The following is a 144179-nucleotide window of genomic DNA, read 5'->3' as shown; positions in this document are numbered from 1 at the left end:
GACAAGGACTGGAGAGGTCAATGGATTTGGGTTAGGGCACCCACGGACCCGGGCCACCCTTGCGTCTTCAGCGCTTCCCGGTACCTTGCTGAGCCTGATCCCGACATGGGAAGTTTAGGTCCCCCCGCAGATAACGGCCCAGATCCGAACCTTAATCAACAGAATATCTTCGGCAAGCTGCCGAACCGGGGGGGCAGCGGCCGAATGCAGCATATCCTGGAGACTTTGCTCCCCGATACGCATTATGTTTTCCAAGAGAACATGCTAGCAGCTGTCGGCCTCAGCCGAAAGTTTAAGGATGGTAAGCTTCTTCGGCTGGGGCCGAGGCCTTTTAATTATCTTTTTTTCTCCTCTTTCACTTCGCTTTTTTATGCTGTGCCAACCTAACTAAACTGACCTTTCCCCTTTTCTTTTTCAGAGCGGGACGAGACCAACGTCGACATTAACTACGCTCGTCTTGGCGTCAACCGAGAACGAGTTGTAACTGATCGGGCCCCCTCTATCACTGAACCGAGGCATAAGGAAGTTCATCTAGACTCTTCCCACTTCCAAATTGAGGCTGTTGCTCTGTATCAGAGGCAGAAGCCTTGGTGGAAGAAGAGAGATCCCTGGTTTCAGCTGCTGGACGAAGAAGCTGAAGCTGCCCGTACGGCCGAAGAGGTTGCACGGGTTATTGAAGCTTGTGAAGGAGGAGAAGGGTCCTCCAGGGCTGCTGAAGAAGAAGCTGCAGCTAGGGCAGCTGAAGAAGACGAGGCTTTGCTGAAGACCTCGGTGAGCTTTCAGACTTAATTTTATCTGTTTCTGTTTGTTTTTCTGTTTTTTTTTTTTTTTTGTACTCACATTCTTCCTCCCCCCTGTCTTTTACAGTCTGAAGAGAGTAATAGACATAGAGAAGGGAAAGCCCCTGTTCGTCCCGAAGACCAGATACAAGAAGAGTCCTCAGACTCAGACATGGACGAGCAGCCGCTTTAGAAAAGGCGCCGAAGAATGGCCATCATCGGCCCCCATGACTTTCAGCGGAGGCCGATGACCATCGGCGTCGAAATAAGGGAACCCGAGGAAGGCAATGGATCGCCGAGGGTTCCCCGGCCACCACCTCAATCACCTCCAAAGACCCCTCCGCCACCTCCCGAGATGGAGGTGGATCAGAAAACTCCCGAACCTAAGGGAGGGGTCCAAGAAGAAGTTCAAGAGAGTGCTGCTGAGCACAAGAATGAGGATGCCGTGATGCCCAGTGCTGAGGGTTTCACGGCAGACATTGCAAGAGAGGTTGAGGCCTTCGTCCTCACCCCTGAAGAAGAAGAAGTCATAATAATTGACTCTTCTGAGAAGAAGGAGGATGCTGAGCCATCCAAAGTTAAAGAAGCTCCATCGTCATCCTTTCCTTCCTTCCAGACTCTGCAATCTGGAGAAATGGGTTTCTCGGCCCCCCGAATTCCAATCCCAGATCACATCTGGGACCTCATATGGGGTCAGAACCGAGAAGGTGCTGCAGCCTACTTCGACGATTTTGCTTGCATGTCCGAAGTAGATAGGGCAAGAATCTGGTCGCTGAAGGCCACTGCTGGGATGGGTGAATCCAGCAGATCAGTTCCTGACCCAGCCAGGTCTAACCAACTGCTGATGATGCAGGTGATTTTCCTTGCCTTTATCTCCTTTAAAATTCAGCTCTTCAATTATCATTATTATTATTATTTTTTATTTTAACTTGTGCTCCTGTTTTCAGTTCGTGCACAATCAGACTCTCACTGTAGAGCTGATAGATACCCTACAAGATAGGGTGGACGCTGCCGAGCACGACAAAAAGGTAGCCGAAGAGGAGTTAAAGATTGCTAAGCTGAAGCAAGCAGCAGCTGAAGAGAAGCAGCAGAAGGGTGAAGAATATGAGAAAAAAGCTGCTGAAGCCCTCAAAACCTTCTGCGATGCTATGGAGAAGGAAGTTTTTCCCCCACTGATGGAAGGGGAAAAATTCCTCCAAGAGCACATGGGAGTGGACATCTCCAAATTCAAGGCTACCATTGAGAGCCGAATCCAGGAAGGAGCTGCTGCACAAGCTGAAGTGCAGCAACAGCTAGAAGCTCTTGAAGCCAGCAGAATGGTTGCTGAAGAGATGCTCCAAGCCAGGGATGTCCAACTCTCAGAGGCTGCTGTTGCTGCTGCTGCTGAAGCTCAGAGAGCTAAGCTCCAAGAAGCTGAGGATCAACTGATGGCCAAAAAGGAAGAAGTGGCCCAGGCTAAGACAGAGGCTTCCCAAGTTCAGCAGGAGCTGAATGAGCTCAAAGGTTCCTCCTCCAAGCTCGCCGATGAGCTGAAGAAATCCAAGGAAGAGTTGGAGGAGACAAAAAAGAAGTTGGCTGATGCTGAGGCTCTACTCAAAGTCTGTGTCTATACCCAGGAAGAATATGAAATGGGTTTCAGAAACGGGTTCAGAGTGTGCCGAAGAGTCTGCCTTCATGCTGAGCCGAAGTTGGACTGGTCCAAATGTGCTGAATGGGTCCAGGATCCCGAAGACCCTCATATGAAGTATGCAACTCCAGTCGAAGCTGAAATCCTTAAGGCTGAGGAAGCCGAAGAAGAAGCTGAGAGAATGGAGTTGGAGGCTGAACAGAGGGAAAGGGAGGCTCAGCAGAGTGCAAAGCCTGCTTCTTCTGCTGCTGGGGCTGAGACCACCATGGGGCCCAACAATGCTAACCAGTCTGATCCTCGGGCTGAAGCATAGGAACTCGGGCAGTCGTCTTCAGAATCTTGCGGTTCATCATGCGCTCAACTTTAGACTTGCCGCTTTCTGAATTTTTGCCTTGTTTGTTTTTTGCTTCACCTTGCCTTGTCGTACAAAACAGTTTATTTTTTTGCTTCTGTACGTATTTCGGCAGCTGTTATTTTCCGCTTGTGGGCGGCTGCCGATATAGTTTCTTAACTTATTTGAACTTGTAGCTCAATTTCTGAGCATGAATTATTAATTTGATGTTCTTTTCTTCAGCTGCTTTATTTTTGAATGCTTTACTGTTTCTTCAATTCTGCTGAACATAAACTTGCACTGGTAGTGCTTCTTGCCCCCCCCCCCCCAAAATTGAAGTATGGCTTCAACTGAATAAACAATTTCTTTATTTCTTAAAAATAGGTATTCGAAACACAGGGCCAACTGAAGGCAATGCTTCGGATAATGGCTTTCTGGGATACAAGGCTCAGTTAAGGCAATATCCCAGAATTGTCCATGGACTCATGCCTTTGGAGAACAAATCTTACTGAAGCTTGACTTCAGCTGAAAGACTAGAGTTCTTTAAAAAGACGAGTTTGTCAGCAATCTGAAACCCAGTTACCCGAAGGCGAAGGTTTCAGACGAGGCTGAATAAACAATTTCCAACAGTTGCTGTTATCCTTGATTTTCTGTCTATCGTTGAAAAATGGATATCCGAAACACAGGGCCAACTGAAGGCAATGTTTTGGATAATGGCTTTCTGGGATACAAGGCTCAGTTAAGGCAATATCCCAGAATTGTCCATGGACTCATGTCTTTGGAGAACAAGTCTTACTAAAGTTTGACTTCAGCTGAAAGACCAGTGTTCTTTAAAAAGACGAGTTTTGTCAGCAATCTGAAACCCATTTACCCGAAGGCGAAGGTTTCAGACGAGGTTGAATAAAAAACCCTTAAAGAGTAGATAGAACCAAGAAAACTTTGAAAGGATAAAAAGTTGCAAATATTTATATAAATGGCGGCTCCAAGGCCTTTCATTAGTTCAAAATGTACTTACAACGATTGTTCTGCCCCGAAGGGTTTACACATGATATTTTTTCAGTACATTAGCGTTCCAGTGATTTTTCAACTCAGTTCCATCCAACTGCCGAAGTCGGTATGTCCCTGGCTGAAGCTCATCACAAATTTCATAAGGCCCTTCCCATGCAGCTGAGAGTTTCCCATGGATTCGGCCTTTCTGAACTGCAGCAGCATTCTGAAGGACAAGGTCTCCAATTTTAAGAGGCCTTGCATGGACCATTCGGTTATAAAATTTGCTGATTCTCTGCTTATAAGCAGCCATTCTGTCTCGAGCTGAGTCTCTTACTTCGTCGAGGAAATCGAGAGATTCCCTCATTAGTCGCTCATTCTCAGCCGAGAAGTGGTGCACTCGTAGGCTCTCAGAGCCAATTTCCACTGGAAGAACGGCTTCGGCACCATACACCAGTTCAAAAGGTGAATAGCCCGTTGCCTCTTTTTCAGTTGTCCGAAGGGACCAAAGGGTTCCAGGGAGCTCCTCCAGCCACTTAGACTTTTGATCTTCCACCCTCTTTTTGAGGGCATTTAGGATCTGTTTATTTGCAGCTTCGGCTTGTCCGTTACTTTGCGGGTGGCATACCGCTGAATATGCCAGTTTGATGCCGAACTGATCTGTATACCGCTTCAGTGGTAAGTTATCAAATTGCCTCCCATGATCGAAGACAAATACTCTCGGGATGCGAAAACGAGTGATGATATTCTGCCAGATAAATTTTCTGACAGTTTGCTCTGTAATGTTCGAGGCTGCTTCGGCCTCGATCCATTTACTGAAGTAGTCAACACCAACTATCAGCCATTTTTTCTGGTACACAGCCTCTGGAAATGGTCCTAGTATATCCAGTCCCCATTGGGCAAACGGGAGTGGATTAAGGATCGGCTGAAGATCCCTTGCTGGCTGGTGGATAACTGGAGCGTATTTTTGACATTTTTCGCATTTCCGGACCAGCTCCTTAGCATCTGCGATCATGGTGGGCCAGTAATATCCAGCCCTCAATGCCTTGTGGGCTAAGGTCCTTCCCCCAATGTGGTTCCCACAGATGCCGAGGTGAATCTCCCGTAGGATATAATCTGCATCTGTTGGTCCCACGCATTTCAGCAATGGGGCTGAGAAGGACTTTTTCAGAAGTTCCCCCCTGAAGACAATGAACCTTGAGCTGGTTCTCTTCATCTTGGAGGCCAAAGCTTTATCTTCGGGAGTTTCTCCCCGAAGTTTGAAAGCTAGGATGGGGTCCATCCAACTAGGCTCTGGGTCAGCGCAGCACACTTCAAGTGCTTCGTCGACACTTCTCTCTCGACGCACTTCTACATATACACATCTGTTCAGCTCGGTAAGAGTTGAACTGGCAAGTTTGGAGAGTGCATCGGCTTGAGTATTCTGACCCCTTGTGATCAGCTGAACCTCAAAAGTTTTCAGCTTTGCAATGACTGATTTGGTCTTGGCAAGATAAGCTATCATGGAGGGCTCTTTGGCCTCGTAGCTGCCGCTAATCTGATATGCAACTAGCTGAGAGTCTGTTTTCAGGCAGACATGATCGGCTTCCAGGGAGATGCACAATTCTAGGCCGGCGATTGCTGCCTCATATTCGGCCTCGTTGTTCAAGGCCTTAAACGAAAATTTTAGTGCATACTCGAAGGATTTGCCTTCAGGAGAAGTTATCACTACTCCTGCCCCCGAACCGTTTTCGGTGGAAGATCCATCCGTAAACACGGTCCAGACTTTCTTTTCATTGTCTAGCGCTTCTTGGTATGAGCATTCGGCCAAGAAATCCGCTAGAGCTTGAGCCTTAATGGCAGCCCTCGGACGGTAGCTGATGCTGAATTCGGTGAGCTCAAAAGTCCACTTGGCTAGCCTACCAGATTTTTCAACCTTGCCGAGAACTTTTTCCAACGGCTGATCAGTTAAGACCACTATCTGATGGCAATCAAAATAGGGCCTCAGCTTCCGAGCAGCTACTACTACCGCGAAAGCGACTTTCTCGAGTAGAGGGTAGCGAGTCTCGGCATCCGTCAGTGTATGACTGACAAAGTAGATCGGTTGCTGACTTTTGCTTTCTTCCTTCAGCAGTACTGCACTGATGGTGTTTGGGCTAACGACCACATACAGGTACAAAGTTTCTCCTTCTGCTGGGCTAGCCAGCGTTGGGAGTTGAGCCATATGCTCCCGAAGCTGTTTAAAGGCGTCTTTTTGCTCTTCCTCCCAAACGAGCTCTTTTGTTTTCGGGAGTTTCAAGGCTTTGAAGAAAGGTAACCCCTTATCCGAAGCTCTGGAAATGAACCTCGAGAGGGCTGCCATTCTTCCGGTGAGCCGCTGAACATCCCGATTCGTTTTCGGCTCAGGAAGGTCGAGCGCTGCTTTGACTTTGGAGGGATTGGCATCAATCCCCCTCTTGCTGACTATGAACCCAAGGAATTTCCCTGACTTCACGCCGAAGACACACTTCTTCGGATTCAGCTTCATTTGATGCTTTCTTAAGGTGGCGAAAGTTTCAGCCAGGTCCTTAACATGGTCCTCAGATTTTTTGCTTTTGACGATCGAATCGTCGACATAGACTTCCATGTTTCGGCCCTTTTGATCGGCAAAAACTTGATCCACCAGCCTTTGATAGGTCGCCCCCGCATTTTTCAATCCGAAGGGCATCATTTTGTAATTGTACACCCCAGCGTTCGTGACGAATGCCGTCTTTGCTCGATCGTCGGGGTGCATGAAGATCTGATGATACCCCGAGAATGCGTCCATGAAACTAAGCAAGGCATGGCCACTTGTCGAATCGACTAGCTGATCGATCCTCGGCAAGGGATAGAAATCCTTTGAACAAGCCTTATTTAGGTCCGTGAAGTCAACGCACATCCTCCAGGTACCATTGGCCTTCTGAACCATCACCACATTTGCCAGCCATTTTGGATATTGGCAAGGCTCGATGAAGCCTGCCTTCAGCAATTTTTTAACCTCGGCTGCGATGTCTCGGTTCTTATTAGCGGAGTAATTCCGCTTCTTTTGCTTATTTGGTCGACACGTTGGGTCAACATTAAGCTTATGGGAGATGAGGTCTGGACTTATCCCGGGCATATCAGCTGCCGAGAAAGCAAACACATCTCTGTTGTCCCGAAGGAGCTGAATAAGTTCACAACGGGTGTTCGGATCAAGGTCCATCCCAATTGTTACACATTTCTCAACGTCTCCTTCAGCCAACTCAACTGTTTCAGTCTGTTGGTCCATGTCCATTGCTGATGGACTGGACTCTTCAGAATCTGGCCTGCTGCCTATGTTAGCAGGTGTCCCAGTCTTTTTGTTCTTCGGCTGGCTCTCTGAGTCTTGCTGTTTAGCTGAAGAGCTAGCCTTTTCCCTTTCGGACCCTTTACCTCTGGGTACAGATCCTTGGGCCGAAGCACTTAGGCCTTTCGGCTTTTTTGTGCTTGGCTCTCTTTCTTTTTCTTTCTCCTCCTCATCCTTGTCGTCATCTGGGCGACTACTGGATGGCTTGAGGTAGTTGCACCTTCGGGCGTCCTTTTGGTTGCCCTGTATCCTTTCGGGGAAGCCAGCGTCTGAGACGTAAATCATCAGCTGATGATAAGTTGAGACGACCCCTTGGATCTCATGAATTATGGGTCTCCCCAAAATCACGTTGTACACTGAAGGAGCGTCAATGACCAAAAATTCAATCATGACGTTCCTGGCTGCCTCATCGCAGCCGATGGTGATAGGAAGTGCCACCTTCCCATCTGGATAAGTTGAAGCCCCGTTGAACCCGGATACCGGGTAGGGTACCGGCGTAAGGTGCTTGGGCTTCAGCTTGATTTGATTGTAGGCCTTTCGGAACAGAATGTTTGCTCCGCTGCCACCGTCAACAAGGACCTTACTGACGTAGTGGTTGGCCATCGTGGCGATGATCACCAACGGATCCTCGTGAGGGAACGTTACCCCCCGGCATTCGGCGGCTGTGAACGTCATGTTCGGCACCGGCGAGTGGGGAGACTGAATGTCAGCGTTGTTCACCTGGTGAGTCAAAGCCCTAAGGTGTCGCTTGTGCTCCCTCCGAGAGCATATTCCTCCCGAGATAACATTGATCGGAGAGAATTTCCCCTTCGGCTTTTTACTGTTCTTCCGGGGGAAGTCGAGGTCTTGCCGAGAGTCCTTTGCTGACTTCTCGGACTCTTTTTTCTCGCGGTGATCCGCGATGTATTTTTTCAAGTATCCCTTCCGGACCATGTCCTCTATCTGGTCCTTCAGTTGGATACACTCCTCAGTGTTGTGTCCCGGAGATTCGTGGAACTCGCACCACTGATTTTTATTTTTTCGCTGATACCACTCTAGGAGTGGTCTCGGCTTTCGGTAACTCTGCTCCTCCTTCGTCACGCTGTAAATTTTGGCGCGTGGAAGAGAGAGCGGAGTGTAGGACTCGTATCTGCCTGTGTATGAGGCAGATTTTTCCTTCTTTGGGTCGCTGGCCGAAGATTGCTCCGAGGCCTTTGACTTTCCCTTTGCCTTATGGCCTTGGCCTTCAGACAAGGGTATTTGTTTTTGTTTCCCTCCCCCGAATTGAGGTTGGGTTTTCGCTTTGTTCCATTCTTCGGCTCGGATGAACTTATCCGAGGCATTCAGAGCTTCCTCCAAGGTCTGCAGGGTATGCATGACCATGAAGTCTAGGAACTTCCCGGGCTGAAGGCCATTCTGCATTGCAAAAACGGCTAGCCCCTGGTCCAGCTGAGAGACGCTGGATGACTCGTTACTGAAACGGGTCAGATAGTCTCGGAGGCTTACGGTTTCCCCCTGTTGCAGACTCATGAGTTCTGCAGTAGTCTTCTCTCGGCGGTTTGCCGTGGAAAACTTGCTCCTAAATTTGGAGGACATATCATCCCACCCTGTTATGGAGCCTTGCTTTACTCCCTTGGAGATCCACGCTTACGCGACCCCCTTGAGAGTGGTTGGGAAATATTTGCACCAAGTCGCTTCGGATCTGGGGCAAAGATGCATATGAGTCTCATACGAGGCCACGTGGTCCTTCGGATCCGAGGTCCCGTCATATGTGATGTGCGACGGTATTTTAACCGTGGGCACGTGCTCTTCCAGTATCCATTGCTTGAATGGCGAACTGCATGTAGCATAACGGCCTTGCCCTTGTTCCTGGCCGAAGGGACCGCGCTCCGCCCTCTTAGAGAGGTAGGAGTGGTTTTCGTCCCTGGCTGGGAAGTCTGGGCCTCGGCCGCAGGGAACGAGAGGCGACTGTGCACGCTCGGTTCCTTGCCGCCGAGTCGGTCGAGGACGCTTCGGCGAACAGTCTCAGGTTGTTCTCGGTGAGTAGATTCTGGCCGAGAAGCTGAGCTGCCGCTCTTATGCGTTTCTGGTCGGGAGGATGAGGATCCTTTGAAAAATTGAGGGTTCTTTTTCCTCTCTTTTTCAGTTTTCCAGGTATCCTCTTCCCACTCTTCCAGTTCCCGGAAGGAAGGAAGCTTCCCACCATCATGGTCTAGCTTCCTCCGTTGATGCCGGGTATGCGGAGGAGTTCGATCACGAGGTGGTGGCATATTTTGTGCCCTCATTACCTCCATGAGCACTGCCAGCGCTCTTGCCACCTCCTCCGAGCTGGGCCCCGTCAAAGGGGTCCTCGGCCGAGTATGGGAATGAGAGCGCACAGTCGATGGTTGGCTTTGGGGCACTGAATGTGTCCTATGATCGGACTCACCCCTGCTAGACCGAGAGTGACTCGACCTATGATGAGAGTTATGAATTACGGGAGAAAGGGAATCCTCCCTGTATGATCCTCCCCCCGAGCTGGCACCCTTGGGAGAGTTCCGGTCCGGCGAGGGTGATGGTGTAGGGGTTTTAGGCTTTTTGCCTGCTCCTTGACGGAGGTCTTTGCTCTTGCGGTTCTTAGCCATTGCTACTAAGATAATTGCAAGATGATCTTGGTTAGAAATTTGGCTTAAAGATTTTTGAAAGTCGTCCCCACAGACGGCGCCAAATTGTTTCGGGTGAAAACAATGGGACCTTGTCGAAGGTCCGATGAAGTGGAGAAGACTGGATTCGGTCCAAGTGATGTTGGGCCGAAGGATTCCTGCACAGTAAACACACGTAAACTAGCCTCGGGGGTGTTGCCGAGGAAGGCCCCTCCGATGCTAAAGTCAGTACAGTGTGTAGAAAGAGAACACTATGCAAGAGAATTAATTGCTTGAGGCTTTGCTTGAATGAATGTACAAATGTAATATTGATGGCTTTTATACCTTTGCATATATGGAGAAGTTGGGCCTTAGCCCAATTGGCTTGCCTTGAGGACTGATCTTTGACTTTAGCACAATTGGAGAGATGAACCTTAACCTTGGGCTTTTAATTGGATCATTTAATGCCTAGGCCCAATTGGACTAAATTGGACCCAAACACCCCCTATGCTTTTGGAGGCGACTAATTAGTAATTACGTGAAAAGGACTAACGTTATAAGAACTTCTACAATTTTATGGTATTTAAGCTTGTATGCAATGCATATTCTTAATCATCTTCCCAAATTGCATGGCTCTCAATAGTCACTGTACATAGAACCTTTCATCCATTATTGTGCGTTCACGGAAAAAAAAGTATGTACTACTTATTCTCACAAAATATTTTTAGTTGTATACAAATAGCCACATAATTTCAGACAGATAACTTATGACAACTTTTTTAACAACCAAACTCAAGCAAGAGTGTCAAAAATTTTCAAGTTCAACATTGAATGATCGACTTAATTATCTTTGAAATACGTTATAAGAAATAAATTGTACATGTAAAATGTCTATTACATAGTTTTTAAATATACAAATATTGAGTCAATTTATAAAATAGGGCAATTGATGCATGTATATGTTTTTCCTTTCACTCAAAAATTTTAAATACAATAATAATGGTAGATATCACTGGTCGACTTAAGATTAGATGATGTGAATCAAATTTCCTATATACTCCGTAAATATATAATAGTCGTTAGTTGTTAGTAGCTCAAAGATAGGAATGACAAAGACATACATATCCTAAACCAAAATCATATATTCATATAATCATATAGATCTTGGCAACTTGGGCAATTCCATGTGAAGATATGAAATAAATGTTGGAAAACCAAGCATATGGCCGAATTGTCTCCATCTATACAAATTCCCAAATGTTGGGCAAGTTTGGATAAGTATTAGAATAAAGAAACATACTTATATAGCCTTTATCTTATAATATGCTATTCATTTTCATATTCCTTTCCAACAAAACACCACAATCCATGTTCAAATTTACTATACACCATGATAGACCTTAGTACAAAATTGGAGTTGCACCGAAATTCTTCACATGCTTAAACGCGTTTTTCATGGGCAAACAAAGCCCCGCCCATGATTACGTAATGTAATCTCAATTCTCAAATTTAATTAGTCTAATTAACGAACTTTTGTATGTAGAAAATTTAATTTAAACCAATGGATTACCATTACCCCACCTTTGACTATACCAAAAGTCAAACTTTAAATATTAAAGTTTCGTCTAGTAACAAAGAATATTTCTAGCATGTTGATTTTTCTTCATTTCTTTGTCTTTTAAAGAAGGTTGTCAAATAAATTATTGATTAGCATTGGATGATGGCGGTATCCATTGTGTTTGCATTATACAATTGATCATGTTCGATTCAGGTCTAGTTTTACTTATTCGTTCTATTTATACGTAATACGTTAATAATGTACGTATCCGAATATACAATGGACATCTTACTGTATTATTAAAGTGATTGAGAACAGTTATATAGATCGAGATTATATTATTATTATTATTATACTCCTTAACAACTAAGCAAAGGGCAATAAAAGGTAATGGGGGTGAATCAGTGTATGCACAATCGAACATGCTTGACGTGATCTCCTCAATTACCGATGGTGCTGAAGATAAGGTCATTATATCATAATGGTTAAATACATGCAAACATTGATATACATTATCTCCAAATCTATGTTCATGTACTCATCCCTATATGTAAGGACCTGTTTGGCAAAGCTAGCGGTAGCGGATAATTTTTAGCGATCGAGTAGCAAGTAGCTGCTAAGGTAGCGAGTAGCTGTTAATTAGTAGTGGGTATAAGTTAGCTGTCAAATAACGGTTAATAGTATGGGTGTTTGGCAAAAGTAGTGGTTGCATTACTAAAATATATAAATTGTTAAGAAAAAAAGTAACCAAAAATTAACAAAAGCTATTCGTTACTCTTAAACGCTACTATTTTTAACGTTTGAGAAAAACTACTTAAATGCTACCTCTATCACTAATCGCTACTCACACCGCTACCTTGCCAAACACTCTTTTTTTTTTTTTTTTTTTTCTAGTAGTATTTTGACTGATCAAATTACTAACCGCTACCTTAAATAGGGCCTAAAACTATTAGATAACTACGTAATGTAGTTTTTAAATAAACTTATCATATAATAATACGTAGATAAACATGTAGAAACATTCATATAATTGATCTTCTTGGATGAATTCGTAATTCTTTATATATAATATATAAATAATTATAGAGTAATGAATTTGTTTGGTGTTAAGGGGGGTGTGGGGGTGGTGGGGTTGGGTTGGATTGGGTTTACAAAAAATTATGAGGAGGTTAGTGCTCCTCACCACTATGTTTATACTGTTATACATAATTGTTATTGTCAAATTTTATTGAATAAAAATGATAAGCACTATGATTATTAACGATAGAAGTTTACGTCACGGATTGGTATATTTCAGTAAAGGTACAACAAAAATTAACAAGCTATTAAGGTTGCTTTTGGAGACTAGCTTGTAATTTTAATAATTTTCAAGTTAATAGCCAAACTATTGGAGGATAATTCAATAATTAGCTTGGCCAAGCAAATGCAAGCTAATTTGTTTAGAAATTAATTGTGGTATAAATTAACTAGAAGGAAGAATAGCTTTATAAATAAAGTTGAAAAAACTAAATGACAATTAGCTTAACCATTATGGTATAAATTAACTAGAAGGAAGAGTAGCTTTGCAATCTTAGGTGGCATGACAAGCTAATTTGACAATTAGCTTGCCATTGGAGTTGCTCTTAATTTCTTCTTTTTGACGGATATTTTCTCTATTTCCTTTTATAACGGTACGGAGAAATAATTATTAGATCAATCATATTTTTCAACCTACATACATCTTTAATACTCCGTAACATTTTTTTTTTCTACAAAACCCTTTCTTATCTTATCAACTAATATAATGTGTACCTCAATCTACTTACATGACTATTATCATTCCCCCAATCATAAAAACTTTAAACTTACTTCGTACAATTATCAAATATGCTCAATTATAAATGAAAAGTCTAAATGAATTCACCACGTGATAAACGATATAGTTCGACTTGGATTGATAAATAATGAAATATTATTAATAGATATATGCCTAAATACTGGTTTTTCATTGTAAGACTCAATTCTGTATGAAGTTCTCTTTTCTCAATTATGGATTTTAGATTATGAAGTGTTTGTAGTACCACAAACACCTCATAATCCTAACATATTACTTTCAATAGATTAAGTAAAGATAAACTCAAACAACTAAAGTGTCAGATCTAAAAAGACAAAACTAACAATAAATACGTGAGGTTATATTAACAAGAGAGGTACATGTTAATTTAGTGCTTACCTTAAAGCTTAGCTTAGTCACATTCTATGGTGATAGAAGAACGTACAGGATTTGGTAAGAGTCTACTTCAAACATTACTCCCACGTCCACTATACATGCTAAGCAACCAAAACCTGACCATATAATATACAATTAAATTATCATAAAGTAACAAAATTATATGCCACCTCATCACATTATTATGTGGATAATATGATTATCATGAGCAATTTAGTACGGCCGCTTTCTTGAGTTAGCTGGACTAACTTTATCTTTGTCTTCTCAATCTCCAGCCGTGGAAGTCAATCTAACCGTTAGGTCCAACGGTAACTCCACGTGGCTTCATCTTAGAGGTTTTTACTCACCACCATTTATGCTTACCGATGGTGAGACAAGTCAACTGATGATCAATGTGCTAACTCTTATAGGGGAGCAAGTGATAAGGCGTGCCACATGTCAACAAATATAGGGTGTAAAATTGTCAAAATATTAAGGTTGGTGTATTTGTATTATTTACGTATATTTTGGAATACATTTCCGAAAATTTACATGGTGTTTATAATAAGCAAGTTTGTGTTTAAGAGAATTTGCTTTATTTACCGGAAACCAGTATGCAATATCCTTTCATAGATTTAGAGGTGAACCGAGTCATGCTATGTCAACATGTATCTCATGCTCAGGTAGGTAGTCATGCTTAAGACGGGCTAGAAAATAGTCATATTGTGTCAGACTTGTGTCGATCTTTCATAAACAAAGCTCATGAACGGTCTAGCCTATGTGTTGTGTCATGCCAGATTGTCAGCATGCTCTCTTATTAATTTTCATAATTTTTAAAAATTGGTTAAAAATTAGAGGGTCTGATCGTTGAGTTCGTGTTGGATTTATGTCTACACTAGATGAACCCCGTGCGATGCACGGTTTGTTTATATATTTTCAAATAAAATATTTTACTAATATATAATGAGTTATTAATTTTGTTTCTCATATTTAGATAAAATTCGTATGTGGCTAGTCACACCATGTGTTCGGGATTACTTGATCAGTAGTTACTTAGTTGGTCAAGGGTTACTTAATCAATTAGGGGTTACCCGGACGGTCAAGGGTTATTCGGTATGTGTTTGGGTGTGTCTCATCCGGCCACACGATATAGTCAGCCACACAAAAAACGCGCTGATTTTATTTTTATAATTAATATAAAATTTTTGATCTAAAATAAATTGCAATTATTTTCTTATTGGCTAAAATTTAACATTTTCCTATGTGACGCCATAAAATTACTTACGTGGCATAATCCTATCGTATCGTTTTAAAATTGTTAATCCTACGTGGCGATTTTTTTTTATTATAATCCTACATAGCGCTTTAAAAAAAACTAATCTTGCGTGGCAAAATCCTATTGTAGCATTTTAAAAATATTAATCCTAAGTGATGCTCTAATAATTTTTAAACAATTAAAATCCTACTAGCGCTTTAAAAACTCGGGAAAAAACTCCCCTTTATATATATACTAATATGTACCCAGGGATGCCTCCGCAATATACTTGTATATTCTTATGTTTAAAAATCCTTAATTGGCTAAATCTATCCGCGTTTGAAATATTTGTTGTTTTAAATGTTTATAATCGGATGAGTAATATAATTTTACGGTTTCATTGACATTTAACAATTTGAGTACTTTTAGACTTTATTCAAAACCCTCAGTTCAAAAGTAAGTCTTCGACTCTTAGAGTTTTAAGATTTTTTTTGAAAGAAGATTGTTTGTTTGGAATTTTAATTCTGTTGGCAATGCCCTGTTCGTTTATTGAATTTTAAAATATATTTTTTATCTATATGCCAAATTTTAAAACATCATTGATACAAATATTGTTATGTAAGAGGTATATATCCCTTTTACTTTAGGATATTTTGATGTAGGATACTATTGATTTTTGTAAGAGCGCAATATATATTATAGAAATATAAAAATACTAGATGAAGCCCATGCGATGCACAGTTTATTTGTATTTTTTCAAATAAAATATTTTACTGATATATATTTATCTAATAAACTTTGTTTTTCATATTTAGATAAAATTCGTAATATAAAAAGATAATAATATTTTATTTCACAAAGTTTCATATGTGGTTGGTCAGTTCACACTGTGTGGTCGGGATTACTTGGTCAGGAGTTACTTGGTTGGTCAAGGGTTACTCAATCAATTAGGGGTTATCGGTCAGTGTTTGGGTGTGGCTCAGCCGGCCACACGATATGGCCAGCCACACAAAAAACACGCTGATTTTATTTTTATAATTAATATAAAATTTTTGATCTAAAATAAATTGCAATTCTTTTTTCTTTATTTGCTAAAATATAACATTTTCCTATGTGACGTTCTAAAATTAATTTTACATGGCATAATCCTATTGTAGCGTTTTAAAATTATTAATCCTACGTGGCAATTTTTTTATTATAATCCTACGTAGCGCTTTAAAAAAAAACTAATCTTACATGGCAAAACCATATTGAAGCATTTTAAAAATATTAATTCTAAGTGACGCTCTAATAATTTTTTAAAAATTAAAATCCTACGTAGCACTTTAAAAACTTGGGAAAGAACTCCCCTTTATATATATACTAGTTTTGTGCCCTGGTGATGCCTGTATTGTCCTAAACTTTTTAGCTTAAATACAATCATATAACCCCTTTTGATAATGTAAAGTATTTAGACATACAGTATCATACCTCTTATTTATATAATAGTGTACTTTTTGTAGTTTTATTTGTAAATAGATATATATGTTATTATTAACTTGATTTTTTTTATTGCGCTTAAATTATTTTAATGAACTGAAAGTATTTTTACCCAATTAAAATTATTTTTTCTGATTAAAACTTATTTTTATTGATTTTATATTTTTTAATAAAATATATTATTAATGGATCTCATTTTGAATGTCAAGTGTCGTTGTCTCGTGGCCTGGTTGCAAAACCGGGTTTATATATTGGTATAAATGGATCTTATTATAAAGAAACTAGATGAAAGCCCGTGCGATGCACGATTTTTCATACATATATTTCAAGAAAAGATGTTTTCCTATATACTCTAAGTTTTTTTTTTTTTTTTATAATTATTTGATTTATTTTACAATTTAATAATTTAAGAAAAAAAACAAATAATAATTTAATTAAAATGATATTGCCAATTACAAAAGTATACTTTTTTTTTAATGCAATTTATAATGCGACTTAATTTATTGATGTTTTGTATTTTATTCGTTATTGTTAGTTATATGACAACAATATGTTATCTTTCAAAAAAAAAATGTAAATATGATATTTCATTGATTACACATTAGGATAACATCTTTAATGTGAAAGATAATAATTTTTTATGTTTAAAATAATTTAAATCCTAAATCATTATTTGTTGCTTTTTACACTTGAAATTAAACTCTCAAATCTATATATCATTTTGTATATTTCTTGTAATCTCTTGATCTCTAACAAATTATCTGTCTTTTCATTTTTTAGACATAAAATGTTTAAAGAAGGTAAAGTTTTTTATTGTGTTATAAGTTTTAAATTTTTTTATGAAAAAAACATCTTATTAATCGGGTATTTAGATAAGACCATTAATTTCATAAGATAATTTTTATTTTTTTAATAGTTTAATTCCTAATATCTCACGGTTTTTTATACATAAAATCTCATAAAAATAATTTTTGTAATTAGATCATACTCATAATATTTTTGATTACTTTGCTATTGTTTGTAAAGGATAATTTTTAATTTTATGGAATTTATTCCCCTAATAAATATTTTGATAAGAATATTGAAAATAATAGTTATTAGATGTAATATTTCGATGTAAAAAAATTTGTTTTAAAAAAATAATTCGATAGGATCACCAACTTTGTTCACACCCATATCTCTTCCATCTGATAAAAGTGGATAAATAAAACATGTTAGCAAAAATAAAATTTATATAAAATTAATCTTTATAGTATTATAAAATAAATTAAAATATTTACCAGAAAGTGAATAATTGTTGTGAAATTAATCTAAAAATTGTAATTATACAAAATTAAATCTATGCATTGGAATTTTTTCATCGTCTCAAATCACCCAAACAATAGTATTTGGAAAATTGAATCATTATTTTGTTGTCGCTGAGAATGCGTGCGATATTGCTTCTTATTTGTAACGACTAAAAAGTATCTAATGGAGTAAACTTTTCCTTCAATCAATTTTGAACAAAATTGTAGAACAAAGTTGTCTTTAATTGAATCCTATATCTAAAGATGATTATTTTAAAAGATAATTTTTAGTTTTTTAAATAAATAAAATCCTAATAAATCAATATTCCTTATTTTTACTTACGTGGCAAAATTCTTAAATCTCATTCATCACTTTTGTTTAGGTGGCAAACAAATTTTTTTAATTCCAAAATAAAATAGAAATCTAATTTTTAATTGGTCGAAAATATACCACGGTTTTTTCATCTATTTTTAATTATTTAATTTATTGTATTTAATAATTTCAGACAACAAAAGTTTAATATTTTTTTTTCAGTATAATTTAAATGAATTTATTAAATATAAATAAATTTTAAACATGATATTTTTTCCGTTATATAAAATCTTTAATGTGAAATGATAAATTTTTAATATTTTAAATCCTAAATCATTATTCTTTGTTTTACCATATCTTTTATTTCGATAGAATCACCAACCTCGTCCACAACCAACCTACTACATCAGTGGATAAAAATGTTAGCAAAACTGAAATTGATATAAATTAAAACATTAAATTTATATAAAATAAATCAATATATTTACCAATACTTGAAAAATTGTCGCGATATAAAATCAAATCTATGCATTGGAATTTATACATCATCTTTAAAAATAACCAAATCCATCCATATATTAAGTATATAACATCTAATCGTATGCCATTACATAAACAAATAATTGTTAAGTATCCTAAATAAATACAACGTAACTAATAATAACAAATATAAATTTAAACATAAGATTTTAAAAATTACCCGGACATTGATTACCTAAAACTAACACAAAATTACTAACACAAAATTCGCTTGATGGGGTATTGTATTGATACGAAATTTTATTTGTGTCGTATGATGTGTTAGATCTGCATGTAAAAAACATTTAGTAAAGAAAACATAAACATATAATCGTTAAGTATCCCAAATTAATACAATGTAAGTAATAATTACAAATACTAATTTAAACATAGAATTTTAAAAATTAAGCTAAAAATTACCCGACCATTGATGACCAAAAATTAACACAAAAATTATTAACACAAAATTCACTTGATGGGGTTTTTTATTGATACAAAATTTTGTTTGTGTCGTATGATGTGTCAATTTATAATAGTAGTTATCACAAATTTTAACTTAATTATAATTAACGAACAATTTGTATTTCTTATCATAAATACTATCAAAATTTATCTTATATGATAGGTTTCAAACTTTATTATAAGCGTTTATCATTTAAATATTTTTTAGTATATTTTTTTGGGTTTCTTATACTCGTAGTATTGAATTAATAAATTTATCTTTTCCTATATTTTTACTTTATTTTTTTCATTAAAATAATTTAATTCGTGGATTATAATCTACGTGGCATTAAAATTTTAGAAATATCAAATCTAATTCATTACTTTTATCTAGGTGGAAATGCACGATTTTATTTTCATACAGAAATCACAAGAAAAGATATTTTCCTATAGACTCTAAGTTTACATATATATAATTATTTGATTTACTTTACTATTTAATAATTTTAGAGGAAAAAACACATAATAATTTAATTAAAGTGTTATTGCCTATTACAAAAGTATAATTTTAATTTTTTTTAATGTAATTTATTATGCGAATTTATTTATTGTTGTTTCGTATTTTATTCGTTGTTGTTAGTTATATGACAACTGAATTTAATAATGTGAATAAATTGTAAATATGATATCTAAAAAAAAATTGTAAATATGATATTTTATCGATTAAATATTAGGTTAAAATCTTTAATGTAAAAAGATAATTTTTTTTTCATTTTGTGAATAATTTAAATCCTAAATCATTATTAGTTGTTTTTTTTATAAAATAGAAATAATAAAAATGTGTATACTATTTATCTTCTATTTGAATAGAATCATCTACTTCGTTCACACCCATATCTCTTCCATCTAATAAAAGTGAATAAATAAAAAATGTTAGAAAAAAAATTATATAAAATTAACCGTTATAGTCTTTTAAATAAATCAATATATTTACCAGGAAGTGAAAAATTGTTGTGAAATTGATCTAAAAATTGTAATTGTACAAAATCAAATCTATGCATTGGAATTTTTTCATCGTCCCTAATCGCCCGAACAATAGTATTTTGGAAAATTGAATCATTATTTTGTTGTCACTGACAATGCGTGCAATATTGCTTCTTATTTGTAATGAATGAAAAATATTTAATTGAGTAAACTTTTCTTTTAATTAATTTTGGACGAATTGTACAAAGTTGGCTTTAATTGAGGTATGAACGTAATCAAAATTAAGTTAATTTGATGACTTGATTAAGCTACCTAAATCACAAAAAATTTGTTCTAATCATAAAATTAATTAATATAAACTACAAAGGTTTATAAAAAAATTTAATAAATGTAAACAATTTATAAAGGTATAATACCTTCTCATCCAATAGGACCATCGGGCGAGAAACTGGTACTTTGATTTTCCAATCATTTTTGCTCGAATCTAATTCTTTTATTAAATCAAATCTGCGCGTAAAAACAAAATTTAGTAAACAAAACATAAACATATAATCGTTAAGTATTCCAATTAAACACAATGTAAGCAATAATCACAAATATACATTTAAACATGGATTTTAAAAATTAAGCTAAGAATTACTCAGCCATTGATGACTAAAACTAACACAAAATTCGCTTGATTTGGTTTTGTATTGATATGAAATTTTGTTGGTGTTGTAGGATGCGTCAATTTATAATGGTATGCATCACAAATTTTAATTTATTTATTATTAAGGAATAATTTTATTTATTTTATCATATACACTATCAAGATTTATCTTAGATATATAAATCCTATATCTAAAGATGATTTTTAAAAATAATTTTTATTTTTTTAAATACATTAATTCCTAATAAATCACTATTCGTTGTTTTAATTACGTGGCAAAATTCTTAAATCTCGTTCGTCACTTTTTCTTAGGTGGCGAGTGAATTTATTAATTCTAAAATAAAATACAAATCTAATTTTTAATTGGTCGAAATAATACCTTTGCTTATGTGGCGCGCCGAATGATCTTGAAAAATGCCTACTTTATATATATATATATACACACACATATATATATATACATATATATATATATATATATATATATATATATATATATATATATTAGATTTTAAAGACTGAGATATAGGATATTTATTAAAAGTTATGATTAATTTTGTGTATATGAAATATTAGAATTTTATCGATAATAAAACTCTATACAACAATTTTATCTTTAAAAATCTATCAAAAAAACGCTTACTTAACATCATATGTGTCACAATAATACCTATTTATCTCATATGTGGCGTGACACTTGGCGAAAAACTGAAATGCCAAGTATCGCAGTCTCGTGGTCTGGCTGCAAGACCGGCTTTATTTATTAGTGATATGATATGATATGATATTAGATAGTACTACCCTCATGAAGTTGTGGGTTATAATTTATACAGTATACATAAATATTAGAAGTATATTGATAATAAAAATCTATACAACATTTTTTATCTTAAAAAAATCTATTCAAGAATCGCTAAATAAGCATTTGTCGCCTGCGTGGCGCGACACTTAGCGAAAAACTGAAATACCAAGTGTCGCTGTCTCGTGACCTGGTTACGAGACCGACTTTATTTATTAATGATATAATATAATATTAGATTAGATTTAATTTTTACAATATTGTCCATACACGACCCATGTCCTTTGTGTGCCTCTCATATTGCATGTGATGGGCTTGTAACGAGATCGCATTGAATTGGACCATTTTCGTGTCATCCCGTGCCTATTCAAACCCTCACGACTAAAGTCATGTTTTATGCAATCATTCAATTTGTTATTGCTATATTATCTAAAATTCAAATATGTAATACTTAATAACGAGTATAATCTCATATTATAATGACTTGGATATCGTACATGTAGTTTATAGATAAAGCCGAAATTTAGGTTTTTTGTTTTTGGGGTAGGGAGCCGGCATGGTAGATGAAAGTCATGAAACTAATCAAAAAAGTTTATAAAATAAAAAACTGAAATTATTTGATTGGTTGTCACTTGTCCGGCGTGATTAGTTGGCAAAAAGTTAGCAAATGCGGGGCCCTCACAAGATGACACGTATAACAAATAGCATCGAATTGTAAATGGCGGTAAACGCGGAATGCTAACGAAATAGGAAAAATACAGTATCCTGAGACCAACCCTTTTGTGGAAGCTAACTAAATTTGGTGGGAATTCGGCAATCGTTTTGCCGGGACTTATCCACTTACGACTTTTCTTTTCATTGTGCGGTTTATGCCTAGCTAGCTACTTCATTATTTATACAACTAGCAAGTAGCAACCCATAGATGAAGGGTTGCAATTTGGGCATTTGGCGGTGTTGGGCCGGTTCAGGTGGGTCGGGTAAAGGGAGGGGGAGTGGATGCGCTGGGTGAGGGTGGAGAAGAAGGTGACGGTGGTGGGGCTGTGGTGCTTGGGTAGTTTTAGGAATTTTATTTTTATTAATTTTTTTTATTTTTCATTTTTTAAACCAATAAAATGATGACACATGTCTCTGTGGATCCCACTTAACGGTTTTTTTGGACGGAAACTATTAAGTAGTGATAAAATCCAATTTTTTAAAATTTTCTTGGTGCTAAAATAAATTTTTTTTTTGAAGGTGTTAAAAACCACTTTCAGTCTTTTTTTTGAGTGTTCAAATACAAAAGTTCCTTTAATTAAACATATTTTGTTTTTCGGGTGGCATGGTTAAAATATTTGGATGTAAAACTGGGTAAGATCGCTTGAATCATTAACAGTTTACCTGATATTTACTTATTCTCTTTTAACATAACTAGCTATGACGCATGCGCTTGTCAGTTGCCACCCCAGTACTACAAGTTTGCCCGCATACAATATAAACTTGTATTTTCTCTGCATGAAGCAGGAGAAAAAAAATGAATGAATTCTTATTATTGATACTAGAGTGTACTCGTGCTTATGCACGGGATATATCATATATGTAGACAATGTAGTATATATGTTTAAGAAAAAAAAAAAAAAGTAAAAGTGTAAGTTATTAAAGGGTGGTTATTGGTTTTTTTTTTTTTTTAAATGAGTGATATGGGTAGTTATGAGTAAAAAAAAGGTGGTTTTTTTTTTTTTTTTTTTTTTTTTTTTTTGAAAAAAATAATAACATAAAAGGGTTATATTTTAATTGAGTGATGTGGGTAGTTATGAGTAAAAAGGGTGATTATTGGTTAATTTTTTAAGGAAAAAAATTCAAATAAAATAAAAGGGCTAGAATTGCAAAGATGGGAATTTGGAGTGCGGTGAATGAAAGTTGGAACACAACTCTAAAATTATACGTAGTATATAAGATTTGATTTATGTTTCCCCTCAAATTTAACAAAATCGTAAATAAATCTATAGGATACTTCGATTAAATCGTCTTTCTTCTATTTAATAAAAAAGAAAGATTAAGTGATGCTTATAAAAAAAACACTAGCTTGGTACTTTAATAGAGTTACGAGGTCTGATAATACCGAATGAATTAAGATGAGAAAGCGAAAACCTAATCGGAAAATTCTTTATTTAAGACGAAGTATACGATAAAATCCAAAAAATTTCCAAGTCTACTTTAAGAAAATCCATCAATCACCCCATAGCCAACATTGACTTGATCAAATATACTAACCTAAAAACTTAGAAAAAATAAATAAATAAAATCGTGATTCTTGTCTTCTTGAGGTATTGATTTCTTTTAGCTTTATCGTATTTCTTGCATGGATTGTGCCCAAAGTAAAAATTAAAAGAAAGAAACATTGAGTCGGTAGGTGAAGAAATTTCTATAATAAATCAATAAAAGTCATCAAAGATTTTATGCAATCTTTTATTGTTGTCTTTAGATGCTAAGTGACATATAATTAATTCATATAATCTTAAGAAATTAATGTTATGATAAAGATGACAATAAAAAATTTCAATTTTTTTTTATGAATGAGTTGCAACTTGCAATATATTTTACAATTTCTTTTGGATAATATGATGGGAAAGTTAATGTACGGAGTAATTGGTATAATGGAATTTGCTTTTTCTAAAATCCCTTAATCGGTTACAGACTAGAAGCATGTCGTCCCTCTTTATAAGGGGGATGTTACTTAATTTCATGCAGCCTTAATTATAGTGTAATATTTTAGCTAGAATATATGCCTAGAAGTGGTACTATACTTCCTAGATTATCTGCATGTTTCTTTCAATATTTATAATTATGTTTAATTAATGTATCTTGTTATTTAAAGTATTTCAATAACATTTTCTTTGTGGAACAAGCAGTAAGGGTATGTTAAGATTTGATCACTGGTTTCAATTCGAATACATATGCAGAACTTTAACCAATTGAATTAAAAATCATTTGTTTTTGATGGCTTTTGTTCATTAACATCTTGGGCCCATGTCGCCCATCTACATTCCATCATTAACATTGTATCATTCCTTCCCAATATAGTGTATAAAACTCACAACTTGTTTATATTACCAATAGTAATTACCTTAAGGAAAGACTACATTTTTACATGATAAATAGTCCATTAATCTAATATGACTAATTATTTAGACGAGGGAGTAGGCGCTAGGAGGAAAAATTCCATATATATATTGCAAATAAGGATAAATTTTTACCAGTTTTTCGATATGATGTAAGAAGATTATGCAAATTTGAGAGCTTATTCCACAATGAAATGAAAGAATCAAGATATAGTCAGATGGATTGTCCATATTTAGCATTGAATGATCTTTAAATCTTTATGTTGTCTTAGATTGACATTATTTTCGTACGAAAAATCATAATGGCATTATTTGAACTTTATTGAACATATTAAACTTTATCATTAGAGCGGGCGGATTTACTCGAATTAACCCTGAAGATAAGGTAGTAGACTTACATTGACTTAGATCATTAAGAGATACTTCCTCCGTTTTTAAATACTTGCTTCATTTCTACTTTTTGCACTATTTATTTGTCTTATTTTGTTTAATGTTTGTAATTTATACATAAGAAAAAATATAACCTTGTAGGTACTTGTTAGAATCGTTTCAATGAATAAATTATTAATTTTCAATTTAGAATGTATATTTATTTATAATTAAAGATACTATTGATCAAAAATTAACATCGACATACGTGTCCAAGTGAAATGGAGCAAATATTTAAAACGGAGGGAGTATATATGAGTATAAACACAAATCCTCTAATCTATACCGGAACAATTTTTTGCAAATAATATCGTTCAAATCTAATACGAGTAGTAGTCTTGCGTGTTGGGATCGAATAACCCGTCATATGTTTGTTTTGTGACTGTAAAAAAAAAAAAAAAAAATCTAATACAGTAGTAGTCCAATAAAAAAAAGTATAGACGTGAGCCGACAAATAGCGAAATGTACTTGGAATAGGGTGAGTTGGGAGCACATTCCAGCTGGACCCATTCAAAACCATGCTGCAAGCAAGCAATAGCATCCGAGGATTATCCATTACTAGATCAACTAACTAACACCCAACCCCATGTTTTTGTATTTCTAATTTTATTATTTCAACAACTGCCTGTCTATCTCCCTCTCTTTACAGCCAATGGATAACACCCACCTATTTCACATGTCCTTGTTATACTGCCTTTCACACCAATATGTTTCTGGTCACCATGTAACTTTAAAGCCAACCACTCATCCCATGTATTTTTATATAAATACTCCGTATATGATACACCCTCTATCCCAAATTAGTTGTATAGCGTACTTTCAAACATACATGATACCAAGTATTAGACATTTTGTAGCTCATAATTGAGCTAGAGTAGTACCTTTTGGAGTTGAGGAAGTATGGGTAGATTATTGCCCAAATGAAATATCACTGTTTGTACTTGTGGACAATTCGTCTTTTAATTAATATACTGTACTTTTTAGCTTTGCGTCAAAAAAAAAAAGACTTTATATCTTAATAAGTGAAATTGAAATTGATAGTGGGGGTATTTTTTTTTAATGTTCTTGGTGGAAAATGTATTACTCAGTATTTTTATTAAAGATGCGAGTAATTAAGGAGGTTATTTAAATATATATATATATTATTTGTAGAAAGTACTCCGTAGCAATTAGAGTGATACCAATTGAATAAGAGAGATATTGAAGAAACTATGAATTTATAATATATTATAAAAGTATTGCAAGTAATGTGAGATAGTAGAGTTCTCCTTCAAAAAAAAATAAGATGTTAGAGTTAACAAAAGTAATACGTGGGACAGATAATAAAAATATTATCTAATTCTAATCAATAGTAATAGTTCTGAGTAGTCTAGTCTAAAGAGAGGAAAAAGAATGTGTAGATAATTTGACGAGAATAAAATGCATGGGTACGACTGTATGTATTAGTGTATGACCAAAGTCCAAGAGTAGCTAAACATTCCTTTAATTCTATCCATCTAAGATAAGGCTCCACCACTGCTGCGATAACCAATTTTCCACGATGCTTCCTTTGTTTCCACGCTTTTCTATTTTTTTGTGTTTGCTTTATTCGCATCTAAACGCTATATTTATTGTAAAAAGCTTGTTAATTTGCTGGATTTGTTGTAATTATTAATGAAAGATATCCGTATGTATGTACCCGCCGTTATAAACCAATAGCTTTCTAATTAAATTATATGATTATGTTTTTTATAAAAATATTATATGATATATGTTTGATGAGGAAAAATGTTCTTTTAACTCAAACGAATTTTGGATTTAGATCAACCAATTAAATAAAGTTCATAAAAATATTATTAAAATTTCATTAAAAAACATGAATTCAAACACGATTCAATAATAAAAAAATTAACAATAATTAAGTAGAGACGAGAATGTACGAATTATTACTTTAGAAATCCCACACTTCATCTAGGGGAAACAAAAATTAGATTGAGGATCCATTTATGATTTGGAGATTGTTTTAGCACCTCTAGATAATTACAGTGATGGTAAGTAAAAAACATTGATCTACATATATATAGAATAATTGTCTACACGGTGCATTGGTTGTTTGTCAAATGGTTGTTGGTTGGTTGATGCCCTTATGGTTGTTCAAAGTACTTGTTTTTTTAATATGTTAGAGGTTTGTAAGTACGATTAATAAAATTCGGATATCGATCTGTTGTATTGATCATAAAGTAGTAAAAGTGTGTTTTATTCACTTTGTTTTTACTACATGAACTTGTAGAATTTTTTCTACTAGTATATTTTCAAAACTTATTATAACTATTTTAGTTATTGTAAATTGAATATTGATAACTTGTATTAGAGCTTATCTTTCCTTAACCTATCTTGATTTTCACTTGTTTTTGAGGTCAACAAAACATGACTTATTAAAGGGGTGTATTATGATTATCTATAATAAATAAATAAATAAAAAAATTCACGACTAAGGGTTTATTTTGTTCATTTTATTTTTACTTATTTAAGGTCTAATGAGTTGAAATAAGTTCAGTTAATTTCAAATAAGTGAAAATCAGGTGAATAGAACACATCCTAGCTCCTATTTAATTAACTAGATATTTGTTTAACATGAATTATTTTTCAAAACTATACTTGTTTACTTTTTTTTTTTTTTTTTTTGTACTTGTTACCTTGTTTTGTGAAACATTTCAAACCTTAACTTTTTTCCTTTGTTAAAAAAAAATAAAAAATATAAAAAGAAAAAAAGTTCCAAGCTTAAAATAATATTTGATAGAAATTACGGAGTACTTTTTACTAAATCACCATTATATTTGTTTTTTCAAATTATTGAATTTTAATTAAATTGAATTTATTTTCCTAAAATATACATATTTTTACAAAATTCTAATTATTTTGATTAATCAGACAAAATTACCTTACAAATAAGTAGAAAAAAAACTACAAATATTTACTACTCTACTAGTTCCAAACAAACGTAAAATACGATATGGATAATGAATACAGTATACAAGTATTTTAAATTCAAATTCAAATTACTCGTAGTAATCTATCCAGAATCTCAAACCGCCAAAAATTAAATAATTAAAAAAAATCCATTTCCTTTTTCACTTAATTATTTTAATTTTTCCACCTTGGATACATGATTTCGTCCTTGTACGCCAGCCCTTTCCACACGGCTTTAAAACTCGGTCCCATTCTTCACAACTCCACCTATATATGCCACCTTCCGCTCTCTTCTTCCCTTCTCAGAGACAAACCCAACAACATATAAAAAAAAAAAAAATCTATCTTATCCAAACTTAACTTTCTCTCTCTTCTATCCTCTCTCTCAAAACTCAAATTTCAAACAACAAAAATGGTTGATTTCGATTGTAAAACTAAAATGGTACAATCAACCCCAAATCTCACCAAAAAATCCCCCAAACTCACCCCTAAACGAACCACGTCAAACCCCCTCATTTCTCCGGTTCCATTCACCGCCGGAGAATTATCTCCGGCGTCGGAATCATCTTGTTCAGCCTACGAAAGCTATCTCCGGTTACCAGAACTCTATCAGTTATGGAGTTCCGTCGAGTTTCCGGGTTGGGAAAACGAGTCGATTATTCGACCCGCTTTACAAGCATTAGAAATCACATTCCGGTTCATTTCACTCGTGTTAAACGACAACAGACCGTATTTGAACCGGCGAGAATGGAACCGGAGATTAGAATCGTTAGCAAGGGATCAAGTGGAGTTAATCTCGGTATTATGTGAAGACGACGAGACACGTGGAGCGGCGCCGATCGTTGATTTGAGTTCATCGTTTGGTGAGGTGGTCCCACAAACTGGAAGTTCCGCTGAAGTTTGGAAATTAGCAGATAATGAACACACTATTACGGTGGTCTGCCGTAGTAGCGAATCAAGTCTGTTACCGCGGTTAGCCACGTGGCAGAAATCGGAGGAGATTTCTTCCAGAATATATTACGCGATTGAGTCGGCTATGAGGAGATGCGCGTACACTTTGGGCCTGGGTGAGCCCAACTTAGACGGAAAGCCCAATTTAAATTATGACGCTGTTTGCCGACCGTGTGAATTGCACGCGCTCAAAAAGGGCGCGTTGGATCATATCCAAAACCCAGAAAACCAGATATTATTCACAATTCACCAGATTTTCGAGTCATGGGTTTTCGCAGCGAAGAAGTTGATCGTCCGAGTAGGAGAGAGAATCAGCAAAGAGGAGTTCACCAAAGCAACAGACGATTGTTGGATTCTAGAAAGAATCTGGAAGCTTCTAGAACAAATCGAAAGTCTTCACCTACTAATGGATCCCGACGATTTCCTGCAATTAAAAACGCAATTGAAGATGAAAACGACGTCGGATTCAGAAACCTTTTGTTTCCGATCAAAGGGGTTAATCGAGATAACAAAGCTAAGCAAAGACTTGCGACACAAGGTACCGGAGATTCTAGAAGTGGAGGTGGACCCTATGGGAGGGCCGGTGATACAAGAATCGGCAATGGAGTTATACAGAGAGAAGAGAAGGTTCGAGAAGATTCATCTGTTGCAAGCATTTCAAGGGGTGGAATCAGGCGTGAAAGGGTTCTTCTTTAGGTACAAACAGTTGTTGATGATTATGATGGGGAGTTTGGAGGCGAAGGCTAATGGTTCTGAGTCGTCCGATTTGTTGAGTCAGATCTTTCTCGAACCTACTTATTATCCTAGCTTAGATGGGGCTAAAACTTTTATTGGGGATTTTTGGGAGCACGATCAAATGGTTGGTAACGGTAATGGTTCCGATCAACGGAGAAATCGGACGGCTAAGCATTGATGGGTAATGGGAGAACGTGGGACGGAAAGTGGTGGTGGTGGATTTGTTGGTGAGACGTGGGTACTTTAAATCACTATTGATGTTGCATGTGATATACGGGGTCATTAGTGGAATATTGGTTTTGTGTATATTATTAGGTTAATTTTTTTGGATTAATTTTTTTTTTTTTTTTTTTTTTTGTTAATAAAAGTTGTATCAGTAAATCGTGTATCAGATGAGTATACCATGAATTTTTGTTACAATTTTGAATGATATTCTTCAATCTTTATACTCGTTCTTTGTTGGACACATCTATATTTTGTGGGGTGAGTACTACTAGAACTGAAATATCCAAAACAATTTAAACAAATACTAAATCAAGTGTAAAAATAGGGTTATTTAGGGAAAAACTTTGTTAACCCATCGGATAAACTACCCACCACTAATAGAGAGTAGTGGTAGTGGAATTCTACTCACCATAATAAATATTAGTAGTGGGTATTTAGATATTTGGATTGAAAATTGTCCGATAATTTGGAGATTTTAAATAGAATTCACAAGTTAGATTGGATAATTTGAAGATTGTAAATAGAAACCTCAAATCGTTACCAGTATATTATATTGTCGGATAATTTGAAATTTGTATGCGGTAGATATCACAAATTATTAAACTGTTCTAAGCATTTAGAATAGTGACGTAGTATACATGTCTGCGTACATACTAGTGTATGCATGATCTTATAGTCTTAAAGTCAAGATTTATCCGAGAGATGAAAGCTGAAATCACAAATTAATAGATGATCAAGAAAGTATTTAGAATAATGACGTATACACGTCCCTCATACGGTGATGTATATTACAACTTGCACGCTCCATAGTCAAGATGCTTCTGACAGATAAAAGGCTGATGCACATATAAGACTATTGACTTTGAAACACAAACCATGAATATTAAAAGTACTTTTCATTTTGCTTGTTGATGGGTTTATAGTCGAGAAACGAAAACTTAGCTAAGTAAATGTTTGGGTCCAAATATCTTCAATTGGGCCGGTCCAAATGTTTTAATTACAAAGTCCAAAATCAAGGTTCAACTCTTTCAAACATATCAAATCAGTCAGGCCTAGTCAGTATGACAAGCTCATTTGACTTTAAGGTTCAAATTGTCTTTTTTCACATTCATCCACATTAAGCCTCAAGCAATTAATTCTTTTGCATAGTTTTTTCTCTCTCTGACACTGTATTGACTTCGGCATCGGAGGACTTTTCTTCGGCACAATCCCCGAGATCAATTTTACGTGTGTTCACTGTGCAAGAAGCCCTCGGCCCAGTCATAACTTGGACCAAGTTCAGTCTTCAACCCCAGAAAAGGACCTATCCAAAGATCCTATTATTTTCAACCGAAACAGTAAATATATACAAAAAGATAGCATTTTCCAGGACATTTCTTACAAAAACGTTTCTAAAAACGAAAATACATAAGAAGATGCGTATTGTCGGCATTTGAAGATATATAGTGGTGGTTAGTTGTTGTTAAAATAATGGCTATTGAATTTTCTAAAGCATAATATGAATTTGGTAGATGTTGCCAACTGGAAAATGTATGTTTATCTATTATGTTCTACTCCGTATGTTAGGTAGTTGAGATTTGAAGATGAAAAAGATGATGATGAAGAAGAGTTTATTGTAAAGGATATGTGTTTAAGATGCCATGGATCATGCTAATTAAGTAGAGCTAGAAAATATACAAGTATAAATTAAATGTGCTTACTTTAAAAGTTTTTATTTTTTTGAAATCATGTGACTTTATTAGAGTCATGCATGTTATGTAGATGGATGTATGTATTGTTTGGTATGGCCCCCCACATTACTCATGCATTGCACCTAATTTTATCACAGCAGTTTGATGCCCATGTATTGATATCAAGTCTACTGTTTATACTGTATGAGCAGGTCTATGAGTTGTTCTAATTTTAATTATTAGGTATGCTCATGAAATTTCATAGGTGGGTAAGACATTCTTATTTGTTCGGTCATTTTTTTTATATTATTCGTTATCCACCAAATGAACTTAGGTATTGGGATTTGGTTTGGTTATGGTTAATTTTAATTTTTTATTAGATTTTAAGCCAATATGAAAAAAGTTAAGATAGAATGAATTATGCTATCTAATCTGACTTTCAACTATATAGATTGATTTTTAAAAAACCAAACACCAAGAATTTGATCTTTAGAGGCATGTATGGATAATGAACAATTAAAGCACAGTGGATTAGAGGTTATAGCTTTATGTACAATAATATGATTTAATTAAGCTTCTTTAATTGATTTACCCTTTTATAGAAATATCTTGAAGATAAAGATTTCTTCTTTGTCATCAATTCCCTATTTCCCTCTAGTCAAGTTTCTTCCTCCTAATTCTTTAATTTTGTCCCACCATAAATAGCTAACTATTATATGTACTACTAAAAATAGGCTATTTTCCGACGGAATCGTTCCGAAGGACCTAACATTTCGTCGGAAAATTTGAAATTTCCGATGAAATTTAATCCGTAGGAAAATTACGACGGAAAAAGTACTTTTCGACGGAATTTTTTTCTGTCGAAATTGGTACTTCCGACGGAATATTCCGTCGGAAAGTATTTCATTCAAAAACAAGGAAAGTAGATCCAGTTTTTGCGAGAAAGAGAAAAAAGGGAAGAGAGAGAACGACGGAGAAAGAGAAAGAAGTTGCGACCACCGCCTGTGACCGCCGCCCCCTTGTGACTCCTTGGCCGCCGGTCGGTAAGTGTAATGCATTTTTTTTCCGGTAAACCCTAACCATCAACACCATTTCTAGAGCATCCACTGCGTTTCATCGCAACCACCGACCTTTCACCGCCGCCCCCTTGTGACTCCTGGGCCGCCGCTTGCTAAGTGTTTTATTTGTTTTTTTTTCGGTAAACCCTAACCACCCATCACCATTTCTATAGTATCCAACCTCCTCCTTCGTCGCTGCGACCAGAACCACCACCACCTCCATCCTCCCGCCGTTTTGCAGTCGGCAAGACTTGCCCTTTTATTTTTAATTAATTAAAACTAACGCCCCTCCTCCGTAATCCTAATTAAGTTTTTAATTTTAATTATTTGTAGGATTTGTAGATTTACTTGGTTTGATTGTCAATAAAAAGTGTAGATCTAGAGGTTAGTGACATTATAAACCCTAAAATTCTTATTTTAGTTTATACATGGCATGTTAGTGACTAATTGTATACAGATATACATTAGTTTATCATTGTTTTTAGTGTAGTGTATACATGTTTGTTGTATTTTATGTATAAATATGTTGAAATATTTGAAATGAATGAAAGGAACGGTGTCCTTCCAACAAATGTATTATTCCGATAGAGGGTTCAGAATTATTAGAAAGCTAATTCTTCAGTATAGTTAAGTGATTGGAATGCCTAGGTGGAGGCCGCTTCTGATCAGTAATATTAATGTATAATTAATATTACAGCTTAATCTTGATTGAACCCGTCGGGTCACATCCCAATCGAGTAACCGATCTGAGTCGACGAATCAATCCAAAGGATTAGATGAGTCATTAGAGTATTACGAATAAAGACGTCGGATGTCGAGCTTAGAGCGTCGAAATCGAGCGTCATAAGTCGAGTCGAATTCGGAATTCAACGAGACGTGGAATCAAGCAAGTGACAAGTACGAGCCAAGCCATAGCCTCGCATTGGCCTAGCCATGCGAGTACTAGGCTAGGCGAGGGCACCAACTGCATGCATGCTAGCGAGGTGGGCATCGCACCCATCCACACGCATAGCTGCAGCTATGCTGTGCTTAGCATGCAAGCATCGCAAGCATGGTGCTTTGCATATGCATGTTATGCGTGGTTGGTAGCATGGTAGGGCCTAGCGCCTAACTCTTCGCAACCTCGTACCAAGCAGCGCACTCTCACAGCACACGTATCGCAGCAACGTACTGTGTGTGCGTATCTGTAGTTGTGCGTGCTTGCTAGCGAGCAGCTCCAAGCACCACGCCACTCGCACAGCAGCACGCACCAAGCAGCAGCAACAACAACGCATGTGTGTGCTGGCTGGCTGTGTGCTGGTTGGCTGAGTGTTGGCTGGCTGGGATGCCCAGTCTTGGTGCTAGGCGCCAGCTAGCAGCCTTGGCAGCCAAGGCAAGCTGCCAGCCAGCCATGTGGCGTGGTGAGAGCCGGTTTTGTGTGGGGACCGAAATTAAGGGGTTGCTTGGTGAGCAAGGGGTTTGGTCCCCCCTCAAATGGTCCTCACCTACTCTTGCTCTCCATGTGCCACTTGGAGCTTGTTGCTTTGCATTTTAATTTGTTTTGGATTAAAATAAATTGGTTGAAAAATGCAAGATCAAGGCACCTATCCCTATAAATACCCAAGTTTTGGGTTTGGGAAAAATCACTTGAGTTGAACTCAATAAGGCATCTCCCCATAGGTGAGAAAACATTTAAGTTCGTAATACTCTAGTCTTTTCTTGGTCTAGCCCCGACTAACCTTCGGGGTAAAGGTCGTTCGGGTCAGGTCTCGAGGATGGACTCCGTCAGAGGCTCTCGCGCTTGCGGAGCTAAGGCTTTGAAATCCGAGCTCTATAGGAGCGAAGCATGCGTCGAGGGTAAGAATGTCATTTCCTTTTCTCTTTTTTTTGTTGTTTAATTATGTGATTGCATGCTTAGTTGCTTTAATTAGTGGGCGGGTCTTGGGCGGGTTTCTCTTCCGCTTAGTGTTGGACACTACGAAACTCAACGATGAATGTGTTGTATTATGATATGTTAGTTTAGTTTGGTTTAGTATAATATAATAATGTATGTTAGTTTAGTTTAGTTTAATATAATGTATGTTAGTTTATTTAGTTTAATATATTTGTTTTATATAATGTTTAATATAATGTTTAATTATTGTTTAGTTTAGTTTAATTATGATATATTTGTTTAATATAATGCATGTGTCCTTTACTTTATATATTTTGTAAATGAATCATTTACATAATCATATGCCTAGATACCCGTTCAAGGCATACGCATTAGGAGTATGTCTTAAATAGTTCCCGGTTGGGACTGTCCTTGTACGTTTATTCTCACTTAGGTGGTGAATGTATTCCTTGTTATTGATTCTAGGGAATATTCTGGCCTATCATTTCTCTACAATGTTCTCTGGGTACACATGTAGGTGTATCTAATTGCCTACATCGTGTACTTGGAGAACTGTAGGGAAATGCTGCCGGATTTTCCATATAATTGAAAACCTGGCTTACATTCACTAGTGGGATTAAACGTCTAAGGATGGGTTAGGTTGGAGTGATAAGGACCCTTAGACATCATTTCAAATCTCATTTTCATTTCCATAACACTTTGATGGATGATGAATATTAAATACGTTTTGTGACTAATGTGATTATACATATGCGTGAGTTGTGTAGAAGTTGTAATCATGAAACGAACAGAACGTATTTGGATGTCTCAAGAGAAGGTTGGGCATTCTATTAATCCAAAGTTCGTTATAGGGGTTGATGAATTCATTCAGTATGTGAAAGATCATCCCAAGAGTAGTAACCTGAATGAAGTTAGGTGTCCATGTTTTAAATGTAAGAACAAACGGCTTTGGGATGTGAAAACGGTTAAAATTCATTTGTATCGCAAGGGTTTTGTACCTAATTACTATGAGTGGATGTGTCATAGGGAAAGGTTTTCAGGAGTTCCTGAATGGCGGTCCGATGAATATCGTGAAATGGTTTTCGATGCTTTTAGTCATACTCAAGATCAAGTGCATTCCAAACAGGCTAGTGTTTCATTAGAGGAGGGGCCTAATGCACAAGCTAAGCATTTTCTATATTTATTGAAGGTTTCTGAACAACCATTATATGAAGGGAGTTCATTGTCTGTGTTAAAGATGGCTGCTAGAATTTTTAGTCTAAAGTGCAAGTATAATTTGCCCCACAGATGTGTTGATGGGTTTGCTTCTTTGGTCAATGAAGCGATTCCTAACAACAACCATATGACCGACACATTCTATGAGGTCAAGAAGATTATGAAGGGGTTGGAGTTTCCTCATGAAAAGATTCATGCATGCCCGGAAGGATGTATATTGTTCTGGAAGGATGATGCTCAGCTATCTACATGTAGGGTGTGTGGCAGCGACCGATACAAGAAGACTTCTAAAGGTAGCTTAGTGCCTTGGAATGCTTTATTTTATTTCCCGATCACATCCAGCTTGTAAAGGCTCTTTGCAACCAAGAACATTTCAGAGGAAATGACATGGCATTTGAAAAATCCTCGCGCGAGTTCAAGGCACAATGGCACATCCTAGTGATAGTGAAGCTTGGAAACACCTCGATAGTTGCTTTCCAGAGTTTGCCTCCGAGCCTCGTAATGTTCGACTTGGCTTGTGTACAGATGGTTTTGCTCCTCATGGTAAGTTTGTGGGACAATATTCTTGTCGGCTTGTCATTTTGACCTCTTATAACTTGCCTCTCTCAATGTGTATGAAAAGACAATTCATGTTCCTTTCGTTGCTCGTTCCTAGTCCTAAAGACCCTAAGGGCAACTTGGATGTGTACATGCAACCGTTGATAGAAGAATTGAAACAATTATGGGAAGTTGGTGCAAATACTTACGATATTTCGAGGAAATAGAATTTCAATCTTCGAGCAGCCATCTTATGGACTATTAATGACTTCCCGGTTTATAGTATGTTGTCTGGTTGGACCACAGCTGGTAGGAAGGCCTGTCCATATTGCATAGAGAAAAGCAAAGCATTTTGGCTTGAACATGGTGGTAACGTTTCTTGGTTTGATTGCCACCGCCAATTCCTTTCGACAGATCACCTTGTTCGAAATAGTAGAACTGCATTTTGTTAAAACAAAGTCGAATTACAATACAAGAAAATTGATTTTGGGCAACGACAAAGGTTTGCATGTGCAACGGAAATAAATTTTGTCGCCCTTATCTCATAATTTGGGCAACGAATATAGAACCGTTGTCCATTACAACAAATGGGTGATGAGAAATAGAATTTGTTGCCCATTTTAGCATATGGGGCGACGAGCTATTGGGTTTGTTGCCCAAAGGCAATAATAGGCAACAAAGCTATATTTTGTTGTCCAAAAAGTTATATTGTGCGACATCGATTCATGGTTCGTTGCCCTAGTAGAGACAAAGGACTGCAAATAACTGAATTCGTTGCCCAAAACTCTAAAAAAGAAGGCGGGATATTTTTTCCCGCTGCTAAAATTTCACCTCAAAAATTCTAATTTCAAATAACCTTTCTAATACTTAACAAGTTTTTTCCGTCAGCTGTAAGAAAAAAAAAAAAAAAACTTAACAAGTTTTTTTACTGAAGTCCCAAACACCCTACATCTCTTTTTCCCTCTAGAATCCTCTATTTCATCATCTTCATCTCAATTTCTCTTCTTCGATCCATTGAAACGGCTATGGAGCTCTCTCTCGTCCACTGTAAAAGCTTCCATGGTATGATTTTCTTTTCTTTATATTTTTTATCATCGTACATCAGATTCGCAATCTAGGGTTTTGTTTCAATTTATTAACCTTTTTGTCATTTTACTTAGTTGGGGTTATTCTGATGTGAATTATTGAACTAATGGTTGTAGTTACTGATGTTTTGTATAATTATCAGATGTAACAAGCGATTGTTGCTTAAATTTCGTTTTCACCCTCAATTCTGGTTGTTTTAATTGTATTTTAGCTAGGATGTGATTTGAGTTATAGTTTGGTCAAATTTTTGGAATTATTGTCGTTTTGATTTTGTAAATTTATTGATTTTGTGGTTATTTTTGATGGTATATATGGGAAATATGATGGGTTTTGTTTTGATTTATCTAGGTTGAGCTCTTTTTGAGATAAAATTAATTTCTTTACGTTTATGCCATGCAAATACTAAAATTTGCTGAAAACTATTCTGAGTATTTGACAATACAAAGATATATCCTATCATAGTTGTATTCTTGGACACTAATACACTTCATTTTATATTTTTATAATCACGAAGATGACTAAAATTCTTGTTGTTTATCTTTATTTTGTTATTGGAATTTGTTTATCACATGGCATTTTGGTAAATAAATGAACAACTTTATCTAGTCATTATTAATGTAGGACCCACTTTTATGGAAAAAGTTGTTGATCTATTTACAAAATTGCCATGTGATAAACAAATTTTGTGAATCTCAGAGATTAACTTGTATTTACCCCTAAAATTCTTGTTGTTTATCTTTATTTTGTTACTGGAATTTAGGTGCTTGGAGTATAAATTATTGTTGTCTTATTTTTTTAATGAAAGGTCATCTGAACACGCTGAAGCGCAGCGAGATTCTAACTATACAAGATTATATGAGAAGACCATAAAGTAAGTTTATGTTCTTTCTCTTAATATTACTTCCTCTTATTCAGATTATTTGCAATTATACTATTATAGTATGCTATTTTGGATATGATTCTTGTTTAATTTTGTAAATAGGCTTTATCTAACCTGTGTCATAGTATGATTATCAAATGCAGTGTACCTCAGTCCTTACTATAGCTAATGAAATAGCTATAAAGCTAATTGAGTAGGTAACTAGATTTTTCTAAAAAGATTCTAGATGAACTAAAATGACCCCTTGAGATTTGGCTGGGTCTGGTATATGACTATATGGCAAGGTTTTGGGTATGGAAGAGCCTAAGACGAACAATATAAATTGATTTAAGTGTCATGAAAAATTGTCGTTGAAATGCTACTAAGATGAAAACCGAAATGATTATTTTTCCTGTTCAAGCTTGATATATCATACTAGTATATAGCTATCTAGCAAAGTTATGCCCTTGCGATCAATTTCAGATTTCTTTTCAGTACAAGCAATAATATTGATCTGTATGTATGTGTTAATTTTTTGTTTTCCTTTTCAATTCAGTCTTCTAAACTCAGTACTTTTACTTCCTTCTTCTGTAAAGCAGCCATCACCAATGGGCAGACATGTCTAATCATCTTTAATTAGTGGGATATTGTAACAATTTCATAATCTAAAGTTGTGATCACCCCCACTAAAACTTGATCTTCCTGCACAAATTAATCAAATGGGGTTTGATGTTTTTTTCTTTATTTTAATTGGGCTTTGGTAGTGATAACTAGTTAAAATATGATAGAGATTAGAGTTTGTTCATTGTCCATGGCATTATTATAAACAAAAGAGAAACTAAACTATCATGCTATTCTTTAACACTTTGATGAAATTATATAAATTTTGTTTTGACCTTATGAGCATGAGTTGTTTCTTGCTGATCGAATGCTTAAAGAGACCAATATGAAACATGGATGAAATACGATAGTTCATGATGTGTATATTAACGTTTGTATATGACTGCTATTTTTATGAGAAGTAAACCTTTCAAATTTTATTTTTATTTATTTATTTTTTACGGAAGTAAACCTTTCATTTTGCTGCTAGAATTTATACTAGTTGGAATTATTCATGTAAATTTTTCTTATTTTTTTTTTTTACAACATTTTATTTTGCAATCGTGTGTATCTAATGTTGGTTTATTGCCTTTCAGAAACAACCGAGGAACCTGAAGTACACATTGGATATATTTGTGGTCTTTATTATAATAATAAGTGGGTATATTCTAGTGATCATTAAATTTAACTTTGTATATATAGTTCTCCTAGTAGAACAATATAAATATAGATGTAATTTTGATTTTTTTGGATTGAACTTGGAAAAGTATGTAATATTTAAAATGATTGTTATTATATGTTATCTCATATCTCAATTATAAAATGTAAATGTCTAAGAAAGTAAAATAAGTTTGAGAAAGGTGAGAAACTGGTAACAACCAAAAAAACTTGTTGCTTGTATGCTAAATATAGTTTTGGGCAACAAAATGAGCTACATATTGTATTGTAAAATTGGTGCTGCATTGTAACATATGGTACTAAAAATAACATAACATTGCCCAAAATGGTTTTGGGCGACGACATTATTGTTGCCCTTACCATTATGTGTGCTGTTGTGAAATCACCTTTAGGAAATGAAAAATAAAAGTTGTTGCCTAAAGATCATTAACATAGGCAATGCAATACTCTTTTGTAGCCCAAAAGTGTAAGAAGGGCGACAATCTAACTCGTTGCCTATAGGTTTTGTGCAACAAAAGACCAAGTCGTCGCCCAAACGTGCATGGGCGTCGACCCTTGTGCGACGAGCTCACGATGACTTGAAGGTCGTTGCACAAGTGTTTGGGCGACAAAAAAGAGGCTTGGGCGACGAATTTCTTTGTTGCCCAAAATCGTTTTTCTAGTAGTGGAAAAAGATGCACCTCCACACATCATGTTAGGAGAGGAATTGTGAGAATGTGTGAAAGACCTTCCGAAGGTAACATATAGGCCTGAGGCACTTAAACGCCTCAAAAAAGCCAAAAACGGGTGGTTCAAGCAAAGCGCACTATAGGAGCTTCCATATTGGAAGCATCTGCTCATTCGTCACAACTTAGATGTCATGCACATTGAAAAGAACTTCTTTAATCAGTTAATTCACACTATAATGAATGTGAAAAGGCATACATGTGACACACCATCAGCTCGAAATGACATTGCCAAATATTGTACACGGCTGCAACTTCGTCTTTAGGAGGATGATAGAGGAAAAGAGTTAATGCCAAAGGCTCCATTTGCTCTTGTCAAAGCTTAGAGAAAAGTTTTGTGTGAGTGGTTAAACAGCTGTGGTTTCCTGATAGTTACGCCTCCAATTTGAGTAGATGCGTAGATTTGCAAGCGTGTAAGATACACGGAATGAAAAGCCATGACTGTCACGTGTTCATGGAGAGGTTGTTGCCAATTTTTACTTTCAGGCGTGACAGTCATGGCTTTTCATTCCGTGTAGCTTACATGCTTGCAAATCTACGCATCTGCTCAAATTGGAGGCGTAACCATCAGGAAACCACAGCTGTTTAACCTCTCACACAAAACTTTTCTCTAAGCCTTGACAAGAGATAACAAGCATGTAAGAGATAAAAAACTTCTGCTATAATCACTTTCAGGCGTCAGTTGACACAAAAACACGAGATCTCGGTCGAAATATGAATGCCTACGTGGATTCCACAGTGGACAACGCAGAAATACAAGAGTTGTTCATGGTGGATAGCGGTCGTGTGTCAAATGAGGGTAAAACTCGGTTTTTAGATGAAAAGGAACTCGAGTGTGCTTATTTGTTTGTGTTACAAAACAACGACATTCTTGTTGAATACGAAAGGTATATATGTTTCCGAATGAATTGTATTCAAAGTTATGAACAATTAAAATGATTGCAATGTTGATTTACCTCGTGTCATTGACCTCCTAGGAAGTTTGAGGACTACATTCTTTGTACTCGACCTTATCTGCGTAGAGAAGAAGTCATGGAGAAATGCAAAGCTGAATTCTCTGATTGGTTTCATCACAAGGTGATATAAACGTTCTAACCGTGACATAATTATGAATTTTACATCTTGCACTTCAATTTATTCAATTCATGAATTGTGACGTTTCAAACGTTAATAGGTGGTTGAAGAGAAACCAAATTCGGATGTCCTACGAGCGTTGTGTGTACGTCCTTTCAAGCGTGTTCGAACTTGGAGGCAGATTTTTGTCGGTGGATTTAATTTTCATACACATTCCCATGACAAACACAAATCTACAATGAATTATGGTGTGTGTGTATCAAGTGAGGATGGTGGAGAGTACTTCGACATTTTAGATGACATAATTGAACTTGTTTACACTGGTCCCCGAAAAAGAGTACAAGACTATTTTGTTTAAGTGTAGTTGGATGGATTGTGGTAGGGAATGAACATACATGAACAATACAAGCTTGTCGAAGTAAATCATACTAAGAAATACCACAAGTGTGATCCCTTTGTATCATCTTTCCAAGCGACTCAAGTGTATTACGCATCATACCATAGCTTGAAACGGGATCGAGTTCAATGGTGGGCTGTGTTTAAAACACAAGCAAGGTCAGTGGTTGATGCTCCAGTGGACTTAGAGTTTTTGCAGGCACCATCCCCACAAGTACATACAATGCTTTGCCATCGACTTTAGTGATAGTGAAAAGATTGATGACATCGATGTATTATTAGATGATAGTAGTGATGATTAAAGTAGTGATAATAGTGATGAGATTAATGAATAGGAGAATATGTTAAACGCCTTTAAAATTTGCTTGTTGTTGTAAAATCAAAATATGACTTGGTTGTATAATGAATCATTACTTTTTGTATAAAATTTTGTTAAATTGCACTATACTTGTAATTTATAATATCATGTCATGTTACTAACAACTATTTCAGGTGGTATGACGAGGGGTAAAAATGGAGAATCGTAGAAGAAAACAAAGGGGAAGGGGAAAGCTCACAGAGGAAGCGGAGGCGCATGATTTGGGTGCCACTCAAGAGCCCGCCTTCACCCAAGCAGAAAATCAGACACAGCAGCTTGGGCAACAGCTTTAGGGGGCAAATGGGTTCGCAGTCTTCTGAGTTGCCGGTATTAGACCCTACTACGCTATGGTATGTACGTATATTTAATGAATTGGACTTATATTCTTATTTTTGTAAAATTAACCTACTTATTACTTCTAACAAGTTCTATATTACTTTTTGTTGATGATCATCTAACATGGTTGTTTCTCATTTAATGTAGGTTTGATGATAACAAGGTGAGAAGTGTGTTCTCCGGTACGCTAACTGGATACTATCGAGACCCTTGGAGGAATTATGGAGAGGTTGATGAAGGAACGAAAGAACACTAGTGGATCTTGTTCAGCGTATGCTATTTTTAACTTAGTTAATACATGTTTTATTAAGTGTATTGATGGAGTTGAGTTTACAACTTTTAAAGTTTGTCATTCGTGGAAACAATTCACATGGGTACCTTAGTTGAACGAGCATGTGAAGCGATTCGAAAGCAAGTTTGCAACTCGCCTACGTGACATGTTCTACACAGTCACACACAAGATGAATGGTGCCAAGACAAGCTGTCTCAATGAGGAAGTCCACAAGAAGATGATGGATATTGTTGCCACAGATCCGACGTATAAGAAACTGTCTGCCTAAAACAAGGAGAACAGAAGGGGCGGTTCCATGGAAAAATGTGGTTGAACGAACCCACTATCAGGGTTCTATGTCATCTATACAACATGCAAAAAGGATAGTAAGTTTGTTTAATAAGCAATTAAAATAGAAGACGTTTGTGTATTACTATGTAATGGTGGTGTGACATGTTAACGATGATTTTCTGCTTGTACAATCAAAAGTAGCGAAGAATCAAGGCCAGTTACCAACAACTCTTGAGCTTTTTCTGAAGACGCACTTCACGGATGTGCCTGGGAAAGACACAGTGCCAGCTAACACCAAAGCGAAGCAAATTGCGGTAACAACTTCAATATAACTTAGAATCTAAACTTATTTGATTGATTTCATGAAAATTTGGCAAAGTAGAAATCATTATAAACGTATTTGGTCCTATATTGATAGTTGGTCTTTTTTGTGATTTCAAGTCATAGACACCTAAAATTACCTAATATTGGCATGTTAGAAGGAAGAATGAGTTCATTTGATAAGAAATAAAGAAAATGGGCAAAACAGAAGTCATTTGGGCCTTATTTGGATGAAAATTGTTCATAAAACTTAGGTAAATGGTCATTTTTTGTGATTTCAAGTCATAGAAACCTAAAACTACCTAATGTTGATGTGTTATGAGAAAGAAAGAGTCCATTTGATAAGAAATGAAGAAAATGGGCAAAGTAGAAGTCATTTAGGCTATATTTGGATCATGTTGGATGAAAATGGTTCCTAAAACTTAGATAGTTGATCTTCTTTGTGATTTCAAGTCATAGACACCTAAAATTACCTAATATTGACATGTTACAAGGAAGAATGAGTTCATTTGATAAGAAATAAAGAAAATGGGCAAAGAAGAAGTCATTTAGGGCATATTTGGATGAATTGGGATGAAAATGATTCCTAGAACTTAGTTAATTTTTTTTTCTTGTTTTGTGTGATTTCAAGTCATAGACACCTAAAACTACCTATTATTGACATATTATGAGAAAGAAAGATTTCATTTGATAAGAAATGAAGAAAATGGACAAAGTAGAAGTCATTTAGGCCATATTTGGATGAAAATGGTTCATAAAACTTAGGTAAGTGGTCATTTTTTGTAATTTCAAGTCATAGACACCTAAAACTATCTTATATTGACTTTTTATGAGAAAGCAAGAGTCCATTTGATAAGAAATGAAGAAAATGGGCAAAGTAGAAGTCATTTAGGCCTTACTTGGTTCTATTTTGTTGAAAATGCTTCCTTAAACTTAGTAAGTTGCTCCTTTTCATATGTATATCTTGTAGGAGGCCTACCAGAAGAAGGTTGAAGCAGCAAACACTCAAGGGATTCAGAATAGTCTGAATGAGTTGTATTGGGAGACGGTGGGTGGTCGCAACAATAAGGGTCATGTGAAGGGACTTGGCCAAAGTGCAGAGCTGTACTAGTGGCAACCGGATGGGTCGAGTTTCCAGGTATTCATAGCAGTACACGCCTTTCGTTGTTTCTCAAATGCAGGATCAGATGGAACATAGGGTGCAGACTCTTCGCAGTGAAATCCGGAGTGAATTGGAAGTCGAGATGGAAGCCCAATTTGAAGCCCAAATGGTCGCAATAGAAAGGAGAAACCAGGAGAGGTGGGATGAGTTTATTATTCGTTTCCCCAACGACACATGTTCCACTATTCATCCTCAGAATCGAGACCCAACGATGACTCGGGTAGTGGCGGAGCAGGCGAGGGTACCCCGGCGATCGTATAGCATAGCTTTGTTTATGTAGTATGCACATGTACTTAATTCGGATTATGTTTTATGCCTGCACACAATATATATATTTTTATTTATATATATAAATATTTTGGTAATTCGATCATAAATTTAATTTTATCTTGAATTAGGTGCAGGAGGTATAAGTTTCGAATGATGGTAATTCCAAATAAAATCGACTAATTTGTCAAATTAGCAGATGAAATTCCGACGGAATTTCTGATTGTATTATCCTACGGATTTTCAGATGGACTTGTCCGTCGGAAAACATATACATTCCGAGGAAAAATATATCTGTCGGAAATATACGACGGAATGTGCATCGTAATATTCCGACGGAAATTTAATCCCTCGAAAAATAAAGTCCTTACGACGGAATATGTCCGTCGAAAACTGGTTTAATTACGACGGATTATTCCGTCGGAAGTGATACATATTGACGGAATTTAATCTGTCGGAATTTCAATTTAAGTTAATCCAGCCTCTGACACAATTTATTCCATCGCAATATGCGTTTCCGACGAAAAATCTCTCGAAAAATGTCAAATTTCCTACAAAATGTTTCGCAACAGACTATTTTGACGGAATTTCAAAAGATTCGACGGATTTTTTCCGTCGTAAAAAGGCTGTTTTCTAGTAGTGATAATGTTTACAAGATTAAATGTCTTCTAAACATAATCAACCAATAATAATGACCAAGATTAAGCTAATTGTGGTGAGTATTCTCTTTATAAAGGTCTATTGAAGTCATCTTTAGTAATTTTTCTTTTGGTATTACTCAAACGTGATTCCATTCCTATAAAAAGGAAAAAGCATTGAATTGCGGGAGCTAAACAAGCAAGCACAATTAAGTGGAAAGCTGGATAAAATCATGTTTAATTTGCTGTAGCTTTACGGAAAGAAACCAAGTCTCCATTCACCAAGCTACAGATGTTTACGGTCTTTTAATCAACTGACTAAGCACTATCCTTTTAGCCAATTATGCAACCAATATTATATGGAGTACTCCGTTTGCCTTTAAATAATATGGAGTAATCTGTACCTCGTATGTCACACGATGACATGACCGATGAACCACATTTAACTTACTACTATATACTCGTACAACATTATTGTAGTAGTCTATCTTTTACTATATAAACTTTACTTTTTCTGTCTTGTTAATGCTACATACAAATAATTTGAAGCTCTTATAGAAGTATAGTTAATGAATAATTTAGAGCTTATTGTATAATTTAACTAACTGCTTAATATAGAAAGTAATCTATAATTGCTAACAGAGAAAGTGTAATAGAGCAAACGTGTAAAAGGATAACGCCATCTTTTAAAAAGAAAAACCACTTATATGTACTTTTCCCATATTAAAGGAGAATGGGGACGGAAGGACCAAGCTAGGCTAATTAATCATGAAAGGCCCTAATAAAAATAAATAAATAAAAATGAAAATAAAAATAAGTAAATTTAATCGGGAAGAATATGGTAGTTTGCACACTGCTTTCCCAAAGCATAATCTTATCTAACACGTTTATCACCTTAGCACATTCGAACCCACCGTATAACTTTAGCTTATACATACGAATAAGAATATATTTTTCACTTTGAGCATATGTTTACATCTTACAACTTCTTGGGGTTACTCCAAGTTAGTGTTATTGAATTGAATTATTGTTCTTTTACTTCTTTTTTTTTTGGAGCAAAAAACCGGGGCTATAACTATACAAGTATAGCACAAATTTCGACTAGTAAATCAAAGGTGAAAATTTAAATTTGATATGAGTGCTAACTAATTTAATTGGTTAAAATTTTGAATACTTGAACATTTGACATCGAGTTCCATCTGCTTTTAGCTAGCGGATGATTTGATAACGCTAAGCAAATACAAAGTATAAAGTAGCTTTAAGGGTAATGGTAGCGTTTTGAAGGTAAAATTCTATCACTTATGTTCTTTTACTAATCTAACAACTACTTTTACAGAACTTTTGACATAAATTTGGAATGTGCATCTTTAGTTGGGTTATTATAAGCAAGTGAAATTAGTTAAATGTAACCTAAATCAGGTTTGAATTGTTAGCGAACTTGGTCTTGGACTATATCAGTTTGGGACAAGTATAGGTTATTTTGGGCTGGATAAAAGCCTGATAAGAACTTTCCCATTTTCTCATGGACACTTGATCATGTCCAATTCTAAACATCAATACCATTAAAAGAATCATTTTGTCACCCTAATCTGTACTTATAATTAAAATTTTGTTTTGGTAGCTTGTATTTTGAGTGATTTCACTTAAGTAATTAAAGATGGTTTAAATTGTTTAACCCTGCGAATTAGACACTAATATCTTTAAACCATCAATTTAATGTAAGATCAAAGTCATTAAAGCATTAATATATTCGTATCATGAGTATCATCCATATAGATTCCTGTTTCATATACAATGTCAGGGTATTTAGATTCCAATAAACATCTTCCAAAACTCGATAACTCGTTGGTTTTTGTCATTAAACTTGACTACTTTAGTATTAAAACGCTATAGTGAAATTCTTTCAAAAACCTCAAGTCACTGAAGTGGAGATAGCACAACAAAAGCTCACCCTTTTAACTCTTAAAACCCTTAAAATAAGGCGAAAAAAATGAGGAAGGGACCCTTCAATGAGGCAATGAGCTAACAAAAATGATACTTGCCCCATTTAGTTCTAGTTGCCAAAATTGTTGAATTTATGCATTGAAAATCGTGAAAATAGAAGTATCATTAACCAATGGCAGTGTACAACGTTATATGGGCCTATTAAGGCCTTTGAATTCGTAATAGATGGCTCATATCTTCATTTTCACTAAATCATTGGAAGGAAATTTCTATTCCATATCATAAAACTTTTGAGATGTATAAATAAGACAGTAGTAGCATGAACTAGGCCCACTAACTTTTCTAACATAACAGAAGCTCCCTTGGGCCTTGGCCTTTGTCTTTGCTTCTCTAAAATTGGAAACATTTGCTTGCATTCTTTCCCTTCATGTTTTTTCTTTTTTCTTTGAAAAGGGTTAGTAAGCTCCAAATTTTAAACCACTCATTAGTTGAATAAAGAAGATGGTTGTTGTGTTATGTTATGTGTAATTGATTGCATGTAAACTATATTGTTGTTTGTTACCAAATCTTATAAAAACTACTAAAATAACTTAATAAGTACTTTCCCCTTCCATTATAATTGCTCCATTATCTAGATTTTCATGATTCTACATATAAATTTATCTATTCAATTTGTAACAAGTAGAAAATATAAAAATTCGATCTTTTAAAGTATATATCTTACTATTTAACAATATTTTACATGTCTATATTTTTCCTTTATTTAATTACAATACTTTAAGAAGAGTGTATAAATATGATAAATTAGAAAATAAAGCATTTAAATCAGCTTTGATAAATTAGCAAGCTAAAACGTCATATTCCGTAACAGATAGCTATCTATAAACCACAAGCTAAGTTAATTCTATATCAAAAAGATTTTTTCACCAAAGAAAGTCTATAGTCAAAAGGCTACTAAAATTTCAATCCAAAAGTCACATGGATTGAAAAGTTGAGCCTTAAATGAAGGATGCTCCACTTTATTTTACTTCCTCAATTTCAGATAGGATTATTACTCCTCGTCAAAAATTGATTTTTCAATTGTATTACTGTATGAGCAAGAATATATATACAAGTATATAACCTAAAAAGTGATTAGGGCTTATAATATTGGCCCATTAGCTATACACAAATATAAGGCTCAACACTCCTCAAAATATTTAAAGTGTTCCAACAAACAAAAATATTTGACAACACAAAATTTTGACCAATGACAATATAAAGCCGATACTTAAAAACTATACATAAAGACGATTTTAATTATATAAAACATAAATATTATTCAAAATACTATACATATAAAGAGATTAAAGATTCAAAATGGAATGGAATGTTTAAAATTCAAGCCGATATTTTTTATTTATTTTTATTTTTTTCTAAATAATGAAAAAGCACGTTTACAATCTCTTGTGTGAAAGTGAGCAAAAAATCAGGTGAAATCACAAAAACAGTGTCCACGTAGCATAGATATTTTTTGTATGCAGGAAAAAAAGTATAGTACGGAAACTAATCACGAGCTAAAAGCAGGGCAACCGGGCAGCCGGGCACGAGCAGCGAGTTGTGTGTATCGCCACCACTTCTCCTTTTTATTGCTGAGTCAACAAATTACGTTCTAAATTGTGTATTGAAATTTCCAACATTAGTCCTATTATATCGTTAAGTGAGTAAATTAATGAAATAATGAATTCTCTAGATCCTTATTCATCGAGAGTCTCTTCCATTTTAAGACATGTCAGAAGTACCTACATTCCTTGCCCATACTATCTGTATCTTGCTTGTCTCTTCTCGTGATGATACGATTACTATTAAAGTGTTTATTTAGTTGACATAAAATTATATGAAAAATTTACTATAGAATATTTGATTAAGTTGGTCTCATGAGAAGTTTACTTTTTCATTTACTCAGAACAAACTTAACAATATTACTTGTTATTTTTAAGGAATTGATTTAAAATCTATAATTGCCATTGCAATAATATAATTCATACAATTGTTGGGATTAAATTATGATTCTATGTTTAATATGCATGCTAAAAAAAGTAAGAGTAACTTGAGAAAATCCATAATTTACTAAATTACAAGTACAAGCTGTATTTGTATTGTATTGCCACACTTGGACCCTAAAAAAAAGGATTTTACAATAGTTCCCCAATTCCAACCAATATAGTAATATACACGCCTTATCAAAGAGAGATCACAACTCACAACCTTTGAATATCTTCTCTTTGGTCAATTCATCCTTTCTATTTTTTTCCATCTTTGCAACACCTACATATAATCCCCTTCTTTTTTCTCACACTTTCTCATTAAAAATAATAATCCTTTGAATCTCTCTTCTCAGATCTCAATCCAAATCTTTCTCATTTTCATATTCTCTCTTCTAAAAAAATGAGGGTGAACATTGCTCAATCAACCCCTCCTCTTTCTCCTCCATCTCCACCTCACAATGCATCGCAATCTTCCTTGTTCCCCACTACCAAACTCCGCCTCCATCGTTCTCCTTCCGCCACCGTGCTAACCAGCGCAACCCTTTCTCGCTCCAAATCTACGGACCTTAGTCTTCTTCGTAGATCCGTCAGCGCTAGCTTCGACGGTCATGATTTTCCTCATCATTATAATCACGAAAATAACACCCACAACAAAAAGCTCAATTTCCCCACCTTTCAACGCTCTTCATCAACCACTACGTCGTCGTCGTTTCGACACTCGGATTCTCCTCAGGTGGATGTTCTAGAACCTTCTATTTTGGGTATTCGACCCGACCCGCCAATTTGGCCCGCGAGAGATGCCGTGATTCGGGATTGCATTGCTCGAAGAGCTAGCAGCATTGAGCTCCCTCTTTCTCTAAGAATTCTGAAAATGAAGCAGAAACTTCAGCGATTAGAGGAGGAGAGAGAAATTGGGGATCTCGAAGAACATATGAAGGATAACCCCATTAATAATTTGTGTTGTTCGACTTTGTATATAATCAAAGAGGTTCAAAACCAGGCTTTGAAAAGCAGGGGATTGGTTTTAGATGAAGAATTAGATGATGGGGTTGTTAGCAAAATTCAAAGGGAGATGACATCTTCACTTATTTGGTTATTTAGGGAAGTTTTTGCTAAAACCCCTGATTTAATGCTGCAGATTATGCTTCTTACCTCGAATTTCGCCACATTTTCAATTGAAACATTGCTCCCTTTTGAAAATACCCAGATGATTTTAAAGCAGAATGATAGGAATTGGGCACTTGGGCAATTGGAATTTGCAAAATCAGGGGTAGTGGAATTGGAAAAATTGGAGGAGAAAGAAAATAGTTTGTGGAATAATATAGTGGAAGAAGCTAATGAGATTGGAGGTTATGTGAAGAATGAAGTGTTAGGATTTGTAATTGATCAAGATTATCTTAAAGATGATGTTAAAGAAGATGATGTCAAAGAAAATGATGTTTATGATGATAACAAGGTCGAATTCATTTCGCCGATAGGAGTTGAGATTGAAGCGGATGATTATGAGGAGTATTATAGGACTGATCTTCATTACCAAATGGGGTTGTTTCAGGATCCTAACAACACTCTCTTGCTATCTAATTATGCTCAGTTTCTCTGCCTTGTTTCCCGGGATTATGACAGGTATAATTTTTCATCTTAATTATTGTTTGATATAGTTTGAGATATTTTTTAAAATTAATCTTACTATGGGAAATACTTGAAATAGATTAGTTTCTTAATCCACCTGTTTTTGCTATTACGAAAATGGAAGTTGTTTGTTTTTGATAAAAGTTAGATAATTTGCTCCTGATTTATTATAAGTTGGTACTAGGTATACCCGGGTGTATGATAGACCTGGTAGATCGTAGCCTTATCCTTATTACTCGATAAGTCGATAGATATCTAACTGGCAAGACAGCATGCAAGTGGTCCTTGACTGGTAACCTGTATCTTGTAATTATATCTGTCTCATAGCAGAGTTCATGTCAGCTCGAAACTATCATGCTGTATTATTTCTTGTTTTACCTATTAATACTACTACTAACTCAGTAATGAAGCATGTGATTGTTTAATTGAAGCGACGAACTGGAGGAGATTAGTGAAGTCATAAAATCTTTGTTCTTGTATTTATATACTTGTGTCTTGATACTTCAGGGCTGAGGAGTGCTACAAGCGTGCAATACAATTGGATCCAACTGATGCAGAGGTAATAACACAGTATGCAAATTTCTTATGGGTGGTCAAACAGGATCTATGGGAAGCTGAAGAAAGATTCCAACAGGCTATGGCTGTTGAACCCGACAACTCCTTTCATGCATCAAAGTATGCAAATTTCTTATGGAGCACCGGGGGTGAAGATACATGTTACCCTTTAGATCCTCCCTGTGCCAAAAGCTAACGGGAAAGGCTCTGCTCTGTGAATAATAATACTTCGTAGTAAAAATTGTTCTCGGTTTAAATTTACTATAATAAGATAGATTAATTATCAGGGTAACATAATAATGGCATATTTGTAGTACAGTAGTACCATTGCTTTGCCTATTAGTGAGGATTCCAGTCTAGAGCCACTGGATATCTTTTTTGTATAACTCCTGGGCATTGTGACTTATTGATCTTGGCTTTTGGTACCTCTGTTGTGCAAGTAATATTGTAATTGTACAGTGTAAAGCTTCAGTAATGATAATAAACTATTGAAGCTTGAATCTATAGCTTCGTACACTTCTGCTATTCTGTTGTTTATCGTTGGATCGACTTAGGATTACATGGGATGATTTACAAACAAATCAAAAACTGAGTTGCTGAAAACTAGGAACTAATTTTTCCTTCTTCGAGGACGTTGCTTACCACAGTCCCTGGTATAGTGATATGTTGATCAGTCGATCTACCAAAAGCCAACCTAACACTTTTTTTCTAGTGTAATTTATTGTGTACAATGAATAACAGAATTAGTTCCCACTTTGAGAAGCAAAATCTGGAGTTCATTTTCTTTGGGGTTGGGAAGAAAATCTGAACCAGCCTGTCCTATACAGAAGCAGGATATCAGGGATCCCTTTGAGTGTTTTTTATCAAGACTTTCATTAGTTTACTTTAGATGCAAGCCGTAGTTTGACCAGTAAAGTCGTTGAAGATTGTGATTTAAACTGAATTTAGACACCTATTAAAACATACAAAAATGTTTAAATTTTGAACTGAACCAAATAAACAGGTTAAGTGCTGAAATTTTGGATGTTATCAGTGTTAAGTAGTTCAACAATGATCTCGAAAAAGATCTTGTTGACTGAACCGAAGGTAGAACTTCAAGTCTCAATCACATCTTAACAAACTTCAGTTGGAAATGAAGGCACAGTTTCTACCAGTCTAAGTCTAGCTCTTAGTCAGGTCAGATGACCATAACATGCAACACGGGATTCATTTGAGTGTACAATCAAGATGCTTCACAGCTTCAGTCCATTCTCATGAAGCATCATTGCGAGTTTTCTCTATCAATAATGACTAGTTAAATCAACAAGATGCAATCAAATCCAAATACTAACAGCTCCTTTAACTCCACCCATCACGCCTACTGCAACAATCAACCCATTACCCACTCATTTTCATGTGCAAAAAAAAAAAAAAAAAAAAATCTCCGTGCACTACCTATCCGATCTCCAAGTCTCATGTTCCTTATGAAAGGCAATCGAGGCAAGAAGAGAGTACTAGCTGCCAATCCTAGCGTGTTCCATCAATCTCACATAATCCGTTCAATAATTGGGTCAGGTTACAGGACCACCTCTTCCTCCAGTAACGTTCATATAGTAGCAACTAGCAAGTAGACTCAATAAGAGTCTGTACAAATGGACTTTCAAGACAGTTCTATCTTAACTTGGCCAAGTGGCAATAAGCTCTTCAGCTAAGATTTGGCAAGGTTACATGATCTACCTACCGATTTTTCGTTGGTCATGCACATACTATCTTCAAGAATATCTATATAATTATCTCCTAGATTTTAAGGCATATGCATAAAAGGATTCATGAAACAACATTTATTGCTAATACGACGACGGTGCACTTTTGTTTGTCCTTACTGATTATAGGGGCCTCTTTAATATCTGACCCTTAAGATAATTCGCTAGCCATCTTATCTAAACTAAATTGCTAGCCTGTATTACGTAATAAAATTGTTCAATTTACAAGGACCCCTTCTTTTAGCATACATAACAACCCTGTTAACAGGATAAGGAAATGGCTAAGACAGCAGATTCAAGGACAAATCTAGTAAAGTATGAAAAAGAAAGCTCAGCTTTGAGTATCACACAGACCTAATCTAAAGAAAAAATATATTTCAAGTATCCTTGATGAAGATATTAATATTGCAAAATGTCCCCACACATAGTGCATCAGCATATTAGTTGACGCGAGAGATTTTCCAGACAGAAAAGTCTTAAATCTTCTATTGATTGAGAGTTTCATTTCATACAAGTTCTTGGGATATATTCAGAACAGGATATTGCCCACTCAGTTGCCAAAATTGGCATCTACAACCTTACCCGAATACCCGCCACAAAGGCAGTCATCTTAAAATGATCGGGGGTGGAATTTTACATGTAGGAAAAAAGGCCAATTGATCTATACTTAATTTTATGAAGCCCAAACCTTTTTTTTTGTGGGATCAAGTATCCAGATATCATACATGGTAAAAAGAGCCAACCTACGAAAAATGGTAATTGACAGAACTGTGCAGAACAAAATGAATAGGTATAAAATGAAGCTACACATCACCAAAACCAGGTATTTCGGCTATCAACAACTTTCATGGAAGTTGAAACCAAAGGCATTTTCCCAAACTCAGCAACGAACCTGTTAATGCATTCAGTTCGTTTTTCGCTGTGACCTCCCAAGCTACTAATTCCAGTAGATCCAATCTCAAAAATCTTGCCTGGAATAGCATAAACATGATTAATATTCTGAGATGCAAAGAAAACAGGTTGAGGAAGCAACAAAGCAACATGAGTAAACTGGATTCATAAGCACATGAAACTAATAAAACCAGACACAGAAAAATTCCAGTGGACCAGGCAGAAGCCACTACTGAATAATCAGTTAAAATTGCTACAGTACAAATGTTACTAGAAAACACTCTCATTTGACAAGCATTACTGGAGCAATAAATGTTATCATCCATGCTACCAGTTTGCAAGTTCACAAGTTTAAACCCGGAATTGGCACATTTATTAAGGTAAGAGAAGTTAGAAGGTCATATCCACCACTAATTATCCACTCACCCCTAAGTATCCCTCCCTAAGAAGTAAGAGCCTGATTACCAATCTGCCGAGTGCCAACACCACGCTAACCCCTTCAAGCCAGCATCAGCCCACCATCAGCTTTTCCAACAACTCCAGACAATATTCCAATCCGTCAAATCTCATTATCCTAATCTGGCAAATCCTCCCCTTCTCTTCATCTTCTCCTGCACTTTCCTTTTTTCCTGCGCCTATTACTCCCTTCCCCTTACCAGCACAGATTTCCCTTTTCCTCTTTTCAAAAGTTGTTAAAGTAGATTTTAGAGTTGAAGAAAATAAAAAGAGTAAGAGTAAGATGTAGATATAAGAAAAAAAAACGTTGTTACCGGAGCAAATAAGGGTGGGTCGTTCTGTTTTTTCACTTCCTCCTGTCAGGACGAACAACGGAGCGGGAAGGATCACGACCATGTTTCGTCCAGGTGGTGTTCTCATAGTCGACAGGGGTGGGTGTGGCTAGATGGTTTATAGTCGGGGAGGGTGGTGGGGTTGGTGATGGTCTGATTGGGAGTGAATGGGATGGGGCTTGTGGTCTAGCAAAAATTGAAGGAGGTGGAGTTAATTGATAATTATATTTTACGGCTATTTCACCAAATGCCACTAAGCAATTGCAAAATTCACCAAATGTCATCAACCTTTTCAAAATTCACCAAATGCCACCGAGTTTTAAAAAAATTCACCGAGTGCCATTAATGACTGACGGCCGTTAGTTGACCCCACCACTTGCCACGTGTCACCTTCTAATTGGTCCGTTTTTTTAAAAAAAAATTAAACAAAAATTTAAAAAATGATTAAATAACCACCCAACTCACCAGCCCACCACCACCACCGACTCCCTCCTAAACCCAGACTAGTAATCACCACCACCGACTCCTTCCTAATCCCAGACAAGCCACACCACCCATCACTGACATCCCTTAAACCCAGCCCGACACCCTCACATACCCAAACCCACCATCGCCGACAACCCCTAAATCGAAGCTCACCATCGCCGACAATTCCTAAACCCAAATCCACCATCGCTGAACCCAAATCGAAGGTCACCATCGCCGAAAACTCAAACCAGCCACGAAACCCAACCCAAAACCAGCCACGAAATCCCCCACTCAGTCTCCCACAATACCCAACCCAGAACCACCCACATTACCCAACCCAGAACCACTATTTTATTTTTTTTACTATTATTTTTTAAAAATATTTTTAAATATATATTTTTTTTAATTAGTTTTAATTATTTTTTTCACCTTAAATATCTTACAAAAGCCCTGCACAACATAACATATTCTAGTAGAATGCTAAGAATCGAAATGTTTTCTTAAGTTTCTGTCTCTTTTTAAGCAATCAAGAATAATTCAATTGAAAGATCAAACAAGATAAAGTTGTTTCGATAATTCTACAGCGAAGATTCACCAACTACAACTTAGCCAACAATCAAGAGGTTTGTGCAATCCTACTGTAACTTACCCTCTCTAGATTTCACAATTCACAGTGTCACTCTCAAATCCCCTTCCCCTTAATTAAAAAAAGTTTTAATCCTCTCCACCTTTTCTGCAACTAACTCACCACTTCACCAGTAATTACCCACACTAACCTTCCTGTTTAACACTTGTGACAAACTACTGAGATATGACTTAACTACTCTTGCATTTTCCTAGAATAAGTGAATTTAATAGTTGGAGTAGGATTAAAATAATTAAAAAAAAAAAAAAAAAAAAAATCTTCTAAAACTTAACAAATAGGTTGGAATGCAAGAGCATCTAAAGGTGTAATAACTAATATGGTAGCAGCCAGCAAAAAACTTAGCCTTATACAGTGGCATGTTGCACAATGACAACACGAAATACTATTACACAATAGGCTTATAACCACAAACTCCGTTTTATGCACATAGACAATTGACATAAATTACTTCGTAAACTAAGTAATTGATGCAGTAGTATAATACAGTAAAGAGAGAGTAAAGATGCTAGCGTATAAAAAAGAAGATTATTAATTTAAAAAATCAAGAAAGGGAATTAAGGTTCCAAATTCAGGTAGCAATCATCTTAAAGATGGTCTCAACATAAAAGGTTAATTAAGATGAAAGTGGGTAGGGGTGGTGCAACTTTGCCCATATGATTATATGAAAAGAGAAAACAGAAGTGTGAAAAGCAAATAGACTATGGCAAATCTTTCTTTGGGTGTGAAATGTTCCCCAAAAGAGAATTACTGCAGTTAATGTGGAACTTTCATAAAGGCAATTAAAGCAACACATAAAGTACGAAGGAAGTATAAGATAAATTAATCACCTTTCACCCAAATAGGAGGAGCACCAGTTGCATTTGCAACAAGAAATGACATTGCAATATCTTCACAATTCCTGCATAATTATTTACAGCAAGTCATGACAATGTCAACAAGTGACAAATAAACCGGGCAGTACCACAGGCATAATAAATCTTGGCCCAGGCCAACTACTGTCATAAGGCTCCAATATATACCTGTTATGAGCTACATATTCTCTTAGAGATGCTGGAAACTCATTTGTGTACATTGCCAGATACTTTTTGTGGAAAAAAGCGGCCTTGGATAGAACCATACTATAAGTGCCCATCCACCAAACAGACCACCAACCTCCATACTCAAAGTAATCCCTATTGCCTCTCTGCAGAAGAATTTTCAAGTAAGCAGATGCAAAGTAATTGAGTTTTAAAGATAGCCATATTATCATACACAACTAACACAAGTAACAGAGCTATACGTAAAAAAACAAGAAAAGGAGTTCAACTTAAGAGTTAATAGAGCTCCTAAGAGCCTTGGTAACTCAGTCATTCGTCATGTTTGTGGAAAAATCGATTGCTACATAGACAACTTGAGAAAAAAGGGAGTTAAAAAAGACAACTATGTGGTTGAGAACTAGAAGAGACTAAAGCCAGCAGATTAAATCAACATAATCAAGAGGGGATCTCATTATATTTTCACCAAGTTATACAGCCCCAAGATAAAGATTATACATGTATTGGTGGCATTACATATAAGTATGTAACCTACGACTAGAAGGTGCACAATGATTCATCTGGATCTCTTGTTTCTTTGCCCACTTATTGAGGAAGTAGAATGGGAAGGACCAAGAAGGCTGGGATCACAGACTAGAAAATCCAAGCAGCACATATACTTTAGACAAATTAGTTTGAAAATAGAAGAAAACAATCAAAATCACATACACAGAAATAACACTTTTCATCCAGAAAAGTCAGATGAGGTAAACTCAAAAGTTTTACTTCAGACCTTGCAGACACAGAAGGTAACAAAGCACATCAGGCATTGCACAGACGTAAGGCAGCTAAGTTCTATTTTATTGGGGGGAAAGAAGGAAAGAGAAAAGAGAGATGCATACGGAGTGATCCAGCCAATGCATACGTGGCACAAATCCAACCATTGTATCAGGAGCACTCTGCCATACACTATAGGCAAGTTCAACAGAAGAGCAAGGGAATATGACATCATCGTCAATTGAGAAGACTACATCTGTCTTCAAATTCTTGATTTCTTTAAATCTATTGTTCAAGCTGTCTTCTTTATTGATGTCGAACTTCAGTTCAATTTTTCGTCCATTTTTTGAGTATTTCTGCACGATACGCTTTAGATAGCGATTGAGAGACTCTGATGGAGGATCAGGCTCACTCCATACAATGTGTATGGAGTCCAATCGTAGACATGCTGCATAATGGGAGATGGATTTCTTTAATAGATCATTTCTCTTCCAGGTATTAATTAAAAGTGTATAACCCTTCCTGCAATAACAGACACCAGTCAGATACAGGGGGCTACCCAGCAGCACCAAACTAAATGAATCAAAAGATTTACTCAACAATAATATAGTACAAAATGCTACTATAGAAATATAAACTTATATAAATAACAATCTAATGGCTTCATTTCTTTCTCGATTTGTCACAGAATGCAATGAAGTTGGCAATTCGCTCCCTTTTCTTTATGAGTGCCAAAGTTTGACTAGGCACGTATGCCAATGCAGATGCTTGACAAAAAATATCTTTATCATTAGGTATAAATTATAAAAAAGTTGATGTTCGAAAACTCTACATTGAGATGAACCTACCAAAATCCCACATGACTTTTTTTCTTATGTATAAATCGCCAACAATGGTCAAAGTTGAGTATGTGACTGTGCAAAATGTCAGTGGCACCAAAAAATAAAATGGAGGGAGTACAAAGTTAGACCCACAACATACTCTAAACAAACAAAACCAGCACTTCCAAATGTCTCAAATAATTGAAGATAAAGTTAAGCCAAATTATAGAAGAATAACTTGGACTATTTATCACCCTCCAACTTTCCATATGACACCCTCAATCCATCAGCTCAAAATTTCAGTATCAACTCCCATATGACCATAGCATAGTATCAACTCCCATATGTTCATGATATTTATGAGTTATGATGATCAACAGCTACCATGTCCATGGCAGTTATGACTTATGACTATTAACAGCTACCATGATGGTCAAATAAATGCCAATATAAGTCATACATAAACTCCTTCACTTTAATTTTTTTAAAAAGTAAATAATAATCATAAATTCAAATTTATCATCAAGCATAATCATGAAATGCTTTCATATAACCCAAACTGAGGGTGGATCCAAAGTGCTCTTATCTTGCTATGAGGTTCCGTGTCTCGCATATCTCCAAAAGGGAAAACTACTTGTCCTTGCAATTTTAAGACTTTCTGTGCATAAACCTGGCACAACCCATCTAGTTTTTGTTTTAATCTAGGAAAAGAAACTAGCAAAAATGTAGGTTCAGCCATCGATCAGATTGATGTGTGATACATAAAGCTTAAAGTAGGTAAAAGTCATTTCAAGAAAATTTCAGCATTCTGTAGAACAAACAGCCTTTGTGAAGCCATTTACATGCACAAACATCCTCACATTTTAATCATATCTTGACTTTCACAGAACTCTTAATACACCCCAGAGGGACAGAATTCTGTATTAGTCAACTTCCACTTTAAATTCTGGATCAATAAAAAAGCAAACACAGAAATTGTGATTATAAGGTTTGATAACTTTGATCCTCTTGTTTTCTACAGAAAATGCCCATTTGGAGACCTACTTAGCGAGAAGGATTATATTATGCCCCTACCCTTAAATCTACGCCAGTACTTGCACATTATAATTTGTTCTATCAACAAAACAAACAAAGCCAGTTATGAGAACATCAAATTTGGGCCTTTGTATTAAGCTCATGGAAAAGTGCAGAACCCAACCACTTAGGTTCATGTGGATTGGAGGCAGAATTTTCATAGAAAGAGTGTTCCCACTTTCACCAAGTATTAGTATTTACTAGTTTGAAGCTCTATACATAGATAATGCAAGAATTCATTGGTTCATGTAACAGTTCATGACAAGTACTGATATTTTTAATGGTCCATAATTGAATAAAAAGATTATTATTTGAAAAATCAAAAAACTGTGTCAGATAAACCTAGTAAGTCCAGCTAATTACCAAGGCCGTGTATAAACTACAGCTTTCTTCCAAGGAAGAGCATAGAGGGTATATGTTATGTTCGGTTCCTACTATAAGCAGCAACACTGCTGCAGGCCTGCAGCTAATGTTCATGCCTTAATGGACAAAACAGGAGGAAGTGTACGCCTCAAGAGATTGCTCAAATTTTTGCCAGAATCTCTAGGCCCATCAAGCCAAGCTCAGAAACAGATGATGAGATTGAAGCCATGTTTGCAGTTATGGGACTACGCTTCTAATTTCTATATAATAATTGCAGAGTCAGTTTTACAACTTTTGATGACAAGCCTCCAAACCCTAAATCCTCAAATGTCAAATCCTATTAACTTCCCTATTTTTATTAAAAATACTTTCACTAAACATAATTTCCAATATCAATACAATAACTTCCCCTAAATGCACAATAATTTCTTCTAATCATATTTGAAAAAATTAATAATAACTACCCTGTGCTTTACCAAGGGTATGCTCTAGTAAAATGATAATGAATTAGTGGATTAGGTCTTTTGAAGCATCAAATTACATGATTCTCAACTAACCAACCTATTTTATACTTCGTAGTCAATGTGATATGATTTACTCTAGTGTCTTGACCAATTTCAAGTCTTGTTCTAATTGCTGACGTAAGCAAAAAAAAAAAAAAAAAAAAAAAAAAACTTATGCTGCAGACATATTACATGTTCATCATTTTGCAAGTTTTGCTCAGGTACTTATAAATTAGTTGTAAGCAGTGTTATTGAGAATAATTGCTAACAGTGACTACGAAGATTTGGTTCCTGCTGCTACTTCAAGACTTTGAGGGCATGCCTAGATTGCCTACAATAGGAAAGAGGAAAAGTTAAAGGAGGAAATATATTCTGATGTTTGTATAGCCAGGATTGAGATTATAATTGTAAGGGGGTGATTATATTCCCCTAAAGAAAGGAGTAACAGTTACCCCGCTCTCCCCTAGTGATTTTCCCCTTCAAACAATTACCCTCTCTCATCTTTGTATCAGTTCTCTTTCCACAAGTTTCTACCTCAATCAGTCTATCTCACTCCACGAGTCCTCGTAGCCTAACTCTCCCTACACCGTCACCACACCACCACCTTCACCCCTCTCTCTCTCTCTCTCTCTCTCTCTCTCTCTCTCTCTCTCTCTCTCTCTCTCCTACAACCAACTTTGTTCATTACTCCTGAAATCCCCTGGAAATAATGCCAAACTTGAGAAAGGAAGTGAAATTTACCCCATTAAATCTTGCCCCTTGATCATTAAAGAGAATGCAGACATGTCCTTAGTAGACATAAACACAGACCATATAGATTAGATTTGTTGTACCAGAAAACCTTATATATATATATATATAAAAGATTTTATGCCAGAGAGATCTACTATAGAAGCAATCCATTTAATAAGACAAATGATGAAGTTTTATAAGGTAAAGAAGAAGAATCTTCATATGGTCTTTATTGATTTAGAGAAGGCGTATGACAAAGTGCCAAGAGATGTACTTTGGTGGGCAATGTTGAAGAAAGGTATCCCACGAAGGTACGTGGATCTGGTTAAGGATATTTCTCGGATGTGTCAACAAATGTGAGGACATGTGGAGGGTTGACAAAAGATTTCCCTACTACAATTGAATTGCATCAAGGGTCTGCATTAAGCCCTTTTCTTTTTGCAACGGTTCTAGATGAAGTAACTAAACCAATTCAAGTTGAAGTTTCATGGCGTATCGTTTGAGGATGATATCGTTTTGGTTGATGAAACTAAAAATGGGGTTAACGCTAAGTTGGAACAATGGAGGCAAAGGTTGGAATCTAGAGGGTTTAAGCTAAGTCGGAGTAAGAATGAATATTTGGTATGTCGCTTTGGTACTCAAAGGGGGACAAGCTATGAAGTGGTGAGTTTGGATGGAAAAGATTTGACCATGAGTGAATGTTTTAAGTATCTTGGGTCGATCATCCAGAAAAATGATGACATTGATCAAGACGTGACCCACAAGATTAAGTCGGGTGGCTTAAATGGAGAGCGGCCACGAGAGTGTTATGTGACCAAAGCATCCCCTTAGAGTTGAAGGGAAAATTTCTACAAGACTGTCATAAGACCACTGTTGCTCTATGGTTTGGTTTCTAAGAAGGAGCACATTAAAAAGATGGAGGTTACGGAAATGCACATGTTAAGCTGGATGTGCGGGAACACTCTAAGAGATAGAATCAGAAATGAGGTTATTCGCCATAAAGTAGGTGTGACAGACATTGTAGACAAGCTAAGGGAAAATAGTCTGTGTTGGTTTGGGCATGTAAGACGGAGACCCGAGGGTGCACCAATTCGAAGAGCGGAAGAGAAGGACCATGGAGGGGTTAAACGAGGGAGATGGAGACCGAAAATGACTTGATTGGAAGAAGTTAGGAAGGATGTGAAGTATATGGATTTGCATGAGGATGGGGTATTGGATCGTAACAGGAGGAAGATTTTTGTCAATGATTATACGGAATAATCAAATTTGATCCACTTATGGGATTAAGGCTTTGATTGATGGTTAGCAAATTAGGTGACTTCTCTAATGGCAAAGTTCAATGGATACCCTTATTCTCTATGAAGTATGAACACCTGCAATTCCTTAGTTTTTGAAATGTAACAAAAATTGATATTTAGGACCTTATAAAGTCTCAACTAGAAACAACTATAGGTTCTTTCTCCTTCTTCTTCCATTATTCAATCCTTTCTATCGACCCTAGCAAAGTATAGTTGCCTCTTTCGGGATTTTCCATCCACTTAAGTAACAATTGCACAACATATTTCTAAATTCCAAATTTATTGGGGAAACTCTCGGCACGCAACATAATGGTTTGTATGAAAGTTGCCTCTTACGGAACTAGTTACGGGACTTTTGTAAAAGAGTGTCTGAGTATCTACACCTTATCAGACACTTTTTTACAAAAGTCCTCTAAATTCCTCTAAAATTTGCACTAATGGCAAGTTGCTAACTTTGAATTTGCACAGTAACTAATAAACTTAACTATAAATCCTAAATTCAGAATCATTATCATCTTCAACCAAATTCCAAATTAAGCAAAAATCAACACCAATCCAATAACATACTCCATAACACAAAGAATCAGTAAATATACAGCAAAACTATACAACAAAATCATACGAGTAATAGACAAACACAATTAAAGTAAATAAAAATGCGAAATTAACGAACCTGTGCAAATCAGATTGATCGACAAAACTGTGATGTTGAGTCCATTGAATGAAAGTGGAAGCTCGAAAGAAGAACAAGATCAAAGTGAAGAAGATGCAAAATCCAAGCAATAATTTAACCTTAACGGATCCAACAGATAAGAAAGCAAGTTGCCGGAATCGCTGAGCAGCTCGCCGACTCAAAGGCGAACCTCTCATCGCAACCACAACAACACTCCGCCGCAGAAACTCGGAATCTCACATAGCATGGTGGTTGTCAATGGCGAGTCAACTCGTTCGTGAACTCGCCGGGAAATCTCATCGGAGAAATTCGCCGGCGCCGGAGAAGATAAAGGAGAGAGAATTAGGGTTAGTTTTGTTAGGTGGTAGTTACTAGTTGTAATCAGAACGACGTCGTTATCGTTGAAAATTCCGGGCCAGAAATTGTTAAATCGAATAAGCAACAGAGGGAGTGTTTGGTGTTTGCATTTGATTTGGACGGAAAATTTTTAAGGTGCGGCATATGATAGTGAAGGATTTTTAATTTTTTTATTCTTTTTATGAGGTCATGAGATAGAGAAAGGTTGAAATCGGACACGTGGAAGGTTTTGATAGGCTATGAGTTTATTGAATAAACGGTAGGTGGCATAAAATAATTTGTATGAGTTGCACTAGCATTTAAGTGCGGAAAATAAACTTGTACAACCAATTTGGTATGGCTAATTACTTTATACACATTCCTTATAAGTTGGAACCGATTATAAGTAATCACTATCAACTTAAATTTTTGAAATCAATGTAAGTGGTTGAGGATTTGACAATTCTTATAATTTGGATCGAGTGTTTAATCTCGTCCTTACTAATGTATTAATTAATTATAATGTTAATAAATAATAGTCATATTGGTTCATATATAGCGGCTTAAAATATCTTTGAAAAAGAGGGGGGGTCACCTTAAATTAGGAATTATTTTAAGATTTAAGTAGATTTGATATGCCCTTTTTACTAATATTGGCGAAAAGCAGGTTTTCGAAAAAGAAAAAAAAAATTGGCGAAAAGCAATTAGGATATATTTAAGTTTAATCTCAAAAAAAAAAAAAAAAAAAAAAAGAGGTTTCAATTTGTAGCTATGGTAAGAAATGGATTAATGGAAAAAATATTAAGAACATTTAGACCCCGTTCACTTCACCTTATTTTTGCTGAATTGAAGTTATTTGTACTAAACTGAAATTATTTTTGTTGAACTTAAATTATTTTTACTGAACTGAAATTAATTTTAAATTATTTTTGCTAAACTGAAATTGTTTTTACTAATTTTCTGTTATATTTCTTCTTTAAAGTTACTGGTTTTTACTGATGAACTAAAATTATTTTTACTGAACTGAACTTATTTTTGCTGAACTGAAATTATTTTTACTGAAGTGAAATTATTTTTATTGAATATTATTTTTTTAAGGTAAAGTGAACAGGGTCTTAGAATGGAAAAAGGTGTAGCATAAGTGAAATTCAAGTAAATTGAATAAATAGTATAAGTAAAATTTAGTTGCTCATGTAAAGGAAGTTTAGATAAATTAAAATAATGCACTAGTAAGTAGAGTTGTACACTAGTCCAATATCGAATCAAATTAAAAGTAGTTAGATTAGAAGATTGAAAAATTTATGTCAATATTGGACTAATTCGGCCTGATTTTGGACTAGTTTAGACCTTTTTCATGATCACCGTATTATATATTGTAGGTTTTTTTTTTTTGTTATTTATAATTTTTTTTTCTTCTTTCTAATAAATTGCTATAAGTATTCTACTCCATATATATCATAAATTCATAACAATTATTTAAAAGCCAATTCCTATCAAACTTTCATTTTCTCAAGGCAATAATAGTCTCTATCAAACTTTCAACTTGGTCATATAGTCTTTATTTTATTAGTCTTTTAGCTACAAACTTCAAACTTCGTATTCAAAGAATAGTCATTAAATTTGGCATATTAAACATTTGAATAGGATGGTTCGTTGTTGTAATTTTTTTTATTTAATGGCAATTTCACGAGGTAAGCACAGTATATTGTACTTTAAAAAAAACACAAGTAGCTAGTTTCTATCTTTATAAGGTACTAGTATTATAAACCTAACACATTTTTTACAGATCAAAATTTTTATTTAATGGCAATTTCACGAGGTAAGTACGGTATATTGTACTTTAAAAAAATATAAGTAGCTAATTTCTATCTTTATAAGTTACTAGTATTATAAACCTAACACATTTTTTATAGATCAAGATTCAACTCACAACGTAAGTATTCCTTTCGCAAAGTCAAACCCACAAAGTCAAGAATAATACGCTACATTAACTTATCTTTGTGCCCAATTGCAAGACCGTGGAATCTACTCATCTAGTAGTGCATCATAAATTTCTAAATTGGAAATAATAAAGAATCTCAATGGCTCAATTCATCATATGTCGGACTAAAAACAAAAAATCAAACATCTTCTATTGGACCTTTTTTTTATTTTTAATATTGGACTTCTTCTAACTTGAATGAATTATACCTCTCTGAACTAGTTTTATCATAAGGAACTCTTGTTTCTTTCTTTCTTTTTATTTTTAATGGAGGACAACGGTTAGACTTTGGGGGTACAAGTTCATACAAATTAACTCTAAATTATCTGAGAATGTCATCTTACCGCTAAATAAGCTTTGATGATACTTATCTGTTTAACATGAAAAATAACAAAAATATCAAAATCATGAGCTAGCATTGATGTGAATAACATGTGATATAAGTTGGTTCCTTTCGGCATAAAAATAATTCTCAACTTTCGGGATAGCTCAAAGGAAAAATTGCCCGAAATAATCCCACCTTTGGGGCGTCCGCTAAAAATAATCTCACCTTTACCCCCCCTGATCTTTTTTAATGGACTCAACCGGTCAGTTAACTTGTTATAGCAAGTTACTTAACACATATCGAAATCCAATTAGTCCAAAACATAAAAATAAAAAAAGATAAAAAAAAACAATTAATTAATTTTAGAAACCACCCACCAGCCAAACCACCTCCCCTACCATCGATCCCGGCGTGCCGACCTCCCCTGCCACCCCCGAACCCCCTCCCTCCCTCACGAAACCAGGCACACCTGAACCCCCTCTCCTGAACCACCCTCGAACCTCCTCCCTCCGTCATGAAACCTGGCGCGACTGAACCTCCTCCCTCGGTCACGAAACCACGATTTCGGCCTCTCGTCACTCTCTCTTGCCTCGATTCCGGCCGCTCAGACCACCTCTCTTCTTCCCCCGTCGCGCGAGCTCTAATCTGATGGTCTGGTGGAGTATTGCGGTGGCTGGGGCTAATGGTCTGGTGGAGGGGGTGGCTGGCTGCTCCCCCTTATTTTTTAAAAATTCATTTTTTTAATTTAAAACTTTAGACATTGTATGGTGACACGTGTACTTTAAACCCCAAAAAAAAAATACCTTTTTAACAGGTAATCGGTCATTTGGGACCATTGGGAGCAGATTGGGGGTAAAGGTGGGATTATTTAAAATTAACCCAAAAGTGGGATTATTTTTAGCGGACGTTCCAAAGGTGGGATTATTTCCATTTTTCCTAGCCCAAAAGGCCAAAATCAGTATAGTACGTTAAGTGGTTCGTCGTAAATTCCAATTGTAATATTAAAAGTAAATCTCTTTTTAAGCATATATACAAACAAGTAGCCAATGCTTTGAAGTTTTGCAATATGTTAGACACAGCACTGAAATTTTTTCCATACAGAACTTAAATTAAGAAAATCCCCTATTCTCTTCTATATCTTGTTTAATGTTCCTTGGGAGAATTTTATTATTCAACAAAATGTAGTCTGTAACGTTTGTAGTAGTGCTTCTTTATAAATAGCTTTCTTGAAGAACAATATAACAGATCATATTAAAATATCTAATTGTACTTGCATCATCAATTGAAATATTAAAGATAAATAAACAAGGGTTAAAAGCAGATATATGCTACACTTTGGCCTAAATGGCCAACATACTCCAATTCATTTACAAGCAGTAGCCTTAAATATTGCTTCACAAAGGAAGAACGCGCGCGCTATAACTATCCAAGAACCATCTGAATTCATTTTCAACATCTTGTCGTAGGTTATAAGGGAAAGGATAAGCATCAATACCGCGATCCATTAGAAGTTGATGAGCATGTATTGTGAGAATCCGACCATCTTTTCCAAACGCAACAAGGTCGTTAAACTTGTTACTACCCTTCAAGCATATGTGCTCCCATATGACATCTGCGCGGGCAGGGTCATGAGGACATTCGAGCCATGGCATTGCAGTAAAACATTCAAGAGGAGAAACATTTGCATAAAAATCCATGTGAACAAACACTACTTCAAAATTAGGATCTTCTTCTCCTTAATTTCATGGTACAAACCTTTAATCCAATTATATGATATGTCCATGTGATCGTCCATACAATTATCTGTCCATTCAAGGTAAAGCAGTACATTCCTACCGCGAAGCTCTGCCACACTCACACGCGTACCATCATTAGTACAAACGTAGTTTTGCTCCTTAGACAACACTAACAATGACTCCAAGGTTAACTCCCTAAGCCTTGCAGTCTCTTTCTCAATCATATTCGCGATAGTGAAAGGATATCCATCAAAGCCGAAATTTCTTATTACAGTTTCTCCATAAGGATTCACATATTTACCACTAGTTGGGTCTAAAATGATCAAAGTATCCATGGAGTGAGTTTCGCTAAGTCGGCTCAACCAATGGCTTACACTATCCTTGAAAGGTAACACCCACCAAGATGTTATCCCCCTCTGTACTAAATCAGCATTTACATACTCTATAAACTGTCGTGGTTCCTCGTCGGGTTGGTGTATCAATACTATCTCTAACTCGTAACCTTGCTTACAATGACATAGCTCATACACCTCATGGAGTTCCCCCATGAAATCCCCATCTCGACACAAGTACAATCCAACCAATTTTTTCTTAAGGTCTGATACACAAATTGTCCTGTTTTTACAAGAGTTGCTGACTAAAATATCAGAGGGTTTGCACCTCAAGATTTCTTCAATGGGCAACAAAGGTCTATGTGCTTCTTCATAAAGGGTTTCGAGCCTCTCATTCGTAAAAGGAAAAGAATCAGCACCATACAACTCTAGAAAATAAGAACTTTCTTGCAAAACCCTTTGATGAGGGTCTGCAACAATGACACTAGGGTCATAATGTACATTAAGCCCTGTTAAGCCAATAGACTTACAAACATAATCACGAGACTTCGAGTCACAAAAAGGGATTGCAAGGCAATTAGGGAACGAAGAGAGGAAATTTATAAAAACAGTTTCGTTGTCAACCCATTCACGTTTCATCTTAGCCACCAAAACCATCTGAATGTCGTCTCTACCAGAGTCGAACCACTCGGAGAATGCAGCTTTTATAGCCCAACAGTGGTTGTCTACCGGACTTTGAGGTTCTATAGGAAGAAAGAAGCAAAAGATCATGACATATTTCCTCCTTAGGCTATCAACCATGACTTTGTCACCATTGTCGCGAATTAGAAAATTCCCTATAGTCCGTCGATAACAAGGATATAACATCAACATGGTCACCTTCTTTGATAGGGGAATCATAAGGCGTCAAGCTATCAGGGTAAACCGGTTCCTCGTGAATTGGCTCCGAGGTTCGACATGATTTTGCTCGTTGGAGGTCTTTTTGGTATTGAAAAGGAGGAATTAACTTTCCCTCCATAGAGTTTGTCATTGGTGTAACCTCTAAACTCTAAAACTTTTTCTTTTTATTTTTTTATTTTTTTTATCGGGTGTTAAGATTGTTCCTATTTTTTTGTGTTCATTTCTATTTTAAGATTATGACACCTAGACGAGTATAGAGATAAAATCACATTCCCTTAAAAAAAAAAATAATAAAATAAAATCACATATCCTCTTAAGTCTTAATCAGTATAGAGTATCCTACTGTCAAATGGAGAAATGAGATTTCCTCATAAAAAAAAAATAAAAAATAAAAAAAAGAGAGAGAGAGAGAGAGAGAGAAATGAGATGAGATAAACAAATTAAATGTCGTGCAAAGTTGCATGATTTCCAAATTTCAATACTATGTAGGAATGTAAGATTAGTTGGCTTTGGGCCTAATTTTTTGGGCTTATCGCACTGGATCTAATGGCTGACAGAGGTGCACATCACAACACTGAGCTACGGAAGTTTCTATTATTAGACCTCAACAACTCAACTCCTAAGAAGGAAAATTTGTATTAGACAACCAAAACATTTTGGTCATTATTGTGAATCCTAAATTAAAATGCAAAAAATTTAGATGAACAAATTGATATTGTATTTGCCAACTTTAGACACCCAAAATGAAGATTTATATATATATATATATATATTATATATATATATATATTATATATATATATATATATATATATATATATATATATATTTAATTTACAATTATTATTTTTTTTAAAGTGGTACTAGTAAGATCACAATAGCTATAGAAAAGGAGGGAGGGGAATACAAAATTATGAAGTATATGAATAGTTAAAACATGTATAATACTAGAAATACATTGATAATGTATTCTTTGATTCCCTAGATTTAAGACAATTTTGGCATTACCAATCATAGTTATGTTGTGCATGGTAGAGGATCTCAAAGTTACAATATTAAGTTTTGTATGTAGTAAATAAAATACTTACTATGTGTCTATGTTACTCTCATTTAAAATAGGGAAAAAAACTAGTTATGGTTGAAAACTTGCAATATAATTAGGGATCGTTTGGTTTGCACGGGGTAAACGGGATGAAATGAACAAAAGGAATGAAAGAGAATGGAATGAAAATCCTTTAGATGTAGTAAGTTGTTTGTTGTAAAAAATACAATGGAATCACAACCACCACCACACCCACACAACCCCATCTTTTTTCATTTCCCACTTTTACCGGCCACCCCACTGCCTCGCCGCCCATCCTTAACCCTTCGCCGAAACTCGCCGCCCATCCCTAACCCCTCGCCAGAACTCGCCTCTCGCTCTTTCTTTGCTAGGGTTTTGTAGGTCCGTCGCCGCTCTTTTTTCGCAGCTGGGAAGAGGGTTCCAGGGAGGGAAGGTCCGTCGCCGCCCATCCCTAACCCCTTGCCGGAATTCAGCTCGCCTCTCGCTCTTTCTTCGCTATGGTTTCAAAGGTACGTGAGTGTACATTCTTAGTCTCGCTCTTTTTCGCAGTTGGGAAGAGGGTTCCAAGGGGCGGCGAGGGGCAGTAAGGGATTAGGGAGGGGCGGAGAGTCGGTGAAGGGTTAGGTATTAGGAGGTGCGACGAGGGGATGGCCGGGATTAGAGAATGTCTTCGAGGGATAGTCGGCGAAGGGTAGGTGGTGGAGGGGAGGGCCGGCTAGGGGTGGGGGAGGCGCGGCGAAGGGTAAGTGGTGGTGCGGTGGTGCGGTTTTCCGGTGATGTGTGTAGGTAGGAGGGTGGTGGTATGGTGGTGGCCTAGGAATGGAATGGAAATACCTTGAGGGGGGGTGGGGAATGAACTTCGAAGGATTTGGGGGAATAGAGAAGATAGAGGGAATGGGAAAAAAGGTCTAGCAAACAACAACAAAAAGAATGATTTTCGTTGATTCTCATTCCCTTTGATGAATATCCCCAACCAAACGACCCCTTAATGTTATAAACATACGGTAATAATAATTGAGCATTGAGATTGAACTTCCTTATATGACTTGTGAAACTTAAAATTAAATTAATAATTAACCATGGACATTGATTTTTCTTCCAAATTAAATATGACTATCTATATACTATACTGAAGCGATACTTTTTTTTTTCCCCTCCAAAATGGTTATAATCCCGCCTATTTTCTTATTGTGCTTTTTTTTTGTTTTTGTGTTTTTTTTTTAAATTACCTCTCTATTTTTTAGGGGCCAATTGGTTGGTTAGTTTGCTATCTAAATTTATCCAATCAAAGTTTGATAAATAGGCCTGGGCTATATCCGCCATGAGTGTCCACTATACAGGTCCAAGGATATTCCACCTCAAAATCATACGGCAATGAGGGGATTAGGGGAGTAACCCCTTAGCCTTATAAAGTAGACACAACTTTCTTGTTTCTTCAAAATATGATACACTTCCCAACACTTTTTCACTCTTTTAATGTGGGACAACACTTTCACTAACATGTGAGTTTGCTCATGGGGTCAACAAAGTTGTTACAATAATGATTTTAATTATACGTTTCTTCTTATGGTTTTTTTTATTTTTATTTTTTATTTTTTATTACCTCCCTATTTTTTATAATATCGATCATTTTTAACATTCCGGACGTCACATGAGTACTACCTAATACAAGTACAATTTAAATAACTAAATTGCCGCTTATCAAACGGAAAAAAAAAAAATGATTACTCATAAGATTATAATTCTCGTGGGTGATGTGATATCCAACCCAAATGAGGTAGTTAAATGTTATAAGTGGGGCCATACATCAAAAGCTTAAGCACTGCACCGGCCAAATAATTTGGCATGACCGTCAAGCTCATTGGTCGGGTTTTTCCAATTTTGAACATTCGAAAGATTTTGTTTCGGCGCAAGATGTATGGCTATATTAGTGTAAATGTCATAATAATCGCGTTGCTAAAATCATGAAAAATGAAACCTAATGCCGACGAATGCCATTAATTAGGATTTAGACGTTCAGAATTTGATCATCATCTCGGACTTTTATTCTTTTCCTCTCATTTTCATGCAATCTCGGGGTATTGGATTACAATTTCTATTTTTCAATTATTGATATATGAGTACAAGATAAAGGGACATATATATACTTCATATTTACATATGCTATGGAGTATAATTTATGACAAAAGTTCATATATAAATTCTCATTTTCTACTTTATTCTTAATTTTTTTTTTCTTTTGTTAAATGACCTGATAATATGTGGTACTAATGAAGACTTTTATAAATTGTTTCTACTCATTCTAACCAAACATAAGATTGAATTTTCCTTTCTAGTTTATTCTAGTCTTACTATCGTGTCTTGATTCATATTCTATCCAATTTTCATTTATGTTAGCCAAATATCCACCGATTATATTTTTGGTTTAGATAAAAAAAGTATCTTAACAAATTGATAATAGAATTGAATAAATATTAATATGCCTTAATTTACATAGTTCATTCATACTTCAATTTCTCGATTAAAAAATATTACTTTTAATAATATAGGACATTTTTTACACTATTCATCAATTAATTAACACTACAAAATCCGATAAACAAGCAAGTGAAATTTCTTATGTTGATCCGACTCAAACAATCTATCCATAGCGTAAGAAGGATACTTGACTACCTACACTACAAGCATGAAACAGAGTTGAGTAACTAGGTTTGAAGAAGAAATAAAATTTCAAGTTTTCCTCAAACTTTTATAAAACCTCGGAAAAATGACTGCCTAAAAGAAATGGCCTTAAATTAAGTGACGGTTTATGGACGTGGACATGGGTCATCTCCAGCCAACATTAGTTAACATGAAAAGTATTGACAACTATATAACATACTCTATAGTCTTGAGTTGGTGTTGTTGTCGTCGCCCACCACTTAACACCATTAAGCTACTTAATCACATTTTTTTAATTTTAATTTTATATAATTAATCCTATCTTCTTCATTAATCAACCAATAATGATTACTAATTGTCCTAAATTAGCGTTTACGGAGAATGAATTAGTATTATGGTTTAATTAATACGAATTACTATTGATTTAATAAAACATACTCTTACATCAATTGTAGAATTATGCACTTAAGTGCACTATTTTAATTACGGTCCCTTATCTAGATTAGCATCATCATTACTTTATTGCTTATATTCCTAATATTATAATTCTGGTTATATAATTGTTCTCAGACTTTGTCTTCGAACCTTCTGGGCTGTCCCAAATGTTCTTTTTTTTTTTTCTTTTTTCTTTTTTTTCCAACTTATGAAATGGTGCTAGAAAATGGGGTGTGTTAATCATTAATTTATCATTTCTCTGGAATTAAATTTTTAATTATTTTGGTGAATAGATGATTAATTAAAAAGAATGATGATGTAGATAAAATTTGATCACAAGGTATGAGTATTAAATTTTACTAGAGTACAATACTACATTCCAAGTTAATTTGCCTCCAAATTTTATTTTATTTTATATGTATATATATATATATATTCTCTAAAAAAAATAAATTTAAAAAATAATAAAAGATAATAAAAAAAATAAAAAAAAACGTTGTAATACTGAAATTAGAAAAGCTAGCTAGAATTTGAAGGAACAACAGTTCTAAAATCCCTTTAATTAAGTATGGAGTTGTTAAAAAGTGGTCTATATCTATCTTAGGCGCTCTTAGCATATTCATTGTCATGTGTTCTAAAATTATATTGTTGAATTGACTACCTTAGTATTTTGATGATTGATATAACAAAACAAACTCTGACTAATGATGAGTGTTAAGTCTTGGTTGAACAGAAAATTCAGGTACAAGCTATATGTTCCGGAGCAGGAACAAAAGAGTTTGGAAGTCTTGATGTGATACGCAAGCTTTCAAGAAAAACTTACAAGCTCCAATACTTAGAATATTTCTGTAAGCACTTGAAAATTAAAATGTTGGAAGGAACGCATAAGGAACTTGATGTTCCAGAAGGAACTTAATGTCTTGATCAGAAAATGATTTCAACGTAATCTTTCAAATCAGTTTTAAAGTCCTTGAAATAAGGATAGAAAAAAATCAGTTTTGAAAAGATATATTTTGCAAATAAATAAAAGATAAATAATCTTTAATTTAAAAGATAAGTTTATTACTTGTTAAATTAAATAATTATTTAAATGTTTTTATCTGTTTAATATCTTTTTTAATTATTCTTTTTAAATAAATATTTATCTTTTAATAAATATCTTCCTAACTGATTTTGACTTAGTAAAATTCGGTTGCCTTGTTTTATGAAAACATGTTGAAGCTTGGGAGAGAAGTCAGTGAATCCATGATTCTCCACTCCCTCAACGTACATCTTAACTCCCTAGTTATGGTGAACGTGGGATTAAGGGGGAAGTGGAAACATGGTTGAGACTTATCAAATCTCTCTATAAAAAGAAGTCAACAAAGTTGTTTGAAGTGTAGGAAAACAAATTAAGTTTTCTGAGTGTTAAAGTTTTCTGAGTGTTTTGAAATCAGAGTTCATTCCATCCTTGAGTCTCTTAAATGCATTAGGAAAATCCTGTAATTACTTTGTAATTGGGATTGGGGTTTGTGAGAGTTATAAGTGTGAGGATTGAGTGAGTCCGTCACATTGTACAAGTGATTCAGAGTCGAATCACAGAGAGAGTGAAAACTGCGATTGAGGGGTCGTAATTGGGATACTTGAGTTCATCAGGGAACTTGGGTCTAGGCAAAATATTTACTTTTGTAATTCATTTTTACATAGTGAAATAATTCATTGCCTATCTCGAGCGTCTTCTCTCTTAATAGTCAGTTTAATTTAGCAAAATTTTTAAAGACTACAATTCACCCCCCCTCTTGTAGTAGACATTGTTCTATCATATATTGTATCAGTATGTAATCCATCCTTTTGTTCTCAAAAGTTCGACTCATTGTAAACTCTTATTTTTAGGTGAGTTTGAGTGAGTGGGTGAAAGTAGCAGACAAATAAAGAAAATAGTAATAATAGAGAATATGGTATGTAAAAGGAAGTTTGGGGTATTGTGTTAATAGTATGACATAAATGAAGAAATAAAGTAAATAAAGAGGACTTAAAATCGAATAAAGTAAAAATAAGTTGAATTTTCTAAAACACTCCAAAACGAAAAATAAGTTGAATTTTCAAATCCGACGAAGGAAGTATATACGAGTACTATGCCATCTATTCCTAATTTATCAAACTTGACATAATTTCTATGATTAAAATACTACTTCACATATTATAGCTTGATGCTATCGATCACAAAAATATTATATTGTGATATTGTGATTTAAGATGCATAATAATTAATTCAGTTTTATATAGAACTTCATCATATGCATAGAGTGTTGATTTGGGAAATTAGACAGCAACATCTTGTTGTCAGAATTATTTAAACAACATACTTTTTTTTATTTTTTTTTTATTTTTTAGAGGTTTGAACATTATCTCCACATTGCTAGCTAGACCTTACCTATATATTCAATCACCAATTGGAAAAAACTTGTGTGGACCTGATTCACAATAATATTATTGTGGACTTATATACTCGCAAATAATGTTGCATTAAACATAGTGACTCTTTCCCTAAAAAAAAAAAAAAAAAAAAAAAGAAGTCATACTGACTCTAATTTTAACATAGTGACCTTTATTTAAACTCATGTGACCTTAATATTATTGTGAAGCTGAAGTACATATATGTCAAGCGATGCTATGTTAAACATAGTAACATTAATTTTAACATAGTGACCTTTATTATTCAAATTGACCAGTATAAAACACATTCATTAAAAAAAAAAAAACCTCTTATGATCTTTATAATAACACAATGACTTTAATTTTAACATAATAACCTTCATTTTAACATAGCGACTTTTTTTTTTTTTAATTTTTTTTATAATTAATATATAGACCATAGTGTCCCTAATAATAAAATTAATATGAACCAGGACTATTTAAGAATTTGTATCACCGAAAACAAAAATTGTATTTAATAAACCTTATCTTCTCATTTTTTTTTTTTTTTTTTTATGACGAGCTCAATTGTTTTCTTATAACAAAATAATTATAGAAGTACTTTATATATTATATGGAGTATTTTATTTTTAATAAAGCTTCATTTCACATTTTCCAGGGGCAACGAATTAGGGATAATCTAATTAATTGGCTTTTTACACAATTATTATACTCATGTAATACAACAAAAAGGAAAGTTGCTATACATACAAAATTGGAAATATAACAATTCACATCCTTAAATTACAATCTCTCAAAGTTAGTAATGAGCCAATTGGCCCAATTCATGGACCGTTTTATGCATGTATGAAAGAGACATAATTTTTTATTTATATGAAAATAATGAAAAAGATTCTTCAAAGAATTTTATTTGGCACCACATTTAATTTTTGTCCATTTATCTGCACAAATTGCTGGTAGAATACAAAGCTTTCTTCACATTATTTTGCTCGAGTGACAAATATACTAGGAACAAAGATATATAATCATAAATTTCGCTATCGCACCATTGTAATAAATTATTAAATTTCTATTATTTATTCAATAAACACTGTATATTGTGTGTTTAATTATAACTAATTATTAATGCAATTCTCGATGTTACTTATATCACTTTAGTCTCCTCCAACATGTTATTCGGTTATCCCAAAGAAAAATAAGGATATGCATGCCTTGAAAATAAAATTACGTATACTCGTAGTCTCGTACTAACATTTGATTATACGTATAATCAAATATATATTTACTTATTGATTAAATAAACATTCTCATAGTTTAAAAGTTGATAATGATGAATGAATATATTCAGCAAAATCAAAATCCCATACAAATAAGCCAAAAGGATACTGTAACATAAACTTGATTATATGTTGAATTATTAGCTTGAGTAAAATTAACAAGAGAGATTAGCAGCTAATTAAACAGTGGAAGCTAGTTAAAATTAGCTGGTTTTGTCTGATAATATAAATTATGAATATAAATGAGCAGCAAATCATCAATTATACTCAACCCTTATTACGTTACCAATATACTTTTTTTTTTTTTTTTTTTTTGGACAAATATACTTGTTTTTCTATGAATCATAGAGTAATTATAATTTGAAGGTATCATTAATTAAAGGAAATAAAAGAGATCAAGCTTAGATTTTATTCTTTAATCTTAATTGCAAAATAGCGTATAATTTTGGAAAACGATGAATATGTGACCAATAGTCCACATAACTACATTAATCGACATGCATCTACCGGCCATATCGCCTTTATGGGCCATACGCAGTAGAATTATGATTGAAGTAGTGAAGAAATGTGCCTTTTCCTGTCAAATAAAGGTTGTGTGCTTTGAATCCAAAGATTCTACTGTACTATGAAAATGAAGTGATGATATCTGAAATTAATGTTGTAGACTGAATTTCTTATTTTGATTTGCTGAAATTATGAATGATTACTACAATACCAAGTTAAATATAGTGTACGTAAAGGAGATTTCCAATTGATTATTGCAAGTCATATTGAATTACTGAGTTATGGAGAATGCAAATTTGCAGGCAAGACACTTAAAAGTGAGCGGAAAGGGTCAACGATCCTCACCACTAAGTATCATAGTGATATGAAGCTTACAAGGTGAACTCACCAATTATTCAAAGCCTTATTACTTGGTACTCTATCTTATTCAATGGGTTCAATTTCATATCATATATTTTGTTTACGCTTATACAAAGTATAAACATTTTTAGCACGCGAACTTGAGCTTATACTCTGTATAGTATTTTTTAACACGCGAACTTAAGATTATACTCCGTACAATACTTTTTAACACTCAAACTTGAGCTTATACTCCGTACATTTTTTTTGCACTATTAACCCGACATGCATCATTCAACTCAATTTCTAAAATTTTGTGCCAGTCAAACGTAACACTTAAAAATGCAAAAGAAGTAATTCTCTTTCAAAAAAAAAAAAAAAAATTAAATAAATAAAATTCCCACCTTATGATCTAAGATGGGCGGTGGCCACCTCTTCAAATGACCACACATTCTCAAATTTCTCACTTGATAACAAAAACTCAACTTTATAATTTAAATTATAATCTTATTTTTAATACCCCCAACGTTTATTTTTTGTATGGTCCTCAATTGCCCAGCTAAGATAGGTTAAGGCACAACCTTTCATTGTCAATTTCACCCCCCCACAACACATAAGCCAACTTATACTAAACAAAAACTATTTTCTCATCATAATCATCATCATACATAAACATACTAATTAACAATTATAATATTATTTATTATAATTAAGCACCATTATTAATGGACGGTCCAAAGATAACAAAATTTAATCACACCCCAACAATTGTATAACCTAAAGTTTCCCCCTTTATAAAACCCACCCATCCTTATCCCATTCTTCACTCACTCATTCATTCACAACCCAAACAAACAACACTACTGAAGAAAAGAAAACTCACCAACTTTTTTGTTTAAGAAAACACAAAAAAATGGAGGGCAAAGAAGAAGATGTTAGACTAGGAGCAAACAAGTACGGCGAGAAGCAGGGGTTGGGTACGGTGGCGCAAGACAGAGACTACAAAGAGCCACCACCAGCGCCGCTGTTTGAGCCCGGAGAGTTGACATCATGGTCGTTTTACAGGGCTGGAATTGCCGAGTTTATTGCAACTTTCTTGTTTCTTTACATCAGTATTTTGACTGTTATGGGTTACAGTCGTGCTGACAATAAGTGTCAGACTGTTGGTATTCAGGGTATTGCTTGGGCTTTTGGTGGAATGATCTTTGCCCTTGTTTACTGTACTGCTGGAATTTCTGGTAATTTTTTACATCCCTTTTGTTTTTTCAACTTTAATTACTACTTTTTTTTCTTGATTAGATGTATAACTAATTAATTATGGTGGAATTTGAACAAAATGTTGTGGGGTTTTTGTGAAATATGATATGGGATGTTTTGGAATTGTTTTAGATTTTAGTTTAGTAGGTTATTTTGGGTTAATACAATGTTTTTTGGGTGTTGGGGTGTTGTTTATTTGGTTTTGAGCATGCTAAACTGTACTATATATGTCTTCTAGTCTAGAATTAAAATGAAAGGCATGTACGGACTATCTTAGTGTTACAGTTATTTTTTGGGTCAAGTCACATATGGTAGTGAATCTAGTCGGGATTTGATTCCAGTATTTACACGGATTTGGCTAGTTGACATCCACAGTATAGTATCTTTGGAAACAGAATAATCTAAAGAATTCAGCTTATTATCAGTAGGATCTAGTTAAAGTTCCATCTTTGATTGCAAATTTTAGAAAGTGTTCAACTATTTGATGCATAATCACTAATAAAATTAATGTGGAATTAAATAAATCAAACAAAGACTGTTGTTTATGAAAATGTGTATGGATCTATCAAGTACAGTACCTAACTAGTGAAAACTTGGATGATGGTGTATTACAGGAGGTCACATTAACCCAGCTGTGACATTGGGATTGTTCTTGGCAAGGAAATTGTCTTTGACAAGAGCAGTCTTTTACATGATCATGCAATGTTTGGGTGCCATTTGCGGTGCTGGTGTTGTCAAGGGATTCCAACCCACTCCTTACCAAGCCGGAGGCGGTGGTTCCAACTATGTTCACCATGGTTACACCAAGGGTGATGGTCTTGGTGCTGAGATTGTCGGCACCTTCGTCCTTGTCTACACCGTCTTCTCCGCCACTGACGCCAAGAGAAGCGCCAGGGACTCTCATGTTCCTGTAAGTACTATATGCAGTTTTATTAGCTACTAGTCACTACGCAATTTTATGAAGTTAATTAACTTTATGTTATAATTTCTGTTATATGAGCTTGAGTTAATGGTATGAAACAATGTTTTACAGATCTTGGCTCCCCTCCCAATCGGGTTCGCTGTGTTCTTGGTTCACTTGGCCACCATCCCCATTACCGGCACTGGTATCAACCCTGCTAGGAGTCTTGGAACTGCCATTATCTACAACAAGCACCTTAACAACTGGAACGACCACGTAAGTTTGCTTAAAACTTTCCATTTGATCAAATTTATATCATTCATGTACGACCAAGTCTTAGGGTGAAATTGTCTCAAACTAACCTATATTCTAAGATGTCATGTACAAATTTGCTGAGTATAATTCCTGGAAAATGTTACAAGTCCACTCTAATATGGTACATACTACATAATCACACTCGTCTCACAATAATTCCATCATGCACGCCACATTTTCACGTATGTGTAAGATGTTTAGTTATTTTAGACTGTAAAGTTTTTTCACAATGTTTCAACCCTTGCACAACTTTTTGCCTTGGTGCATACCACAGACAAGTATGTACAAGTCGTATAGATAAGTAACTGTACAAAGTGTGAGTCACCTAACTTACCTTAAACGGTAATTATTTTTTCAAAAGTTTACTTAATATATACGTTGGAAACCTATTTACACTAATCAACTTTTCTTGAAGTCTAGATACCTTTATAAAAAGGAGTGGTGGGAAATTGATTGTTTTGAGAAGGCCATATAATAAGGCCCATTTTAATAATGGGCAACACAAAAAAGTCATAAATTGAACCACAATAGAATGAATAGGGATAAGGAATCTATCAAATTTTGTATAACAAAGAGATAAGGTAGTAATACTCATGAAAGCTTATTATATAAAGATAAAGATGGGGTCCAATAACAGTTTGGCATTTGGCAAATATTAACCTAATCTTCTTTTTGTTCATATCATTGTCCTACTATACTATGATACCCATGTGGGTTAGTTGTCAAACATATACTGAATGGAATATAAAAGATTTGGTGGAGGTGATGCTGTCTTTGAAGTTAATGTTTACCTACTACTATGCTAATTAAAGATTAAGACAAAGACCCTTTGATTAATTTAATCGATTCCTTGGTCATTAGCTTCATACATCATACGGATTATCCGTTTCTTTATACTTGCAACACTTTTATATACATGTTTTCTAGTTTACAATTTCACATGATTATATTTTTCCCTAATAATTGTGTTAACGTCTTTTGTATAGTGGATCTTCTGGGTGGGACCATTCATTGGAGCAGCATTGGCAGCACTTTACCACACAGTTGTGATTAGGGCAATTCCCTTCAAATCCAAGTAATGGATTTGAGTTGATCATGATCATCATGGGTGATATTGTTGTTTGGATGGATCATCTCATTGGCCCGACCGTATTTGTTTTCCAAGGCTCTTGATGATGATAAGAAGAATCTAGAATCCCATGCTTTTCTTCCTTTTTTTTTAATCTTCTTTTTCATTATTAATCTTATTTCTTTGTTTGTCCATCTCTGTTGTATTATGTAAGTTATTAAAGTGTACTCTTTTTTTTTTAAAAAAAAAAAATTTCATCGAAGAATCCTAAGAGGGTTGTGGCTTGCATTGGACTGGGTTGTGAAAATGTAAATTCTTACTATCAAAATTATGTACTATTATGTTCCCAATTTGGGTAATATTATTATGTACTAGCCCTTTTTCTTGCATTTTGGATCTTTCAATAATTTCGATGTCCATCTTCTGAAGGAAATTATACTGCATTATTGCGTTCTACTTTAAATGCTCTTCTTCGATCATTCGCTTTCAAACAAATAAGGCACGAGTGCACGACTATTGCTAAAGGCCATGTTAGTAGGTACAGAGTAAAAGGTTGCCGGTAGGGTCAGCATCGGGGTATTTTACAAAAGGTGAAGAAGACGGGGTTTAACAATTCTATTGGTGAAGTCATGTCGTACCCTTAATTATGTTAGGAATGATGGACCTTTTAACAATTCAATAGGTGAAGTCTTATTAAATCTTTAATTATGATAGGAAAGATGAGCTTTCACGTATAACTTGGATGATTTATACAACCATTAAATAAATGAGGGTAAAATGCTACCGTAGTACGCAACTCATACAAAGACAACAGAATTTTATCCAAACTTTATAATGATATGCCTCAAATTTTAACGGTATTAAAACTTTGGAAGTTTCTAGTGAGGTTCAGAGGTTGTCTTCACTAAATTGATGTGAAGCATATACTGTAATGAGCTACCCCTCTAGTTCAAAAGTGATAAGGCGCCTTAATCACTCTCAAGTTCTTATTTGCTACAGATTTGACAACAATTATTGTACAAGCTTAATAAGGTACTTGGAAGAGGCATCTAGCTTGGGGCCAAGGGTTTTTAAGTTGGTAAACATTCGATTATCCACAAACTATAAATGATAGACGGAGAGATTTGAACATTTAACCTATTGTAGGTAAGCTCTCAACTTTTATCACTAGACCAACATCTCATTGGTGTACCACGTAGATAAGTGATGCATTTTACGTTTTTACTCTCCCAAAACCTTAATGTTTTGTGGAAGGTATCCATGCCACCGTGCAAATAAAGACCCTCAATACAACTATACAAGGCCTCTAAAAATAGAGGCCCAAACTTTCTAATAATGCTTTTTACTGTTATGACCGTATAAAATCAATACTTAATATTCAACTCTTTCCTCTAACAAGGTTTTCACAATGTTGATAGTCTGAGAGGTCTACCAATGTTGATAGCCAATTATCAATATTAGCACTGGATCAAGCCCAAATATTTTGAGATGGCCCTGTCCGAGTTGAAACCATATTAGTGTCAATGATGCTCGTTTGATATACTTAACACTCACTTGGTTTCAGCATTAAACCAAAATTTCTACTTAATATTAATGGTTAAAACCCTATATTTTATGCAGAGCAGAAGGAACAAATAGTTATTAGGTGGATATAAAATGAGAAATGATTGCGTAGGTTGAAACCTCCCTTAAAATTAGAGACATGAAGGGAGTTCAAATGTTCAATTCTCATCAAACCCTCCTTGAGAGGTTTTCCTTTAATATGTTTAGCACTACTTAAGTTTACAAGACAGCTTTTAAATGGCCACAATGATAGTTTTTAAAGTGCCAATTGTGGCCATTGTAAAAACTATCATTGTGGCCATTGTATTAGATCAAATCACAACCATTTATTTCTTTTGTCCATGTAAACCGTTGATTAAATTGACTTTCGATTAATTTTTAAAAACGTTGACAAAAAAGTAAAAAAAAAAAAAAACTCCCAGTTTTTTTTTTTTTTTTTTCTTTTTCCTTGCTTAATGTCGTTCTTAATTCTGTTGCTTCAATTCAATCCTCATCCACTTTAATTAAATTGTATATGCATAGATTTCTCAAAAATAAAATGAAAGCAACACACAATTAAGAGGAATTGGATGAAACCAAACGACATTGAGAAAAAGTAAGTCCGAGTGAAAGGACAACAATATTCTGCTTTGATGGAAAAAATAACAGAAGACAGACAAGGCAAAGCAGCAGAATGTCCAAGAATCAAAACACATTTTAGTTATTGGCTCACGCTCCATGCTAATTTGTCCATCATCATATGTGGTTCCCTCATGCTTCTTCCAATCTAAACACATTATTAATTGTGATGAGGAGTGGATTGAAGCAACACACAATGAAGAATGAACTTACGAAGAATGAAAGCAAACAACATTGAGTAAATAAATAAAAATTGAATGATAATGGGATAGAATTTTATTTATTTATTTATTAACGTTTTTCAAAAATAAAATCAAAAGTCAAATTCATCAACGAATAATGAGCGGTTGTGATTGGCCACAGTTTATTCAAAAATCATCCAAAGTTTAAAATAGCAATGTAGTATTTCCAACTTTTATTTGCTACGTAATTAATTGCAAGTTTGTAATGTACGTATTAAATTTGGAAAATAAAGCAATTATTGCACGACAAAATGTCCCAAAACAAGTGCAACAATACTAAAACAGAACGGATTAAATAAAATGAACAAAAAGGCAGGTACTTGATCATACTCGAGCATAAACATTACATTGGAATCATAAAATTATTCAATAACCCATAAAAAGTTATAACATGAACAACAACGTTACAAACTGAAAATTTAATTTACACCCTGCAAAACCCAACCAAGGAAACTAACTCATCATCAACATAAAAACTCGTTGCATGCATGCTCCTCATTTTCAAGTCCTAGTAGTAGCAGTAGTACCACCACTAGTGGTATGAGTCCCACTTTCACGAGCCTTACTCTCAATAGTCTGTCCCACATCCTTCGTCTTCTGTCCCGCAAACGCCGCCATATCCGCCACACGACGCTTAGCATAATCCAAATCATCAGGCATTCTACGCCCCGCCTGTCGAATATACCCCACGACACGAGACAGCGAAGACAGGCCCGTGAGACCAAACGCGCCAGAGGAGAGGAACCCGGTGACAGCAAGCCCCATAAGAAGAGCAGCAGGGACTAGGACAGGGCTGAAGAGGAGGAATACCGGGGTTGCTAGGCATAACCCGATGACGGTCCCGAGTAAAGTGAGGCCCGCCAAGAAGAGGAGGGTGCCAGTGACAGGGACAAGGGTTACCAAAGCAATCACTTGCGACGCGGTTGGACCGCCTCCGGTGCTACTACCGTAACCGCCGCCAGCACCTCTTACATTGCCGGCGTGAAGGGATGCGTGTTGGGTGTGGACATGGATTTGCCTTGGGTCTCTGGTATCGCGATCGCGATCCATTGTTGCCATAATTAGTAATTAAATCTGTTGGTTAATAATTTAGACGAAGTTTATTTCAGGTTTGAGAGTGAGAAATAGAGGAAGTAAGTATGATGGAAAGGAAGAAAGGTTGTGTTATATGGAAGGAAAGAGTTTGCCACGTGTTTATACACGTGTTTTGTGTAAGTTTTGCATGAACAACAGGTTTCATTTTGATTCTGCTGTCTTTAGCAATCTCTTGCCACATTATTTTGAATTTTGTTTTTAAAATAAATATGGGAACCAACGATGGAAACGATGCTAAGCTATTGTCCACCGACCTCTTGAGGTAAAAGTTTTGTTAGATTTTGTAAAAACTCCTCAGATTGGAGTGATTTTCATTAATTAATATATATATAGGGTTATAATATGATCCCTTATAAGGTTAGGATCCCTCATAAGATAATTATACAAAATATATCACATATATTCTATAATAACAGAATATCTTATCATATATTCTATCACACTCCCACAGTCATAGTGGGAAGAGGGCCAACGCTGAGACTGGATCTGAAATCCAAAAATATTTGTCGAGGTAGTCCTTTTGTGAATATGTCTGCAAACTATTACCGTGAAGGAACATGTAGAATCTGTACCTGACCCAACACCACTTTCTCTCGAACAAAATGGATGTCCATCTCAACATGTTTGGTGCGTTGGTGTTATACGGGATTATGAGAAAGATAAATTGCACTGCAATAACAGAATATCTTATCATATATTCTATCAAGTTTGTCAAATGAAGTTTGTTCCAATCTTTTTAATGCCAAGACTATGTAATGTGTGATTGTGTATTATATTATACTATTACATAATAAGGTTATTAGTAGACCTGTTTAATGGGCTAGAGGCCCATTTAAAGCCCTAACCCATTCCTTTTATAAAAGGGTTTTATCCATCCAATATTTTAATGGGGCGGGCTTTTAAGGGGTTATTAAATAATGGGCTTTTAAAAGGTTGGATCTAAGTTAAAAAGGGCTGAAATTGGGTAACTCTTATTAGGCTTTTTTTATCATAATTTTTCTGTTTCTAAAACTTCCTAACGTCAAATTATGATACCTTGAAAATAAAAATTCCCAATTTCCCCCAAATTATGAACCCAAAAAAAAAAAAATTCCCAGATTCTAAACCCTAAAAAAATCTACTCACGTCAATCTTTTTGCTATTGCTCTCAATCTTCAATTTATCACCCTTCTTCTTGCTCGCTGCTCTCAATCGCGGATTCCGTCATATCACTTCAACTACCAAGGTATGTTTTTCCCGCTTTATTTTACATTTTATACAATTTTAGTTTTGATTTATGGTTTTACTGTTTATTTTCGATTTATAATTGCATTTTATACAATTTTAGTTTTGATTTATGGTTTTATTGCACCCGGACGAATATGTTTGACAACTGATAATTGGAAATCATCACACACTTGGCAACATTACATTTGCATAACCGCCCATTTTATTGATCATGATTGGAAACTTCATAAAATGATCATCAAGTTCACATTATTGTCACCCCCTTTTGGTGGACAAAGCATCTCCGAAGAGATTTTTATGTTTTTTAATCAATGACATTTAGATGACAAAGTGCTTAGCTTAACGGTTGACAATGCAAGTTACAATAATGTGATGGTTAAGCACATGAAAAATCGTCTTGGATCAAGGGGAATGTTGGTTAGTGGTGGTTGTTTTTTTCATATTAGATGTTGTGCTCATATCATCAATCTTATTGTCCAATCCGGTCTATCTTGTATTGAGAACATATTAGATAGGATTAGGAACTTGGTAAAATTTGTTACAAGATCATCTTCTAGAAGCAAGGATTTTTATGACACTGCTCAAAAGCATTTTAAAGGCTAAGAGGAAACTTCGTATGGACATGCAAGTTCGTTGGAACTCTACATATATGATGCTTGATAATGTGCTTTACTATAAAGATGTGTTTATCACTTGGGGTCATTACATGCATCTTTCAAGAGTAATGTACCTTTGGAAAATGAATAGGATAAATTGAGTGTTGTTCACAAGTTTTTGAAACTTTTTTATGATGTTACATGTATGTTCTCGGCCAATAAGTCTCTAACTTCTAACATGTATTTTAAGGGAGCATGTGTAATACCCCGTATTTTGATAAGTATTTTCTAAATTAATTAATTATTATTTCCTAAAAGGGGTATTTTAGTAATTTAAATTACTATTTGAATTTTGGAGCCAAAATGATATTTGAATTTTGGCGCCAAAGTTATTTTGAAACCTAATTATTATTTTTAGATTTTGGATAAGATTTCTAATCCATTTAATTTATTTTAAAAACCTGATTATTTATATATTTCGGATATTTTAATTAAAGCAAAAACTGCATTTTATTATTTAATTAATAAGGTCCGAAAATTCCTAATTATTGACTAAGAATTTCGGATTTTCCTAGTGTGGAAAATCTGATTTTCTAGGTTAATTTATTTAGTGAATAATTGATATTTTATTAATTAATTATTTTATACAATAAATATTATTTACACAATTATTTTTAATTCCTTAAATCTAGCAAAATAATTCCCTAAAATATACTAATAGGATTCGAAAATTTGAGCTATGGAAGCTCAATATTTTCGGCCCTCATGGTCAAGTTTTGGGTGATTTATTTTGGAAAATTGTATTTTTAATTATCTCCTTAAAATCTCTTATTTTCCTTAATTTTATTTCTCCCTCTCCTAAATATTTGATCATCTTATTTTCCTACCTTATATCTTCCTTGATTATTCCCCAAGTAATCTCTTTTGTCATATTATTTTTCACGACAACACACTTTCCTTAATTCTATTATTCTTAATCACCTTAATATCAAAACTTTTCATATTTCTTTCATTCTCTTCTCCAAGTAATTCCTTAATTCTTTTTACCATAATTCTTCACACATTTTCCTACCATAATTCATGCATGAGCTAGCTTATAAATACCTATTGATTCATGACCAAACACTCACACCAATTCTCTTCTTCTCCTCTTTTCTAAGAGAAAATCAGCTCGTATATCTTTGGAGCCAATTTTCGGGAAATTATGGTCAGTTTTGGGGTTTTTCTATTTCACAAAAAAGTGTTCCTCTCGAAAAATCATTGTGGTCAGGCTCAAGAATCACCTAATTAGGAGTTATAGGTTCTGCAAGTTCTGCCTATTCTTTCCAACGCAAATCCAATTCTTCTCTTTTTTCCTTACTTTTCTTTCTTGCACCACCACCAATCACCACGACCGCCACCTCCAGCCACCTGCTGGAAGGCTACCCTTGCCGCCACCTCTCTCTCTTTTCCTTGGTTTTCTACCTTTTCTTCTTCTCTTCTTTTATTTAATTAATTATTATTATTATGGGGGATTTATAAAAATTATTATGAGTAGTTTTAATTAAATAACTACAGATTTTTATTCATGTTTATGAAAAATAATTTAAAAGGTTCATGTACATATAGTTGGGGGTTTTTGATTTAATTGTTGTGATTATTTGTTAACCTTATATTAATTAAGGTTATATTTATTTGTAGGGTGTGTTCAATCAAGATTCTTGAAGTATATTTGTGTAAATGCTTGCAAGGATCAAAGGTACGTTTTGGTGGCTAGATACCTTTGGAAGTGATTGGTTTGAATAACATGTTTTATATGATATTATTGGTGATTGAATTAAATTGATTGGAATTATGATTTATGAAACAAAGTATGGTTGGAGGAATTGATTTTTATATTTGTTTTAATAAATGTATTTTTGAAGGATTGATTTTAAAATCATGTTTTGAATGGTTTGAATTACTTATCATGTTTAAATAAAGGAATTGATTTGAAAAGCTTGTTGAATTAAATAAAAGGTTTTCCAAAGGAAGAGTTATTTATTTTGAAAATTTATTTATATGAGATTTAATTCTCAAGTATTTATTAAAAGGTTGATTTTGAAGGCATGTTGAATTAAATAAAAAGGAGTTTTGATTTAACCTATTATAAAGGTTGATTTTATTTAAGGACGAATTATTGAATTATTATTATTAAAGTTTTACAAGCATGTTGATAGTAATCCCACTATGCGGATTTGGTAGATAAGACTTTGGACTTTGTATGACCGAGTCTTTCCTCAAGAATAACCTTGCAATATAAGGAGACTAGCTTGGGGGGTGTGTACACTTGAGTGAGGAATTGGTTTTAAAAAGAGGAATTGGTTTTATTAAACTGATTATTGAAATATTGAATTAATGGAATTGGTTTTATAAACCGTTTCATCGAATTATTGAATTATTGAGAATTGGTTTGAAACATGAGTTTTGGAATTCATTGGATTAATTATTGGAATTGGTTTTAAAAACATGTTTGCAAATAAATTGAATTTACTTATCTTGCACTTATCGCACTTAGCATATTTTGCTAATCCGTATTTCGTATTTGTTTTGGTTCGCCCTGTTTACCGTAATGGTAAGCAGTGTTGACTATTTTCAGGTGGAGTCATGAATGAGCATATGAGAGTCCTTGGATTTGCTTCACCTAGTTTAGGAATGTTGGTCTTGTCTTTATTTTGGGTACTCATAACAATGTTACTATTTTTATAAGTATTAATAAAAGAAAGTTGAGTTTCCGCTACAAGTTTTGTTATTGAGTTAAGTATTTTGAGTAGCCTTGCGTAATCACACGACGGTAATACGCCTAAGTCTATCTCTACGGCATAATTATACGTATTATACTAGTATTTCCGTAGAGGGGGATTTGGGGTTGTTACAGCATGTATGGTGCATCTTTGTTTACTTGAGACATCTAAAGGTCCACATGAATTTTAAGCTCAAATGGTGTTACCTATGCTTGAAAAATTTGACAAATATTGGTCCGAGTATAACATATATCTAGCTTGTGCGGCAATTCTTGATCCAAGGTTTAAGTTAAAGTTTGTGGAATATTGTTTTGACAAGATATATGGTTCGAATTAGGCTATGTATGAAGTTGATAAAGTGTTGAATACTTTAAGATCTTTGTATAATGAGTATAAGTCAACATTTTCAACTTCCCCAATTTTTGCTCTCTCTAATACAAGTAGTAGGATTGAAGTTGAAAACTTCTTTGATGATTATCAAAGCTATAGTTCAAGAATTACAAGGACTAAAACAAAAAAGTCCCAACTTGAGTCATATTTGGAGTAATCGGAGCTTGATTTGAACATGGAGCTAGATATTCTAGAGTATTGGCAACAAAATGTAGTGAGATTTCCGGAGCTTGCAATATTGGCACAAGATATTCTAACAATTCCGGTTAATACGGTGGCTTCTGAGTCGGCTTTTAGTGTAGGGGGGAAAACTATATCTCCTAATCGTAGCTCATTGAAACCCTCAACGGTTCAAGCCCTAATTTGTGTTCAAGATTGACGCTGTGATGAATATAAAATCCCTCACTACTAGAAATAGGCCGTTTTCCGTCGGAATCGTTCCGACGGACTTTAGGTCCGTCGGAAAATTCGAATTTTCCGACGGAATTATGGTTTGTCAGAAAATTCCGTCGGAAAAGGTATGTTACGACAGAAAATCCCTCGGAATTCTTGCGACGGAATTAAATTCCCTCCGAATTAACAGCTTCCGACAGAGTATTCCGTTGGAGATTTAAATTTCCGACGGAAAAAAACCCCTCAGAATATTCTGTCGGAGATTTAAATTTCCGACGGAAAAAAATTCCGTCGGAAATTAATAAAAAAAAAAAAACCTACCCTCTTAACCCCAAACCGACAGCCCCCATTCCCCTTATTTCATTTTCTGTATCTCTCTCCTTCTACTACTGCTTTCTCTTTCTCTTTCTCTTTCTCTCTCCTCTTCTCCGCCTTTTCTCCTTCTTCTTTCCCTTTCTCGGTCTTCTTTTTTCCCTTTCTCAGTATTCTTCTCTTCTCCTCCCTCCTCTTTCCCTCTTTCTCTCTCTTCTCGATCTCCTTCTCTACTCCTCTCTGCCATCTCCGTACCGACATCAATAACAACACCACCACTGCTTCTCTGCTCCTCTCTGCCATCACCGACATCAGCATCAACAACAATTTCCGACATCAACATCAACAACAATTTTCACCCTTTCTCTATGTTCTCTTGCTGAAAACAAAGGTTTTCAAGTCAAATTCGACCATGAAAACTCTAGATGTAGAGTTTTCATGGTCAAATTTGGCCTCGTAAATCCAATTTCGAGGTTTTGTGTGGTCGAATTAAGGTATGTATCTTTTTATTTATTTTATTTATTTTATTTATTTTGTTGTTTAATCGGATTTTTTTTAATATATATGGTTGTGGTGGGTGGTGGTTGCTGGAGTTCGATGTTGGGAGTTGGGTTGGGATTTTAATTTTTTTTCTTAAATTTTTTTTTTGTTAAGTTTTGGGCTGTGATGGTTTGTTTCGGCGGCGGCGGCGGCGGTATTAGGTGGGTGGTGGGGTGGTTTTCTTAGGATGGGTGGTTCGGCCGAATTCGTTAGGGTTAGGGTTGTAGATTTGGGTTCGTTTAGGTGGGATTCATTTGGGTGGTAGATCTGGATTGGGTGGGTTTGGGTTGGGTGGGGAATCTAGTGGTGGGTTAGGGTTCAGTGGTGGTCGTGGTGGGTTAGGGGGTGGCTAATGGGGTTACGGTGGTGGGGTAGGTTGGGGTTACAGTGGTACGTTTTGGTGGGTGGGGGTGGTGGGTTAGGGGGTGGCGGTGGGGTGGGTTGGGGTGGAAATTCCTACAAAGGGTTTTGCGACAGACTGATTCCGACGGAATTGCGTCGGAAGACCATTTCCCGACGGAATTTCCGATGTATCCGACGGATTTTTTCCGTCGGAATCAAGTTGTTTTCTTGTAGTGCCTTCAAATTTGGATTGTGATTCTAGCTCGGATGATGATGAGGCCATTGATGATGGAGATGATGATGATGATGAGGTTGATGATAGTTTCCTATACTAGGTAATTGTTTTGATTTTTCTATTCTTATTATTAAAATCTTGCTGTTTTTCTTGGTATAAATTTTATTGCTTTTGGTAATTATGATTGCAATTCTGCTTGTAAGCTGTTATTGGAACCTTTGGTAGATATACTATATTTACTGCTGGCAGTCTGGTATCCTCTCTTTTTTTTCCTCTTGATAAAAGACTCTGATCTTATTGCCTTGATTTAAGTGACTCATGGTTTTGAAATATATCTTGGTCTGATATTGTCTTCTGATGTACCATGTGATCAGGGGCTGACTTATCTCATAATTTAAACTTCAAAGATGGCTGACTTATCTCAAAATCAAGGGCTCTGAGCCTGCATGCATTTTTTGCTGTTTAGTTACAAAATTTTCATCTTCTAAGAAGTGTTACAGATTAATTCCTGCTGTTTATAAAATTGGTAAACACTTAGATTACAGTGAATTTCTTATTTTGGTTAGCATCAACTCTTATCAAAGCACGACTGATGACTTCCACTGTTAGATTATTGGGGATGTTTTTGTAGTTAATGTGCTGTAAAATGACTTCCACTGTTAGATTATTGTCAGACATTTTTTTCTTCTTGTTTTTTGGTGGAAAATTATGGTTTAAAATGTTGTTAGATTTTGAATAATTTAGCTTTGTTTTGTTTAGATATTGAATTGATGAAAGAAAGGATTGCAAAGTTATTAGTAATAGACTAATAACTTTGCAAACCTTATTGATAATTGAGAGAGGTACAAACTAAGTGACTAATAACTTATTAGTCTATTACACTGATATACTTACTATTCTTGATAATTGAGAGAGGTACAAACTAAGTGACTATAGTTCTTATGTTCAACCTTGTTGGCTTATTGATGCATTATTAGCAATGTCACTCGTTGTATGTGTTAATACGTCACACTATCAGCTAATGGTGTGTCTGGTTAAGTGTTATAAATATATTCTCCTTATCTGATCTTATTTAAATAAGTTTCAATATGAGTAATTTTATACTCCATATTGCTTAGAAATTCATGAATAAAACTATCTTTAACTGTTTTACATCATTATATATAACAAAAGTAAGTGCGGATAAAAGCTAACAAGTTTTGATAAGTGTCAGAAGAACAAGAGTTTCAAGTTTAATCAGTTGATAACTAAGATAATTTCTAGTAAATTCACATCAATATATTTACGTTTAGGTAAGTTCATTTTAGTTCAGATTAATAAAAATTGCATGAATAAAACCTCCCTAACTTTATATTAAGCATTATGGAGTAATATTAATTGACCAAAGGTTATCACTTGACTAATCATGTTAGATAGACCGTTTTACAAAAAGTTCCCGTTACATGAGAACTGGGGTTATTTCACATTATTTTCACATCTTGCTCATCAATGGGCCGACACACTATTAAATAAATAAGGCCCAAAGATTAAGCGCGGCAAATAACTGAAAGTCTGGAAAGTACAAGAATATCCTACAAATTTCTCTGTTCTTCTTAACCTTACCTCTGTTTTCCACTTTTCCTCCATACTAGAAGCTGTTAGAATGATCCGATTAATTCAAAGTAATTTCCAGACACTTCATACCATCATCTATAAATATCACTTTCTCTTCTCTATCATCAACAAAACACAGAAATTTGCAGCATTCAAGAATTCTCATAAATTCTCAATACTCTAAATCAAATATTCAAATTATTTTCTAGTAATTACACAAATCAATTGATATTACAATGTCGCTAATTCCAAGCTTCTTCGGAAACCGACGCAGCAGCATCGCCGATCCCTTTTCCCTCAATGTCTGGGAACCCTTCCAGTCTCTCACCACCGACCGCGAAACCGCTGCTTTCGCCAACGCTCGAATTGACTGGAAGGAGACACCCGAGGCGCACGTGTTCAAAGCCGATCTTCCTGGTGTTAAGAAGGAAGAGGTGAAGGTTGAGGTGGAAGACGGGAAAGTGCTCCAGATCAGTGGAGAGAGAAACAAGGAGCAAGAGGAGAAGAATGACAAGTGGCACCGTGTCGAGCGGAGTTCTGGAAAGTTCTTAAGGAGGTTCAGGCTGCCGGAGGATGCGAAGATGGAGGAGATCAAGGCTAACATGGAGAATGGTGTTCTTACTGTCACTGTTCCCAAAATGGAGGTTAAGAAACCTCAAGTTAAGTCTATTGACATCTCTGCTGCTTAAATGGGGGCTTAATCAAGATTATTGTGATGCGATGATGAGTGTTTAGTTATATAATCTTCTTTTAATTGTGTGTTTTCTTACAGTCTTTTCAAATAAATGTGTACATCGGTTGTTTGTAAGGAGCTATCAATATAATGAAGAAATAAAATTGGTTTGATTTTAAAATTGTTACCTTGTTAAACCTTTTACATCTTGAGTTTACTATCCAATACTGGACACACCAATCAAAGGGGTATTAGGTTATCTCGAAATTTGTAGGTCTATGTTACAAAATAGATAGTATTGATACCTCAAAAATGGAGTATTATTAGAAAAAAATATTGAGAATCTAATCAATTTGTAATCAAACAATTTTTTTAAGCATGAAAATGATGTTGAACATTTCAACTGGTTCATTTTTCAAGTGCAGCAAAATAGCTTGTTTAAGCTCAGGGTACAAATCAAACCATACTTGATCTCCAAAGTGATGTGAAACCAAGACTTCATTGCCAGCCCTTATAGCTTTGGATATGGCTTCAGCCCTAACTTCTACATCCTTAACTTCGCTTGCAGCGTCCTCAACAATTGTCTCTATTTTTTCAATTGTAAATGATCCTTCTTCAATAACAATTTTCTGGACTTCTTCTTTTGAGGGAAAATGTAATGGCATTGCAAACGAGTGTGCTTTCTCTTTCGTGATTAGTCCCTAGTATAAACACAATGCAATAGATTAACACGAGTATGTAATGTCAATTTCTAGTTTAACGTACGATAGTGATTTTTGGTTACATTTGTGGATAAAAGAATAATAATTGCAATACACAAATGTGCACATATATCACACATAGGAGGCATTGAGATCATTAATTTTGACAAAAGTATAAAATATTGTCAGTGCAAATTGCAGTTATTACTTTGACATAGAGTTATGTTACCTTGGAAACTAGATTAGTTATGGCTTGAGAGAGGACTTTGGTCGACCAATGTAGACGAGGTTCCATAGATGAGGTTCCAAGAACTGCTAGTATCATGTGCCCATTGGTTACAACTTCATTGGAACGACACTTGAGAAACAACCTAAGATCTTGTTGAAATTGAGCACGAAAAGCTTTCACTACACTCGGGGGACTAGCCTCAGACACGGTGATATTGCCTTTGTTCATCGAGCTCCCTACTTCATCGTAAATACTTGATGGTACCTTCACATGAATCAACACAATGCACCAAAGATGACTTGGCCCAACCAAATTTATAAATACAAATCATCATTTTAATATAGTGTAAACAGGTTGAATCATTTACCACTATTACAAAGTGACCATTTAGGTTCATCTAGTTATATTTTTTAGTTCAAATTTGCTCTTTGGAATGTCCTCACTCTTAGTAGCATATTGAAAAGAAAAAAAGAATACTCTGTACATAAATTTTGCTGTCCTTTTAACATGTTCTTTATCAAAGTACCAAACCAAACAAAACTATAGCTAAGAAGACTCAATTTTATATAATGTTGAAATTGAATATACAAGTTTATGCTCTAATATGTTTTGAAGTTGAATTCACAATTTCTTGTGCAATGTTAGTTAATCCTCCAAAGTCACTTAATAGTTGGTTGACTAACCATACTTACATTTAACGTTTAATTAACTCAATTTGCCTTGTTTTATTCTTTAGTTAATGCTGGCTAATACAGCATAACTTTTAATGCATTTACAAATTTCTAATACTTCATTGTAATGTTTGACAAAACAGTGGTGATTGATATTTCCTCAAAAAAAAAACAAACAGTGGTGATTGATAGATCTCTAAGCATAATAACCTATATTATCTATATGGCAAATTTTGAAGAATAGACTCATAGTTTAAGACGTTTGGGTAGTGATGAGAATTTAAAATAACGAACGTGTTATGGAAACGAACCTGAGAGATCCAATGGACGGCATAATTGGAGTGAACCAAATGCAAGCCATCTCGAGGGAAGATCCGATTGAAGAACGAGCCAGGAGCACCCATGACAAAACACTGAAGTTAATCTAAGAATAAAAAGTTTCTTGTCAAAAAAATAAATAAATAAATAAATAAAAAGTTGAGAGCACTATTTTAGGAACTATATATGTATAGACGATAATTACTACTCAGCCCTCTAAAATAATTTACAAAATAGTGTACCTGTCAACATGATATTCCTGATTCATATTTTTTCTATATACTACAAGAATTACATCTAATGTGATATTGTGCATTGAACATTAATAAAGATATACACGTAAGATTTATTTTGAAATCTTTTTTTCATCCATATATTTATTGAATTAGATAACACAATTAAAAAATAATTTGTGCGCATCCAAAACAATTTGCTTGTTTTTATTTCCCAAGGTTAAGTTCTTTTCAAAATAAAATAAAATAAAAAAGGTTAAGTTCTTTTCAACACCATAGACTTGAAAGAGCAACCTTGGACCAATGAAACTACTTGAAATTTCACACAAGACCACAACTTTGAAATTATTTTACATTACTTTGCATTAAAAAAAAAATAAAAAAAGATGAAAAAAAGATGATACTTGGACTATAGAGTTGCGAGCATAGCTGAATTCACCGTCACCTTCCTTCATGCAAGGAATTTATTTTATCTCCATTGCAAAACACACCTTTTTTTTATGAGAAAAAATATAAGTTTCTAACCAAGGGCAAAGGGTTGTGTATGTATTTTAAAGTGAGCAAGTAGGGGTATTTAAGTAATTAACATTATTTGGCTTTAACATTGAATAACCATGTTTGTACTTTGCAAGGTTTTGCTTTTATTAAAATATAATTAATGATATTGATGTTATAAAATAAGCATAAAACTCCTAACATTGTAATTTTTTTTTTTTTGTTTTGAACAATCCTAACATTGTAATTAAAAAAATAGAGAAAGTATAATAAGGAGTTTACTTGTCAATACTCGTACTCCTATAGTCGTATGACATATCAAAACCGCAACTGTAATGGATATGCCTTCAGCCTCATGGATCGATTTGGTAACCAAAGTACAATAATATGGGTCGGCCCAAAAACCAATGTACATTCTAAGCCTTTTAAGCAATTAAGCTTGGCACATTGGGTTATGCACACACAATTGACACAACTATACAAAAAGATTTAACAATAAATTTTCTTTAAAATTGATTACTTAATTTACTTGGTGTCCCTTACACAAATACAAATAGTACAAATATGCAAATGACTACGATAGTTAAACACATTTATTATAATTACGGAATAACATACAAATGAAACTATGGAAGAAGATTACATAATTAAACACTAATTTTATATGATTTATATTATAATAATCATGATTGAACCCATTTAAGCAGCAGAGATGCGAATTGACTTAACTTGAGGCTTCTTCTCCTCAACTTTAGGAACAGTAACAGTAAGAACACCATTCTCCATGTTGGCCTTGATCTCCTCCATCTTGACACGGTGCCACTTGTCATTCTTCTCCTCTTGTTCCCTGTTTCTCTCTCCGCTGATCTGGACCACCTTCCCATCTTCCACCTGAACCTTGACCTCCTCCTTCTTCAAGCCGGATAAATACGCCTTGAATACATGGGCCTCCGGAGTCTCTTTCCAGTCAATTCGGGTGTTCACAAATGCAGCGGTATCGGTGTCGCCACCGGTGGAGGTGAGTGATCGAGAGGTGTTATTGTTCAAGGGAAAATCATGGAAAGGGTCAAATAAATCAAGAGAGAATGGGTCGAAGACATTGCTTCGTCGGTTTCCGAAAAAGCTTGGAATCAGCGACATTTTTATTTGATTTTGGTTTTGTATAAGTGTTTGATTTTATGTGGGATTGATTGTTTCGATTTGTAAGGAGATTTATGAACTTGTTTTTTATGATAAGGGAAACATGAGAATGGGAATTTATAGAAAGTGAGGGCGATAATGGAAGTATCTAGAACATTCTTAGTAATTGCGGTTTCTTAATGATGGCGGGAAAAAACAGAGGTGAAAGAAGAATACAGAGTAATGGAGATAAGAGCACTCACAGCAGTGAGGAGAAAAGCCCTCACGAGTAAAAATAAGGGTGTAAAAAAAATACCCAAGCATTACGTTAGTGAGGGAAAAAACCCTCACCGTTGAGAGCTATGGAAAACGCACAAGAGTTGAGGGGAAATACTCGTGAACAGTAACAAGTGGGCCCCACTCGTACACGCGTGTTCGCTTTTTTTTTTCCCTTCTGGCTTGCAAAACGACGTCGTTTTGCCTTAAAGAAGGGCGAAACGACGCCGTTTTGAGGGGCAAAAAGGGGAAAAAAAATAGGGGGCAGCTGGCCTGACGCGCGTCAGACCCAGCCAATGGGGATGCGACACGCGTCAGGCTTTATCCTTCCAACCAATCAGATTTTTTTTGCTTTTATTACAACGGTTATATTTTTGTAAGTTAAATATAACCGTTGTAATTATAAAAAAAAAACAAAATTCACCAACGGATAGATTTTTTTTTCTCTATAAATAGACATGCATTTTGATATATTTTGATATACTTTCAAAAAACCTATAAATACTACAAATTTCCTTCTTTTCCCAATTTCTTTGAGTTATTTTCATCATTTTTATTATTATTATTATTCGTAAAAAAAAAAAAAAAAAACCTCAGTTATTATTTAGTATTATTATTATTATTTTTATTATTATTATAATTATTATTATTATTACTAGTAGTAGTAGTAGTAGTAGTGTTAATTTAAAAAAGTGGTAGTTTTATTGGTATTCTTATAATTATTATTATTATTATTATTATTATTATTATTATTATTTCTGTTAAAATTATTAATCCTTGAAAAAAATCGTATTATTATATTGTCAAAAAAAAGTAGTAGTATTATTATTGTTGTTGTTGTTATTATTATTATTATTATTATTATTATTATTATTATTATTATTATTGTTATTGTTATTATTATTATTATTATCATTATTATTATTATTATTATCATCATCATTATTATTATTATTATTTTGCTAATGGATCCTAACAAACCAGATTTTTCTAATTATTTTTCTGATTTGGGTGATGATTTTGTCACTAACCCTCGATTTCAAACCTTCCTTCAACGAATAGCTACTCAATATCCACCGCAACAAACACCTCCTCAATTTCCACCACAACAAACACCTCCTCAATTTCCACCACCACATTCACCTCCTGTTTATCAAGGGAGCAATTCTCAATATGAAGATGAAATGGAAGAAAGTGTTCCAGATACTCCACAATACCCTCCACCTCCTCCAAGAGTGTCTGTCAATCAAAACCAACCACTTACAAAAGGGAGTCGAATGTGGTCTGTTGCGGAGGATGAAACTCTTATTGGTTTGTATCTGCAATTCAGTGAAGATGCAATTGTTGGTACAAACCAAAAAGCATCTGTGCTTTGGAGAAAAATTTCAGCGGCATATGATGAAGCGCAGGCTGAGAAACCTCACATTCTACCACCAAGACCTTTGAGGAGTTTGGAAAGTCGTTGGAGAAGGATGGCAGCTGATTTAATACAATGGAGTAGCTGCTATGACGAAGCAGGAAGGGTTACAGGAAGTGGCTACAACGAAGCAGATCGAATTAATAACGCCAGTAAGTTATTCTATGCTTCCTCCAAGCCTACTCAACATAATTTTAATTGTCACCATGGTTGGGAAATGGTTAAAAATGACCCAAAGTGGAGGACAAAACTTAGGTGGGCGTTGTCAAGAGAGGAAAGATTAGCTGTAGGTGATGCCGTCGAAGATGATAGTAGTGGCAGTGATAAGCGATGTAGAACCGTAGAGGAAGGTGATACACCATCCACGGGTTTCTGTTCTGGAGGTCTTCCTCGACCCGATGGTGTTAAAAAGGCAAAGGCCAAGCGTAATAAGGGAAAAGAAGTGGCTTCTGATTCTTCAACCATTGGTGAGCAAATGAAGCAGAATAATGCCTGTAGGGAAACAGAGGCACAAATACGGTTGAAGAAGTTGGATTTTGACATGGAAAGGGAGAGGAGGAAACAAAAACAAGTCGAAATTCAACAAAAACAAGTTGACATACAAGAGAGAAGGCTGAACTATGAAATGCTGCAAGATCTACTTTCAAAGGGTACTGATCTAACTCCCGATGAAGAGGCCTACAAGGAGGAATTACGTGCAATGCTATATGGTAAAAGGCACGTGTGACTTGGAGATTTGGCTTATGTTTTATTTAGTTAATGTTAACTTTATGTTTTATTCAGTTAATTTAATGTACTAGTGTTTATTTAGTTTATGTTAAATTTATGTTTATGTAATGTTAAATTTATTATTAATATTCAGTTAATTCACATGTTTTCTTAGTAATTTGAAATTGATAAAGCTGATATCTGATAAAGATACAATCTGACACGCGTCACATGTCACCTCTGCTCAAACATCAATAACACTGCACAATCACATGCTAAAGTAATGCACTGAATTGTCACCTCTGCTCAAACATCAATAACACTGCACAATCACATGCTAAAATAATGCATTGAATTGTCACCTCGAGTCACATGCAATTTCAATTCCACTTTAACTCACATGCAAACTTACCACTACCATCCAATAATGACTTTCACATTTTCTATATATACCTGTGTTATTATAAACGGAAACAATCCCAAACACACCAACTACCTAACCAAAATAAAAATGTCTTTCATTTCTTCCACCTCAAGCTCCTCTTCTGATGATTTCTCCAAAAATCATGAATTTGATTGCTTAGTTGATGAGTATGTAGCAAATCACCTACCTCATAGATTACTTCCTCCAGACCAACCACAAGAACCTCCACTAAATAATGAAACTGAACTATCAACGGAGCCCAAAAGGGATAGGGAAAGAGAAAAAGGGCATGTGCAACTATACAACGATTATTTCGCGAATAATCCAGTGTATAACGACAACCAATTCCGACGTAGATTCCGTATGCAACGGTCATTGTTCTGCCGCATTATGAGCAAAGTGGTTGAGGGGGATCAATTCTTCCAGCAACGTCGAAAAGCAGCTGGGAAGCTTGGTTTATCACCGTTGCAGAAATGCACCGCTGCAATAAGAATGTTAGCGTATGGCGTAGCCGCAGACGCTGTGGATGAATATTTACGTCTCGGCCAAACAACCTCTAGGCAGGCATTGCAACATTTCTGTCAAGGGGTTATTTCACAATTTGAAAGTGAATATCTACGAAAACCTACAGATGAAGATTTAAGGAGAATCCTTCATCAAAATGATCTGCGTGGTTTTCCAGGGATGATTGGTAGTATAGACTGCATGCATTGGGAGTGGAAGAATTGTCCTACTGCTTGGAAGGCACAATATGCTGGTCGTAGCAAGAGTGCAACTCTCATTCTTGAAGCTGTTGCTGATCAAGATCTATGGATTTGGCATGCGTTCTTTGGAATGCCTGGGTCATGTAACGATTTGAATGTCCTTTACCGTTCACCGGTATTTGATGATGTTTTACAAGGTCATGCACCACCCATAAATTTTACGGTTAATGGACATCAATATGAGTTGGGCTACTACTTGGCCGATGGGATTTACCCGAGATGGCCAACTTTTATACAGGGTATAACACATCCTCATGTTAGAAAAGACAAGTTGTTTGCTGATCAACAAGCAGCAGTTCGGAAAGACGTCGAACGGGCTTTCGGAGTTTTACAAGCTAGGTTCGCTATACTACGACAACCAGCACTTGCATACGACGAAGATATTCTCTGTGATATTATGAAAGCCTGTATAATAATGCACAACATGATCGTCGAGGATGAACGACACAACTACGCACGTGCAGATGTTTTGAGACGATACTACGAAGAAGATCGACCACAACGTACGGTGAGGCGGGCAGACCCGAGCACAAGTGCCACGGTGTTTAACAACGAGCCATTTGAATTCAATGTCGGGCGACCACCCAACATTGATTTCAACACGTATTTGGAGAGAAGGATTTCCCTTCGTGATAGAGAAATTCATTCATCTCTGAAACAAGATTTAGTGGAGCACATATGGCAGAACTTTCGTCATAATGCGGTTGAATAAATAATTTTTTAGTTTGTTATTTGTAACCGTATCGTTATTTATGTTTTAATACTCGTGTTTGTATTTTATTTTAGTAGAACCACTTTTATCTAGTTCGTACTTGTACCGTTATTTAACATCCCATGTGTTTGTATTACCGTTATTGAAGTTCCCATGTGACTATTTAATGTGTTCATTACAAAAATGTGCTACTAATTCAAATGTTAAATTATAAATAAAACGTAATTGAAAAATAAATAAAAATTATTAATTATACTTAAAACGTAATTGACAAATAAAAAACAATCTTATTAAGTTATAATTGAAACGTAATTGAAAAATAAATATAAAAATTATAAATTTTTATTATATTATTTTTAAACGTAATTGAAAAGTAAATATAAAACTTATAAATTGTTATTAAATTATACATTTTTATTAAATTATTTTTAAATGTAATTAAAAAATAAATTATTTTCACATATTTTAATTGTATTGGAAAATTAAATATGTAGTATAAACATTATTTCAAAATAAAGATAAAATAAAAAGATGATGTGTATTATGGTGGGGTATAGTAAATAGTGGAGGAAAAAGTGATGAGAGGTTTTTTTTTCTCCTCATTGATGTAGTGAAAAAAACATTTGATGAGAGAAATTGTATGGGAAGAGTGAGAAAGTGGGTAGAGAGAGATTGAGAGGTTTTTTTTTTCCTCACTGCTGATAGTGGTCTAAGTGTAGGATTCTAGTATATTCCAGAAATTTTGCATTTTACCGGCCTTTAAATATGGAAGCCCGATGCATATTGGGCCTTGCTTATTAGGCCCAATTTTGGATTTCTAACTTTTAGACTTTTACATTCTAATTTTAAATTTTTGTTAACAGATAGATAAAATATTAAGAAGTAAAAAAATAATGGTTTGAAATAATCCAAAACTTTGAAATATACGTTGATACAATGATACATAAGCAATAATTTAAAATCGAGACATAAGCTGGTTTTCAACATTCTCTCATCTAGTTCTTGAAAAACATAATTTTTTTTGGTTTTGTTTTTGAGCCATAAGCTTTCAAAACATAAAATATTATCACATAATATGATAGTAGTAACATTTTTATTTAATACAAAGTAAAACGATAAACATAAATTAATTGACATACAATAACATCGAACAGTCCCTTAATTATTAAATATATAGTCCCATATGAGTTCCTCCACAAAGTTGTACATAAGCGTACATAATTTTGCATGGCTGGTCTTTTTATTGCTTGTTACACATGAAACAAGTTCAATGTTCTAAATTTTCTTAAGCAATATGATAACGCTGTGGTGCTCAATAAGCTTTCCTTTAGCTAGATGCTCGCAAGTGAATTGGGTAAATTTCTCATACAATAGCTCCAACACATCTTCTCCAAAATGACGCGAAATCAAGGATTCAGTAAAGGATCTCACGAATTTGCTTATGACTTTTGCTCTTTCCCAATTGTCCTCTATTTCATGTGCAACATGCTGCGCCATTGTATTCACATTCTCAATAACAAATGACCCTTGATTATGCACTATGCTTTCAATATCATCTTCGTTAGGCCCAAAATATGGGATATCGAAGGTGTCTAGCTTTTCTTCCTTGATCAAACCCTGATATATGCATCAATAATTATATTTAATTTTGATCACGTGTAATTAGTAAATAGACATTGATCACAAAATTTAGGTTACTGATATACTTTACCAACTAAACTAGTAAAATCTATCACATCTTCAAATACTACAATTATATTCAACTCCGTATAAGATACAATTAGGGCATAATAAATCACCTGTGAAACGAGCTTAGTGATGGCTTGAGCCATTATTTCGAGTTCCCACGGCTGCCATGTCGCTGCATCGGATGAAATTGGCCAACCTCGGAGTGTCAAAAGCATACGACCATTAGAATAAACTTCCTCAGATCGACAAATGAGGAACTGGGTGAAGTCTTGTTGAAACTGAGCCATGTAAGCTTTTGCAACAATCTTAGGACTTGACTTGGATATGTAGATGTTGCCCTTGTTTGTTGGTATGCCTTCTCCACTATAGAGCTCAGATGGTGCCTTCACACATCAATCAGCATGTCAGTAATATACTAATATAGTACATTCAAAGATCAAGGACAAATTACTCAATAATTGAAAAATCATCACGACCAATAAGTCCGAATAAGATAACATACCTGGGACAACCAGTGGAGGGTGTAATTTGCATGAACGAAATGCAAAACATTCTTAGGAAAAAAGTCTACCGTAGTAGGATCCAGGAGTAGTCATTAAATAACACAAAGGCACACCATCTTTTTTCTTGAGTAACTCCGTATTTAACAATTCTTTAAACAGAAAGCTGAAATCATTTGAAGGAAGATCATTCAAAAACACAATAATTTCAGGTACATCGTTATCTTTCCACTTCAATTCCTCGCATTTCCTTTGCACATTTTCTATCACCAATTTTACTACAGCTAATGGTACTGGGCCAACTCCACAGCCCAAATCAGCTACTTTAATAACCTTACTTGGGCTTTTAACTTCTGTAATTACAGATTGAATTGCTCTCTCTAGCATAGGTTGGCCCATTAAACTCGCTGCCTTCTGTTATATCAAATCAATAGAATTAAATATACTTGTATATAAAAATAAATAAATAAATAAATAAATTAGAGGGTTAAAATTTATACTCATGATTTCAATAAATGAAATTTAGAGCTAAAATTATAGCATATGGTTTTAATATTACCTGGACAAAAGAATTCTGAGAATAGCTAAGTTCTCCATCACCTTCATTCATGTGAAGAAATTCTTGTAACCCCATTTTTTTTGGTAACCCTACAAATTTTTCTTTTGCCTTGTTAAGCCAAAATACCATAGTTTATATCGACAATTTTGTGCATGCTGTTATAATGAGTCATATACATGCAAAAGGAGATATATTGACATAGTTTATATCGACAATTCAATGCTCATTACTCATTAGTCACTACATACTCACCGATCACTAAAGTAAATACTTACATTACTTTTTGAAGAGTAAATTTCACGGACATTACATGTAAGCGTCTCATATTGAAGAAAAAAATATAGAGTTCAATAATACTATATTTTTTTAGGTTATTGTTATATGGTTTTGGGATGAAACATCATTGGACTTGTGAAGTGAACTCTCTTTGTGTGATGGGTGCGGCTAACGCCTATAGTTAACATAGTATCAAAGCCAAGTTCCACGGTTTGAGACATTTAATGGCTTAAGTAATGAGTACACTGGGCCAACTTAATTATGTGAGGAGTGAAAAAAAAATGGACTATGGCCCCATAAAACATTACATGTGAGGGGGAGCTCCTTAGACTTGTGAGTCATTGAGTTATGAAGTGGGTCTCTATCTTGATAACGGGTGCAGACTCGTATTTAATATTCACATTTCTCACTTCTTAGTAGTAACCCAAATCTATACTAATATAAATAAATTTAAGGTTTATTTAAACTCCAAATTATGCAAATCGTATAATTTTTATTTACTACATATTTTTGATTGATAGGTAAGGAAAAGGTCTTATCGAGGCAGAGCCTTGAATTCCGCAATGATCAACCAGACATTAGTTAGCGGGTTGATCATGCTTAGATATTTGCATGTAGTACTCCTTAGTCCTTCTTATTGGCATATGGAGTACTCTAGAGTATTCAGTATTGTGATGTTGACCAACATAATTGTCAATTTATTACAAAGTACTGGTGAAGTAAAAAAAAAAATGTAGTTTTCTTTGTAAGTTTTTCTTAAAAAAGTAAAATTCTTATATGAACACCTTACCTCAAAGTAGCTTTGACGTAAGTAAGAAGAAGCTAATCACACCGTGTGCAAACACAATGATCAACTTGTGAAGCCTCAAACTTTGTTTTTCTTTCCTTATTCTTTTTATTTTTTTCCCCTCAACACTCTATATGTTGGATTTTCAATGGAAGCATCTTTTTTCCACTTAAAAAACATTATGTTCAGCTCTTATAAACTAATTAGAGGGAAGTTGCAACACTAGCAAGTACCATCTTATCTAAAGATCTCACAGGATTTCTACAAAGAATCAAGTTTGAACACATTCTAAAATCATATCAGATTTCATAAACATATTGAAAAAAGTGACTTGTATACTAATCCAAGCAAATTGCTACGCATAAGAAATAAATTAAGAAAGATTTTACAAAAAATAATATTGTTCAAATAAAATTTGGTTTACAGACACATAAGCACAACAAAATAGACACATTTTAATCCAACTATAACTAAACCGGTCATGCCAAACTGCACCAGACACGCCATGGCCAAGATAGTAGATACATCCTTGCATAGTTTTTTTTTTTTGATGCATAAGAGAGGCTAAGTCTCGGGAAATGAAAACAAAACTAATACATACAAACAAAAATAAACCACAGGGGAATAAAGCGAGGAAAAGCTACACCGACTCTATCTTCAGTAAAATACGATCCAAATCCAAGGTTGAAAACTGAACCAACTCAACTTTGTTCTTTTGCGATACTCCTTGATTGACGAGCCAATTCGTTGCTCGGTTATTAGTTATTCATAGTCATATGGTCATAAGTCAAAATCCAACTTATATGTGAGGTTGCAGTAACTCGTTAAGGGAAAAAAAAAAAAAAAAAAAAAAAAGCAACCTTGAAATTAACCCGCCATAGATTAATTTGCAGAATACGATCCTATAGCCTCATACCTGAGCTACTATTCCTGGCGGGAAGAAAAACCTAATTTTTCCGATGACGTCTTTTCTCGACGAATTTCAAGCCAGTAAGTTTTTAGATCTTTGCACTTTAATTCAATTGAAACGTTTTTATCTCCTGTATCAAACCCTAGTTTTTTTTATGATTTGTCTAATTAATGCCTGTAAATCCCTTAATTCGTAACATATTTTTGATTTCTGGTTGATTTGTTGTAAATTGTTCAGAACTATGTCTAATTCTCTTCGCCCTTGCTCGAAATTGATAGAATTGAAGGCGATTTTTGCATTTTAATAATAAAAGCCGACATTTTCAATTATATGATGGGTTTTTTAAGTTCCGTTTGATTTTTTGGATGCTTAGCCTGTAAATTTTCACAAGGAAGTAGTTGCAAAGAACATTGAACTCACCACTGTCAGAAATTGTAGTCAATATAGTTTCACTGGTAGCCCAAAATTAGGACATAGCAGCATTAGATAAATTCTGGGAAATTTGGGGGGCTAGGGGTGAAGGGTGTTGGTTAGTGAGTACCAAGCAGTATTCTTCGAAAGGAATTTGCGAAATAAGAATGAAAATCAAAGCCATGAGCATTGTCGAAAGGCGTTGGAGCAGCATCACGTATGATTTATTTGATTTACGCTACAAGAATTGCAAACAATTCAATGAGCTATCTATTTCAGTAATGTTCATTACAAACTAATTATTATTGATGCTGGTTGTGATTCCCGCTTCTGTGGATTTGGTGTATTATGTCTGTGCATTGCTTACTCGTGTCCAGCATTCGCATCTGTTTAGCGATGTTGCTTGTTGACAGTGTAATCTGTTTATATTAGTTGTTGACAAAAGTTTTATGTTGACTTTATGCAGATCTTGAGTTGCTTCCAAATATCCTACAGAAGAAATATGCATTGCTACGCGATCTTGACAAAAGTTTACAAGGTTTGTTAGTCACTGTGTTTTGATAGTCTTACTTTCAGACTTTGAGTTTATTACTTCCTTTTCCCTTCTTCATTACCTGCTGCAGTTAGTTGTCTCTGCTCTTATTTTTAGGCATTTCTTCAAAGAAAACAAGCTTCTAGACTTTGATATTATTACTTCCTCCTCCCTACTATAGCGATTGCTCAAGTTATCTGTCTCTGCTCTTGTTTTCTACATTCCTTAGAGAAGACAAGAAAATGTTCCCAACCTGAACTGCGTTCTATTTTTTTTGGGTGAGGGCATCATGGCCGTTGGTATTGTCTTGACAGGCATCCTGCGGCAGAATGAACAGCGCTGCGAGCAAGAAATAGAAGATATTAAGCAGAGATTGCTATCTGGTTCTATTACACCAGAGTCATCCGGCATCAGATTCTCAGATGAAGCACTTGATGAGCAGAAGCACAGTGTCAGGATTGCTGATGAAAAGGTTGCTTTGGCTGTCCAGGCATATGATTTGGTATGGCTTATATCTACTTTCCCTCTTTTCTTCAAATGATTGAAGCTGCGCAGTTTATCATTATCATGTTTGACCCATTTCTTAAATCTCATCCTAGGGGAAACTCAATTGTCATGCTGTCAAAAAAAAAAAAAAAAATAAATAAAGGATTTGCTAGCTTCTAGAACTAGTGATCTCAACTAGGAACACTACACATCACAGTTGGATTCGGGCAGGCACTTTCACTGTCATAATGATACTTTAAAAAAGAAAAAAAAAGAAACTAGTGAATACATTTTGATACTTTGAAAATGAAAATTTGGTAATAACAACAGTGACATTTATCCATCTTGGGACCTTTCTTGGGCATTTCTAAAAGCAATGAGAACTGTTTCAAGCATTTGAAATTCTTGAAGGTAGAGGTACTATGCATGAACTGATTGCTGGAGGGTGAAGGGGAAGAAGCACATGCCACCAAATAAAAAATAAAATAGAAAAAAAATATATTCCAGATTAAGGAAAAAAAATACAAGGGACCTCACTGCATTGGGAGTCAACTACTGAGGGGTACAGTTTACTATCAAAACCTGTATCTTGAATAAGCTTTAGAAGGAACAAGTCTTTCCTGATTACCTTACTTAGTTCTTTTGGCATACTCTTTTCATGCAGTCCCCTTTTACATGATCTTACATCTCGAAGAGTTATTAAAAGCTGCTAACATCTTGTACCATAAAAGCTTCACATTTTGTCTCTTTTTTAGAAATAGTTGACAATGCATTCATCTGAGAAAGGGCCAATTGCTGTCACCGTGTGCTCGCTTCAGCTGACGCAAAAGATCATGAATCAGGATAGAAAAAGTGTGTTATATGTAGTCATGTTAGGATCAATGCTATAAACTTTCCATCATTATAGTTTTTGGAAGTTTTTGGTTTGTCCCACTAATTTTTTCCCTTTATTGTGCGATGTTGAATTTGTTAACAAAGGTGGATGCACACATTCAACAGCTTGACCAATATCTGAAGACATCTGAGGAGGAGAATCGACGAGGTATTCTGACTTTTACCTTTTCTTTTTCTCACTTAGTAGATCTGGTAACTGCAGCATCTGCTGAGCTATTTCACTTGTTTTTACAAAAATGACCTTGCTTTTCTCAGAGAAAGAGCTTGCATCTGCTCCTGCTTCATCCGATGCAAGTGGTGATGGTAGCACAAAAACTGGAAGAAGCAGTGAAGGTGGAAGAGGGGGACGTAAAAAGTATACTACTTGCACTTAGTGAATGCTCAATTTATCTTGCTTTAGTTACCTTTTTAGATAATTGATCACCGGTTTTTCTGGACATCAGCACTTGCACTTCAGTTGGTCTTCCAAACCTTTTTTCTTGCTCCTTATTTGAACCATTGTTCAGAAACAGTCTTTTTTTTTTTTTTTTCCTCCTTTATAAATAAAAATATTTCCACTAATCACCTAAGCCACTTGTGTTTTGTTGCTTGTTTTTGTGAGGGTTTTTTTTTATTTTTTTATTTTATACATATATTTTTTTTTAATGTTTGTGAGAAGTTTTACCATTGAATATAACCTTTTGTTGTTGTTGTTGCAGAACACGTCTTGCTGCTGCAGCAGCAGCTGCCACAGCTCCTGCAAATCCACCAAGCATGGACTTGGATATACCAGTTGATCCCAATGAACCCACTTATTGTCTCTGTAATCAAGTCAGCTATGGCGAGATGGTTGCATGTGATAATCCTGATGTAAGTTGTTTATTTAAATTATCATTTCCCCCATTTTATTCATAATTATGTTCTGATCAAGGCCATTATGTTGCTCTTGCAGTGCAGGATCGAATGGTTCCATTTTGGGTGTGTTAGTTTAAAAGAGAAGCCAAAGGGGAAATGGTATTGTTCCGATTGTGCTGGAACACAGAAGCGCCGTAAAGGCAAATAATTTCTGGACTACACCATGAATGTTTGTGTCCAAAAATGGTGATATTGAGATCATCCTGAATGGCAAGAAAGGTACGAGTAGATTTTATGTATGGGTTTTGTACAGCCTGCTTGTTGATTAACTTGTAGCTTTAGATCAGGTATGCAGTATACTGGAGATTCTCTTTGTACTGCTATTGGCAATTTTGTATGCTGTTAGTGTTACATGCTTGTCACTCCCTTTTTCTTGACACTATGTGGCTTGGATTGTGTAATAATTTGTTTCCTGACCCCCTCTGTAATCTAGTTACCCTTGTGTAGATTTAAGTCTGTTTTTCCAACTGTCTTTGCCTTGTCAGTTACGGCCTGATTGTATACATTTTGACATTTTTCTTAAGCCAGTCGGTAAAATTTCTGAATTTCTATTTTTGTATGTTCGCGAGCTACACAGTCAACTAATGAGGTTAATTTGGACACTAGTTCAAATGCATAATTATTTCAGAACTGAGCATGATCAGAGTAACCAATCTATGTAATCATAAGTCGTGTATAGGGCTTTGTTCTTGAGTTTTATTCTTCACAGTTTGATTTTCCAGGGGATAGGGATCCTTCAAACTAGCTAACATGTAGAGTTGAACATATAATTAACTTCCCACAAATATTTTTTGACGTTTGTAAAACCGGCATTAGAATCTACTCTGTATCATTTGGTTGGTCTATCAGACTTAGAATATGTAGGAGCCCAGCTTGGGAGGAATGGACAGTCCCTTGGAGCTTCATGGAAAGAAGCATGAGGCTCCCTCTCCCTTATCTAGCCCTACACCTCGCTCACCCGAGCTTGACTATAAGATAGCTAGTCAAACATGGGGTATTATATAGTCAGTTCTTGGTATATAGGATCACAAAAAATTAATCAATACTTGTATATAATTTGGGTTAGGAGTTAAATCCTTAACATGTGACTATTTACCCTTTTGTTTAAAATACTTGTTGCTTGACATCCCATACATTTGATTCAAATTATGCTGCTTGACTTGACATTCCAACAAAATATTTTTTATATTGAACTTTTTTTACTAATGATAATGAAACAATAATACTACAAAGTAGTACATCATTTTATAAAGCTGTAGCAATTATAATAAGTTTAAGATTATTGGCAGAACTTTATTAAACATGATTAGTTAGTGAGCTATAACTCAATTTCACCCTGAAGGTCACACAAATTATATGACAAATTGACATTAAACCAATAATTAGGCACTAATTAACCAGATTATATAAAGGCCATTAAAGGGGTATGGCCTCCCAAATCGGGGGTATATACACAACCATTTAGAGGGTCCCCCCAAAATTTAGGATCCCATTACATGACGTTTGCAACTTTTAAACCTAATTAGCTAAGCTAAACTTAATTTATTAACTAACAATGTTAGTGGCGACAACATATAATAAGCCGACGGAATTTGAGGGCCGGCCTTGATTTCATGCGCACCCCTAACAATCAACATTATAATAACATATATAATACCCTTTTATTTATTTATTTTATTTTTTATTTTTTTATAACATATAATACCCTTTATTTGATTATAGTACTTTTCCTAATTACCTAGTACAATTAATTAATAATTTGAAAAAAGAATAATAAAAAAAAAAACATAGTACTAAAACTTAGTAAATTACCATTACAATGAAATAAAAAATAAATAAATAAATAAAAATACATAGGGTACATGAATACCTTGGAATTTTGGGTTTCAATCTGTTTTGGATTTTTTTCCTTGTTATGTTTTGCAGGTTCTAAACATTTACAAACGGTGATGGACAATGAACAAAGTGACATATAGGCACTTTTACCAATTTCATTTTGTTTTATTTGACGTTTCATGGTTAGTTGTTAATTTTTAGAGAAAAAAAATGGTAGAATAGTAGTAAGTAGAGGTTGCTTAAATTTCTATATGCTGTGTTTAACTCCGTAATACTTATAGTAATTATGTGTTCGCTGTCGTAAGAATTTAAGAATGTCAATTGGAATTGTAAAATATATTTAACTTTTCATTTATGCAGAGTATGATATTTGATATAATTGCTCAATTTATTTAACTCTTCATTTATGCAGAGTATGATATTTGATATGATAGCTAAATTTAGTGTATGTAAGTTAATTTTCTCTTACATATCTATTATATACGTAACCAACTCCACTTTCTTCTCTATGCTCACACCATCATAAGAGTCACTTACAGCCACAATATTGCGAACGTTTTTGTAGCTATAATTCTTAGCCAGAAGCACAAAAACACACATGTTCAACACAATTATGGTCATCAAGAGCCAGTAAAAATAATCAAGACGACTATGCTTCAAATCCTTGCCTATCCACTTCTTCCCACCTTGCATCCCTGTCACATAATCCACGATAATGACTAAAAAGCTACTAAGGAAGCTTCCAACACCAAGAATACTAAGGTAAAACGCCATCCCTAAACTCCTCATCGAGTCAGGAACTTGGTCATAGAAGAACTCTTGCATTCCTACCAGGGAAAATCCGTCCCCTATACCTGCAAGTAAGAATTGAGGCGCTAGCCAAACTACATTCATTGTTTTCCCTTGCAGTAACATCTTTAACCTTTTCCTCTCAACCAAGGCTGAGATCATCATTGCTATGCTTTAAAACCATGCCAATTCCTATTCTTGTAAGGATGTCGATGCCTCTCTCATTGCCTGTGGTTCGCCTCTCAAGTATGGGAAGAGGACCTTGTCATAGAAGGCTACCGAGGCAAACATCGCTACGGCTGTTAGAGCGTACACAGAAGCCGCTGGAATTTCAAAGTGTTTGAAAACTTTCCTATTCATTTCGCTCCCTTGCTTGATGAAGAAAGTTGAGAGTTGCGCAATCCCTATACCAAACATCAAAGAAGTTAGCCATATAGGAACCATAGTTATTATGAGTTTCAGTTCCTCCACTTGTGTTACGGTTGCTAGCCTCCAGGGACTTTGTTTTTCCCTTGTTGACGCTCCATTATGTTCATGTTCCTCGATTATAGCAGCCTTGTCAAGAAATCTACAATACATATAACATTTAAGCACATTGTGATTAATCTCCTCTAAAATAGATATATATGATTTGAAAAATTACACAAATGAGTTGTAAGAAAAGTAGAAATAACAATGCAAATTCCTCAGAACTTTGCATTGTTTTTTAAATATAAAGGCTAGGATAGCTTTCTCTCAAGACTGTAATCGACCTATTGAATTTTGCAGTTACCTGAGCCTATTTGTGTGACCTAAAACCCGTCCTTGGGGCTTCTCTGAATTGTGAACCTCATTCAATAAGGAAGAATCTGAAGGACAGTTCAAATTTCTCTTTGCAATAGCAGCAACTAAGACGTGGAACAACGGGGTTAAGGGGCTTCCATGTCTGTAACGATAATATGGCCTACCTAGAACAAAAACCAAGACAGTGACTCCCATAGTTATGGTTAGTGTGAGGTAACCAATGCCCCAACTTACATACTCTTGTAGATACACTATCAAAGTTACCCCTATGAACAGGCCGCTGCAAAGTGCAATGTTCCACCAATTGAAAAATGACATCTTTTGCTTCCTTTCTTTGGAATGATTGTCATCGAATTGGTCCGCCTCAAAGCTCTCCAGGCACGGTTTATAACCCCCCGTCGCTAGAGCCACGAGGTAGGCCGCTACGAAGAATACCACCTTGTGAACCTTGCTAGCATGATCACATGAGTTTGGTGTTGTGCTGCAAGGTTTAAGGCTTGGAAGAAATTGAGTCATAGTAAAAAGACCTAAACCCTGAACATATGAGGAAAGAAATAGTGAATCATTACAATTTATCCCTTCGAGAACTGGATCATCAGAGAAGAGAAATATAATTTAGATAGATAATTGGTACAAAATAAAATTTAAAATTTCCACAATCCTTTGAGAATCAAGATCCTTTGTAGGAATCGAACCCCTATCACAGGGTACGGTGAAAGGTTAGAGGTGTTATTACCACAATCATCACTCAATTTTTACATGTATGCATCTTAAAAAAAATTCTAAAGATAATTTTTTTTTTTTTTTTTTTTTTTGTTAAAATAATTAAAAGGGAGTTTAGGATGAGAAAGAATTCATGACTTGCCAGGACATAGAGGATAGCAGAGAAGAGGATCATGAAATAGGGGCCAGTGTAAGTATCCGCAAGGAAGGCACCAAACAAAGGCATGACTGTTGTAACTCCATTCCATGTATACACACTGTTGGCTGCTGTCTTCAGGTTTTGGTGCATCACTTTAGTCATGTATGTTATCAAGCTTGTTGATATTCCAAAGTTACTCAACCTCTCACTAAACTCAAGTACTGCATACATTTAATTTGCATGTAGTAATTAGTGTGTAATTATTAAACTTGAAAGTCATACATTGTAGCATGTGGGATTTCATTAGATTTGTCTTTATATATAAAGTATTAAAATAAAAATACAACTTTTTGTGTTGCATTACTAATGGTTTATTGAAAATGTTAATAGTCAAATTTGTACGAATGTAATGAAGGTTTAGTATTAACTTCCTATGATGAAGAAGGAGGCTTTCCATGAGCCAGTGGAAGCTCAAAGAGGAATTCTTCCTTTGTAATCAAATGAAGAATCAAGAACTTGTGAATTCATGACATCTTCTACTTCATTATTTGTTGATTTTTCATGAGTGAAAACACTTCCTTCTCCATGTGTATTGTTCATGTTTTCACTCTAGGTTTTTGATACGGATACTAAAAAAAGCCGTTATAACCAAAGTACTAGTGTGACTTTTGGCAAGAATTTATTGTATAGAGTTAATAATAAATCGTATTCTCATCAATGTCTAAACTCGTTTGCACCAGAAATCAATGTCTAAACTCGCCACTTGTAGACTTGAAGCAGAAATTAATCTATTTGACTGATGTAACATCACTGTGGTGCAATAAAACGGAAGAGGATAGTACCATGTGTAATTTCTTAAGCTTTGTATGTATTTCTTTTAATTTCGAAATGAATTGGAAAGTACTTTTTTCAAAATTAAAAAATGATAAAGAACTAATAATCTAATATACATATATTCAAGTAAGGAAAAATGTAACATGATTTTAAAAACATGAAAAAAAATTCTTTCACATCCTTTTCATTTTAAGCATCCTTTATATTTGAACGAAGATTTCATCCCCACATCTTTGTGCAAAATGGTTAGGTGGGGGGTATAGAGATTAGAGATGCATGTTGTCAAAAGAGAAATATGCTGCAACTATATAATCTAGACCTTTATTTATTTATTTATTTATTTTTTATTTTTTTTTATTTTTTTTTTATTTTTTATTTTTAATAATACGTAGTAATGAAAAGGATAAACTTTATGTGATTATGATTATGCTAATTCTGTTTAATGTAGACTTTTGGACTCTTGGTACACCTTTATGTCATAATGAAAGTATCATGATTCCTAGAGATGATATTTTAAGGAAGATTTTCATTTTTGATGTCTAGGGATGATTAATTTTCATTTTAAGTGCATCATATATTCATATTATGGTATTTAACTCTTTAAGCACTTCTTAATTTCAAACTTGTTTGGATTTTATTTGGACATCTTCCTTAAAACATATAAATTTCTTCCATTAATCTAGAAATATTTAAAAAAAATTCTATATCGCATTTTTTTTTTTTTTTGAATGATGAGAATGTATCATCTTTATGACCGATCATTATGGAATATAAACTAATGAAACAACAAAGTACAAACACTACTACATTTTTGATCTAATGCAACCCCTAAATCTGTTGCATTAGACACCAAAAACCGTTGTGTTAGGCCTAATGCAACGGCCGTTGCATCTGCTGGTGTTGCCTTAGACCTAATGCAACGACCAATATAATCCGTCGCATTAGAGCAATACCTAATGCAACGGCATCATCTATCGGTTGTCTTAGATTACTCTGTAATAAATATCATAATAATGAGACCTAATGCAACGGCTGCACACACACACACACACACACACACACACACACACACACACACATATATTGTTAGTTAGCTGTTAATTGTTAATTCGTTAGTGCAAATAAAAATAAAATTTTTATCATTAAATTAAAAATTATTAAAAAAAAAATAAGAATTTTATTAATATGAATTCAAAGTTTGTACATTATTGTTATCTATAAGGAAAATTACAAAATTAAATTATCACTAGTTAAACTAAGAAAAAAACAATTGAAAGTTAAAACTAAATCATTTTGTCCGCCAAACAATATTTTCGGCAATTCTTTGGACCGCATTATCGTTTCTTTCTCCTGCTTCTCCAATTTCTCGTAAAGCAATTCGTGAAGCATCTTCTTCAACTTCAGTATTATCCACCTCTAGCACTGTAAAATCAACAATATTTTGATTATCCATCTTCTGTGGTACAAAATCATCGTAACTGAAGTATAAGGGTGCAACTAAGAACAATTTTAACTTGTACAGGAATAACAATATAACATTAACAATCTATCCTAACAAAAGTTTGTATACTTTGCATAAACTCAAAGAGGCACTTCTTGATGTGCTCATCGTTGGGCAGAAAGTATCCATATACATACGTCCATTTCAAGAGTTGCCAACAATCGACAACCTAAGAAAAACCACCAGAACATACATAATATTAGTTGTGGTAGTGCTTCAACAAGAAAGTCAAGTTGTTTTGGAGAAAGGCTGTATATGCCACACAAAACTTGAAGCTGAGAAAATCACAAAGTATATGATTATTAGCTACCGTGCAAACAAGCATATCTTGAAACAACATTAAGTTTGCAAGCGCAGATTCTCTATACTACAAGAAAGAGATCTAAATTCAATGGCAGTTTTAAAATTATTGAATAAAATATCCTAAATGAGTAATATTTAGTCTAATACCTGAATACAAATCTCCCATTCTTTGCAATAATAATTGTATCTCACAAGGAATTTCCTAGAAAACTCTTTAACATAATAATCCAAAAAAAAAAACAACAATATTAAACAATATAACATATGCTAAACATTACCGCAGTATGCATATTAAGAAAGTGCAAAAACTTACTTCATTAAGGCTACAAATTTCGGATCTTTATTACTCCAACAATCACCACCACAAAGACTGAAAACATTACCATTCAAAATTCGTAAGAAAGAAAGAACTAGTTCGACAAATTTTCAGTTGACATATATAGACAAGGGCCTTAACATGCAAAGTAGATACCTGCAGAATTCAAAATTGCATACGATGCATTTTACATACAACCCGAATATTTGCGCCCTGGACATGGCGTTGTATATGCTAACTTCCTACAAGTAAAATATAATTAATATCAAAATATGCAAACTCGAGGAAATAGAATGACAATTATCACTCATAATGTTATGCAATAAGTCCATCATACCAATTCTCTAACCTCGAAAGTCACATAAAAACGCAAACAATTATCACTCATAATGTTATGCAATAGTTGAATTAGCTAGTTTTAGCAAGTGAAAATACATTATTAGTGGTTCAAATCTGGCAAACTAGTTATGTTTTGGAAATTTAGGTGTTTCTAATTTTATATATGGAATTTAGTCTTCATGAAAACATATGCACAAGCCTATTAAACACCGGCAGCCTGCACACACATATAGAGTAGCAATAAAAGCATTTACGACTTTGAGATGAGTACAATAAGAAAAGTTAATAACACGTCAATTAAGAATCTATATATAATAAACTATGTAGGGTGAGGAATATCAATTACTTTGGAAAGAAAGGTCTGTATGTGTGAGAATGGCTGCTAGATTTGGAGCAAAAACTATACCTTAAGAGGGTTATAAGAAAAAATGATGTTTGTAAGTTTAGTTCGTGTAGGTGCAAAGTCACACTTATATAGAGTAATGCATTAACTCCTATCTAAACATGTTATTACATAGCTTATACATCCATTAGCAGTATGTGCCAACTTAGTTCCTTTACTACTCATAATCATATAATGCTGATGTCACTAACACCCGAAGAAAATTGGTAAAAGAATATTATCCAAACTTCAACAACAGCACCCAAAAGAAAGCTTGACACCTGGTATGATACAAGAACTCAACATATCATCAGCAATCGACCAACATTTTGAGGATATTAAGATGTCTTATCCTTATTAAATAAAATGTTAGTAGGATGTATGTCTATCAGATTGATGAGCATTAAACTCATGTTGAATTCTATGAGGCATATTTACAGTGAGTTAGTATTCAAGTTACTGATACCTTGCCATCTAGATAATTGGCTTTATAAACACATTCAATAGGTCCTTTTTCGAATAATTGACTCATAGAAAAGTTGCTAGTACATGTCTTTATCTCTGCCAATGCATTAGGGGTGATTTCAAAGGAAACAATGGGCAGTAACCAACAAGCTAACGGGGAAGACATCAGGGCAGCAGGCAGGGGAGGGGGAAAGACAACAATAACTAACAGTAGGGCAACAACCACTGTAGAGGAAGCGTCAATAACAGAACAACACACAAAACATCACAGCGACAATAGCTTAACAATCACCATAAAACGACCCTAACAGACCATCTACTGCCCCAAAAAACACCTCAACCCAATTAAATCCTAACCCAACCTGCCATACACAACAATAATAGATAAACAACAACAACAACTAACCACACGTATCAACAACCACATGTTGGATCAACAGCAACAACAACTAACCACACTATAGCCTAAAAAGCATAACACATATGTTGTTTCAACAACAACCACACACATTTCACCAACAATTATCCATCCCGCCAGTAACCTAGGTTACTGGTATACAAGCATGATTAATTCTTCCACCACCTAAACAGGATTCTAAACAAAAAAAATTGACATAAAATGAACTGAGTTAGGGTTTCATAGAAACAGTTACCAAAGACAAAATTAAGCCCGTTTAACGAGCTCAGAGGGGGGACTCCACGTTCACATCATCATCATCGCAAGTGATTTTATTAGGAGGACCTCAGATCCTTCGAAATTGAGATAGATAAGAAACCCTACGGACTGGAGGGGGCTTGGCCACAGATCTGGGCTTGTTCAAGACAGGAAGTGATGACCCTGACTCAGAACAAAACCCTAATTCCTCGTTTGCGCCCAATTGTCTTCGCTGAAACCCTAATTCGTCAACGGAGGTGGGTTTTGGAGTGGTTTCGTGGTGGAACCCTAACCCTAACACCACCATGCGTGGTGTTTCACCCTCAGAAACAAAGCCCTCAACTTCACCCTCACCAGAAACGACAAAGGAGGACCCAGAAGCCATAGATCTGACCACTAAACCGAGCGCTTGCCATATTTTGGGACTCATAATGTCTCGCCCTTTGCCGGAATTGTACAAAGAACAAGGCCAGAACGAATCTGATTCAAATGCATCCAAGAATACAGTAGTCATCCCCTGCTCGATCTCATCCTCTGTCGCGAAAATTGCAATGTGAAGGGGGGTTAAATTCATTAGAGAAAGAGGGTGAGAAAATGGGACTCAACAATGGCGGGGATTAAAATATTTGGGGTCTTTAATTTCGAATTTCAAAATTTTGGGTATAATATACGGAGGGAAAGAATATAATATTGAAAATTTAGCAGCCGTTGTGTTAGCTCTTGTTGCTGTTGTATTAGCCCAATCTAATGCAACGGCGTATAAGGGACCGTTGCATTAGATATGAAATATAATTGACTGTTGTATTAGTTAATCCTACCGTTGCATCAGGTTATCTATTACGACGACATTGAATAGGGCGTCGCATTAGCTTATTTTTGGCATTATATTTGGTCGAAAATGTAGTAGTGTAAAAGACTTTAATTGTCTCTAGAAAAACACTTTATTGTACTCCAACCTTAAAAGAAAAAAGCTCTACTTAAAATGCTTAAGATCAATTCACTTTAGAAATACAAAACTATAACGAGATTAAGTATTAATCCATAACTCAACATCACCAAAAAAAAGGCCATACAAATGACAGGAAACCAATAATTAGGTACTAATTAACCAGCTAATACATGCCATTAAGGTGGTATTGCCTCCCAAATTAAGGGTACATGCATACATAAACACCCTTTTAGTTTTAAAGGGTCCCACAAAAACTTTAGGATCCCACTAAATAACGTTATTATCTCCCACTTAATCAAAATAATTAATATAAGATGCATTGCTGGATTTCCTTAATTGGATTTCGACCCAAAAATTTCCCATCAATTGCGGTTCTTCCATTCCACTTGAAAGTTCCACAAATCTTATAATTTTACTTTTAGAAACTCTTCTTTTCGGCTTTTTAGCCCTTCTATTCCTCCCATATTATTAACAGTTTTTGTGTACAACTTTTTAAGCTTAGCTAATCTTAATTAGTTCCCATTATCCGACAATCTTAGTGGCGACAACTTATAAGCCGACGGAATTTGAGGGCCGGCCTTGATTTCACGCATGCCCCTAACTAAGTAACTATTGCTTAACTTAATAAACTTTCTAACAATATACGGAGTACTTTGTAGAAGCATTACGAGTGAAATTAAACAAAAAAAAAATATGTATTGTGTCAATTCCGTAGAATTCTTATTAGAGATAAACATAAATAAAATCGTTTTAAATATTTTAAAGATGTGCTATTAGTAAAACTAAAACCTCAAAATAGTAGTATTAAAGCATACACGATTTAAAATAAATAAATTGAAACGGAAGTAGAAGATTAACTTTAAAAATATGTATATGTATATGCTTGTGATTTTTAGGAGCTCTTTAAGATACAAGTAAATGTACTTCTGTAGTATGCTGCATAGTTTAACTACTATTAGTAGTTTAGTACACTATTAGTTATTTGACTTAGCTGCCTTGTAATTTTGTATTTCCATTTGTTTTTGGATTGTTTTTCTTGTTATGTTTTGCAGGTTCTATTCTACACATTTACAAATGGTAAAGGACAATGAAGAATCCGACACATTGGCACTTTTACCAACTTCATCATTTATGTAGGAGCAATCGTTCATGCTCTCTGATGGCTAAAATTAATAAATGGTATAAAAAGAAAATTGCTAAATTTTGTGAAGGTTGTTACTTAATTATATTTATTTATTTGTTATGCTTTAATTTCTTATTAATATGACCGTTAAGATTTGCAATTATGAATTTTGATTGAGAGGAATACCATATTGACATCATTGTATATTGAGAGGTAAACATCTACAAGTAAGAAGAGAGTGATTAGCGTATCTCATAATCCAATCTTCTAAAAGATCAAAAAACATTAATATAGATAAGAAAAAAAAAAATATCGTGTTATTATATAAAAGTGAATTTCTTTTCATTTACATAAGAAAAAAAGTTTCATCTAGATCAGCTTATAATAAGGAAACGGTTTGAGTAACCAACGAACTATATAGAATAATACTCGTATAAGAGTGAATAAGTAGTTGTGTTTAAATTTGGGATGAACGCTAAGGGATGAATAACGGAGTATGACTCTAAACAAATACGAACTCGTACTTGATATTAGCATAGGAAAAAGCAAAATGTAAGTAGCCGCCGAGGATATAAAGACAGCAAAACGCCTAGGAGTTGGAATAGAGGGGGGGATATAAATATTGGTGAAGCCAAGTGAGAAGAGACAAAATGATTTTGGTATCTACTTATTGTGTTGCAAACAATGCAAAAAACACGATTGTGGGAATTGTGTTGTTTGCACGTCCTACTAATTGACCGTGCTCTGGAGTTAGTAATCATCTTGAACCTTTCATTTTACTCGATCCAATGCTTTCCCCACGACATTAATCCCTCTATCAGTCCACACAAATTATATTTTTATAAAACCCATTAGCTTAGGTGTTAATTTGTTAATAAAAGATTAAATGTATATAAGTGAGACTATCTTCTCATAAGTCTTGATTATGATTATTCAAATTGCTCTACTAGTATGATTATGGTTTATAATATGTAAAAGTGTTATCCATATAAAAATTTTAGTCTTGACACTTGATTTAATTAAGAGATGGAGTATTTTCCATAAGAAAAATTAAAACTAATCAATTGACTCGAGTTAAATATTCCAAATAAGAAATTATTGTAATATAGGGATTACAGGGTTAAAGAGAAGTTGTTTAAAATGAGAAAGATGAGAAGGATTTTATGTGCATAATTTTTGTACTGGATGTGCATATTTTTCGAACTAAATGTGCAAAAAAAAAATTGACAGAAATTCAATGTGCATAAATTTTGAACATAATGTGCACATTTTCTGATTTTCCAGGTAATTCAAAATTTTTATTAGTTCGAAAATCAATTTTGCACATTTAGTGAAAAAAATATGCACATTCAGTGAAAAACTTTTGCACATTTTTTCCTTCTCATTCTTCTCATTTTAAGAAATTTCTCATTGAATCCCAACCATATATATATATATATATATGTGTGTGTGTGTGTATATATATATGTATATAAGTATTCAATTAAAAATGTTACTTATAGATAGCAAAAGTTGACCCGATACGATAACACGAAATAAAACCCCTTCTTACACAATCAAGATGTCACATTCACCATCCTTTGGCCCTCTCCCCTTCCACAAGTGACCACAACTACCTCAGCTCCTTTCTCCAACTTAATCACTTTACAAGTTCTTAGTAACTCCCTCCACCCCAACCACCACCTCGTCCCTTCCCCATTCAAACATCATTTTTGTGGTGCATTGGACAAATGGCCAACTACCATCATCATTCCACCAGGACCGCCACTACCCCATGCAATAATCTAGCTTGTCTACAACACCAAAGCAGTGTTACCCCAAACAACAACAATTTAATTTCTTTGAAATTTATCTCTCACATTCATCTCAATACACTAATAATCAAACAAATCAACAATCTCTTAATTAATTATGACAATGCATTCCTAGTAACCTTAGCTTATAGTAACCAATGTAAACGGAAAATATTGCTTTTGAAAACCATAAAGTTTTTAAAATTTATAAGCAATAAAGATTCATTGATTTGCCCTCTTCACTCTAATCATATTGTCATTTTAACAAGCTTCATGCTATTATATGACTATTAAATTCAGACAGAAAAAATGTTAATTTTATATTATACGTACTAAAAACTACTTACTGCTTGTAAATCAAAAGTTAACACAATCTCAAATGTCCACAGATCAAGACAATTTAGTATCATAAACAAACAAGTCCTTAAGTCCAAATCAATTCAACCACAAACATGCTTTTTGTATCATCCCCTAGCTAGTAGCTATGAACTAGTGTGGCCTCCAATTGCAATTGTTTCAAAAAAGTGTTGGCTTTTTCTAAACTCCTAAACATTAACAATATAATCCAAAAAGAGATTATGAAGCATGCAAATATATTATGATCAATATATATTTATTGGGAATATATACTCCATGAGATATACTTCAAGACATGAGCCACATGACATAAGAAACTCCAATAACAAGTTTTTAAATTAATTTCCATAATTATTTTATTTTCTTAATTCCTTGTTTGGTTGGTCATGAGTACCCCTCAAAATCTTAGTTTGTGTTCCCACATTCTTAAAAGAAGATATGATCCCCACAATTTTTGACTAAGAAACACCAAACAACCCTTTATATTTACTACTCCTAATTTTCTTTGTTTCACTGACAGTCAACCCGATCCATGTCAGTAATCGGATCGTGAGATCACAACCGTCCAATTCAGATCAGACACTGAAATTTTTGACTTTCACGTAATTTAGTTTTGCATTCAAACATTAAATTAATTAATTACCATTTTTCTTTAATTATTTTGATTAAGCCAATAATCTTCTTAGGTATATTCACGAGTCATCGTTTTGGCAGACATACTCTACTAATTTATTAACTAACCTTGGATTACATGCATGTCCACACAAGCTTATTATACTTTTATTAAACTAATAAAATACGTTTAATTTGCTTGTAACTAAACAAAGGTTTGGATTATTGAAGTAACTTTCTTAAAAGTTTAAATTTTACAGCTAAATAACTGATATTTAGAATAATGTTTATTGACTATGGAGACTTGGTGAATATGATAGTACGCAATGTAGGTATGTAATTCTAATTTATGAGACCTTTTAAAAGTGATTTTTTTTTTTTTTTTTTTTTTTTTTGAGAAATTAAAGTGATTTATAGTTTAAGAGAGATTTTCAATAATTTTCGCAATTAGTTTAACTAAAACTTATGTTATGTTGTTTTCTTTAAAAAGAAAAAACCCCCTTATGTTATGTTGTATTTAGTGATAAAGACATTTTATATTCTGTATATTGATTACTCCCTCCTTGTTACCTTAAAAAACAGTGAGGGGATATAATTTATAAGTTATAAATAGTACAAAGTGTTTTGTAATTAGAGTAATTATACCAAAGTCCAAAGCAAGATTTCATCCCAGTACCAATTGGCATTAGGATTTTAGGAGTAGCCCGTCTGGGTTATAATTAAAAGTCATTTGCTTTATTTTTCAATATGGGACAAACAATACTCACACTTCCACTAAACAATGGAAATATAGAATTATATTTATTATTATCATAAGCTTGATACTCGTAATTATTTATTTTTGTATGACTTCGTTCTTGTACTACAAGATGAGATGAAGGTATGTATGAACGTTAGGAAAATGCATGAGACATATGGCTTTCCACGTAGAATTTGCTAGTGCTTAGATTATTTACCCATTTACGTGATGATTACTTCTTCGGACTATACTGTCTATACACACCTAATTAAGTTAAATTAATCATTTTGATTTTAATTAAAATCTTCACAAATCACAAATTACCACGTTAAGCCAGTACAAGATCTTTTAAATTGGGTAGACCCAAGACAATGGGGTGTAGGAAAACAAGATGATATATACTAATATCATGTATGATGTACCCTAAGATAGCTATATACTTTATAATAATATGATTATGTGTATACATTTATAAGTACAAAGTAAAATAAAAAATGCAAGATTAGAGGAAGTTACCTCCTTGTCTGCTCGCAGACCAAAACGTTGAACACCGTCAACTAGCTTTTTTGCATGTCGCCGAACGCACTTGCAACTTTCTCCGTTGTTAAAATAAAATTTTAAGTTAAAGAAACACAAAAAACCAAGATGCTTAAAAATGATTAAACAAGTCAGATTAGATCAAATCCCCAAAGCACTACTCACAGACTCACAGTCTTCTTAGCTCTTCCCTAAATTCAAAGCAGACTCTTTAGTCATTATCCTGTCCTACTATACCCCGCTCTATTAATAATTATCAATTACTATCAACTAAGACCCGTTGTGGACTTGTAGTCATATGTTGTAATATAATGTGTACATACTTGGTATAATCTTAAAGTTGATCATAGATTAGATTGAACAAGTCAAGCCGAGAATTTTACAAAAAATTGACCATTTAGAAACAGGTTGTTTGGATCATACATGTTTTTGTTTTATAAATGCTTAAAGATGAATGTACCAAAATTTCAAATTAGAGTATATATCAACCAAACTTCTTCATATGAAATACTCGCTGATGTATATATATACTGTTCGTTTAATTTACAAATGGGATATGCGTCTTATAAAATGCTCATTTATTCATGTTGACAAATAAAACATAAGAATGTATGTTCATATATGTTCACAAACAAATTATTTTATGAATATATAAGAGCTGCACTTGTTTATTTATGGAGAGATTGTTATATACACCCGTGTGTACGATACACTCATGAATATTTTGTTCTCATTTTGATGATTGTTTTACATTTAATCATCAAATGAAGAGCAAAAACTAACTTTGGATTAGTTGGGTGCACGATACACCTGGGTATGTATAAAGTATTGTATTATTTAAGTTCATAAAATATTGTTGAATTAAATACTTAATCATTTACATACTACTACTTAGATAATAGAGACCATTCAGAGCTCACTTAGTCATTCAATAATATTTGCAAAATACATTACTAGCATGCACCAATTCAATATAGCTTACACAACTCATTTCATTTAGTGTTCATCTATAGGGCTTTTAGAAAGGTCTCCTAATATTCCAGGTATCAAAGCTCGAGTGGAGTTCAAGATAAACCAGTGTCATAATCATAATTATAGATATAATTAACATGTGAGTTATTCTCTTAACATACTAAAACGTGACAGCTTATGCAACGAACTTATTACCTCCTTCTTCCCTGAATTATTGATACGTTTGACTTTATTATACTTTTCTTATACTAGCTTTTACCACAGTTTTTTTTAATAACATACGAGTATTAAAAACAAAATGTATTATGAATTACGAAGTAGTATTAATTAATATAAAGTTTCATAATATATTATTTTTAATTACATTTTTTTTACTAAAATTCAATTAAATATATTAAAGGTCAAACAAATTTATTGGCATGTACGCCAATTTTAAATTTTTGATTGTGTCAATAATAATTTCGTGGGACAGAGAGAGTACTATTCATATAAAGTTAGACGACCAGAATAATGTAAGAGGTAACAAACTAATAATCTGTTGCATTTCTGATCCCCTTATACAAATCCGTAGTAAATTAATTAATAAAAAGTTAAGAAAAAAACTAGTTGCATTGACATAAAGGCATCGAGGATTGCACTATAAAAGCAACACCCACGCTAAGCCACACTACCTACACCTTATTAGTATTCTTAATTACCCCTTTGGAGTTCTGAACTGCCCTAACTTAGCTAAAACAACAAAAAGAGAAAGAGAGAGAGAAATCAGCAGAAAGCTGAGAACACAAGATCAGAAAAATCTTTCTTGTTCTTCTTCTATTTTTTAGGCCCACAAAAACATACATACTCTTACATACCAATATCTATCATATGGAAGAAGGGATGTCAGGCTTTTGCATCCAAACTACAAAGACTACTATGGCTGCTTCTTACGGAAGCGGCGGCGGGGGGCCGCCTAGTAGCGGCACCAAGTGCGGGCGCTGGAACCCGACCGCGGAACAGGTTAGGGTTCTTACGGACTTATTCAGGTCAGGGCTTCGAACACCGAGCACTGACCAGATCCAGAAGATATCTACTCAGTTGAGCTTTTATGGTAAGATTGAGAGTAAGAATGTTTTCTACTGGTTTCAAAACCATAAGGCTAGGGAGAGACAAAAACGACGTCGTGTTTCTAAGGATCATGATGCTCCTTGCTTTCAACTTGATGACCATCTTAAACCTATTGCTCCTGCTAAATGTAAGTTTTCTTGCTTGTTAAAGTATTCATACTCGATCTCGTATGTATGTATAAGTTGCATACATAATGAGGTTTAATTTAAAGTAGTTTACATATGATAGTAATCGTATGTTTATTTGGAAAACTAACAACTGAAAAATTGGATGCTACTTTTTCTAACAAGTAACAACTGAAATTACTTATTTTTAAGTTTTAAAATAAAACTCACAACTATGATGAACAAGTCGTTTGTAGTTAATATTTGTTTTTGGTACAATGAGAAAAACCAGTTTATAGAATACAAAACCAACTTGGAGTTTCAACCACTAATTTAAAATTTTGGTTGACTTAGTCTTCCGACACTAGGTTTTGTCTAACTGGCTCATCAATAGACGGATTTACAATAAACTTTGGATAATACACGTCTTCCTTAGTTAGCTATGAATGTTAAATCATTGAAATGATGTTTAAGTGATGCATAGCAGCATAGTCCAATATGAGTATGGTTATTAGGTCTAATACATTGTTTTTGCAGATTTTGGTGAGATAAATCAAATTGCATGCGAACCGGAACGAGCAATTGAAACACTTCAACTCTTCCCATTGAACTCATACCATGAACAAGAGTCCGATAAGCTAAGGATGTTCTCAAATGACTGCTGCAAGGAGAATTATGCAACATTTGCTGCATACACATTTGGAAGAGATCATTTCGATCATCCCCCTTTGGATTTGCGCTTAAGTTTCTTCTAATTAAACCAATAGTTAATTACTGTTATTACTAGAAGCACACTAATTACTAGCTAGATTAACATAAACTATAAAAACATTAAGATAGAAACAAATATATTTCCTTTTAAAAAGGTAGGAACTATGGTATTATGTTATGCTTTTTTTTCAAATTTCAACTTGTTTATTGTAATTTGACGTTTGATATTGTAATTAGTGCATGCATGCATGGCACTGAGATGAAATTATATGTAGAAAATCGATGAAGTTATGGAAATTAACGAAAAAGCGTGGACATTCTATCCTTTCTTTGATCCTATGACTTGTTTATAAACGGAGTAATTTTAATTGATTTGTTCATTGTTCTCTGTGTTTACTCTGTTGTTTGGATCATTTTTGTTTTTGATTATATTCAAGAGGTTGGGAATTCAAATTTGTTCCTTCAAGAAGAGATGTTTGTTTGAATTGCATTATAATATATCGGTCTCATGGACATTCGAGTTTCGAGAGATAGGTTTAATAATGCTACATACTCATTCAACTTGAAAGTATAACTTGTTCGTTTCACCTATTTTTATAAATGACCCATACAAACTTCAAACTTATGCCCAATTGCCCATATAAATCTTCATCATACATTAAGGATGTTAGAGCAAATGGTTGATAATTGAGCTAATTAGCAAAGAAAAATTAAGAAATTTGATAGTAAAAGAGACAAGAAATTGGAAGGTGGAAAATTCCTTCAAGCAATTACTTGAAGACTATAAAACCCACCCAAAGCAAGGAGAATAGTTGTATTGATTTCAATTATTGTTTACAAGAGTAATCTCTCACTAATTTCCACTCTAAAGCACAAGCATTTCAAGAATAAGAACCCTAACTCTCAATGCGTTTCTCTCAATTTGGGGATAATAATAAACAAAATAACCCCAAATGGGTATTTATATATACCCCCGACAGATCTAGACTGAGTATCAAGTAGGCACGGACCTGTTAGCCTAGATAAATCAGACCAGAAGCTACTGGTCGTCTGGAACTCAAACTGCACGGACGTGCCATATTTGGCACGGACGTGCAGCCCCTATTTGTGTCAGCACAAATAGCTCGTAGTAAAACAGCCATAACATCCTCGTTTCTCATCGGAATTAAGCTTATAACCTATCGATGGAAAGCTTTTGAAACAAGCTTTCACCTCCTAGTCGAATCATCTCAAAATTCAAAGTAGTTTGAGAGATATTCCCAGTTGAAGTTGACCCATTCCATTCTTCCTTGTATAACACAAGTAGCTCATCCTTTAGCTTATATGCTAAACCTCGATTGATTCTCGAGTCATATTCCAACAAAGGATGATACATAAAAATTTCGAGCTAAGGTAATAAATAAAAACATTGACACAATATTTTTATGTATCAATCAATTTTTAAATTTTTATTTACCATGAGTACTCCGCTTCTTATGTCTGCGACTTTGGTGAGTTGCACAAAATTTTAAGTTAAATTTATTTATGAGTGTTAAATAGAGAGAGAAAAATAAAAATGCACGTGATATGAGTGAGATAGAGAGAAATGACAATTTAAAATGAAAAAAAAACATTTGTTGTAAATAATATGTAGTAATAAACATCCATTTTTGACGAATATGACACATAATATAAAACAGAGATAATACGGACTACAGAGTACTATATAAGTTAGGTCATGCATTTAAGATAAAACTCTCCTATCTCTTTGGAGTGTTTTTTTTTTCATCTACCAAAACAAGGAAAAAAAAAGCACTAAAGTTGATCCGACATCAAAGCTAACAAGACTTTCGGCCAGCACCAAACTTGGCAACCTCATGCTGCGGGCACATATGGCCCTTCAGCGAAGCCCATGCCCATCTTTGCAAGTAGTTGGTATACACTAGACCCTAGTGTAGGTAGCCCAACCTACACTCCCTCTAAACGCAGCGTTTAGAGTTACTACCCACACCCCCTCCACTAACCCACAATAATTACCCACTCCCCACAATAACCACAGTAACTGCATAACTAACTTCCCCTACCCCACATATATATACATAAAAAAAATAAAAAAAAAAAATCAATTTCAAATCATTCTCTCTCTCTAAACACCATCTTCTTCATTTCTCTAGAGTTTCTCTCTCATCAAACCCAACGAATCGGAACAAATTTCAATTTAAATCACTGAAAAATTGCTTCAAAATACTCCAAAATTGCTTCAAATGTCTGATATTCGAGAAGAAATTAAACAATCACAACAAAAAGAGTAAGTAATTTCGTTAGTTTTGTTCATTTTTTGAGATTGTAGTGCAATTTTATGTGTGAAACCTTAATTTTGTTCATTTTGTTGCGATTGTAGTGCGATTTTGCAAAAAACCACTACAGAGAAGAACATGAAAGAAGAAACTGCAAAATCGGAGCAAAATGTATCTAAAGAGTAAGTAATTTTGTTCATTTTCTTTCGATGACAATTATAGTGCGATTTTATGTGTGAAACCTAATTTTTGTTCAATTTTTTGCAATTGTAGTATGATTTTGGAGAAAAATACTTCACAGACGAGTAATTTGTTGAAAATTTCTGAAGAAATGTATGAACCCTAACTTTTGTAAAACCTAATTTGTTCATATTCTTGCGATGAAAATTATAGAGCGAATTTATTTGTAAAACCTAATTTTTGTTAAAATTTTTTGCGATTGTAGTAATTGTTCTAAGATTTTACTGAAAATAACTAAAACATTAACAATTTATTAAATAAAACAGAGACGATGATGATGATGTACCTCTTCAGTCAAGAGTAGACAAATTGAAAAAAAACCGCCAAAATGATCCAATTGTAGATCCGGAACTTTTAAAAGATATTGACAAGTCAATTGGTACGGATTTAACAATGTCTCCACTACCAAGGTAATTAGTCATTTACAGAATATATTATGTTCATGTCTAATATGCTAGTTGTATTTGATAAAATTGGTTTTATCTTTGTTTAATATGTTATTTGTATATGATCATATTTGATACTCATAATGTTCATTTATAGATATAGTTATGATCATATATTTATATTTGTTCATATGAGTATTTATTGAGATTTAAAAACAAAAGTACATTTCATTGAAACATCATTGTATATGATCATATTTGATACTCATAATGTTCATTTATAGATATAATTATGATCATATATGTATATTTGTTCATTTGAGTAGTCATTGAGATTTAAATAACAAATATACATTTCATTAAATCATCATGCACATATATAAATATGATAATAATCATTTCAGTGATATGCATTCAAACTAATGTCATGTAATTAATTTATAATGTAGTGATGTGCCATTTAGAGTGATACACTTGCTTCAATTTAGAGATGGGAAATCTGAACCATTAACTCTAAAGAAGGTTATAGAACAAAATGAATATGGTAATAGTTATGAAAGATACACTTTAAACAAGTAAGTTTATATGTATAAAATAATTGTTTTTACATTCAATTATTGTACATTGTATATATATACCAAACTTATTAGGTAATTCTTAAAATTTTAGTGAAAAAAAAAAGGTTCGAGTGAAATTTGTTATGTCAAAATCAAGACCACCAGAGACAAATCAAACAATAAGGTATAAAAGCTTTATACAAAATAACTAATTATCTTCTTCATTGTATAAATTAGTTCATACTTTAATATCATATTATATAAAATAATTCTGTTTTTTTTAAGTGAACAAAGTGAGAACATTCCTGCTACTAATGCAACAACTAAGAGTGTGTCTGCTACACATAACACAACTGACAAAGAGAGTAGGGATGAAAGGTATACTAATGATCAATTTTATATAAACAAATGTTCATTTTTATAACAGTATATTTTATGTACAATTTATGTGCATTTTTTATTTAAAGTATTTCTTAATATTGATTTCAGCAAGCAAGAAGAAGTTCAACCAAAAGTGCAAAGCAATCCAGTAAAGAATAGTCTTGGCCAAAAGTAAGAAAACTTAAATGTTCAATTTAGATAGACTATATGTTCATTTGAAAATCAGTACAAAAAAGTTTGCTCATGGCCAATAGTAATATAAGTTATATGTTCATTTTTTTATTTACTAATCAAAATTGTAAATTCAAACATATTTTTAATGAAATATCAGAAAACCCAAAGATGATTCAAGAATAACAACATTAAAGGACAAGATGCAAGAAATACATTTAGACATAGAGAGAAACCCAAAGTATGTTTAAATTTAAATAATTGAATTAATTTAATCAATTAATGAATATATTTCAAAGTTAATATCATACATTTACAGAAAGTACAAAGAATCGACAATCAGAATTATGAGAAATCTCAAAAGAATGGAAAAGGCAAGCAAGGAAATCAGGAAAGGTAAATGATCATATTTATTGAATATTTTTGTTTAATAGTCATAAATATCAATTTTAACAATACTATTACTTTTGAAGGTGAAGCAAAAAAGAAAGAAAAAGGGCCAATAGAAGAGAAAACTGTGGAAAAAGGTAAAAATTTTAAAATGTACATTTTTATTACAAAAAATGTTCATATTGGAAAAGCATAATATTAAATATTCAATAAGATTAAAAAAATTAAATTTTAACTAAATAAATTTTAATAGAAGTACAAGAAGGAAAAAAAGGGACTGAAAAAGAGAAAAGCCCTAAAGACAAAACTGTGGAAGATGTCTTTCCAAAGACAACAAATGTAGAAGGTAAAAATTTATAAATGTACATTTTTATTACATAAAATGTTCATATTGGATCTACATAATATTGAATGTTCAATAAGATTAAAAAAATATATAAATATTAACTAATTAAATTTTCATAGAAGGACAAGAGGGAAAAAAAGAGCCTGAAAAGGAGAAAATCCCTAAAGAGAAAACAGTGGAAGATGAGTCTACAAAGGCAACAGATCCGAAAGGTAAATAGTGGAAAATGTACATATTCATTACCTGAAATGTTCATTTATATTGTATATAGTAAACATTTGTCATCCAATTTAATAAATGTTTATTTAATCTTTTATATTTGATCATTTCATATGCAGCACAAATTGCACCTGATTTTGTTCAAATTGAGGATGAAACTTATCTTCTAGATCAAGATGATGATAAAGTTTCCACAAAACTTAGTGAGGAGACAGCTCCATCATCACAAAAAAGTGATCAGTCAACCAAAATGAAAACAAGATACAAAATGGTTGCAAGGAAAAACAAAAACAAAAGCCTTGTTGTTGTGCCAAGTGGTAGAATTACAAGGAGCCAAGGTAATCATAATACTTTTCTGTTACACAATAAATATTACACTTTCAAATATACTAACATAATTTTTTTTAAAAACAATAGATGTTCTGTTAGATGAATCTGAAAAGGGAAGCCTGAAGAAGGATGTTGAACCTGCTAAAGAAACCGCAAAAATAGGACAGAAGAGAAGAATGTCTACAAGGAATTTTCCTATTCAAAAGGAAGCTGATGCACCACCTCCAGCACCTACTCCAATAAAAAAAATGGCAGGTGCTCCTGCTGAATATCCTCCAGACCAAGGCAAAAAGGGTAAATGTTCAATCTTAATGTATAGAATGATCATTTATGATGGTATATCATTAATGTTCAATTTAAATATATAGGTGGGAAAAAGAAAACTCTAGAAGAAGTGAAGAAAACTTCTAAGGTTGCTGGCAAAAGAAAAGCAGGTATATAATGATATATTATAAATGTTCAATTTCTATATATAGAATGATCATTTGAGAAAACAATTTTGTTCATTTTATCATTTGCTTACTGTACATTTTCAATACTTAAACAAAATTATATATTTAATTTTCAGATGTCAGTCCTGCCAAGAGAAATGCTGGAAAGAGAAAAAAAATACAAGAAGTACCATCAGATGAACCCTCTCAAGATCCTACTGATGAAAGTTCTACTGGCAGTGATGATGATAGTGAAGAGTCAGTTTATAGAGCAGAAGAAGAGCCTGTCAGTGAGGATGATTATGAGGTGGAGGAAGAGGAGGAAGAGGAAGAAGTAAAGCCAAGGAAGAAACAGGCAAAGAAAGGGAATTCAGTGAAGGCAAAGGTTGAAAAGGAGGAGCAAAAGATGGTACTGTATGATGAAGGAAAGATTGAAGGTAGGAGAAAAAAGAAAATGAAAACTGAAATGGTTCAAGCAATAGAAACTGATGAAGTTGAGGAAATTCAGGAAGATGAATTTGAGGAAGAGAAATCTTCAAAGAGAGGAGGACATGTGAAGTTCATTGCATGGATAAAAAAGATGACACCTACCCAAAAACAACAAATTATTGATATAGGGTTAGGATCACTTCTTGACATTAGTTTACCTCAACTTGATCAAAAGTTCTGTAACTGGTTATTGGGAAGTTTTGAAGAAAATAGCCAGTGTTTTGAATTACCAAAGAATGAAAAAATAGAAATTTAGGTAGAGGATGTTAGGGTAGTTTATGGCTTGCCTACAGGAGAAATTCCAATTGTTGAGCCAAAGTCTGATAAAATTAGTGAGGAGTATGCAGAATTTCTGAAGAAATGGAGAAAATCATGGTCAGGAAAAACTCCATCAGTGAGTCAGGTATGATCAGTTTTAAATGTTCATTTTAAATACATTAAATGATCAAAAGTATAAATGTTTTGTTCATTTTGTTTGCAGATTGTGAATGGATACATAAATGATAAATTCACCAACAACAGACCACCAAGTGAACATTTCATTACTAACTTTTTAGCAGTGGCTGTGAACTGCTTGATGAAATGTGTATCAAACAATCAATGCCATTTCAAATTTCTTTATTCTATGATGGACAAAGAAAACATAAAAAATTTGAACTGGTGTCAGTTTGTATATGACTCACTTATCAAATGTCATGTTGATTGGAGAAAGCAGCAAGGCAAGGGGTTCTACAAAGGCCCTCTTCAATTTCTGATGGTATATTCTTAGATACAAGATGTTCATTTAAATTTAAATAAATGCACTTTTTTTTATTGTTTATGTTCTGTTCCATGTTTTCTTTTTTCTTGTAGTTGTTCTATTTTGATAGAGTTCAGAGGTTAGACAAAAGGCCTCCAAGAACAATTCCTATCATATCTGCATGGAATAGAGACATGGTTCTTGAGAGGTTGAAGATTGAATTAGAATTGGGATTTGGGAGAGGGAAAATTCTACCAAGGATTGCTGCAGAAGTTGAAGAAAGTCCTAAGGTTATAAAATGATCACTTTTGTTAACATAAATGTTCATTTGTATAATCTGAAATGTTCAACTGCATAATTTTTAATATTCATTCATATAGGTTTTTATGGATGATTTTGTTTCCCTGGTAAAAACAACTTGTTCAAACCTGTCAAAGCTTTCTTCAAAATTGGTGAAGGCAAAGGATATCTTCCCTGGAAATGACTTGGTGAAAAAAGTTGATGAAGTTTTAGGAAAGGTGGTAGCTAGGGAACCATCAATTCTAAGCCAAGATGAAGAATTCTTTGGCAGTGAGGATTTCCTAAATGCACTTGCACAAGCTGAGAAGAATCTGATGCAAGGGTCTGAAAAGCAAACAACTGAGAAGCAAATGACTGGGAAGAAATTAACCAAAAAGGGAAAGGAAAAAGAACAAGAATATGACATCAGAAAAGCTTTCAGCTTGGGGTTGACTCCACCTTCTCCAGCCATTGGTAAATTCTAACTAAAAGAGACTATATATCCTAATTTTTATATGAAAAATTCTAAATTTGTGGTCTAAATTGTCCTAAACAGAAACAGGGCCCACCTTTTCAACACTTGGTGATATAATTGAACAACCAATAATTTCAACAAATGGTAATATGTTCATATATTTAATAATAATGTACATAAACTTAAGTAGAAATGTTCATTTCTAATTATTATGTGTAAATACTATTAACTTAGTGTATCTCCAAAATGATGATTTATAATACAGCTGGAGAAAAGGATGTGGGTAAAACTTCAGCAGCTTCAGAACAAAGAATTGAAGAATTTTCTAGAACTGGTATAATGTTCAATTAAAAAGTGTAAAATGTTCATTTACAAACAAGAAATATTCATTATTAATTGTATTATTTTGTTAGACGCAGCAACTGGTTCAAAATTTGATGCTGACACTAGGTCAGATAATGAAGGATTGCCTAGAACAGGTATAATGTTCAATTATAAATACTCAAATGTTCATTTACAAAGAAATTATATTATATCTAATTAAATTTTTTCTTAGATGCAGGATCTGGTTCAGTGGTTGATGCTGACCCTAGGTCAGATGGTGGTGAAAAAAGTGATGATCCAAAAAACACAGTTGGAGGTGGAAAACAAAACAAGGAAGATGTTTTTGAAAAAACAAAAAATGATGAAAAAGTGGAGGGGTAAAATCCTGAAGACATGTCTTACTATTAGGGTTATGTAATGGTGTAGGATAAAATATCTAGATGGAACAATTTAACTTATGTTACTATCGTGTTGTAACTTGAAACTGGTGTTTCTCAAACTATTGTATGTGTGAACATTATTTTGTTGAATATGTAATATGAATGTATGGTTTATGTTAAATCAATAGGTTTATGTTAAATCAATATCTTTCATTTTATGAATTGAAAATGATTCAGGGTGTTACATAAGAAGCTTTTATTTTATTAATATGTACTGACATTGTTTCACTTTTCAGTGAAAACAAGAAGATTGTTGCTTCATCCTCAAAAGTCACAAAAAGGTACATTATTTATATTAAGTAAATGTTCAAAAATAATAATGAACATTTTCATATACCTAAATGTACATTTGTGTTATGTAATATGACCAGGAATGATGATAAGAAAAAGTCAATTGCAGAAAAGAAGAAAAAAACTGAAAAGGAAAAGGTTGAAAGGTATAATTTCAAATTTATTTATATACACTCAAATGTTCATTTATGTTCCTCATAATTTTCTTAATTTAACAATATTTTATATTGAACAACAAGACCAAAACGCGAAAAGAAAACAATTCCTCCTGCTTTCCGATCTCCTTACTTGGTCAAGTACAAGGATCTGTTTAAAGATGAGAAAGCCATGAACCAAATTGCAGTAGACTTTGCTCTTGGTGGAAAAGATGAAAGGTAATTACTTACACTAATTAAACTTAAGGTTTAATATCTTTTATAAAAATATGTTCACATTCATATTATTAAATGTTCATAATGCAGTGCACTCTTATACTATGATGGCTTGAATCTCATCAATAGAAATGAAATGAAAACTCTTGGAGATGATGTTGAAGTGACAAATTGTGTCATAGATGGATGGGCAAGGTTTCTTAATCATAAAAAGCCGAGAAACAAGATTTATTTCTCAACAGTGCTTCATGTTAGTCTTTCTTCTTTTTTTATATTATTGATTCTATTTTCCTATGATAAATAATTGCTAAAAATTCATTTAACTTCTATATGTTTGTTTGTATTTCAACAGCACATTATGTGCACAAATAGAGTTTGTCAAGAAGGATCATCAATGAAGACAAGAATTAATGCCTTCATAGAAAGAATTGACAATGAACTGAAGTTGAATAAAATTGACAGCATTGTTGGATATAAACAGGTATTAATTCTTGTTTAATACAAATGTTCAATTACCTTCAATATATTGTCCAATAACATTATATAATTTGTTCAGGTCTTCTTCCCAGTATCAACTTCTCAACATTTTTTTCTGTTGTGCGTCAATCATATAGAAGACAAAATTCATATAATTGACAATAGAAAACTACCAAAAAAGGTATCAGTCCAAGCAAAATATGAAGAACAACCAAAAATGATGGTGAGATAATATGTTCATTTATAGTTGACTACATGATCAATTATATTTTATTAATTGTTCATGTCTTCATCACAATACAAACTTCTAAACAATTTTTACTCTTTTTTCTATCAGTTAAAAGGATTGGCAGAGTACATGAAACACCTTGGATATCAAGATGCAAAAAGAATTGAAGACTACACAGTTGTTTTGGAAAAGATGAAATGGCGTAGCAACAATGACTATACAAACTGTGGAGTTTACATTATGAAGCATATGGAAACCTTCACTGCTGATCCTAATGAGAGCTGGATTTGTGATTTAAAACCAAACAATGTAAGAGTTATAAATGATCAATTATTTAAGATATAATATTCATTTATGAAACAGTAAAGATTGTTTAATTAAAATTTGACAATTCATTTTGTTCAACAGGTGGAACAAATTAGAAATCTAAGGCTCCAATACACAGCAGAACTGATGTTATTTGAAGAAAACACTGAATCAAGAGCAAATAGAAGGAAAGCTAGAAAATTTGCAACTTTGTAGTTTCAAATGTTCATTTACAACTATGTATATGTTCATTTCTTATATATGACTATTTTTTTTTTTTTTTAGAAGTAGACTTATGGATTTTATTTTAATATTATTGTAATTGATATTTCATTTTAATCTTTGAATGAAAGTTTTTTATATAATAGATCGAAAATTCAAAATTACAAAATAGTAATTAAATCAACATTACAAAAAAGTCTAATGTTTATAAAGTTCTGGAATACTAATTATTTATCTTTATTAGCCAAACGTTTAGCTACACTTGTATCAAAAAAGGCTAACAACTTATCATATTTAGAAGAAATCTTTTTAGAACCTAATTGAACATTTCTTGATTGAAGAATTGGAACACGAGCACCTTGATCATTTCTTTGAACTGTGGGAGGAGTAACTTGAACATTCTGAACAGGAAATCCTTGATCATTTATTTGAACCGTAGGAGAAATAACTTGAACATTTGTTGATTGAACATTCCTGGAGTTGGATATGATCATTTCTGGATTGGTGTTTGAACAATTCTGAGTTTGATTTTGAACATTCCTGGGAACAGTAGGTTGAATAACAACAGGAGATTTTGTTGACGCACTAGTATGAATTGGAACTCTTGGATTAATTTGAGAGTAAGTTTTAACACCAGAAGCACCTTTATTTGCACCAAAATTAGAACAAGGTTGAACAGCAGAAACACCTTCAAGATTTAAATCCTTCGCCTTTAAAAAAAATTAAATTGATCATTAATAAACCAGTATATGATCAGTTACAAACACTTATACAAACAAATATGGAAAAAAAAAAAACCTTAGCAATAGATGAAATATCAACATCAATAGATATGATAGATGAAAGAGAGCTTTCACCAGTAGCCTACAAAAAAAACCAAAAAAAAATATAAAAAATAAAAAATTAAATAAAAAAAAATTATAATATAGATCATAAATGTTCATATACCTGATCAAAATCATTGGAAATACTATGATTTGATTCCTTAGAACTAGAAGGAATTTCTTCTACAACAGCTGATTTTAAGCCGGCCTATATTTTTAAATTATAAAAATCAATATTAATAAAATATAAATAAAATGTTTTTTTTGGCACATTTGAATTTACCTGAGCCCGTTTATTGCTCAAAACAATCAATTCAATGGGATCACTAATAGAATTAGCATAAGTAACAGCACAACCGTTCTCATCAAGTTCCTATTTAAAAAAAAACATAAATGATCATTTACGAAAACTGAAATGATCAATTTGAAAATATGAAATGATCATATACCTGTACAACTGCTTGCCCTATACCCCTTTTGTAAGGAGTGTACAGAGACTTTTTCCTCTTGAAATTACCCTTTGCCTTGTTACACTGCTTCTCCAAGGTACTCTTAGGCCTTACATTCCTCTCACCTTTAGGCCTAACTTTTGGAGGATTCTTGATCTCAAGATCAACAATTTCAACATCTTTAACAGGTTCACTAAAGTCAATTACACCTGATACACTCTCAACCTTTTCTTTTAACAGATTGAAATAACACTCAACCTCTGCCCTTGCATTCAAAGAATTCTGACAACTTGTTATCAACTTAACAAACTTTCTGATTGTTTGTGACCTCCAAACACTAGTAGCCACAACATTTGTCCTCAAAGTAGGTTCTTCAATACCATGACTACACATGGCAGCCTTTGTCCATCGTTTCATTATATACTCTTGTGGAATATTACGCACACAATGCAAATGATATACTCGAAGAGAATGAGAACAAAGTAAACCAGTCTCACTAAAGTACATGCATGTGCAACAAATTGCATGTGTTTCCTTATTAAAAACAACTTCATGCTTAATTATATCCTTCCCAGGCCTCCAAAGAAGATATGAATATTCTGGAAAACGCAAACCATTATCAACATGATCATAAGCTGTCCCCCTAATGAACTCCTCTTCAAAAAGAACATAAGCTTGAATAGTGTACAATGATCTTGCATGATCTAATATACCAATATTAGCAAAAGCTAGGTGCCTATTACCCCTCAGAGTATTGTAATCTCTTGCACCTTCCTTACTTCTCCACTCAGAAATGACATCAAGAAAAACATGATAAAAATCACATAAACCTTGAGTCTTATTAAGACGTTGTGAAACTGACTTATTAGTAGTTTCACTACGTTGAGAAGACAATATACCACCAGACCAATACTTCTTAGAATAAGCAGGACACCACATTTCCTTTATTTTATACAAATCACATAACCAATCATCATTTTCACATTTGTATTTATCACACATCCTGTATAACAGAAATGATCATATATTAATTTAAAAATGAACAAATTATAAATTAAAATATGTACATTTGTGTAAAGAATAATGATCATAAACAATATGGACACTAATAATATTATGATAACATACATAACAAAGTAAATTGTATGATCATATGTAAAACACTAAATGTTCATATATATATCACATAATAATCAAATATATCACATAATAAAAATAAAAAATAAATACAAAAAACAATAATTTACCTTTTCCAGAAATATTCAAATTCAGCAGGAGTTTCACAATACTTCAAAAGATATCCAAACAAATCTGTAAAGCCTTCCAAAGCTCTCAATGCTCCAATGTGTTTCTTAGAATTTTGTTCAAGATGCCATACACATAAACGATGATGAACAGTTGAAGGAAAAATGTTTCTTATACCCGCTGCAATCGCTTGTGCTTGATCAGTCATAATTGTAATGGGACTTTTCCTCCCCATTGAGTGCAAAAATGTATCAAACAACCAATCAAAAGACTCGGTGCGCTCATTAAGAATAAAACCCATACCAAACATGACATTGTTACCATGATGGTTCATCCCAACAAATGGAGCACATATCATTCCATATTTATTAGTTCTATAAGTTGTATCAAAAACCAACAAATCTCCAAAGTAATGATAATCTCTCATCATCCTACCATCACGCCAAAAAAAACTAACTAAAGCACCACTATCATCTTGTTCAAAATCATAATAAAAATCTGTCTCATCCACATGTCTCTTGGCAAAATATTTAATCAATTGGTTACCATCACATCCTTCAATTTGGGCAGCTTTTTCAGATGACAATGCATTATAAGCATCAGAAGCAGTAAAACAAAGATTAGGAGATCCCCCAACCTCCTTCTTTAGAACCCTCAAAGAATCAGTAACTTTGACTCCACTCAATTTCATTGTTGAAATGAAAAGAAGCTGCTCTTTATTCACATCTCTTTGAGACCTTATCAAATGCCTTTTTTCAGGAGGAATCATAGCATGATTATGAACCATTTCATGTCTTGTACATGTATAGACCCCTAAATGATCAATATGAAACTGCACAAAAGCTAAACAACCAGTTCGATGATCCAACTTCTCATAAATCCTTTTATTCTTACACTTATTATCTTTGAATCCCTCATTACAACAAACAAATCTTTTCATCAAAAAAGAATCATCTCTTCTTCTCTTACTCTTCCCAATTCGAATTCCAAAACCTTTCCTAAAAGCATATTCATTATACGCTTCGAAAGCTTCATCTTCAGATTTAAATTCTTTATCCTTTAATTCAGACTGTTCTGCTTCTAAATACATAATATCATCATTTTTTTCCACTGCACAATATACAATTATAAATGATCATAAAGAGTTTCATGAATGAACAATAACAAATAAGTAAAATGTTCAATATCAAAACAGCACATGATCAATTGCAAAAAGAATTTCAGCACATAATATTTTGAACAATATTTTCATTATTTACCACTACACATAATATCGATATAAAAATGTAAAAATAAATGATCAAAAATGACTTTAAGACTGAACATAAACACATTAGTAACAATGAATAAGAAAACATAAACGATTAATTGAAAGTATAATCTACAAAATATACGACAAAAACACACAATTCTAAAACACAGAGAAAACAACAAATGAAACAACAAATGAAGCAACAAAATGTTCATACAAAGTACAACAATCCAAAAACGTTCATCATAATGTAATCAAAGTAGTAAATTCAAAAATCGAAAGTGAATAATAATACATCAATTAAGTTCAAATTAACAGAGCATTATAACAGAACAAATTAGGGATAATTAAAAATTGAAAAATTATGATCACAATTACTCACATTGTTGCACAAACGAATCAACGAAACGAAGTCCAGAAGGAAACACACGCTCGCAATCGCGATCAAAATCAACGCAATCTCCAGATGCAGAATTCGCCATTGATGATCGGTAACAATTAACGAATTCGTTCAAAAAATCAAATGAAGAAGATGAATTAGCGAGAGAAAAATGTAGATCAAAAATGGAGGTTGGTTGATCAATTGAAGAGAGAGAAAAAATAGGGTTTAAAATCATATATATACATAAATTGAATAATAAGAATCAAAGGAAAAAGGAAAAAAGAGGAAGAAAAGAAAAAAAGAAAAAAAGGAAAAAAAAAAAAAAAAAAGGAAAGAATCGCAAAAGGGAACTCAATACCAGCTACAAAACGACGTAGCATAGGGGGGGTGTAGGGAACACACCCTACACTAGGGTGTAGGGTAAAATTTTCACTTTGCAAGAAGTCCACGTTGCTAATAGCCTACCACTAAAACTGCAACGTGAAAGCCCACATCAGTATCGCCATTTGTTCCCTTCAGATTCCACCGTCTAACATATTGCACATCTGGTAAAGCAACACCAATCAATGCCTGCATTACTTGCATATAGCCATATAGGGTCTGCTATCAGAGTATTTCTACTATATTATCTAGTCAAATTAAAGCAAATTAGATAGCAAATGTGGATCATTTACTTAGCGATAATATGGATATTATCCCTTGTAATAACTCTAGTTTAATTCTCATTCTTTCCTTAAATCCATTAGGAATCCTCCTCGTGAGGAGGGTTTTCTAATGTTTTTCCTTTTTCTTACCTTTATTATAAAAAATAAAAAAAAATAAAAAAGTTAATTACCTTGGCAAAGTAGATAAAATTAATACACATTATCGTATTTTTGTTGAAATGATGTTTTTATTCAATTCATTTGTCATATATTATTTCAATTTGATAGATTTTTTTTTTTTTTTTTTTTTTTTTTTTTTTGGGTAAGTAGATTTATATGTTTTTAAAAATATGGTACGAAGTATGAATATTTTTTATTTATAAATCAAAAAAAAATAAAAATCAAAGTACATATTTCACTCCAACGCGTTAACCCCTGTAACATTAACCGAGTAACCTTTATAACACCTATAACACTGTCCGAGTAACCACTATAACACTATCGAAGGAACTCCGGTCACATATAAAAATTGGAGATTTCCCTATATCAATGTACTAGTGAAATAAAATGAAATGAAATACGGAGTAATACGCAGTACGAAGTTATATTGGAGTACTTATACGGAGTATGCTATACGTTTGTTGTTGAAAACAAGAAAGGTATCCCCTTCATAAAGAAACCAAAGGAAGTCGAAAACCAGAAGAAGAAGAAGAGCTCGAAGTCGAAAATGGATGTAATTAAGACGCAACAGATTTCTTCTAGAGCAATCGAGAAGGTGGTTGTTCATCCATTGGTTCTTCTCAGCATCGTCGATCACTACAATCGTGTTGCTCGCGACACTAAGAAGCGCGTCGTCGGTGTTTTGCTTGGTAGCTCTTTCAAGGGTACTGTCGATGTTACCAACAGTTATGCCGGTAATTTCTCGATCTCAACTATTCAACTTTAAGTACTTTTTCTTTCAATTGGTTATTTCTGTGCTGATTTTGGTAGTAATTCGTTTGATTATTGCTTTTTGTTAGATTTAGGGTTTCGGATTTCAAATTTCGTTGTTATTTTTTAATTCTGTGTGCTGTTTTGGTTGTAATTTGTTTGATTATCGGGGTATGTTAGATTTTAGGGTTTAGGGTTTGCGATTTTTCTAGGAGTTTGAATTTTGTTGTTGTATGCTGAAGCGTTAGGGTTTCATTTACTCAACATCGATGTATTGTTTGTGAACATAAGGTTTTTAATTTCTTATTGGAATGAATTTCAAAGCCTTGTTGCTCGATGCATTTGAGAACTTGTATAGATTTAGAACTTTAGGAAGAGATCAGAGCTCCTGAGGAGAGTAAATGCTGGTGTTGAGCTGCCAATTGATCGAATTGTGTTAAATTTGGGCAGTTGGTGGAAGATAAGGGTCACAATTTGATTTCGTAGTATATGATGAGAATCCGTATCTATACTTAGGATACAATGATCCTGCATCTATATTTTGAATAGGATGAACCGCTGCTTTGAAACTACTGTTATAGCTTGTTCCTAGATTGATGACACTTCAAGAACATGAAAATTAGGGAAACACTATCCAATGATGGTCACGCCATTGAAGCAGTTTAGTAGGTTATGCTCTCTTTACTTGGCAATTTGTATGAAGTGGACAATGATTGTGTA

General features: G+C 34.2%; 16 protein-coding genes, 2 long non-coding RNA genes and 2 pseudogenes across 23 annotated transcripts in view; 12 read left to right on the top strand and 8 right to left on the bottom strand.

The window, feature by feature from the left end:
• Positions 1-27914: 27914 nt before the first annotated feature.
• Positions 27915-29725, top strand: LOC110699252 (nematode resistance protein-like HSPRO2). Its single transcript, XM_021876743.1, has one exon. The coding sequence runs from the start codon at positions 28006-28008 to the stop codon at positions 29455-29457; it is 1452 nt and encodes a 483-aa protein (XP_021732435.1). The 5' UTR covers positions 27915-28005; the 3' UTR covers positions 29458-29725.
• Positions 29726-36504: 6779 nt separating this feature from the next.
• On the top strand, positions 36505-39231 carry LOC110699454. The gene is made up of 3 exons (XR_002506896.1): positions 36505-36919; positions 37749-37814; positions 38999-39231. It is a non-coding gene; the product is annotated as an uncharacterized LOC110699454 (long non-coding RNA).
• A 9805-nt stretch (positions 39232-49036) lies between these two features.
• On the top strand, positions 49037-51599 carry LOC110699250. The gene is made up of 2 exons (XM_021876741.1): positions 49037-50513; positions 51027-51599. The coding sequence occupies exons 1-2, from the start codon at positions 49291-49293 to the stop codon at positions 51268-51270; spliced, it is 1467 nt and encodes a 488-aa protein (XP_021732433.1). The 5' UTR covers positions 49037-49290; the 3' UTR covers positions 51271-51599.
• A 1674-nt stretch (positions 51600-53273) lies between these two features.
• On the bottom strand, positions 53274-63060 carry LOC110699251 (glycosyltransferase family 64 protein C4-like). The gene is made up of 5 exons (XM_021876742.1): positions 62864-63060; positions 57525-57921; positions 56629-56792; positions 56437-56507; positions 53274-53787 (listed from the first exon to the last, which is right to left on the bottom strand). The coding sequence occupies exons 1-5, from the start codon at positions 63058-63060 to the stop codon at positions 53627-53629; spliced, it is 990 nt and encodes a 329-aa protein (XP_021732434.1). The 3' UTR covers positions 53274-53626.
• A 4153-nt stretch (positions 63061-67213) lies between these two features.
• LOC110699415 (probable nucleoredoxin 1) lies at positions 67214-68446 on the bottom strand. Its single transcript, XM_021876930.1, has one exon. It carries the CDS (start codon positions 68444-68446, stop codon positions 67214-67216), a length of 1233 nt encoding a protein of 410 aa, XP_021732622.1.
• A 9486-nt stretch (positions 68447-77932) lies between these two features.
• On the top strand, positions 77933-81098 carry LOC110699249 (probable aquaporin PIP1-4). The gene is made up of 4 exons (XM_021876740.1): positions 77933-78405; positions 79039-79334; positions 79458-79601; positions 80627-81098. The coding sequence occupies exons 1-4, from the start codon at positions 78081-78083 to the stop codon at positions 80717-80719; spliced, it is 858 nt and encodes a 285-aa protein (XP_021732432.1). The 5' UTR covers positions 77933-78080; the 3' UTR covers positions 80720-81098.
• Positions 81099-83430: 2332 nt separating this feature from the next.
• LOC110699453 (oleosin 18.2 kDa-like) lies at positions 83431-84268 on the bottom strand. The gene has a single exon (XM_021876958.1). It carries the CDS (start codon positions 84189-84191, stop codon positions 83634-83636), a length of 558 nt encoding a protein of 185 aa, XP_021732650.1. The 5' UTR covers positions 84192-84268; the 3' UTR covers positions 83431-83633.
• A 6582-nt stretch (positions 84269-90850) lies between these two features.
• LOC110699248 lies at positions 90851-92085 on the top strand. The gene is made up of 2 exons (XR_002506885.1): positions 90851-91124; positions 91399-92085. It is a non-coding gene; the product is annotated as an uncharacterized LOC110699248 (long non-coding RNA).
• A 426-nt stretch (positions 92086-92511) lies between these two features.
• On the top strand, positions 92512-93477 carry LOC110699247 (17.8 kDa class I heat shock protein-like). The gene has a single exon (XM_021876738.1). It carries the CDS (start codon positions 92854-92856, stop codon positions 93304-93306), a length of 453 nt encoding a protein of 150 aa, XP_021732430.1. The 5' UTR covers positions 92512-92853; the 3' UTR covers positions 93307-93477.
• Positions 93478-93529: 52 nt separating this feature from the next.
• On the bottom strand, positions 93530-94527 carry LOC110699246 (caffeine synthase 1-like). Its single transcript, XM_021876737.1, has 2 exons — positions 94221-94527; positions 93530-93991 (listed from the first exon to the last, which is right to left on the bottom strand). The coding sequence occupies exons 1-2, from the start codon at positions 94446-94448 to the stop codon at positions 93650-93652; spliced, it is 570 nt and encodes a 189-aa protein (XP_021732429.1). The 5' UTR covers positions 94449-94527; the 3' UTR covers positions 93530-93649.
• A 1871-nt stretch (positions 94528-96398) lies between these two features.
• Positions 96399-97494, bottom strand: LOC110699450 (18.0 kDa class I heat shock protein-like). Its single transcript, XM_021876957.1, has one exon. It carries the CDS (start codon positions 97075-97077, stop codon positions 96637-96639), a length of 441 nt encoding a protein of 146 aa, XP_021732649.1. The 5' UTR covers positions 97078-97494; the 3' UTR covers positions 96399-96636.
• Positions 97495-98297: 803 nt separating this feature from the next.
• On the top strand, positions 98298-99476 carry LOC110699413 (glutathione S-transferase T3-like). The gene has a single exon (XM_021876929.1). The coding sequence runs from the start codon at positions 98298-98300 to the stop codon at positions 99474-99476; it is 1179 nt and encodes a 392-aa protein (XP_021732621.1).
• Positions 99477-99968: 492 nt separating this feature from the next.
• Positions 99969-101357, top strand: LOC110699412 (putative nuclease HARBI1). Its single transcript, XM_021876928.1, has one exon. It carries the CDS (start codon positions 99969-99971, stop codon positions 101355-101357), a length of 1389 nt encoding a protein of 462 aa, XP_021732620.1.
• A 1011-nt stretch (positions 101358-102368) lies between these two features.
• LOC110699449 lies at positions 102369-104298 on the bottom strand (annotated as a pseudogene).
• A 1471-nt stretch (positions 104299-105769) lies between these two features.
• Positions 105770-111510, top strand: LOC110699244 (PHD finger protein ING1-like). Of its 2 annotated transcripts, XR_002506884.1 has the most exons (8): positions 105770-106158; positions 106956-107027; positions 107336-107523; positions 108486-108549; positions 108657-108756; positions 109100-109250; positions 109333-109514; positions 111222-111510. XR_002506884.1 is itself a non-coding variant. In XM_021876736.1 (7 exons), exons 1-7 carry the CDS (start codon positions 106128-106130, stop codon positions 109441-109443), a joined length of 717 nt encoding a protein of 238 aa, XP_021732428.1. In that variant the 5' UTR covers positions 105770-106127; the 3' UTR covers positions 109444-109854. The 2 variants fall into 2 exon arrangements, 1 of the variants encoding a protein (XP_021732428.1); XM_021876736.1 differs by lacking the exon at positions 111222-111510 and having other exon boundaries at positions 109333-109854.
• Positions 111511-111553: 43 nt separating this feature from the next.
• LOC110699243 lies at positions 111554-113824 on the bottom strand (annotated as a pseudogene).
• Positions 113825-125900: 12076 nt separating this feature from the next.
• On the top strand, positions 125901-127667 carry LOC110699448 (WUSCHEL-related homeobox 5-like). Its single transcript, XM_021876956.1, has 2 exons — positions 125901-126676; positions 127191-127667. The coding sequence occupies exons 1-2, from the start codon at positions 126310-126312 to the stop codon at positions 127406-127408; spliced, it is 585 nt and encodes a 194-aa protein (XP_021732648.1). The 5' UTR covers positions 125901-126309; the 3' UTR covers positions 127409-127667.
• Positions 127668-136135: 8468 nt separating this feature from the next.
• LOC110699242 lies at positions 136136-137792 on the top strand. Its single transcript, XM_021876735.1, has 6 exons — positions 136136-136502; positions 136590-136749; positions 136852-136980; positions 137056-137199; positions 137314-137514; positions 137614-137792. Exons 1-6 carry the CDS (start codon positions 136456-136458, stop codon positions 137725-137727), a joined length of 795 nt encoding a protein of 264 aa, XP_021732427.1. The 5' UTR covers positions 136136-136455; the 3' UTR covers positions 137728-137792.
• Positions 137793-137937: 145 nt separating this feature from the next.
• Positions 137938-142344, bottom strand: LOC110699241 (protein FAR1-RELATED SEQUENCE 5-like). Of its 5 annotated transcripts, XR_002506882.1 has the most exons (6): positions 141886-142344; positions 140254-141361; positions 139007-140009; positions 138682-138930; positions 138532-138597; positions 138350-138443 (listed from the first exon to the last, which is right to left on the bottom strand). XR_002506882.1 is itself a non-coding variant. In XM_021876733.1 (4 exons), the coding sequence occupies exons 1-4, from the start codon at positions 142118-142120 to the stop codon at positions 137961-137963; spliced, it is 2829 nt and encodes a 942-aa protein (XP_021732425.1). In that variant the 5' UTR covers positions 142121-142344; the 3' UTR covers positions 137938-137960. The 5 variants fall into 5 exon arrangements, 2 of the variants coding, with proteins under 2 accessions (XP_021732425.1, XP_021732426.1); XR_002506881.1 differs by having other exon boundaries at positions 138325-138597; XR_002506883.1 differs by lacking the exon at positions 138532-138597 and having other exon boundaries at positions 138352-138443.
• An 824-nt stretch (positions 142345-143168) lies between these two features.
• Positions 143169-144179, top strand: part of LOC110699239 (26S proteasome non-ATPase regulatory subunit 7 homolog A) — an 8428-nt gene continuing 7417 nt past the window's right edge. Inside the window, exon 1 of the mRNA XM_021876731.1 lies at positions 143169-143443. Coding sequence (XP_021732423.1) covers positions 143257-143443 — 187 coding nt within the window. The 5' untranslated portion in view covers positions 143169-143256. The remainder of the gene's footprint in view (positions 143444-144179) is intronic.

Source organism: Chenopodium quinoa, unplaced genomic scaffold (genome assembly GCF_001683475.1).
Source record: "Chenopodium quinoa cultivar QQ74 unplaced genomic scaffold, ASM168347v1, whole genome shotgun sequence".
NCBI lineage: Eukaryota > Viridiplantae > Streptophyta > Magnoliopsida > Caryophyllales > Amaranthaceae > Chenopodium > Chenopodium quinoa.
Note: the sequence above shows the minus strand (reverse complement) of the source record. Positions and strands in the feature narration are given on the sequence as shown.

Bases quoted from the DNA above. Each gene is read 5' to 3' on its own strand.
- LOC110699250 (XM_021876741.1), top strand. From the start codon at position 49,291: ATGAGGGTGAACATTGCTCAATCAACCCCTCCTCTTTCTCCTCCATCT. The intron at 50,514-51,026 runs GTATAATTTTTC...TTGATACTTCAG, and splicing joins GTTTCCCGGGATTATGACAG to GGCTGAGGAGTGCTACAAGC.
- LOC110699242 (XM_021876735.1), top strand. From the start codon at position 136,456: ATGAACCAAATTGCAGTAGACTTTGCTCTTGGTGGAAAAGATGAAAG. The intron at 137,200-137,313 runs GTGAGATAATAT...TTTTTCTATCAG, and splicing joins AAGAACAACCAAAAATGATG to TTAAAAGGATTGGCAGAGTA. The intron at 137,515-137,613 runs GTAAGAGTTATA...TTTGTTCAACAG, and splicing joins GTGATTTAAAACCAAACAAT to GTGGAACAAATTAGAAATCT.
- LOC110699247 (XM_021876738.1), top strand. From the start codon at position 92,854: ATGTCGCTAATTCCAAGCTTCTTCGGAAACCGACGCAGCAGCATCGCC.
- LOC110699450 (XM_021876957.1), bottom strand. From the start codon at position 97,077: ATGTCGCTGATTCCAAGCTTTTTCGGAAACCGACGAAGCAATGTCTTC.
- LOC110699252 (XM_021876743.1), top strand. From the start codon at position 28,006: ATGGTTGATTTCGATTGTAAAACTAAAATGGTACAATCAACCCCAAAT.
- LOC110699412 (XM_021876928.1), top strand. From the start codon at position 99,969: ATGTCTTTCATTTCTTCCACCTCAAGCTCCTCTTCTGATGATTTCTCC.
- LOC110699453 (XM_021876958.1), bottom strand. From the start codon at position 84,191: ATGGCAACAATGGATCGCGATCGCGATACCAGAGACCCAAGGCAAATC.
- LOC110699448 (XM_021876956.1), top strand. From the start codon at position 126,310: ATGGAAGAAGGGATGTCAGGCTTTTGCATCCAAACTACAAAGACTACT. The intron at 126,677-127,190 runs GTAAGTTTTCTT...TTGTTTTTGCAG, and splicing joins ACCTATTGCTCCTGCTAAAT to ATTTTGGTGAGATAAATCAA.
- LOC110699241 (XM_021876733.1), bottom strand. From the start codon at position 142,120: ATGATTTTAAACCCTATTTTTTCTCTCTCTTCAATTGATCAACCAACC. The intron at 141,362-141,885 runs GTGAGTAATTGT...TATATTGTGCAG, and splicing joins TGATTCGTTTGTGCAACAAT to TGGAAAAAAATGATGATATT. The intron at 138,444-139,006 runs GTATATGATCAT...TTTTTTTTAAAG, and splicing joins TAGGGCAAGCAGTTGTACAG to GCGAAGGATTTAAATCTTGA.
- LOC110699249 (XM_021876740.1), top strand. From the start codon at position 78,081: ATGGAGGGCAAAGAAGAAGATGTTAGACTAGGAGCAAACAAGTACGGC. The intron at 79,335-79,457 runs GTAAGTACTATA...AATGTTTTACAG, and splicing joins CCAGGGACTCTCATGTTCCT to ATCTTGGCTCCCCTCCCAAT. The intron at 79,602-80,626 runs GTAAGTTTGCTT...TCTTTTGTATAG, and splicing joins TTAACAACTGGAACGACCAC to TGGATCTTCTGGGTGGGACC.
- LOC110699244 (XM_021876736.1), top strand. From the start codon at position 106,128: ATGACGTCTTTTCTCGACGAATTTCAAGCCA. The intron at 107,028-107,335 runs GTTTGTTAGTCA...TTGTCTTGACAG, and splicing joins TCTTGACAAAAGTTTACAAG to GCATCCTGCGGCAGAATGAA. The intron at 108,550-108,656 runs GTATTCTGACTT...TGCTTTTCTCAG, and splicing joins TGAGGAGGAGAATCGACGAG to AGAAAGAGCTTGCATCTGCT.
- LOC110699246 (XM_021876737.1), bottom strand. From the start codon at position 94,448: ATGAACAAAGGCAATATCACCGTGTCTGAGGCTAGTCCCCCGAGTGTA. The intron at 93,992-94,220 runs GTAACATAACTC...TGTTTATACTAG, and splicing joins TAACTAATCTAGTTTCCAAG to GGACTAATCACGAAAGAGAA.
- LOC110699413 (XM_021876929.1), top strand. From the start codon at position 98,298: ATGGATCCTAACAAACCAGATTTTTCTAATTATTTTTCTGATTTGGGT.
- LOC110699251 (XM_021876742.1), bottom strand. From the start codon at position 63,060: ATGAGAGGTTCGCCTTTGAGTCGGCGAGCTGCTCAGCGATTCCGGCAA. The intron at 57,922-62,863 runs GTTCGTTAATTT...CTGTTATTGCAG, and splicing joins GATCAATCTGATTTGCACAG to GAAGGGTTATACACTTTTAA. The intron at 56,508-56,628 runs GTATATATTGGA...ATAATTATGCAG, and splicing joins GAATATGTAGCTCATAACAG to GAATTGTGAAGATATTGCAA.
- LOC110699415 (XM_021876930.1), bottom strand. From the start codon at position 68,446: ATGTTGATGTTATATCCTTGTTATCGACGGACTATAGGGAATTTTCTA.